A 121,834-nucleotide genomic window follows, 5' to 3' on the forward strand; every position below is an offset into this window, starting at 1 on the left:
CAACCTTCCTCATGCATCTTTCATACAAAGACCTGCATAAGTACACACGGCTGTGTGATGTATTGTTGCGTGTCCTGGCATTTATTATGTGTGTTATAGCCAGGAGGAGACGAGAGTACTGGCTAACAGAAAATATGATACTTTAGAAAAACATGGCAACACATCATTCAAAAGGTTGTTAATTTATCTAGACAACGTAGATTTTTAATTTTTAATACTTTAAGAAGAACAGCTTGTTGAACACAAAAACAATTTTAGATATTTACATAGTAGGAAAAAACCCAGCTGTTCGTGATCATCACATACAGTATTTACATCATGTACAGTAACCAATGTATAACTGTATTATTAAATTATGATGTTATAACCAAGCCCCCACCACAGCGACTTCCTGTCAGATCCAATATGGAAGTGCCAAAAACTGCAGTTCTCCGAGTGTCCACTAGGAGCAGGTTTCATAATAGAGCAGATTTTTATTGACCCCCATGTTAAACAGGCCGTTTTCACAGCATAATTCAATTTATTTAAGGCCTGGAACAAAAAAACATTCTAGTCTGTATGTTTAGGTCATATCTCCATGACAACACTGAGGGGGGTGAATATTTTGTACCAGGCTAGTTTTTATTTTATTGGAGGTTAAAGTTTATGAATAATTAGGGGCTCGGCCTCTTGAGTGACAGCTCGCAGCTGGTCCTCACTTCTCCTCGGAGGTAAACGTCAGCCAGATGGACGTACCTCCCTCCCCCCTAACGTCACAGTGCCCTTTTTTGGTAAGAGGAAATGAGCCAGAGTCAAAGTCTGACAAGATGGCGACTCCCGTAGGCAAGGACGATTGGATCAAGTTGAGAGAGCAGACCCCGACGGGTATGCTACGTCCATTTTTTGTACAGTCTATAGTTATTACATTAGTTTGGTTATCTTTTGAGTTGTAGAAAGAATTCTGTATCCAATATTACGCCAATAAAGGATTAGGCTGGTCGTATGCTGCATAAACATGAGCTATGGGGCCTAATTCTCTACAGACTTGTGATATGGTGACAATAACACACTTTTAAGACATTAAGTACGTTGACCTTCTTGTTAATGCTTTAAATATGTAAACCTTGAGTTAGTCTCACATTGCCAGAATGGGCTACACAAGCTTATCATTCTGGGATAAAGGAAAAACATGCTCTGTCTTGTTTGTATTTCATTAAAGCAAGGGTGCCCTTGCAGAATAGATACTGGAAGGGGCCATATTTATGATTCCTTTAATTTGTCCCAGTACTTACCTTTTTGTAGACTCATACTGTATGTTTGTACTTTCAGAGTACTTTAGAGATTTTGTATTCCTGTTGCCTAAATTCAGTTTTTCCATCATCGTCACAAATTGAAGCATCTTCAAGCTTGAGAAATGCTGAATGTTGTAATTAAAAGTGGTGAAAAACAGTTTTGCATCGCACCACGAGATAATCACAGGTGCTTACTGAATCTTAACCAAGCTGTAATAAACTCAAGGCAGATTAAAAGCAACCACTGGATAACTTTCTGGACAGTCTGTTGTAACACAAAAACTGTCACCGTGTTCTTACTCGACAGGGTCACAGATGGTTTTCATGTCGGAGAGAACAATGTTTCTGTAGCTGCGCTCCAGTCCCTCCATGACCTCCAGGTAGTCGCTGACCTTGAAGCCCTGGATTGGCTCCTCCTAAAGGTAAAGAGAAAGAATTGTTCTTTAGATTAGTTGTTATTCATATTGTACCAATTTAAAAGGCCATTCAACCTTTTTCTGTACACATAAATGTCAGATTACTGTGACTCTGGAGCAGGTAAAGGCAGAACAACTGAGCAGTCTGAATTGAATATCCAGGCAAGAGAGGGTGTCATGAAAAGGTGCTATAGGTGGCATCATGGAAATGAATCCCTTTAAATGATGACTACTGACTTTGATCTTCTATGGACCTAAGTTATTTCATTTGAATGCATTTTTTAAGCCTAAGGAGGTAATAGAAGTATTTTAATATTTCAATTATTTTGTCCCCTAGGTCACTTTAAAGTACACAAGAGAGGTTTCCAAAGTACTTTGGTAGAACGGATTGTTGGCATTTATGATGCGATTCTTTTATGAATTTTGTTTACATCAAGTAAATTTGAATGCTCTTTTATAGGTGTCAAGACGTGAAGGTGCAGGTATTCAGACAGATCGTGGTTGGGTATTGAGGCAGAGGAAGGCTGACTATATACTATCAGCCACTTTGTTAGGAGGTGAAGTGTGAATAATTCGATAAAATCTTTTCATTAAAATGCTTTACATTCAATCTATTTCAAAGTCACAGGAAATCAAATCAAATCTCTGGGAAATCGAACGCTGCACCGCGCAAGTAAACATCATCTTTGCTTAGCGTTCCGGTAATGAGGTTTAACAAGATGGAGAAGCAAAACAATATCTTAATAAGTACGAGCATCTCCAGGTAAACACATAACAAGACGTGTCTTAACATAAAGCGTTGTCTTAACTGTCGAAGAGATAGGAATCAGACCAGGCTCATTTGTTCAGACAGGATTGGCTCAATAATGGCTCCCTCAGCAGCAGCATGCATCCGTCATGACAACACCTGACCTCATGGGCATTGCAGATGGCAACAGAGGAAGTAACTGTGACTGCTGTGCATGATTTGCACACGGCATCATCAATAAGCAGAGACAGAAACTGCAGCACCGAGAACAACAACACACAGCATGAGTTCACCCTCTCAAGTATTCAGACCAAAGCCTTTAAAACACTTTAATAATGGGGGGAAATTGTCAGCACTTTCCTAATTTCCTTCCATCACTTTGGCTACTGTGTTTTTAGAAAATCTAATTACTGTTTTGTTTTTGCAGGTAAATGACGCTGAGGAGGACATGACCCAGTGACAACACAGTCAATAATGTGAATACAATTTAAGGTTGGAAACTCATCCCGTTTACTTATTTTCCCTTTTAGTAAGAATGTCACACATGTAATTGTGAACATTACCTTTCTTGCATTAAGCTCAAAACAGTGTTTCCCAACCTGGAGGTCGAGACACCCAGAAGGGGTCACAAGATTAATAACAGGACGGGAGAAACACAAAACTACCGTAGATAAACTTCTTCTGACTTCTCTGTAATCCCTAGAGCTTTGATAGATTTCAGGGTCGGTGTGTCATTCCCCACTTTGTTCCAGACTGAAATATCTCAACAAGTATAAGATGGATTTCCATGAAATTTTGTAAATACATTTCTAATCGTCAAAGGATGAAACTTAATCATTTTGGTGACCCCCTGATTTTTCCTCTAGCTCCGCCATCAGGTCAATTTTTATTTTTTTTTACCAGCGGTGTTTTCACCTTGTGAGTTTGTGTGGCATCATGGCAAATATGGTCCTGGAGGCAGCTACTGTAGCAGGAACTACCACAGAGGTGGGTTTCATTATTTTGCCAGGTGTTTATGTCAGTCTGTCTGGGGAAACATTTTTTTGTCACCATGATAGCATCGAAACCATGCAAGATACAGTCACAAAACGTGACAGGTTTGTAGTTAAGATTACTTAAAATGGGTGTGGCCCAATCAAAGGCATCTGAATTGACGTGGGTGGATTAGGAGTGGGCTGCTGGTGTAACCTCATAATCCCATCTAATCTAGTTAAATATCTTAAAGACTATGGAATGGATTGCAATCAAATTGAGTGCAGACAGTCGCCAAATTTATCCCAGAGCATCCTAATGATGTCATGTTAGCATGTTATCATTAGCATTTAGGATGTAGCACGTCTTGTGCCTTTGCAGCGCCTTAAAAAGCTGTGTGGCTGCACACTGTGGAGGGGAACTGCTCACAACCCAACCATATTAAACTTGATGTAACCTTTAAACATTGCTGCTTTTTGAGAAGGCAAAGGCTAAAAAGGTTGAAAAACCACTGAGCTAAATAAAGTCAGTGTAGAAATGCTTCAGTCCCTTGGATCTGTGGTCTCTATCATTTTGTTGCTGGCGATGAAGAACTGGTCAATGTGCAGATGTCTGTGAGATGTGAGCAGTTCAACCAAAGACTGATGCTGAACCTGTGTGAATCATTTAGAGCCCCTTTGTGGTAAAAAAAAATATACAGTATTTCACAAAACAGAAAATATTAAAGAAAATGATTTTGTTTTGTGCACCCAAATTTAGTTTCTTTTTACCACCACTTTAGATCACCAAAGATTTCAGGTACAGGATGTCGATGTCCCATAAAAGGTGCATGTAGAAAAAACCCAAAGGAAAAAAAGTGCAAAGGAAAGAAAAAGATTTAGAGCAAATGGAGCGATAGGTTTTTATTATTTAAAGGGAGCAAATAGAGTGAGTTCAGCGGGGTGATCATTCAGCAGGGAGTAAGTAACGTCGGGAAGAAATTAGTTTTCAGTCTGATGGAGGACTCCGCTCCTGTGATTATTCGAAGTAGCCATGTATCACCACATAAAACACACTTCATAAGAGAGTAATCTCCGTTTAATTATATGGTATTATGAATTAGAGGTCAAACCTACACTTGTATGATATACTGATCTTAATAATGTGTCGATTTATTGTCAGCAGTAGCAGCTACATAACTCTGTGTATTGAATTTTCCTTGTGTGAAAGTCCTGTACATCCAGCGCCATGGTTAATGTGCCGCTATTCTTCGTCTTGTCAGAATGTAGCAGCACTATACTACAGTAAATATAAAACTTGTCAGATTCATTATTTGAGCCAAAATTTTGCAGAGTGAGATTAATCCTGAAGAAGTATCAAAATTAAAGTTGCTTCGACTGTTCATTTATCGCACCGGGAAACGGCTGATGACACAGTGAAACCCGTGAAGGAGAGTAGAGATAAGCAGTGGAAATCACTGCGGAGAGTATTTTTGCTCTGTTATTCTCTCGGAGAGTTAAGGAGGGAAGATGCAAGGGCGTGAGTGTGTAGGGATCGCAGCCTGATTAGTGGAGTCCTTAAGTTTAACACAAAATGTTCTGTGATGTTCAGATGAATATTAACAGGTGACAGGAGCTGCTTAATGTTCCTCATAATCCTCATGATATATTAACCATTAGCCCTTATGAGATCATTAGGTACGCTAATTAATGCATTAATTACCAAAGATTTCTACATTTTCTTAAACTTACCATCACATGACAAATGAGTGGTATCACTGTTCAATGAGTTTGGATGTGGATAGAAAGTGAATCTGAAAGTGTTACAGAGTTTGATTTGTTAGTTGTTACAAAAGCTTGATGACTTAGTTCATCCATTTTTTTATGACTAGATGTTTAGATTTATGGATCTCTACAGATTACAGAAGATATTGTTTTGAAATAAAGCTAGAAATATCGAGTTGCAAGGCATTGTGGCAGTTCATATAACTGCTGTATTCAACATTTTAATGACAGTCTTGATTTTAATTAAAAGGCAAAAGGAGGATTTTAAGGTCCGGTTGGTCTATAAAATAAGACAAAGATGTTAAGTACGTCCGCATATACAAAAGTTTTACATCTCTATGAGTGTTAGATTTTCAGGACCTGTTATGTCACTCCCAATGGACCAGTCAGTGGCATTCAAAGTGTCCAGGTGATGGGTGAACTGCTTTGTGCTACACTAGTAGGGATGTTACCCAAACAATGTGCCTGAAAATCTAAGAATAATGATGCTTGTTACCACCCTCTTGGTCACACATATAGACTCACAGTAGCAGGAGTTTTGTGCCTGAAGCTTGTGAACGTGTTTTATTTATATTTATATACTCAGCTCTGACTGGACAGTTTTTCTTTTCTCAGTAGTTCTAGTCCTTGTGGGTTTTTTTTTTCTTCAACTCCCTGTAGATGGTAAAAACTTATACCACAGAAGAAAGGAAATTAATTCCAACATTTGTTTTATTGAACTGGACGCAAAAGGCACCAATGAAAAAAGACAGTTACATTTTCCAGTGTAGTTTTCTAATGTTTAGACTGTAATTTTGTGTCCGAATGCAGTGAAACACAAGTTTCCCATGAAGCCCCTGAGTCAGTGGCAGACACAGTAACCTCTGTCTCCTCATCCTCTCATCAGCTCCACTGCAGTTAAACTCCAGCCACACTCAGAACGATTGTAACAAGTCCTTTGCCTTTTAAAATTTTAATTTAGATGAAATATAGATATACAGCCTAGTGAGACAGGATAAGTGTAGAGGGGAGAGAGCGTATGTGTGAAGGTTTCAAAAACCCTCTAATACCACATCTGTCTGAATAAAATAATTCCTTCACATTGTTCCCACAGAGGCGAAGAGGGAAGATAAGGCCGTCGGATGCAAACCGGCATGTCTAAAACTTTCAGCAGTTCAGCTCAGGACCAAGTTTTGTAAGTTTCTCTCCCTCACTCATTCTCTCCGTCTCAATGCTGTCTCTTGCAGCAGTATCTGATGCTACAGCTCATTAGAAGAGCTTCCTCAGATAAAGCCTCCATAACTGATCTGTTATTCACTGAAACTGTCAGCGGCAGCTCATGGTGATGTTAACACCAGAGCTATCAGCCGGCGACAAGACGGACTGAAATGCTTAATGAGTGTTGATGAGTGCTTCATTTCAAGCCAGGCCTCATTCACAATGCTGTGTGTCATGTTGCCTTGGGTATTGGTAGACATCTTGGAGACCCTAACTTTAGACCTTTTGTGAAATCTTGGGGGCCACTCTTCAATTCAGTTTTCATCCAAGTCACAGAGCAGAACTTATTCCAATTTAACATGTTAACTTTCAGAAGAGGCTTCTTTTCACATTAGATTTCCAGCAGAACACACCATAGTGGGAGGTTTTATGAACACATTATAAAAAGTAGATTTTCTATTCATTGTGGATGTGAATCATGGATGACTGCTTAATATAAAAGAGTAGCGGAACAATTCAGCAGCAGCATTACTGCCTAAGACTTTTCACATTAGAGCCAGACGATTTATCAGCCCAAATAATGTGGGATAATAAGTGGGAAAAAGATTAAAATGTTCAAACCGAAACGATCTGTTTGAACTCGCTCTTGTCAAAGAAGCAAAACCCAAGTGCAGCGCTTTGAGGGGCTGGGATGAAGTGTTCCCAAGTGCCCTGCCAGGAAAAAATGCTATGTGGACCCTTAAGCTAGCACAGTTGTATGACCACGTTTGTCTGCTCTGATGCTCCATCTCACCTTAAGGAAAACCTGCAGCTCTAGGGACTGTGTACGCTGCAGGATGTCTGGCTGCAGATGTTTAAATATGGCCACGCACACGTACACCTGGTAGTCAGGACCCATCACCACACAGGTGGACACATAGTGGCAGATTTCTGTCCAGTCCAGATAGTTCCAGAAACACTGAGTCAACCAGTGGAGGCACATCTGTGGGAAGAAAGACAGAAGTTGTGATTTCCAGGATTATGTTGAATCTCCCTGTCAGGGTTCCCACATGTCCTGGAACACCTGCAAAGTTAGACACTAGTTTTCCAGTCATGGAAATATAATCCATCCTGGACTATTTTACTCAGATCACCTTTAGAAACCTAGCTGCATATTTAGTTTGAAATGCGACTTGTTGGTAGGGTAAGCTACACGGTAAAAGCTGAAGCTCATTTCGACTCCCATGGCAGTCAATCTGCAAAGTGAAATGGACTTGAGGCCATTGGATTAGATTGGACTGGATTCAATTATATGACCACTCCTTTCTTTTCTATTCGACGATCCCAGAAGGTAATTAACTGGATTGGTACCCTAAGATACTCTATAGTGGCTTTTTATGACTTTATATCCGTTAGTTTTCATGAAACAGACTCAAACAGTTTGATCCAGTAGCTCAGTCTGTCATACGACTTGTTAAGGAGTCAGGGGTTGTGGGTTTGAATCCCATCAGGGGTATTTGAATTGTGAAGGCCAGTGTCCAAAGGAAGGATTAAAAATCTTGGAGAAAAGTTGATCCTTGTCAAAATTCAATTGCCCTTCTTGGGACTGGAACCCACAGCCTCAGACTCCCAAAGCAGCTTTCTTACAGACTAAGCCATTCAATCACACAGTTCAGTGCTGTTTATCTAAGACTTCTATGTTTTTCTTTGGAACCCTACCATCAAAGTTCACACATGCTTTATGGGAATCAAACACACAATTTTTGAGTCCAAAAACATGAGAAAAAAAAAGATAATACGTTAAAAAGTGAAAAAAAATATCAGTAATGTATAGTGGGTCAAAAGGGGAAAAAAGTCATAGTACTGTATACTGTAGTCAAAACGTGAAAAATAAGTCTGCCCTGGCATATAAGTGGCTGGGGCCAGTGGGTCATGATACCAAGGATGGCAGACCACAAACAGTCAGTGCGTGTTTACCAGCATGATGCTAGTATGTGCCATGGTCATCAAAATGACTATCTTTTATAGGGAGGGTGTATGTCTTTTGTGTGACTTAGCAACATACACATAGCATGTTAACTTAAATTTGTTAATAAATTCGTTGTTTACACACATTCTTCAGTTTACTTGATTGTTTTTCCCTGGTTTCATTTAATTGTTACTTGTCTCATGTCCTGGCCTAAGCGGGGAACACAATATATTATTGTTTGACCAGTAAAGTCACAGTATGTTGAAAAAAAGTCTAGCATACCATATAAGACATTTAAGTGAAAATATAGCATGTCTTAAAACATAAATGTCTATACAAAATGCCCCTTCCATCCAGTCTGAACCAAAGTAGTAGTGGTACGGTGCCTGAACTCTGCTGTTCCTGATTATGATATGATCACAATCAGTAGTTTATATCCAGACAGACAACAAACAGTGCACTCGCTGCGTTTTAACTAATTGTCATGCCAATAATTAGCCACTGTGATCACTAACGACACAAGTCTGCTCAAGCATACAAACAAGCTCCACTCACGCTCCATAAACATATTAGGTTATTACCCCCCCCCCTCCTTAGCGCCACGTTAATGAAAATACTGACATCCTAATTTGCCTGTTATAATAAAAAGAAGGAATGACTGGATCCATGGTGCCTTTTGTTTTTAAACCCTCAGGCAGAAAAACAAGTACACATACAGCGCGGGACTTTCTGTGGCAATTAATTACTTAAAGGTCCATTCAAGAGTTAAGGGTTTTTCTGAGAGCGACAAAATGTGCTTTCCTCTGTTGTAAGTGTTCCTGTGAGTAAAAACAGAGGGTGAAAAGGTGAGTGTGACTGTACTCCTGCGTTATTATTTACATAATTTTCCTTCTGCCATAAACCCGCTTTCAGAGCTTTTATTAATGTGAGCAGGTCAGATCACATCAGCCGGCTAACCGTGATATTACAGTCTGCCTCATTGTGTGAAACTCTGGATGTTCTGCAGCAGAGATGAGTCTTAATTGAACGTTATATTATAGACCTTCGGTTTAATCTTATGATAATATAATGTGTTTTTTATCCAAAGTTGTGAGTCCAAGAAAATACTGTGCAAATTGAAAGCCATCCAAAAAAGTTATTGAAGTTTTTGTTTTGTTAATGACAACACATTTAATTACACTGAACATTACATTAATAATATTTAGTTTTTAATGTTTCGATATAACATTTCTATATCATCTTGGGGCTATTAACCTATACCGTGGCATATCAATGCTGCACTATATTTTTTAATAGTAAAAAAAGAAAACACTGCATTTTCAGGGAAAACATTTTTCGGCATCTTAAGTAGTTATAGTATGTCAAAAAGTCATAAAACGTCAATATAGCATGTCATAAAAAGAAGTCGTCTATTCTCTAGACAGTCTGACTGTTTTACACATTCTATAGATGGATTTCGACTGAGGCCTGCGTCTACACACAACCTCTATTGTATGAATGTCATGAGGTGTATAATGTTTCATTTGCCTCTGCTGCTTTGTCAGGTTTTTTGGGAATTTGGAATAGGTATTTCCATTTCTGACAGAAGAACAGGTGCCCATTATCGCCTTGAAGAGCAAAGAGATGAGCTGAATGTTAACGTTTTAATCCAGCCTGGAGACAGCGAGTTCAATTCTCTGATGCAAATGTAGAGAGTCTTATAAGCACCCCTGCTACCAGCACACAGAAGGCAGTATCAAATACAAGAGGATTCAAGGTGAAAAACCTTATTTTTTCTACCTCCATGTTTGTAAGAGAGAAAGTATGTGTCAAAATAAAATAAATCTAACTTTTCATCTACTCTGTTTAAAGAAAAAAGATTCAATGTCAAAACTGCATTTCAGTATTTTTGTTGAAGTTAAGTTCAGTCAAAAAAGGATCATTATTAATGATTTTAGTCCAAACTGAATTTATTTCCTCCATCAGTAGTCATGACTATCCGTTATTGATCTGAGAGCTTCAGAAAATGGAAATGATTCCACTACGACAGAAAAGTACTTAACCTCACTGTCTGCTGGATAGACAGAAACTATTGTCAGCAAAGTCTAATCAGTCTGCGTGAATTTATATCAGGGTTCCCACGCCTTCTTAAACATCAAATTCAAGGACTTTGCAGGTGCAATAACTTCAAATTGAAACACAGGAGTGAGAATTTTTATAATGAGAACCAGCAGGCCGACCTGTGAAACAAGGGCGCAGCTAATTTTGCACAAAATATAGAAATTTAAGCAAGTGGTTCCCTTCAAAAAACTTTGAAGGCCTTGGGTTTTTTTTCACCTCAAATTCTCTTCCAGGTCCAGATTTCCAGGACCGTTGGATCCATGTTATATTTTCACTAAAGTTGCACCTGTCTGTCTGTCTACATTTTACAGCCCTGAGACAATGTCACACCAGTCAGCTTTAAGTGAACTGTCTCTCTGCAGTTCATACCTGTGACGGGGTGAAACCCGACATCCTGAAGGCCGAGTGGACCAGAGGAACTTCAGCTTTCAGCAGCATCTCCACATAGTGAGCTGTACACCAGTAAACAGGAGGGATTCCTGATTCAGCTACCTCCACAGGAACATGGACCTGTCACGACAAACAAAAAGGTCTTTTGGTCTCAGAACATTTTTAGATTCAAGGTTAAGCTATCTGTAAACAATGGGTAGATTTTGCTTGAAATATTTGTAGATATTCAGCACAATAACAACATAAACATCAATTACAAGCTCCTTGTTTTGTATTCACTGCTGATGAATAAAACATTGTCTTGAATACTTAGCTTATTAGCTCTTATTTTGAGTAATGTAAATGGCGACAGCACGCTGCTTTGTGTTCACACAGAGGTGTGTGTGTGTGTGTGTGTGTGTGTGTGTGTGTGTGTGTGTGTGTGTGTGTGTGTGTGTGTGTGTGTGTGTGTGTGTGTGCTTGTGTGTGTGTTCATGCCCAGAGTCCCTCCTAAACTGCTGCTGCCTCTTAATTATTTGCACCCTTTCTGTTTTCTCTTATATTGACACAATCAACCACGTTGAGTAGTTAGAGGATAACTGCTGCATCTGCATCTAACACACTGAGAACACGTCACACACGTTTCGACGAGTCCAATTGAGCTGTATTGATTTTGAAGAAATGACAGGTTGGTATAATGATAGCAAGACCTCTCTCCTGCAATTTACAATGATTGAAACCAGACTTCATTTCAGACTTCTTCTACTGACTTGAATTTCTTTTTACTCGTTTATACCTCCTTTCTACCCCGGTTCATCTATTCCAGTCGTCTTCCTCCACATTCTGTGTGCTTTTCATCATGTGAGTCAAACTGGAAGTCAGTATGTGAAAAATGTTGTTGGGATTCATTATCATCTTCATTTATTCCCGTTTTCTTTTGCTGTGATTGTTCACCGTGCCATGCATGAAAAAGGTGGGATTAAATGAGATGTTCAGAGGCGTGTTTGAAATGGACAAACGGGAAACCAGCATAACAGAAAACAGTCACATGAACATCTCTGACTGACACCCACACCCTTACATGCAGATGTAAAAAGCTATTCAAACCTTGACAGAGAGGAGCTTACTATACTAACTAATTTAAAACTTATTTGAACACCTTTTTTTTCCTTTTTCAAAGCAATTTCAAAACTGTCTCCTGAGCAGCAGCACCATGACTGAACTCTACACAAACCAAGACAGTAACAATGCATTAAAGCTGAAGACAGCTCTATAGGATGAAGCATGACTTCTGAGAAATAGGCTCTTTTTTTAATTTCAGGCTTGCTGCCATTTGAAGCTTCTAAAGTGCTACACTGCTGCATATTTAAATACTGGTGACACCTACAGTCCCCATCAGTGTACTCTCTGTGCTTTTTCTATCCGCCTGTGAGACAAGAGCAACACTGGTTTAAGTACATTTACGAAGTACTCCTAAAAAAAAAATACATTACTTCATTATTAGACCTTAAAGCAAAATCAAATGGTCAATTTTGAGATTTTGGGCTATTTTGCTTCCTTAACATGCCTTCTTTCAGACTGGTGGAAAGACAACATCCAAAATATACATTTAGGTCTTTATTTTACGACACTTTGTCCGTTTGTGTCTGTAGATTTCTCCCAAATTTACCAAAAGTTAGCATTAGATAATGCCTAATTTGCATAGTTAAACAAAACATTTCAGAAAACTTGTAATACAAAAAATAATTGTCTTGATGTCAGTTATCAACTGGAGAAGTTTCATGGTGATCTATTAGTTAACATTTTTTTGCCCTATTCACTGCAGTATCTTATAAAATAAGCCTGTGAATGTTCTCATTCGTCCAGGTCATCGTTATCCTCAAAGCAATTTCAGTCAAAAACAACTGGACTGGTTGTTTGTCTAGGAAGACGTTTCACCTCTCATCCAAGAGGCTTCATCAGTTCATGTACGCATCTGACCAGGCTGGGACTGGTCCAACTAACTGGTGTGGAGATCCAAGTATTTAACCTCTCACAAGGCCGATGATGTCACTGAAACCCTTTGTGCTCCAAGTGCCCACGCCCGTCGTTAGAGTGACAGTCGGTGGTGGGCAGTTGGTTTCGACGTCGTTAGTGCTCTATTGAGTCTGAACGACAGTCGTTGGGGTCACCCGGGCCATGTGTGAACAGTTGTCCTTTGAGGTTAGATTGTTGAATCTCCTGGGAAGGGACGAAAGGGCGGCATTGTAAATTGGAGATAAGTGGTGTCTCAGACCCCCTCCTCTGTTTAGCGATGGTTTCTCCACTTTAACATAGATGGCTTCTTTTACTCCTCTTTCAAACCATCTGTCCTCTCTGTCCAAGATTTGGACATTGCTGTCATCAAAGGAGTGGGCTTTCTCCTTGAGGTGTAAGTGGACAGCCGAGTCCAGGCCTGAGGAGTTAGCTCTCCTGTGTTGGGCCATGCGTTTATGCAGTGGTTGTTTTGTTTCTCCAATGTAAAGATCTTTGCATTCCTCGTTGCATTGGACAGCATAAACCAGATTGCTTTTGTGGTGGTGTGGTGTTCTGTCCTTCGGATGTACTAGTCTCTGTCTGAGTGTGTTACTGGGTTTGAAATGCACAGGGATGCAGTGTTTGTTGAAAATCCTCCTGAGTTTCTCCGATACCCCAGCCACATATGGGATGACTATGTTGTTTCTCCTGTTATCTTTTTCTTTCTCAACCACTTTGGTTTTCTTTCTGGAGGCAGCTGCCGTTTTAACAAAGGTCCAGCTGGGGTAGCCACAAGTTGTGAGGGCGCCTCTCAGGTGCTTGCGTTCTTCCCCTTGAGCCTGTGAGCTAGTGGGTACGTTATCAGCTCTGTGCTGCAGTGTTCTGATAACGCCAAGCTTGTGTTCCAAAGGGTGGTGAGAGTCGAAAAGTAGATATTGATCCGTGTGAGTGGGTTTTCTGTATACCCCTATGTGGAGGCTCCTGTCATTCTCCATATGGACGTCACAGTCCAAGAAGGGCAAGCTGTTGTCTTTAACTTCCTCTCTGGTGGCCTTGGCCACGGTAAGAGAGCGGCTCACACAGGACATTTCCTTACAAGACCGAACAAATCTCAAACCAGACCACATTTGCCAACTTCTGGATTTGTGCCTGAATACCACATATTTCCAGTTTAATGGCATTTTTTACAGACAGAAACACGGCTGTGCCATGGGTTCACCAGTGTCCCCGATTGTGGCAAATCTGTACATGGAGGAGGTAGAGGGCAAGGCGTTGAACTCCTTCAAAGGAGTAACCCCAAGCCATTGGTTCAGATATGTGGACGACACATGGGTTAAGATCAAATCCAAAGAGGTGCAAACTTTTACTGAACATATCAACTCAGTGGACAGAAACATCAAGTTCACCAGAGAGGAAGTTAAAGACAACAGCTTGCCCTTCTTGGACTGTGACGTCCATATGGAGAATGACAGGAGCCTCCACATAGGGGTATACAGAAAACCCACTCACACGGATCAATATCTACTTTTCGACTCTCACCACCCTTTGGAACACAAGCTTGGCGTTATCAGAACACTGCAGCACAGAGCTGATAACGTACCCACTAGCTCACAGGCTCAAGGGGAAGAACGCAAGCACCTGAGAGGCGCCCTCACAACTTGTGGCTACCCCAGCTGGACCTTTGTTAAAACGGCAGCTGCCTCCAGAAAGAAAACCAAAGTGGTTGAGAAAGAAAAAGATAACAGGAGAAACAACATAGTCATCCCATATGTGGCTGGGGTATCGGAGAAACTCAGGAGGATTTTCAACAAACACTGCATCCCTGTGCATTTCAAACCCAGTAACACACTCAGACAGAGACTAGTACATCCGAAGGACAGAACACCACACCACCACAAAAGCAATCTGGTTTATGCTGTCCAATGCAACGAGGAATGCAAAGATCTTTACATTGGAGAAACAAAACAACCACTGCATAAACGCATGGCCCAACACAGGAGAGCTAACTCCTCAGGCCTGGACTCGGCTGTCCACTTACACCTCAAGGAGAAAGCCCACTCCTTTGATGACAGCAATGTCCAAATCTTGGACAGAGAGGACAGATGGTTTGAAAGAGGAGTAAAAGAAGCCATCTATGTTAAAGTGGAGAAACCATCGCTAAACAGAGGAGGGGGTCTGAGACACCACTTATCTCCAATTTACAATGCCGCCCTTTCGTCCCTTCCCAGGAGATTCAACAATCTAACCTCAAAGGACAACTGTTCACACATGGCCCGGGTGACCCCAACGACTGTCGTTCAGACTCAATAGAGCACTAACGACGTCGAAACCAACTGCCCACCACCGACTGTCACTCTAACGACGGGCGTGGGCACTTGGAGCACAAAGGGTTTCAGTGACATCATCGGCCTTGTGAGAGGTTAAATACTTGGATCTCCACACCAGTTAGTTGGACCAGTCCCAGCCTGGTCAGATGCGTACATGAACTGATGAAGCCTCTTGGATGAGAGGTGAAACGTCTTCCTAGACAAACAACCAGTCCAGTTGTTTTTGACTGAAATTGCTTTGAGGATATCTTATAAAATGTATGGAATTTTACAAGCCATATCTTTAAAGACAGTTTTGTTTCTTTGTGAAAGAGTTTTTCTCCCTAAGACAGAAATCTGCACTTCAGTAGCATTAACATCCACCAAAAGTTCCAGTTTCATTCATGTCTATATTCTGTTCTAACCTTAATTTATTCCTGAGAATGTAAATAAAAGTTGAATGAATGAAAAACGTAGCTGTTGTAATGTATTGTTGAATGCACAGTACTGTGCTTTTGTTTGCATGTTGTTCTACTCACAGAGGCATGTATCCTCGCTGGCCAGATGAATGCAGAGGTAAGTAGAGAGGACAGGTTGAGCAGTAGACTTAGAGAGCGGTCCATGTCTCCAGCCATGATGAGGAACACTGTGGAGGCCAGCCAGTCGTAGCCTGGATAACCATCCTGCTGAGTGACTGGAGGTTCACAGTTAAAGAGTCAACGGACTGATGGAAAACTTACTCAGCAACATAAAAGTGGTGCATTGAGAATATATGGGACAGATACTAGGGCTGCACGATAGGAGGATAATAACCATATTACTTATTACTTGTAAAAATAAACAGATAATACTGTACTCAGTTTTGCCTTTCTGCTCTTTTCAGTAGACAGATTAATACAAACTAGTTGCCAATTCAACATGGGAACCCATTTATAAGAACTTATGTTGATTTATTTTTGTTGGTCACATTTTATTCTTTCTTTGTTAATAGAAGTAAACTGAAAATTATTAATAGAGAAATAAAAAAATCTACAAATTGCTTGTGGAATTAATCTCTTTTTACTTATTAATGATCTACAGAGCTGTATATCAGTGTGTCATTGAAATAGACTAATTCGACAGCAGGTGGTGTTGAATTAATTCAAACAAAATAAGTTAAATAAATATTATCGAAGCTGAAATTAATTTATTTTGTTTATATCTTAAAGGATTTTGTAAATATCTGGTTCAGGCGTCCTTATGTTGTGTTAAATAAAGCGTTAAACTAATACAACTTGTTTCAACCAAAGAGGGAGTAATGCTCTGACAGTCAAGTTACCCTGAACAGCTTCCTACAGTTAAGACCGCTAAGATCCACCTCTCTGTATCGTTATGTGAGTTTATGAGATGAAGTAGGAAAATGTGTTTTTTGTGTCACTGTGTATGAAGAGTCACCTGAGAATCCTGCAAGAGATTCAGTCAATATGAATCATTTACTACAAGGTCTCCAAGGTGGCTGCATTGTGAACACCACATAACTCCTGCAAATGACAATCAGCCTCTTAGGTGTCTAACTTGAGTGCTTCATTCAGTCTTTAAGCTTGGATACATTTAGACATTTTATGATTTAATTCAAGACCTGCTGGAAACAAGTAACCGCCCTGATATGCAGGTCTGAGTCCTGTAGCAGGAAACTGTGGAGCAATTAGTCGTGGGTGAGAGAACGCAATGTGGCTCGACTCCAGAAAACAACCCCAGGCTATCGACATGTCTCGCTTTTTATGTCCGTCTTTGAATAATGTCAACTGTTAACTTTTGATTAGGTAGAATGCACAAAGAAAGATTTAATATGCCCTTTGCCCTTAAAACTTCCCTTGGATATAATATAACAGCATGTAAAATATGCTTAACAAACAGCAAAATAATTCAGGTTACAATGTCCTCACATTTCAGCACAAATATTAAAATGTGAGGACATTGCAACAGTGAGAGTTTAGCCACTTGGTCTGTCCTCAATAACAAACACGTCCAGTTAAATTCCATGCTCTTTGAAACTGACTGACAGGCAAGACTCATCTATTTATAGCACACTCATAAGACATCATGTTGAATGATAAAGAATTATAAGTAAAGCAGAGTCTGGAAAATTGGACTTAATTAAACAACTTCTCCTCCTCTCTAAAATCAGATGTATGAATTTAAAGGAGCTTTCTGAAAGTCATCACTCGGGTCTTGAATCACTCAGTTTGACTCAAAATATTGATTTGGAAAAGATTTTGTTGATTTAAAAATGATTCAGTGATTGCTATAAATAGTGTGTAACACTACTCTGCAGCACCTGATTGAAGTTTACTGCCTTGTAACTGTCAAAGTCTGTTGACATTTTCTTTTGAATTAACTGGTTCTAAATCACTGCCAGAGCTCATACCGTGCTGCAGTTTAGTGTCTTAACCAAGATGGCGCCGATGATGGTCGCCTCGGATTTTCTCTCTACCCTGTGGACTGCCTCAGGAGCTGCTCATCATCTTTTACACCTCCATCATCCAGTCTGTCCAGTGCACATCAATAAGTGTCTGGTTTGGATCGGCGACCAAACAGGACAGGAACAGACTGCAGCGGACAATCAGGTCTGCAGAAAAAAATCCTCGGGGCCGACCTGCCCTCCATTCAGGACCTATACCAGTCCAAAGTGAAGAAACGGGCAGTAAGGATCACTGCAGACCCCTCACACCCTGCACACAAACTGTTTAAACTTTTTCCCTCTGGTGGCGTTACAGAGCTCTGTATGCAAAAACCACCAGACACAAGGCCCAAGGCCGTCTCCCTGATCTCCCCATAATCCCCCTGTCATTGCATGCCAATTAGTACTAAATTTTTCATATTTTTCATCTTGTCTTCTTTGGTAAATTATTTTATTTTATTTTGTATTTTTGTGTATTGTGTACACAGAGGAAAATCTGGAGTCAAATTCCTTGTATATTTGCACATACATGGCGAATAAAACTGATTCTGATTCGGTTTACTTCATGTTCTTTTAACCTCTGTGGCTGCACTGTTTTCTTGTTCTCTTTACAGTAGTCCAGACATTAAGTCCAAAGTTTTGTGCATCCAAATACATGCTATCAAAATGAACACAAAAGAGAAACTAAGAGCTAATGTTTTTATTTTGTTTTTTTGCCACAGATGATATTGAATTCACCATACTTCTTTCTGCGAATTGACAGACAATCTATCCAGGCCTGTTCTTCATGCAATGTTCTGACATAAAGAAATATCAGGCCTCAGAATGTTGTTGATCACTCATTCAACGAGGCTGTGTAATAAAAATACATAAAAACACATTTTAGTTCCGGGAACATTATGGTAAACCTGCACACTACTCAATTATGATATAATAGTTCAGCATAAAAGATATTTTCTTCTTCATATTAGCTCAAATGTATTACTTTTGTGTAACACTTGTGAGGACTCTTATATACATAGGGTTTTTATGTTTAGTTGTCCACATACAAAAGTAAACCTAACGTAGAGCGGAAGCCTATCAGTTGCAACTTCGGACAAAAGGAGGATAAACTGTTCCCTGAGACACAGATGGAGTAAAATAATCTCTATCTTGTTGATTACTCAGACACGCACACTATCAGTCCACTGGGGTCCCTCTCACTGAGACTGGGGAAGTTATTAACCCAACGCTGCTGCCACTGCGCACACACACATAATACTGTGAACTCTGTTGAATGAGAAAAAAAAAATTGTATATAAAGAAAATAAAACTCTATAGTATAAGAAGCACAACTTTTTATGTTTGTTCATGTGTATTTGTATGCATCTACTGTGGCTGAATAAAATGGTACAATTTAACATAGTCTTTAGACTATTTATCAAATGTATGTAAGGTGCAAATGTACTAAAGTTTTAGTTATTCAACTGATTTGAAATGTATTATAAGGAGGGAACTTTATGCAGGAGCGTTTCTGACATTTTATTGGCAACCCCAGGTGCCACCCCAGTCAGAGACCTAGGGAGTTGTATTTAAGAGCAGGGTCAAGCCTAGAGTTAAATTGCATATATCAGTATCATGAGATACTAAATACTATTAGGAATCCACTTGTACCAACCACGTCATGCCAACCTGCAGGAAGAGGGCTAAATAACGCTCCAAAGCTGGGTAAGAGGGTGAATACCTTTATAGTCATACTCTCCCTCCATGCAGCTGTGGGGTTTGTAAAGGATACTGAGCTTTGAAGCAGTTTTAACTCTCTGTGTTGACAAGAAGATCTTGATATTCTTCATTAGCAGTGTCAGGTCGTTCACAGCATCTTCAGTCAGAAGCCTGAGGTAGCTGCCGTACCTGCAGATAAAGACATGTAGGTCATCAGGCCTATTCTGAAGGGAATTCCTATAATTACAGGTTCAGCTTTGTACTCTTAAACTATATTGTTTCCCTACGGCTAATTGCAAACAGAAACGTGTATGTTTTTATGTATCTGAAAACTAAAATAAAAGCTGTTTTTCTCTGGAATCTTACTCAGTACATTTTCATTTCTTAGAGATGTTATTTTTCTATGAACTCCCTTAATCCCACACAACACAGTGGGATATATCTAATTCTGAGGCAAGGAATCTCTTTGAGTGTGTGTGTGTGTGTGTGTGTGTGTGTGTGTATGTGTGTATGTGTGTGTGTGTGTGTGTGTGTGTGTGTGTGTGTGTGTGTGTGTGTGTGTGTGTGTGTGTGTGTGTGTGTGTGTGTTTTTGTGTGCATGTTCACACATCTTGAGAACCGTCCACCCGTTCTACTTCAGGGGTGTATTGCGGAGACCGAGTGATGTGTTTTGTGTCAAAACTGGTGCAATTCAGACACGTGACAAGTATTAATAAAGTTTGAATAAATATGATAGATGCTGCATTCATGTGGTGATGGAATAAATGAAGAGCACATGAATGCAGCATGACCGTGAGTCTGTATCAGAAGTGAGGTGTGGGGTTTTCCGCCACATATTTCTGTCTTCCGATCTACTTATTTTGGGACACAATGCGTCAGAATTTGGTATTTTTATAAACAATCAAACATTCTTGCTGTTTGGGGCTGAGCAATCAACCCGTTTCTAACAGGCCTGCTTTGAACCGTAACTGGACTAGGATTGATAAAGAGACAAAAAAATACTGAGGCCTGAGGCAAATAAACAGAAATAATCATCAAACTTGAATTCAATAAGTCCAATGTGGTCAGATTCAACTCTGCAAGTCGAGGACAAATAATAAATTCATATCTAAAAACTTTTAATCCACATGGTGCTCTGTGGGTAATGTTCACACAGTGTTTCAAACCATGCTCTGAAACTCTTCATCTGGAGCGGGTTATATATCCACTGTGTATGGTAATGTAGCAGAAGGGTGTCACGGAGGAAAGAAAGGAGCAGTGAGAGAACAGTTACTCAAGCTTATAGGAAAATAAAGAACAGACATGCAGTAGTATTATGCACACTGGCATCATTAGAAAGAAAACAGAGCAGCAGAAGAACCCTTACACACCTTCGATAGGCGTGGGGGTCCAGTGCTACTGTAGGAGCAGAAAGGAGTACCATTATTCCCCTGTATACGGCAGCATGTATTTCTGATGTTAGAAAGGTGTTGACAGGTGCTTTCAGGTCCTCTGAAGGACACACTTTGGTGGGCTGTGGCCTTTACACAGGTGGTTTGGAAAAGAGCTTACACCTCTTGTTGTACTGCCTTTCAACACTTCCGTCCCTGTCTGTCTGGAGAAACTGTTTCTCTATTTCTTTAGCAATGTTCTTCTCCCTTTTCTTCTTTGATGTACATTTGCAGCTCCAGGAAGAACCCCTTTCCTCTGTGACTCTAAGAGGCTATGTGTACATGTAAACTAAAAACTAAATATTAATAACATGCTTACATGTGTTTTTATATCTATATTTCTGTTTTATATTTGATCTCTTTGGTGCCAAGGAGCTCAGTCTGTGTCTGTTTGCGGGTTGAGTCAGGTTTGGGTGGTGGATTAACGCATATTTCTGCATGTTGTGCGGCTTGAATTAGCTCACGTTACACGTAAGTGCATCAAAATGCTGCATTCTTAATCATTCAACCTACGTTTCTCATCAGATAATGATAACTGACTGAAATGACAACATGATTGGTTTCGGTGAGAAGATTGTCGTATTGTGATTAAATCATATATCGAGGTATCAGGATACACAAAACTGATAATATGCACATGCAAAATCAAATTTCACTGAAAAACTGAGAAATATTTTGAATTTGTATTTTCCACTAATGTTCCACTAAAATGCGAAAACACAACTACCATGTGATTATTTTAAAGAGACCAATTTTTTCATTAAATTGTTATTAATTATATTATTGATATCGTTAACGAGATATCAAATGACGGATAGAAGATTTTGTCCCTATTGTCCAGCCCTAACTAAGACTAAGACGAGACAAAAAATTCAATGACTTTTAATCGACTAAATCTATGAAGGATAAAAATGACAAATTAAATGAAACTCAAACTTCCTTGTATTTTTTTAAAATAGCTGCCTAAATTAAAATGGATAAACTGAGCTCAGTGTATTATAGAAATGGAAAAATAAGATGAGAGACTGACTCTAAAATGTCTCTAATGGAGTCTGCTGTCAGGTGTGAAAGGGCATGCGGTGAGGTCATGATCGAAGTGAACTATAGTGGAAGTCTTAGTGATAGTTTAACTATAGGTTAATGCTGAAGCATTGCTGTGGATCTGTCATGAATGCACTGTAGCCTCAGGAAACGCAAATGAAGGACAGAGTTACTGAATTTCAGGACAGGTTTTTAAAATGACTTACGTCAGGTTGGTTGGTTAAATGTTGGGTAAATGTAAGCTTTTAAAGGTCTTCTCTTAAAGCGGAAGCTGCAGTTACTAAAGTGAATCTTGCACTTCAGTGAGTATAAGAGTTTGTACACAGCAGGTTTCTCCTTCCTTCCCAGGTTGCCGCTGTCAAAAGACTGTCTCATTAAACACAGGTTTATGAGCTGTAGAAAAACACTACTGTACCTGAGACATGTGTTGATTCCCAGCTGCTCCACAGATGATAATACAGCGCTCTTTACACTCTTCTCCTCTGCTGTAAAATAAGGAAATTAAAAAAGGGAAGGTGGTTATTATTACCAAGCAAGCAAAACCCCAGAGGGAAGACATGGCTGGAGTTTTTTTGGGGGGGAAATCACTCCCTAGGCATCACTAACGGAGATGGCGTTACGACGGTGGAGAGTGGAAAACACAGCGACGTATCATGACTTGCTGCTTTCAAGCACTACAGATGTGATATGTCGAGGTAATTTCCTACTTGGCAGTTTTACAGCAGTTGTTTGCCATTTAATTGTGATGTTTGTGAGGTAGCATGGCATCAAGGTGACTTGGGTAATTTCACTAACAGTCAGCCATGGGTAATTTCACTGCAGCATTTTGAAAGGTTTAGAGCGGTGATAACTCCTGATTTTAGCAGTGTGATGGAGTTTTGGAAGAAAATGCAGTATGAAATTTTGAGCCTTGGGAGAAAGCTCTTTATCTTAGGACTCTGTGGAGTGAGAGACTGCAGCAGCTGAAAATAATGCAGCTTTAGATCCACATGCCACAGCTTTGTGCAGATCGCTGAACTATCAGTCACACCAGATGCTCTCAGAGGCTCTCACTTAGCACCATTAAGTGTGCTTAAGAATCATAAAAATATATTAGTTTTTGGAGTTACAGTTGTAATTGTGTTGAAAGAGTGATGGAAGGAGCAATAACTGCGGGAGGACTGATATTTTATTTTGGAAGATGTTTCCACTGCTTCCTGGCTTTGGGGAAAATATTATTATTACATTTGTGCTAATGGATCCCCCGCTTCAGACAGTTTGTGGTAAGATGATGAGAATATTTCGACAATTAATTGAAGAAGTATTATCCAGACCGCATCAGTGGCAGGGAAAACTTCAAATCCAATTTATAGACTAATGGTGCAGAAATATGAAAGGGAAGTTTTAATATGGCCGCTGTAATCTACATATTGAAGAGATAATTCAACATTGTTATCATCGAAACATCAGAGCAGAGCAATGTGGGTTAATCACAGGCCAAATCTTGTATTAATTGATAGAAAATAGCTGATGAGGGCATGAAACCAGAACAGCCAGTGGTGTATTTTCTCCCTCCCCTCTTCTCTCCTCACATATTAACATCTCTAAAAACCTCTTGCTGATGGCAATTACTGTCTAATGGAGATGAATGCTCTCTTGTTGTTTTTGCTCCCCTCCCTCCCCATTCCTCTCTCCTCCTGTCTCTCCAGCATTGTGCCACTGGAGTCTACTTAACACTTTGTAATAACTACAATCACAATCAGTTTAACTTTTGACCTACTGTTAAAAGATGGCTTGTGAAATGAAACACCTACCAGGAGGTAAACGTGTGGAACTTTAAAAAAAAATGGGAAATTAGGACTGTTGTCAGATAAGACTGTGTGACAAGACAACAGGTAGAGTAAGAGGATTTAAAAGGAGTCAACTGCTGTTTTCAAAATCAAGAATGAACTGTCAAGCAAAACTTTCAAGACAGCATGGAGGAGAATTATCTGTACGTCCAACTGAGCAAACTTCATCTACTCAAATCTTTAGAACAAGTAAAAGCCCAGTCTTGATCCTGAGGCACTAGCCAACTATAGACCTATACCTAACCTTCTTTTTCTCTCTAAAATCCTCCAGAAATTAGTCGCCAATCAGCTGTGTGACTTTTTACATAATAATGAGTTATTTGCTTTAGAATAATTCATAGCACTGAGACAGCACTGGTAAAAATGACTAAAAACCTTTTAATAGCCTCAGACAAAGGACTTGTCTCTGTACTTGTTTTACTAGATCTTAGTTTGGCCTTCGACACTATTGACCATCACATCCTGCTACAGAGACTGGAGCATCTGATCTGCATTAAAGGAAACGCAGTGAGCTGGTTTAAGTCTTATTTATCAGATAGATCTCAGTTTGTACATGTTAACTACAAATCCTCCATGCACACTAAAGTCAGTCACAGAGCCCCACAGGGTTCTGTCCTTGGACAGACTCCATTCACCTTATATATGCTTCCCTTAGGAAATATTATAAGGAAGGACTCCATAAATTTTCATTGTTATGCTGATGATACACAATTATATTTTTCGATCAAACCAGAAGAAACCGATCAGTTAGATAAACTTCAAAGGTGCATTAAGGAAATAAAAAGCTGGATGACCTGCAATTGTCTGATGTTAAACTCAGATAAAACTGAAGTTATTGTACATGGCCCCGAAGGCCTCAGAAACTCAAATGCTAAAGATATTGTTACTCTGGATGATGTTGTGTTGTCCTCCACACAAAACTAACAACAAGGAATGCATATGTGCACATATACGTATATCTGCGTAACATTGCGAAAATTGGGAACATTGTGTCTCAGAAAGATGCAGAAAAACTAGTCCATTGTTTTGTTACATCTAGACTGGACTACTGCAACTCATTATTATCAGGCTACTCCAATCTCCAGTTGGTCCAAAATGCTGCAGCTCGAGTACTAACTAAAACAAATAGAAGAGAACATATTTCTCCTGTTTTAGCTTCTTTGCACTGGCTACCTGTAAAATCTAGAACAGAATTTAAAATCCTTCTCCTTACGTACAAAGCTCTTATTGGTCAGGCTCCATCGTATCTTAAAGAGCTCATAGTACCGTATTACCCGACTAGATCGCTGCCCTCTGAGAATGCAGGGCTACTCGTTTCTAGAGTATCCAAAAGTATATTGAGAGGCAGAGCCTTCAGCTACCAAGCTCCTCTCCTGTGGAACCAACGCCCAAGTGTTATTTGGGAGGCAGACACTGTCCCCATATTTAAGAGTAAACTTAATACTTTCCTTTTTGATAAATCTTACAGGTAGGTCTTACGAGCCCTTAGCAATGTTGTTATTTTTAAAGCTGATTTTGTTTTGCTTAATGATGCTGCTATAGGCCTAGTCTGCCGGGGGATAATCCGGTTGATGATACTCTGAGCTTTTATGCTGTCTGTCTGTATCATTTATGTCTTATCAATGCATGTTACTAATTGAACTCCATGTTTGCCACCATAATTGTTATGATTGCCATGTTCTGTCACTCTAGCTGTGCCTGTTTCTTGATGTTCTGCTGTAGTAACTGCCATAACTTGTAAGTCATATTCACATTGCTTTAGCTATCACTATAGTCACTGTTACTTTGTGGTTGCTTGCATCTCTGGAAGTGTGTCCGTCTGTCTTTGTGTCTGTCTTTGTCTCTCTCTGTCGATCCGTCCATCTTTTCTCTCTGTCTCTCTCCTTTTCTTCCTCCCCAACCGGTCAAGACAGATGTCTGTCCTCCATAAATCTGGGTCTGTCTGACGTTCCTGCCTGTTATAGGGAAGGTTTTCGTTGCCACCGTACTTAATGGGGAAATTGTTGGGTCCGTGTAAATCATATATAAGTCATAAAGTGTGGTCTACACCTACTCTGTAAAGTGCCCTGAGATAACTTTTTTTACAATTTGGCACTATAAATAAAATTGAATTGAATTAAAGTAAATATTCCAGCAAAATCTGCTCTCTGCAACACTGCACTCTTTATGTGTTTGATATGCATACTTATCCTTTTACCTTTGTTCAGTTTGCTGTCTCTGTTTCAGCTGTATGTTTATTCTGGGTGTACATTGGGGGGTCAAATTCAGTGTGTGTGTGTGTGTGTGTGTGTACATTTACTGCCATTAAAACTGATTCAGACTCTGAATAAGTCAACTTTGAGAACCGTCAAACTCATCTTATTAATGCTGTACTGCACAGTTAGTTAAGATTTAAGATATTCAACCGGTAATGTGGCTGTACCATAGAGCAATTTCAGTCAAAAGCAACTGGACTGGGTTATTGGTCTGGGAAGACGTTTCATCTCTCATCCAAGAGGCTTCATCAGTTCATGTACGCACCTGACCAGGCTGGAGCTGATCCAGCCCCAGTCCAGTCCCAGCCTGGTCCTTGGTTACTGAAATTGCTTTGGGGATAACGATGACCTGGACAAATGAGAAAATTCACAGGCATCCTGTACCATAGAGTGTATATAAATATGGTTGGGTTGAAAGTTCCCTGAAAGCGAGGCTAAAACATCTCTATCGCCACCTGGTGACTGGCTGCAGTATAGGTCATAAACCCTCCCCCCTCTAAGTCTAAGTAAATGTCAAATCATTTTTTCCCAAAGATAGTTTTTATCATTTTAGGTAATATTTAACCGCGCTGATGATTGTTCAAGTGTTTATTTTTCTGGTAATTTTTTTTTTTAAGAGCTGACTTGTGTTTTTCAGTTATTTTTTTGCTCTTTGGTTGGATATACAAAAGGGGAAGATTTAACCAAAGGCAGAATGTGGAGAGAACATCTATTTAACTGAGGATTTATTTAAGAAAGCATAGATCTCCGTCTGTACTATTAAGATGTAACGTCACATGAAAAGGTGCTCTGTCTGTTTCCAGCCACCCAATTTCAACAGGCAGCTGAAATAAATGAGATTGCTAGACAGCTGCCTCCAGGAGTCAGCGCCATGAAGGGTGAGGAGATACAACTCAGGACACCGATTTGACAGAGGTTAATACTCGCCAAATGAGTCCGCTCTCTCCTAACAATGGGAGCACTCAAGTAGGGCAGAATAGCTGAGATGGTGGACAACATCAGTCCAACACTAAGAGGTGCCTACTACCCATACGTCTGTCTCACACACACACACACACACACACACACACACACACACACACACACACACACACACACACACACACACACACACACACACACACACACACACACACACACACACACACACACACACACACACACACACACACACACACACACACACACACACACACACACACTCTAGCTGGAAAATTGCAGAATTCAACAGCAGCCATGACAGCTGCCTGGTCTCCTCAGAGGCTATTAGGTGGGAGGAGTATTAGAGGGGAAAATGGAATTGCAGTGGGAGTATGAAACAGAAAGTATTGTATTTTAAAGAAATGACTATATGCAGGGACGTAGGCTTATAAAGAAATTTCACAAGTGATTCTGGTTGTGATGTTTGAGCTGGAAGGTGCAAAACAGTTCAGGGTGTCACAGATTTTATATGTGTGCATCTGTACTGACTGAAGGATTCTTCGTGTTGTTTGCTCTCGTCAAAAGTTTTTGTAAACTGAGTGTGACTGGTTTCTAAAAATGTGTATATAAAAGAAAAAATGTCATAAAGTGGAAGAAAAATCAACAACTTTGAAGTGCATGAGTGAACTTAGCTAAATAAATCATCAAAACAAACACTCAGAATTAAATTCTTCATCAGTTTGGCCTCAGAGGACATATGCCTCTGTGCTGATGCTGATAAAAGACGTCCAATATTGGAAAATATTTCATTCTTCAAATGGAAATAGGCTAGCTGACAAGTCTTCCTCCTTATTGGAAAAAAAGCACAACAAATAAAATCACACGGAACACACTCCACATAACCTTTCTCACTATAACTATATTTCAGGGATTTAAGTTAAAAAAAATAAATCTTTTATCTATCATTTGTATTTGTATAACAAATTACAGAGGAGGTTCCCACATTAAGGTGTATACACACATTCTGGCTTTTTAGAGCATAAAGTTTATACTCCTGGTTAGTCAGCTGAATCTATCAAACCATCAAATAAACACTTCATAGTACATAAAAATACACCCTGAAGAAAGTTGTTTGTGCCTCTATACATGGGTTGTTACCCAACTCTATTGTTATTGTAATAATTTCAACATGAAATAGCCGTCTTAAATAGGCTCTTTAACTTTTTTCAAGAAGAGTGCATTGGACCTTTCTTTCTTTTTCTACATTCACATATACATACACCCTGGTATCAGATCTGTACTCTGTACCAACTGATAAGCAAGTTAAGATATCAGAATGCCGGGAAAAATGGTATTGGAACATCTCTGGTGTATCAATCGGTCACTTTAAAATGGATGATCTGTTCAGGGAAGCTACCAAGACAGCAACAGCTTTTTAACAAATTTAAAAGCAACCGTACAACTATATGGTAGTCAGTCTGTTTTAAACTTCGTTTTCTAAAGTCCAAAAGCTTTAAAGAGTTATAAAGGCTATACAGGAAACTGGTCACATCTTTAAAGGGTGCACGAAGCAAGAGAAAATGGTACAGACTGATGCTATAGCTGATGCTGATCCATCTGATGGAATTAGTCCTCTAATTGCCAATTACAATCAGCAGATGGATGAGGACAGCTGAGCTCGGATCCTCTCATCACTCACCAAGTCAAAACACGAGTGCAGTTTTCTAACATACTGTATACACTACTTATGTTATTTCAGTTCTTCACACCCACTTTTCTATTATAAATGGTTTGAATGCCCTTGGTGGCTATGGCTACAAAATCATAGTGTCATATTGAAATAAAATAAGTTAAGTTAAATTTCATGATAAACAATTACTGTGGGTAAAAGACTACTCTACTTTTCATGGAATAAGAAAAAATAAACTTACTTACAAAATAGAATCTAACTCTAACTTCTTGTGTAATTTAACCAAATCTAAATGTTTTGTTGGCATTCTGGCATGGCTGATTTTTGATTCAACTGACATTAAAAGGTAACTTTAACATTTCCATAAAACTGTTTCAAATAGTTATATTTCCTTTGTGTAGGAAATAAACTGTTACCATAGGCAACATATTTGCATAAAACATTTTGAGACTAATTGAAAAAGTGATTCAGATTTAATGTGTTTGAGTAGAAAAGTAATTACTGAAAGGTCTTGCTGACATTGCTGAGGAAGGCTCTACTTTTGTGATACCTAGGGAGGCAATACTTACCGAAATGCAAATAAGTTGTTGGCTCAGTTGCTCTGAGGGAGCAGCACAGGTAAACAGCCTGGTTAATCTAGTGATCTTCACTGACGCAACCTTACTGCACCTCTCCTTGTGTTACAGTTGTCCATTTGAAGTCACTAAACTATCTACAAGAACAGGTGAGGAACAACAACACAACTTAGCTGCCACAAAGCCTTTCATAGAAAATGTGTCATCCTTGAAAAATGAGTATGGAGCTTCATTACAATGCTGAATCTTATAAAACGTACTGACACAAAGCCCATAGGACAAGAGATGACACTGAACAACATTTAATCTATCCATCCATCATCTGTAACCTGTATTCTTTAAACCAAGGGTGTCAAACATACGGCCCTAGGGCCTGATGTGGCCCAATGAATGACTTTGGACGGTGGGAAATTTGCAGAGAAGTCATTAATTCCAATTCTTCAATATTCCCATTAGTCCCCTGGGGGTTGTGCTGTCCTAATAAGAGTAGCAGAGATGCTGGACACGTTATTAAACATCCAACGTGCTTACTGTACGTACAGGCCACACTGACAAGCATCGGCTACTGTTCGTCAAGGAGCTGACGGTGGAAAGTGTCTTTGTCAAAAAGGAGAAAAGTGGAGACTAAAATTGACCACTTCTTATTTCTTTTCAGAGGGGAATGGGAAGCCGTGTGCCTGATGTTCACAGCACCTTGCATTACTTGTTTCTCTTTCCACCCTAACCCGAATACAGCTGAAAACTGGGTCATATTGTGGAAATTACACTTGATTTCTCAGGCTGCTCATCATCTGTTGTGTAAATGATGCTTGGACATCTGCAGAATGAACTAGTACTTCTTTACACTTAAATAAATGGACAACTTTGGAGATTTTTTTCTTTTGGAGGTTTTACTGCTCCATGTACTAAGATGAGTTTGAAACCCCCTGCCTTAAACGATGACCATATGAAGAAAACTGTAATAATGCACTTCAAAGATGTGCGACCCCTGCAGCACTAATGAAAAGCTCTTTGTTGTTAAGTATCATGCTCATTAATGTGTTTTCACCTTTTCCCATATAAAAAGATTCAGATTGCAACACATTACCCAATGTGTGTTCATTTCTATGTGGCAGAGTCAGGGAGAAGCAGCTAACCAGATGACAGCTGATTTACTTATTTGATCTAGTCATCATAGTGTTCTGGCCCCTTCTGATCTTCTCTGCAGTTTCGGTTGCTGTAAACCTCTCTTGCCTATTTCTCTGTACATGCATGCATTAAAATTGCACTTACATCAGACTCTCTGACTGATGTCTGCACTTGTTTTCCTCCTCTCCAGTATTTAAAGCAGTGGCAGTAAAATAATTATTATAATATCAGATGATTTGCACGTACATCAACACATTGTTGAGCAGGTTGTATAGCACCATTGATTCAATTAAAACATAACTTTAATTCTTTTCAGTGATTAAGTTTTAAATATGCAATTATTTAAACAAATTTGGCAGGTATCATGTTAAACTTGATTAAACATAAAAGGACTCATTTATAGGTATTTATGGAACCCGTACTGAAGAGATTTTTTTTTTTTGGGGGGGGGGGGTTGTTGCTGTTTGTTAGAAGTAATGCAGGAAAGAACATTACTTTTCTATTACATCTTGAGAAAAGAGTTTTTCAGGTGAAGGGCATGATGAGACTGTTTTTACTGTATTTTTTAAAGATATGTAAAATAAGACTGACAATTATGCAGTTAGGACTTCAGTTTGCAAGATTTTCTGGGTATACACTAATGAGCAGCATTTATTTCAAGCTGCCATCAGTCTGATCAGGTTGTTTAGCCCAGTGGCTACCAAACAAGCCAACCTATTGAAATCATTCATTCGTTTGAAACGGGGGAAAAAAATAACACATTTTCTAACCTGGGGTAAAACACTGTTTTGAAAAATTAGGAATAAGTTATCCACTTTCTTTTTTACCCGTCTGCCAGCCCACAGGGACTGTCCGTGACTTCCACACAACTTTGAAGAGACGCGTCAACCAAGACAGCTCAACAATATTCAGAGCATTAATTATCTCAAGATAACTCCTATCCACCCCTGGATTGTACCAGCTATTCAGAAACCCACCATACTGTTTGTCCTTCCTAAGTTCTTAGTAACTACTGGTGTCTAATCGGCACATGGTATATGCATTTATACAACAAGTAGTAGTTTTTACACTGTAAAAAGATTATATGAAGTTTAAAACCACAGAACTATTATACCATCTTTTTACCCAAAGATTTTCTTAATGTCATTTTCATAATCCAGAAAATAACAAGAAAAGAGGAGAAGTCAGATTTATGTCCTGTATACAAGGATCGTGGCTTACTTCCCTAATCCACAGAGCGCCCTTTATTTATTTTTCCTTTGACTAAACTGTCAAGAAGAAAACGGAGTGTGTTGTTCTTCTGCACTGACCTTTGTACTGCGCCGGAGAGAAGAAGCACTCTGAGTCGGAGAGATGGGTCACAACCTTCTCCAGAAGGTCAGCTAGCCCTGAGGAGAAAAGACAGACATATACAGAAAATTAGTGCCGGTAAAGCTTCAATAAACCCTTGAGTTCAAAGAAAATCCAATTTACAAACTCAAACATACAAGCTCCTTTACGTCTACTTTTTAGAATATGGATAACATCCAGTTATATACACTATTAAGCAGCCCGCTTACAGTAAGTGGTCTGGAATGACACATTTCCACTGATCCATACAGTATATGCATGTTTAATGTAGCAATCACTGAGTCAGTGGCATAAAAGAAAGGCAAAAGGATCACTAGCCATAGAGACAGTTCAGAAATGAAGCAACATTAAATCTAGGACGGATAAGTGCCTGACACAGAATATCACGGTTCAGCTGCAAAAACACGTGTAAAGTAACACCACCACTACACTTTGCAAATGTGCATCCGCTCGAATCTATTCACAGCTTCAGTGCCCTGACTGTCTCCAGGTAAACCCCTCACAACACTGCATTTGGTGTTGTATCACACTGCCGTGCAAAGAAACCACCCACAGTCGCAGGAGATCTAACTGTGGGAATCAGAGGGAAACACTGGGTGATGAGGCCTCTTGTTAAAAAGTGAGAGAGATTATACAACTCTACAACACACAGGAGCATTACTCTTATACTGTATATTTTCACAGATATTCTGATTATATCTTTGTTTGCTTTGAAGTATCTGAAAAGACACTCTGATTTTCTGTTTGAATATCTTTCATTTCTTTCTAGTATGTAAAGTAGCAATAGTACCAGTAGCAGCTGAATTTTGACTGTTGCATCACTAGTTTAACTCATATTAGCATTTTGCATTAGTTACATTTAGCTGCAATTATTATTTAAATTATAAGTGTCATCTTGAATCTTACAAACATGATCATGTATCATTGTATACTTGTATACGACTTACAAACTCTGCAGTGGCTCTTAAAGATAGTACATACAACCATGCAATCTACGCAAAAGTCCTGCAATGTATCAAACCTTCATTAAGTTAAAAATGTTCAGATTTTGTTGAAAATGAGATACTATTTAACTTTATGGTAATTTTGGAAACTATAGTTTGCAGTTACATTATGAATTAATCTGCGTTTCTAAGATTTAGTATATCCTCCTGATATAAATATACATATACACCAGTGGCGGCTGCTGGTCTTTCAAGGAGGGGAAGCTAATTTTTCCGGCCAACATCATAAATGTGTGAACGAAGGGTAGAATATGTAGATTCTCCCCTTCGTTCCTTTTCAGGAAAATTATCTGTGACCTTGTCGTACCAACTAGGCGTCTTTTCCAGGGACTTGACCAGTGTCCTCTCAATGGCCAGCAGACCTAGGCTGCTTAAACCGCCTTGGCCCAGCTGCGCCAGGCTACTGTGAAGTGTGACCGCCGTGAGTGTGAGTGATCTTGACTAGGGGAGAAGCTCTGCAGCTGCCGCTGCTCGTTGGGGTAAGAAACCACAGAGTGACAGAACAGAGTCGCCAAACACCAAGCTAGTCGTTCTTAACAAAGACAAAGTCGCTGGGGTTTGCTAAAGTCTCCAAATCAGATCAGAACAACGGAATAGAAAACTTGGAAAATGCTCCGTTGGATGTTTATTCTTCAGGATCGCTGATTCGCTCATAGAGCTGTCAATAAAAAAGATTCCACCTCAGACAGCTCATCCAATCATCATGCAGAAGCCGAGCGTCCGGGCCAGCCCACTGTGCCACAGACCCCCAGAGACGCTGAGCGTCCGATGGGTGGGACAAAGCCCAGCATTTATCCAATAACCGTCTAGTTTGGCTGCAGTGGAACAACCTGCTCTACGCTTCCTCATTGTCAGTCTCAAGTCAGTAGCAGCTGAGCATTTCACGGTGTAAAGCGCTGTGGAGATGAATGAGAAGGAAGTTGCCCCGGTTATCAGTGATAAGTAGCTGATTCTGAACAAAAGATAAAGGCTTTCTAGCGCGTATTTAGTCAATGAAATGTACACACAGCAGTACATATTTCACCAATTTTTCATTTTTTGGTGACATTTTAGGGGAAGCTGAGCTTCCTTTGCAGTCTTAGAGCAATCCCCACCTTCATTTGTGCTTGCATTCATTAAAATGCTAATATGTAAAAGGCCCTGTCTTGAAAAGGACTCTTGTCAAGTGGCACCAGGAGATGGAAAGCTATATCTCAAAATATTAACCATACTCTCAAAATGATCATTTGTATAACTTGAATTCTTTGTTCATCGTGGAGGCATGCAAGTACATTTTACTTCAATAATTCAAGGTAACACAGGGCGAGTAAATGATATGCAAATGGTAATTTTGAGGGTGAAGTATTTCTTTTAAAAAACAACCATATAATGGCAATCAAGGATTTATTATGTGATAATAAAATGGGCTTATTGTTGAAATTAACTCTGCTTCATGTTAGCTTTAACACTTCTCTGCTAGCATTAAAACTCTTGAATAACGTGTTAAATGAAACAGGATGTTAGTGAAGTGATGTTCATGCTGTCTGCTTAACCTGCAACAAGGCAATGAATGCTTCTGAAAAAAGGATAAGAAAACACAATAATCACAATGTAACCCAGTGACTCTGAGCACAAGTGAATGCATCTCATTGACATGCTGTTGAGGGAGACCAATTAAGCAATCAATACACAGACAAGATAGTGAAGTATCAAGCATGCAAACAGTTCTAATCATGAGTGTTTTGATGAAGAGATAGTATACTTAATCATTTTCGTCTTACAGCTATTTAGAAGCCTGTCAAAGACAAGGGATAATCACAGCGTCTTCTTACACATAAGTAGATGTGCACTAAATTTCCTAGGAAGCAGGTTAAATTAGTTGTCAGCCTGTAAATGCTACACAATTACCTTCATTGAATGTTCCATAAAAAGTTGAATGCCAGGTTTTGCTTGGAAGGGAAACTTAGAAGATAAAAATTTTTGATCATAGTCTTCCCGTGAAAAGCCTTAAATGAGCGCTTTCACAGTTAAACAGTGTGCTGATGAAATGAGGCAATCATCGCACAGTGCGTGCATTAATGACAAGATTGTTAGCACTTCTTCAATATATTTTTTGTCTTCCTTGAAATGCAGCTATTTACTCCTACATAAGAAAAATAAGCATCAGTGTCATTTCATAGCTGTCAGTGGCAGTGAAGAGGTTCTTAAAAGGTTCATGGCCATCCGATCTATGTAACACTGGTGCACCTGCAGCACAATGGAAGACATCAGCTGATAGTCAGTCATTTCCTTTAAGTCCTTTTTTAGTACACACTTGATGATTTATGGCTTGTCTGTTTTATTTTGCAGCTTTGTGAAGCACTTTGTAATGTCACTTTGGAAAAAGTGCTCTTTAACGAAAGATTATTATTATTTCAGGGGAATTCAAAGGGAAGATTTCTGGATCCATCGTCTGGATGTGTTTAAGTATCCTGCTCTTATCGAGGTTATAGAGGTCACATGAACAGGGTTTCTCTCTGTGCTTTAATTACCTCATAGTTTATAAAAATTTTGTTAAGGTACCAATATTCTATGTATTGTGCTTTTAAAATGTTGTTTGTCTTTGCATTCTCATTTCCTGTTTTTATCTTCTCTTTTCTTTTTTATTATTTTCCAAGTATCTCACCTGTCATGTGATTGCCTCCTATTGGCTGTTGTTATAAAGATGAGGCCACAGCCACGTTGTTTTATTTGTTTAAAGCCCTGACAAAGTCCTAAAGCAGGAAAAACATGCTGGCTGTTTTAATGAATTAGTCACTCCACTTAAGGCTTTTTAAATGATTTCCTTCCTCTCTGTCATTCTGGATTGCCTTCCTGTTTATCCACATTGCAGTACAGTTTCGCTCTGTCATATGTAGCTATTATTTTGTTCTTTCTCATTATTATTCCTCGAGGTACCACATTTACACATGCAACTTTAAAGAGAGCTAATTGGAAACTGATTGTAAAAGGCTAAGGTGACACATTGTTATTTCACACTTAACCGCCTCAGTTGTATTATCAACACTAAGGCTGCATATTCTTTACCATAACTGACTTACTTGCATAAATACAAATCTGTGTGAGAGAAATGCCAATTGTTTCCATGGGCACACTGATATGACATGTATATCTTTGCCAACCTGGACAGAACAGAACGGTGCCAAACACAACAGTGAGAGATAAATCAAAAGGATGAAATCTGGACACTGTAGAACACAGCTGTTTTTATTTCTCTAGCTCAGTATCGCACACTTTAGCTGTGGTGCTGTTTAGTGTCATTGTACATGTATAACCTTCACAGCTGACTGGTGAGGGTTATATTATCAATATCAATAAAGTTAGCTACGTAGCCGTTAGCTTACCGTTTCCAGTAAACATGTTTGGTTTGGAGGTCAGGACTTTGCAGTACTGTCTTCGGCAGATCTCCATCCAGCTCTCCTTATTCTTTGAGTCAGTAGAAGATGCTAGAAACTCGCTGATCTCAGAGTCTGTAAGATGGAAAAAACTATAGATGGTAAATCACAATAATGCACCAGTTAATATTGGAAAATTCATTAATGCTCCTCTTGCCCGGTGAGTTAAGGTGGATCTTTGGTGGGTCCAACGTGTAGCAGAGAGGTAGAGGGTAGCTTGAAAACATGGGCCAGGGGTAAGGATCTTCTCCCTGGAACAAGTAGATAAATAAATTCAACTCAGCCTTTGAACACCTCATTACACCCCAATACAATTATTAAAAACAATGGCAGTGCTCTGGCTAGTTAATTGCTCTGACTGTTTGATTTTGCCGGGTTATTGATGCGGCATTATGTTGGATTGTTAGAATTTGTTACCAATTTAAAAACATTATAAACTGTGAGCAATGTAGTGCGATTAAATTGGGATTTGTAGATGAATTAATTACTGAGCAATTGTTCAGCACAGAGCTGGCAGCAGTTTATCAAATGACATGTTTTTTCCATCTTCTCTTTGTGCCATTTACAGTCAGACATGAGGATCTTCATATCTTAGTTTAGATAAGAACAAGAACTTTTGAGTCATATCTCAGTATGTACTTTTAAATGTTGATAGGGTTTGGAAGCTGGCCTGTTTATCCAGTTGTCTTTACCCTCCATTCATGATAATCCCTGTTGGTATTTGAGTCTTCCTCTCAGGTGATGTGCTGCTCTGATCGTTAGAAAAAGATCCACAAAGTCCTGTATGTTGGTAAGTTGCCTTCCTTATACAGCTCTGCTACTGCTGCTGTTGTAGATAATAAGTATGCAATCTTCAGATCTGCAACCTGTAATATTTTTAATCTTCTTATATTATGGTCCTTTTCATAGACTGTATAAAACATGGACATAGCCTCCGTGACATCACCCAGAGGTTTCTGAAGACCCAAAATGAAGCTCACCATCTTAGCAGTGCCAGACTCCACCAAACTCCTAATAAAAATCCAAGATGTGGAGTGCAGGTGGAGCTAGGGTGGCCGAATGAAGCTTACTGTCAATGCTTGCCACCTGTGATGGCAGCCACCTGTCACTAAAAGCGGCTAGCCTTTATTAATCAGAAACTGAAGACTTAAATTAACTGAAATAATTTAATTTTATTAAACCTGTGCTGAGTTAAAGATACAGTCCTGCACAGAGGGCACAATGTGACTGTAAGACAGCTTTCGATCATAATGTCTCCTGGTGAAGTCTTTGGAGCCATGTTTGCATATTCTGGTCTCATGCAGCAGTACGAGATATCCAACAGTTTAACTTTTGACAGTTCAAATAATTGAATTATAATTATTATATAGTCAATGTCTGCACCTAAATGTTTCAGAGGAATATCAGCATTCATCGGGTTTTCTTGCAGGTATGAAATATTCTGACAGACATAATGAGGAATAACCGTTGTTTTAACACATTGATATTTCTGGATTCGTTTTCCATTTGTTTTGTTAACTTCATACAAAATCAGTAATTATTTAACAGCTTTCTGGTCCCTGTACTCCCTCCAAGTGACAGGAGAGATGAATAAAACAGACCTGTGAAAGATGAACAAAACACTCACTAAACTAATTAGTTTCCTGTTTTGTGTTCAGCATAAACAACACCTAAATAATTTAAATCTATCCCAAAGCATGCTGAGTAAATAAAGCTGCAGGCTGCAAACAATGACTGAAGCCCTGTTGGTAATCAGTAGGAAATCATTTGAAATAAAATAACCAGTAGCACAAACTCTTATTGTTGTGATTAAAGAATAATTAAAGGACAGGTTACAAAAACAACATAGACCATTTAGTCACTTTATCATTGGTGGCAATGATCAGTCCAAAGAAACAATTGGGCACTGAGAAATAGAGCAGTGTATTGGCAAAATTAGTGATGTATCATGTTTTTTAAAATCTTATTTTAGGAACTGTAACAGTATTAAGAACACACCGTCACTTGCATACGTTATTAAGTTAAAACATTGCTATATAGCGCTCAGGGTTTTAAACAACACAAAATTAACCACAAATCTTTGCGTGTAAACTAATAAATAAGAATCAATATAGTATCACAAAACATTATATGGCAATACTCAAGTGTATAGATATTTCCTTGCATTCAGCAAGCATTTTGTCCACCGATAACCGCTTCTTGACCTTAACCTCAGTGGATTAAACAGACATTTTCTTTTGTACAAAAACAGGTGGGACTTCACAAAAACAGTCAATCCACTTCACAGGAAGAGAGGAAGCATAGATTGCACCAATAAAGATCCAGGTTACAATAAAAAGCAGAGCATAGCTGACCTCTTGCAGTGCTCGAGGAGGGAGCTTCCTCTCAGACGGACCCCCGACCGCACCGACGCGAACCAGCGTGTGATTCCTCTCCACTGAAAGGTTGTCCAAGATGAACTCCCTGTCAAGGGTGAACAGAAAAGTAAAGGGTATAAGACAAAGATGGAATCGATGGAAGGGACGGTGCAAATGGAACAGACGAACAAGAAAAATGTATAGGTGTATTTTTGACGGCCAAGTTCATGGAAGTTAACATGCCATCCAATTCACCAACACTTCAAAACATCCCCGATATTGGAGCTCAGATGACTTTATTTGAAGTCTCCAAAAATACTTTGTGCAGAGTTTGAAGCCTCTGAATTACTGTATCATTACTGCAAGACAAGTGAGAAAAGAAGGAGGGAGAGTTTTAGTGTAAGAATTTTAGATAAGATCAGAGAATATTCCAATTATAAAGGCACTTTAGGGTCTAAGGGTGTCTGCTTTGGTGGATAGTTCTTAGCGCTGAAACAATTTGGACTTGAATTTGGTAATAAAGCAGACTATTGTACAGTGCATTTTTTCCAATGGCCTGTTTGTAATTTGCATACATTTCTTTGTGAATAAAATCACTCAAAGCTTACACAGCATGGGTCAAATAAAATGTGCAGAATACCCTTTGGGTGTCCATGATATTAAAAAGTCGTAGCAGAAAAGATATTAGGGGAAAGGAATGATAACCAATTACATCAAAAAACCAGATGCCATAAACTTAAGTTGAAAAAACATTGAACCGGAGCAAAAAGAGGAGGAGGAGAAGAGAATAAAAAGAGGAGAGAGATGATGTCTATGATGATAATAGGAGCATGAGGGGTAGAAAGGGCATGAAAGGGAGATGGGAGAATAGATTAACAAGTTATCCTTCTCCAAAAATCGAGCCAGGAGTCAGACATGCACTGGGAGTTGGCATACCAGGGCCATTTCCATTCATAACGTACAGGCACACAGCTCTGCCAGCCATTACCAAGAGAGAGGGGCACTTAAACAGCCACTTTCAGAAATGGCCTTTTCACTGTCTTTATTTCATTTGATTTGTGACAAGGTAAACAAACAAACAATTTCTCATTCTGAGCTATGATTACATTTGAAAGTGCTCCGTCACATTGGGTTGATGCAGAGAGGAGCAAAGAGCCTTTTACTGAACCAGAGAGAGAATGACTGTGTGCAAGTTGAGTGCGCACAAATGTGGAAACTATTGAAATGTTTAAATGTCTGAAATAACTTCCTTCAGTACGACTCAGCTCAGGCTGGAGTAAAGTGGATTTCCTAGAAAAGCTATAAAGGCTGTGGCAGTACAGAAGGCATATTAAAAGGAATAGTTTTCAGAAATATGCAGGGTTTCTTTTTTTTGCAGAGTGTGTGTCCACCTTTTGGGTGGTGTCTTCATAGTTGAATGCCCTTATTGTAAGTCACTTTGGATAAAAAAGAATTGTAATGTAATGTGCTGTTACTGTTTATTGACTAACAACAGCGGGGAACAGGGACTCTGAGCAACATCACAATATGGTTGTTAGAGTGAGGATGCCAGTATTACTGTATCTGACAACCTGCGCTGTAGCCAGAGACACTGCACAGAATTACTGGGCGGATGGATAAACTGCTGTTTTCATAGTAAGGTCAAATAGTTTTGACATTTGGCACTAAAAACACAAAATGTCTATTTTTTTTTTTTTTTTAAACATTTTTGTTTGTTTACAAGAAAACAGACACAACATGTTAATTAGCTTTATAGGTGGCTTTTCAAACCAGGCTAGCAGTTTCCCTTTGCGTTATGCTAAGATAAGCTAACTGATGTGTCAGGCTCCAGTTAATGCACAGATACAGTATGAGATTGATATTCATCCTTTCATCTCAACCTCGGAAAGGTGCACATAATTTCCCATAATGTTGAACTATTTCTGGAAATGAGAAGAGAGCCTTCATGTGTTGTCAAATTATATTACATTAAATACAATTATAAGGTATAACTCTATATCATTCATGTTGTGGACTAATGAGAAGACCAAAACCAGCAAGACATCAGATTGTGTTGTAATATTGTCTTCAGTTATTACCATTTTGATAATCTCCAGCTAAATGCAGGGTTATAACTTTCTTGTCCATCTGCCACTGTGACTGATTCCTAAAATCTACCAGTCACTCAAGAGATAACCACTGTTTTTGGCTGTTGAGTGAAGATAATCGAGCTGCCACTTGTACATTTTAACATCATTTGGCTGGAGCTAATTTCCAACCCTGGCTAAGTGATGTAATTTCAAGAAAGTAATTTTGAATGTATTGTTATCTGGGGTTTATGGCAGAAGTCACTTTCATAAAATAGTAATAGTATTTTCTTTTTGCAAGTTATAAAAGCTGTAATGCTAAACTCCTGGAATAACCACTAATGATACAAACAATTAGATAATTAGGACACATTTGTTTGAGGGAGTGACAATAATAAAACTTTCCAACCATGCATTTGTTGGTTCATACCTCTCATGTGTGTCCGGCTGACAGACGTTCTCCCTCTGACTCTGGAGCAGCATGGAGCAGATGTCGTACTGGCTCTCCAGCAGCAGAAAGGAGTCCAGATTACAGCAGAGCACACTGAGCAGTCTGCACACACAAACAAACAAGACATCAAAAATACAGAAAGGGACTGGTATTTCGAGATACTGTAGCAGAACAGCAGCACCGGGCATATCACGCTGTAATGTAGTATATACACTGTACAGCAGGGTAGAACTATGCAGACAAAGAACCTGTTTGGACTTTGGTTGTCCATTTCCCCTGGCACTCTAAGTCTGCAAGCGCTGGATCAACACAATTTTTCACCAGCTTGCCGTAGCCAATTGTAAGCTTTGTTAAGTAGGAACCCTTTGGGGAAAAGCTTCATGGTTCATTTTCAGTTGCTGGTAATGACACCAGGCTCAAACACACTGTTAAGCCCTAGCAGCATTTTGGGACACTACAGTGCGTTTTTAGCTCTGTGTTTTTTATGACCCAGTACTTGTAGGAGGAGGAAAAATCTTCATAAAATCTTTTGATTATGCATCTGGGACTTTTTAACTTAAAGTGTTACTGCCGGTCACAGTTTTATTATTATTAGTGACAATCTTTGGTGGAATAATCATAAAAATCCCAAAGGAACAAAAGGTGCTAACCCATTTCCCAAGACAGAAATTTCACCTCCCCACCACCTCCCATCGGCACCCGAGCGTGTCTTAATTTAGACTGCATTCACTGGAAAGATCCTGTGTGTGTCACCAGTGTGCAGCATTAATCAAAACAATCGAGTTAATTCTCATATTGTCTGCCTGCTCTGTGCTCTACTCCCTCAATTTACCGCTACTTACCATACTCTTATCATTAGGACAATTTAAATCCATCACTGCATCTTATTTTACTTCCAACTGCTCCTGTTTTAACTCGATTTCTCTGTTTTCATTATTCTGTGTCACTTAGCTTTTCAGATATTTTGGATTTGCCAATGCATTTTTCAAAAGTTTTGTGTTTAGTCTTGTCCTCAAATGTTTTGTGTTTTTGTCTCGGCTATATTGCAAATGAGGTTGCTCCTCAATATATTCTTGAGCTTAAATAAAGGTTGTAAAAAATAAATAAATTACTTTAATTTAGATGACAGGTTTTTTTTTCAAATACTGTACATCTTTGTATAATGTCAATGACGCCAGGTGGACTATGTTGTTCTCATTTAACACATTATTCTCACTTTTGATAAGGCCTGTGTCATGGAAGGATGAATATGTAGGTGAATATTTGTTCCTTGGTCTGTTTTTTTTAAGGAAACATTTTAATATACTTTTTAGGTTTTAGGTTTAAATAAATAGTTTAACATTTTGGAAAATGCCTCATTCACTTTCTTGCCGGGAAGTAGATGAGAAGATCGATAGCACTTTCATATCTGTGCATTAAAGCTGGAGAATAACCATCACGACCCATTAGTCAGCTAATAGACTGAAAGGGAGCATTATCTAATGCAGGCAAAGCAACAGAGCACTTTTAGCAGCATTTAACTGCTTCTGCTTCATCTTAATAACATAGTCCCAGACCATCTTTTGGGGTTTTCTGCTGATAAATTGAATATTAAAGGGGAACAACACCTACATTAAGAATTCTAATATGTTATTTTCATGGCCTAGTACAATTCAATCTATCAGCTCTCTCCCAAAGCCAGAAACCAGAGAAGTCAGTCTCTGAGGAAGGTTCAAGAAGCTTTAGCCCTCTAGTTTTTTTTTCGATTTGGGACAGTGTTGTTCATGTTTTTCTCGGTGTGTGTCCACATATGTATTTTTTTTCCTGACAGAAAGGCTCTGGCAGGACGCTGGGTAATGCTTCATCCGTGAGCCTAAAAGCACTGCTCATGGGTTTTGTTTCTGTAACATCATTTCCGTTAGCTAGGCGGCTTCACAGCTAACACATGTTAAAAACAGTTGATCCTCTACCACAAAGGAGTTTTTTTTTACTTTGTTGTGGCGGTGTCCTGAGCAGGGCGCTTTTGACTGGTGCTCAGAAAAAAACACAGGAACAACATGTATGACTTGTGAAAATAGCTGTAATTCTCCTTTAAGGTCATGCAAGTCTTGAAATGAGCAAAATTCAGTTCTCTTCTTGCTTTGCACAGTCGGATGTTACTGTATTTTCAGACAGTTTTATGTACATGTCAAGTTGATTTTTCTTCATTATCACTTCCATTAGTTTACCACCATTTTTCAATGCACAAATGAATGAACAGAAATGCCAGGGTTATTTTTACACATTTAAAAGGATGTTTAAAATGACCGATCCTGCTTTTCACAAAATGTCACTTCAATTTCTAATGGGGTGGGTGTGTGTGTGTGTGTGTGTGAGTTCTTGTACTGACATAAAAGGTAGTGTTAAGCTCTGCATGTTGTTTAGTGCGATAGTCCCTGTGAAACACATCTCCCCTTTTAAGCAGCTGCTTCATTTCCTGATGTGCTGACTGACAGCTCTACTCACTCATTCTGACAGCAGCACAGCAAGATGCTGAGAGTCTGTCAGGCCGTCTGACCTCTCTCTGCTTGAAATAAAGAACCAGGCATGCATCCAGTTTGTCCATTAGATAGGCTTCTCGTATCGAGCAGGGTGAAGACTGAAGACCAATCAGAGGTCTTTTTACAATGTTGAGCTGTTCTGAAAAGCAATCCAGTGGTAACTTTTTCGAAAACAACAGTGGTTATTTTGTTGCCTGTGAGGATTTTCATTCAAGGGGAGCAACTAAAGATTGATTTGATTATCAATTATTCTGTTGATTGTTTTCTCAATTAATTCAGAAAATAGTATATTAAAAAACGTTAGGCATTTTGGCTTATAGAATTACTTTAACAATTAATCAGTTGTCAGTCAACAAACAATGAATCATTTTAGCTATTATTTTATTTATTCATTTTTGAAGTTTGCAAATCAAAAAAAGCATAATTTTTATTAACAGCTTAACTTTGTTTCCTATGATGGTCCCAGGTACATAAGGCTCTCCAACAGTAATACTTCACACTTTGACAGTAACACTTTTCAGCAAAAATGGCTGAAAACTAAAAATACAATTGAACTATTTTGATATTTCCTTTTTGGAAATAAGAACATTCACACCAGCCTGGTTCAGTCCAGTTACACATGAACAGAAACTGACGGTGCTCCATGATGTACGATACCCAGGTAGAAACTGCATTTGCTGTCTTTTTATCCACCAACTGTAGGACAAATAATCAACTGACATTTCCAACCACATGGCTTTTGCTTACAATTTCAGGACTGTTGGAGTTTTGCCTTTGTGAACACAAACAGGACCAACGGGAGAATTGGATTACTGTATCTTCATTCATATATTCCCTTAAAAAAAACTGAGGCCGGATGGTTTAGACCTTAGAGACAGACTACAACTGTCTCATCTGGGGTTTTTGACACTCATGCTGACGAGAATTACAACTCACATACTGTATATTCAGTTTGAAAACCCATTAACGACAGATGATTATTCCCATGATGGTGTGCCCACATGCATCAGAGGATTTATGCATAAACCTGCTTGCAAGTGTGACTGAACAGCATGCTGCTGATTGATTAGTCATGCCTGACATAAAATGCAATGGTTAACTTAACGGCCATACTATTTGGCTGAAATCAATCACAAAATCATTAAAAGGTGCAGTAATGCAAAGAAAGTCTCTGGAAATGTGGCCATAAGATGGAATCCTTATTTTGTTGGTTTGTGGAACTGACAGATATTAATACATTTTTTATTAGAATTTGTAATAAAAGTTTGCAAGTTGTGCTTATATGATACAAATGGAGACAAATATAAATAAGTGCACCACTCTTTGCCAATGTAAATAATTATAATAATAATTACTTTCTGCACATACTTTCTGCAGACTGAAAATCTCACAGGCTGTGCATCTGCAGAGATGAATTATAAGCTCCATCTGGGCCTTGCACTGACCAACAACACCACAAAACTTTATTACACTGTGGGGAATCGGAGTTTCTTAATCTGTCAGCCTGAAACAAAACAAGTAATTTCTTTTACTTTGTTGTCCATCCCAGGGCAGACCTGCCCAAAGAAACAGGTCCCTAAAAAGTTCCAGTGAATGATATATGCTTTATTCATATCAACGCATGTGCATGTTCTCTCGCTCCTACTAAACACGTGTAAAATGAGGGTGGCTTTAGCTGTGTGAATTGTGCGGTTCAATAACATACAAAATCAATGTAAAGATGCGAACAGATGCAAATCTCTGGAATGGAAACACATGAAATCTGCATTATTATATCATATTTCAAACCAGTCATCAAAGTTGCACGAGTATCATCACGTGAAGGGAAATTACACGACTGGCGTGAACACAGCATTACTCAGTGAGGACAACACAGGCATACACACATTACATTACTGTACATATTGTGTTTAACGCCCTTTTCGCGCTCCTACTTTTTCTTTTCTGGCATCCTAATTTATGTGCATGTCCTGGCATAGCTCCAACATTAGCAGAGATTTTAGATCTGTAAATTTCTCAAGTCATGGGGCCTGCCACCTGCGCGGGGTTTTCAGTTTCGTACAAAACAAATATTCATTTTTCATTATGAAACAGGCTACATTTTACTGAAGCAACAATACTACACTGTTTATTTTGTCGTTTAATAAGTAATGTTGAATACTTAGGTAAAAAAATAAATGTTTGGTCAGCATTGCTTATATTTAAGATGAACATGATCATTGTTGGCCCACAGGCGCCCCCGAGAGGCTGGGCCCCAGAAAGCTCCCCACTTTTCTCCCCTTTATGGGCAAGCCTGTCGCAGGGTGCTCGAATCTGTCGGAAGTATTCATTTTATTGATTCCCAATCTATTCTAATCTAGTTTAATTCGTCTTGGGAGGTGAGAAAACAACCAACTTTTTGACAACTTTTGAATCAAAGACTTTGAGTCTCTACGCCGTATTTGTACCTGAGAGCCACTTGACCTTCCTGCAATACAAAAAAAAGTCTTAATCCTCCAGCTACAATAAAGATTGTGACAGATTTTGCTCCACCTTAGTGCACCAGGGGTTAGTGATAACAAGGTGTGGGTTCGTCCCTCCTTGACTCTTATTCTTGTCATTTCAATTATTATGACCCTATTCATAATAATCTATGTAAGTGGAGATTTTTATGACCGGAAAAAAAAATTCCCCCCCAAAAATGAAACCAGGTTTAAATGTTTAAAAACACACACACACACACACACACACAGCCCATTAGAAATTGAAGTGACATTTTGTGAAAAGCAGGATCAGTCATTTTAAACATCCTTTTAAATGTGTAAAAATAACCCTAGCATTTCTGTTCATTCGTGCATTGAAAAATGGTGGCAAACTAATGGAAGTGACACACACACATACACACACACACACACACACACACACACACACACACACACACACACACACACACACACACACACACACACACACACACACACACACACACACACACACACACACACACACACACACACACACACACACACACACACACACACACACACACACACACACACACACACACACACACACACACAAACTGCAGAGAGAGAAGAATAGCACCAAACAATTCAGACAACATGGGAAAAGGCAGCTGGTTGCCATGACAACAAAGAGGCTTTAAGCAACCAGGAAAAGGGGCTGAGAGATTTTAGCTCTCATTAACTTGGGGAGATCAAGAGGGGTGGAAATTGTGTCTGTCTTTTTCCAGGAGGGGCTTCACTTGAATGAAGCCTGTTTGCCTGACACTGTTTCTGCTGACTAAACCTGCGATGAATACATTAGAAAAGTTTTTAAAGCCCAAGTTCTGACATACTGCTGGAGTGTAGCCCAAGGCTGGTTTCAAATTCTTACTAGAACTAAAGGATAGAGTTCGCAATACTCTACATATTTTGCTATTGTCAACAAATCCAAAGAAATAAAAAAGTATTACCGCCTTGCAGTTGTATGCCTGTGCTGACCAGTCAAGTTGCAGTTTACAAACTGTCCAGACTTTATAGTACTACATAATGTTTGTGATGAAGACTTTGAAGGAATTTCGTAAAATGTTTATTTTTTGGTGAAACTTGGATGCTTCACACATATCAACCCGGCAGCACAGAAGATCACCACAGTTTCAAGATTAGTGTCCCCAATTCAGTATCTGTTCAAACGCCTCCCCTTCTGTTCCTGAGTATAGTGTTCCTGAGTAAACAGAAACACTATAACATCACGGTGAAGTTGACCTTTGACCTTTTGTATAGAAAATGTCATGACTTCATCATGTTTATCCTATTAGACATTTGTGCCAAATTTGAAGAAAACCCCTCCGGGGGTTCCTGAGACACCCGTCACAAGAATGGGATGGGAAGATGGACAACCCGAAAAAATAATGCCTCTGTAGGCATTATTAACAACTGATCATATCTTATTCTAATGTGCCATAGAGCTCCATTGTTATTTAACGATCATCTAAAGATTGAATCCCAGTACTACAGACAGGTTGAGAAAGTAATAAAATATTGAGAATATAGAATAATGCTAGACTTGTCCTTCCAACCCACCACAACGCCTCACAGAATATAAGCGACTTTCAGTACAAGAGCTGAGGGGCAGAGAACAAAAAAAGAGCATATTTCTCAATTAAATGATCTTTCGAAACATGTCCCTGTTATCTATTATTCATTATGCAGCATACGTGATAGACAGACACCTTTGCTAATGATGGAGGCCGAGTCCTCTCACTCTCCCCGTCTGCTGTGGTCATATAGTCACAAGCTTGCTGCGTGTGTGGCTGTCTGTGTTTGACCTCAGTTGAAGCCACATTTCTGTATATAATCTAAAGGTTTGAATAGAGTCAAACTGAAAGTGCATCTACAATGGCAGCCATCATGAATACATTCAATACTGGGCTCGGAACAAAATAAAATACTTTTTTTTTGTTGTCGTACTGGTCTTGGTTTTGTTATCTATTTGTCAGAGATATATACAAAAATAACATAATTTCTGACTCATGCAGGCATCTGGTTGCCAGAAATTCTAACCAACTTAATGTCTCAATAGAAAATACAAAAATAAATGCAAAATCTAAACCACGCATCTAGTAAGAATATCTGCACGTTTTGGAGACCCCAACTGAATGTTTCACTGCTCCCTGTAAAGCTGTTTAATACATGATCCGGTGAACCGCTGTCAAATAAAAAACAGAAAAATGACGAGACAATAGAGAAAGAGCTACTTGACTGAAGCACAAGCAGGTGATGCAGCTGTAGGCTAATACTTTTCACAAGTAAGGTATAGATATAGATAATAGATTTCCCCCAGACATTTAAGACACACTGTTTTGTTAAAGTATAGTAAATACAAGAAAATCCTTTATTATTGCAGCTACATTATGGAAAATAAGACTAATGCATATGATTCGTTGACCCCAAGACCAGTTTGGGGTCATTAGTCCTATTTTTAAATATGCAGCGCTGCTAATGACGGTATTTTAACTTTTGGTACTCACAAAGCAGGTTGCGTTGAATTTTAGGAGAGAATATATCCCTTCCATACTGACAGTAGAAACAAATAATTTAAGGAAGCAAAACCAGTCACTTTATAATTAAACACTAAATGTTTTAGTGCTCCCTGCAATGCTGTTTAATACAAACGATCCAGTGTCAAATAAACAAACCGAACACCTTTCACCACAGAAAACATCAGGCTGGTATGTGAAGATCCAATATAACATTAAATTCATACCAGAGCGCTTCTTGTGAGCTACTTCATAATCCAATAAATGCACATTGTGTCAGCTCGCTGTGCTTCCTGTGACGGTTTTGTGTGTGAAACTTCTGCCTGTTTTACTGGTCTGTGGTGAAGTGTCATCTACAACGACAACTGCGTCAGGAGGTCTCTCCCACCAGCTGGCGACAGACTAGATAATTCCCCCCCTGCCCTCCTATAGAGACATTAACCTGAGTCAGCAGTCATTCACTATCAGCGCATTTACCGCATTTGCCACATTTGCCATTATCTGTTAAAAGAACCTGAAAACATAAGCTCAATCAGCCTCTTTGAATAATGGTGACCTAAATGAAAACACTGTTTTCTGCCAAAATCAGAACAGTTTTAGATTTGTGCCCGTGCTCTTTTGTCTCTCTACAAAGTGGGCCCGTCTCAGTTAGTTGACAGTGATTTTACACACATTTGCCAATCTGGGTCAAGCAATACTTGAATCAAATTGTTATGACAGCTCATTGTTGTTTGCTGATGTTCCCAAGACACTCTCAATCATGTCTGATCAAACAGCACCTAGGCAACCATAATAAAGCTGAGTTTTAGAGCTTTTAAGAAATATTACCTAGGGATGTTCTCTCCAAATTTTATCTGTATGTGATGATATAAAAAACATTGTGACAGTGTGAAAGGGGTCCCTCGTAGTGATGAACCTACGGAGAATAATCACCTGAAACGGCAGACAGACACAGTAAGAGACTAACTGTGAAGATAGTGAAGCATTTAGAAGCTAAAGAGCCAGATAATTCTCTCAAGAGTTGGTAGAGACCAAAACCAGAGCTAAAAGAGAGTGAATATTGGACTTACAGGGACAGAAGCACAACTCCAAATGAAAGCTAATGTTGCTCCAAACTGCTGGATGTGTAAATAAGCTATCACCATATCAACTTAAAAGATATATCAGTGCTGCGCCAACAACTTGTTTCATCTTCCCTCAAGTGGACAAAAAGTATCTGGCAGCAAGTTTCATAACCACACCATCAGTCAAGTCAATGACTGGTAAATTAATTGCATTTATATAGCACTTTTCTGCAAAGTGCTTTACAATTTGTCTCTCATTCAACAATTTATTCATACACACACTCAGCCACTATGCAAGGTGCTTTTGTCAAGTTTATTGGAGATATTAATTACCAATTGTAAATGTATTTTCAATACCTGCCGTTTGGTTTTACTGGCATTATTTAATAATATACATAAATGGTGTACATATTATATTACATGCATATGCTCACAACATAATACAGCTTTTATAACAATTTCTATCTATAGGCCCATTTTTGCACTTTAATGGTTCTCTCTCTAAATGCTTTTTAATTATACTACTTTAGACACATTGTTTATTAAGTGCAATGTCCTTGCGTGAAGTAGCTGCTTTATTGGTGCAATTACCCCTCTGGGATCAATAACGTAGGATTCCCTATACTATGCTGTCATATCACCTCAGGCTGTAGATATAATCAGAAAATCAAATGAAAACCGGTATAGTTTTATTGTGGTGACGTGTTAAAAGGGGTGTTTTTCTAGTTTTTTTGAGGTGACGTTGGCTATATGGGTTTGTACTGGAGAGCAGCACCTCCTTAGAAACAGTATATAATATAGTAGCAATACAACAAGATGTAAATATGTTGACCGGTGAAGTTTGAAATAACCTCTTATCTTCATATTTGTACTTTACAACATGTGTGGAGGCATCAAATCTAGAATAATCTAGAATTTTCTCTTTATTAATACATCACATTTACTCAGAAGGTCTTGGTTTTAAGGCAATTAAACCAATTCCTGAACATTAACATGGTATGACTTGACTTCCTGATAGTAAAATGCAAATTTAGCACATTTAGAGACCCACACAGGCACTCTGCAAGATTGTCAGTGAAGCTATAAGTTTGCATGTCAAATGAATAGAGCATCTTGTTCCTTTCACTTGGCTTCTGGATGTTAACAGGAGTGGGCTGACTGACAGGCACAGACACAGCGAGTGAGTCAGCATGGCTCCAAACAAGTCACAGCTATTGTGATTCAGAAAGCCTTTAAAAAAATAAAAAAGGCAAAGGAATACACAGCAGCCACCAGAGCTTTGCCCACACAACCAAGAAACATATGCAACTGTGTATGCAAAAACATCCTTTTGCACAGATTGCTTTTTATCTACCTTAAACACATTTTTAACCATTTGAAGCACTGAACCTCAGATTGAAGTAGAGCTGGGTATCAATTAAAAAAAATGATAACCGTCAAAATTATACAGACACCAATAAAGTACTTCAAATGAACTAATTTTTTATCAGACATCACAGGCATGTACTTAAAGCCAATCTTTCAAACGTTTGGCGGCATCTCAGCACGCTGAACTGCCAACTTCAGACGAAGGACTAAGGGCTTGACGGTATCTTCCATCTCGATATAGGTAATTTCATATCTCAATAACAACATGTATCAGAATATAGCATGTTCTCTGGAAACTGAATAAAAAAATAGACAATATGAAATAACCACATGGTTGTGTATACTCCTGTGTGAATTTATTACGCAAATGAAAAATACTTGTAAATATCCAATTTTGATGTTATTGTGTTTCTCGATATCACAATACTGTTGCATTGGAAGTTGAAATTATCGCAAAACCAAGATCCAGCTACTGTTGTAATGAGCCAATCACAGGTCACATTTGATCGAAGACAGTCGCCGTGATTGGCTGCGAGCAAAACATACAAATACTAATTAAAAATACTAATTAGGTAAAATAAGTTTTCCAGCCCTAGGTTTAAGCTACTGATATTATTAAATCTTTATCAATTATTCTAATGTTACACACACACACACACACACACACACACACACACACACACACACACACACACACACACACACACACACACACACACACACACACACACACACACACACACACACACACACACACACACACACACACACACACACACACACACACACACACACACACACACACACACACACACACACACACACACACACACACACACACCCCTCTGGCAAAAGCAGACTGACATGGTGCTTTATATTTTCATTACCCAGCATTGAAAGTTTGATGAAAGGATTTTTCTCTGGATAAGAGAGAAATAAGATAGTGAGTGTGTGTGTGTGTGTGTGTGTGTGGTCACCAGGTGCTAATCCAATACCATGTGCTTCCCCACTGATGTTAAGTAATGTGGAAAAAAAAAAAATCAATCTCACCTCAGGCCAAATGTATGAGACTGCTCATAGTGGAACAGGGAATGAATCTTTGCATCTGAATTCAGAGCAATCAGCCTGTCGATCAGATCCTGTGGAGTAAAATGAGAGGATTTGATATGAAATATAGCAGTTATAGTGCAAAGAAAGAAAACTATGGATATTTGCAATGTGTAAGGTGAAAAATGTACATCAGCCTTGGTGTGAGGTGGGGGTTTAGGAGGAAGCTTTTGCGAGGTAAAACAAATGTGTGGGAGGTGGTTGAAGGCAAAATTAAAGGCGCAAACATGCCCTCAAATGGCTGAAAGAGGCACTGCATTAAGTCTGGATTGCACGGTGTGAAAAACACTCACAGGAATGGATGTTGGCATCTCTCTCAGGGTGTATTCACTCTTGTTTGCTAGAGGCTGGCAGCCCAGGAGTTCGGACACAGACCGGGAAGAGGAGAGCAGGTTGACCAGGGACAGGAAGGACTGGAGAGAGAGAAAGTGAGACAAATAGAAAGACAATTAGATGGTAAGAGAAAGTAGGAAAACAGTAAGAAAGACGGAATTCACAACTGATAATAACTGAGTTGATTTTAAATTAAGATGAAGTCATTTTTAAAGAGTGATAAAGAGTGAAGAGTCGTCATTCCCTGTTTTCATCAACATTTAATCTACTTTTATTGTCATGTGCCATCTATTTATTGTTTGTGTTTTAATGTGTTTTGCTGTCAGACTCTGTGTGTGCATCGTTTTGTAAATACCTATTAAGGGACTGATTTTGAAAATTGGCTTGATGCGAGAAATTATGTGCATCCCTATAATTAAGCATATTAAATACAATTAAATATTAGATACATGCAGATATAAATACTAGAGAGATAGGATGATAAAAGAAAAATGTTATGGCTCAACTACTGTAGCTAGCTGATGTTGAAGCTAGTGATGGTCCCAAAGGACAGAGGGTGTCATATGTTACGCATATTGTAAAGACCCTTTAGGCAAATCTGTGATATTGGACAATATATATAAAATTGACTTGATATTCAGAAGTTATCATATTTTGTCCATGGTGAAAAATTACATTGATGCTTAAACAAACCCTGAAAGAGGATGTTACGGGCATAATAAGATGCGGACCACATGTGAGCACTTGCATCATGTACTTAAATCTGAACTTGTGAACAGAACAGTAGCCTGAAGAATAATAAACCAAGTCCTCCTGCTCCCATCTCTGGATGAAGGAGAACATTGAAAACTCATAAGAATCAAAGAAAAACAATAATGTATGCACACACATAAAAGTCAGGGTTTTAAATTGTAATAAGCAGCTTAAAGGCAACAACACCTTTGATAATTATAACGGTTTGATGTTGCCGAAACGCCCTTCAGTTAACTTATCACTTATGATGCTGATTCACTGGGCAACGTTTTGGTCAACGTGACAGGGCAATGTGCATGTCAATAGGAATTAACATACACCAAATGCCTTTGTAAATGTTGCAGTCAATAACGGTATAGAACAGCGCAGTCAATACAAATAATAAATAAATAAATAAATACATTTCTCAAAAATTGTGAATTGCCGCAACAAGAGGTCCTTGAGCATACAGTCAAAAATATGCACAGAAAAATAAGGCTGATGGGTCCACTGATATGCAAGAATAGCTGCAGACAGACACAAACATACTCACTAAGTAAAAAGCCTTTTAGTAATTTAGCTTAATTTATAAGAAACAATACATCTGAGTACTAGTTAGTGCCAAAAGTAAAGAATCACAGTAACATGTGACTTTGGCCCGCATTATTCCCGACATTGTAAGTCTTTGCTAAATATTTCTGTTTTAATTTTAGGCACACACATCAACTGCACCTTTATCTGTTTTTCGAACAGTTCCCATGTGCTGACTTGGATGGACTTGAAGGTCTGAATGTATGTATGTAACGTGGCAGCTGACCCACTGATAAGGCCGGATTTAAAGTCACCAGTGGCAGGGCACAGTTCACACTTCACTGGCTGTCCGTGTTCACTTGGCTAGTTTCACAGAGAGAGATGACTTGGCCCCTGTCAGAGGCCAGCATCTCACACACACACACACACTAGAGCTTCAAATGAAAGTTTGAGTGTGTCCTAGACTGAACCTAAAAATTCATCCCAAACATTTTTCGAAATCTAAAATAACAGCCTTGTGGAATCATTGTCAAGGTTTGAAACCCTTGGTAACTGATAGTGAATTGTTGCAGCTCAGACTGAGAAGTAAGGTCACATTTTTAGTCAATCAATTTGGTTTGCTCTATTTCAGAAACAATCTGGTATTTCTCTCACACGCACGCACACAAACCTTGAGGCAGCTCCTGTCTATGGGGTCCATGGGTGTGGGCTTGGGACGGACCACCCCAATATCTTCACTGCCGCATTCGAGCACAGACCACAGCTCTACTACCAGTGCTCGGACAAAACCTGCAACACAAACCAGAGGTCTTAATATGGATTTGTATGGAGAAATTAATGCAATTGAGATTTTAAGCATTAAAGATCTAACATTTCATCATGCAAAACGGATATCTTCTTTATATCTACTTTTTATGTTTCAATGTTTTAACAGAGCAACATTAAAATGTGTCAAAATTTAGAGAAACTCAAATATTACGACAGATACTTTTGGCATTTTAGCTCTTGTCGACAAGAGACTATCGAATCCCTGAGAGGCAAGCAAGAAAACATTTCTGGTGATCTATATCTAAGTCTGATTAAAAATAAATCTGTGAAAACAGGTAGAAAACAATTTTGGCAGGGGATGAAGCATTTTTCTAAATAAGACTAAAAGCACAGATTGGAATACAACTATAGGCCAATAAAATAAAATTGTAATTTTACATTACTTTCTAACACACAATATACTGTATGTACCCTGTGTTTAGAGTGCATGGAGTAACTTGAACTCACCTGGAATAAATCATGAATGCTTTTGTGTATTAATGAGTATTAAAACAACAAACTATTAAAAAAACATTTCCTGGCAAAACCTTTTATTTCCAAGTGTTCTTAAGTCATAAACACAGAAGAAAAAACAAAGTAGATCAGACTTAAAAAATGTATCACTCTTAGTCTTGAGCATACTGTTTTGAACTCTTCTACTTGTCTTGGTCTTGTTAGAATCAGAGTTGTCTCGTAGTCTGCTATTTTGATTTTAGAAGATCGATCTTGTTTATAGATCCATCCTAACTTCTTAATCAATTTATTAGCATTAGAAAGACACAACTTTTGGTATTATTATGGTCTTGAACAGGACTTGATTTACTCTGGACTCAGCCTGGACTTTACTGCCTTTGGACTTTACTTTAACTCGACCAGACCTAGTCTTTGAATTGACCTGGACTAGATTAAGTTGGTCATGACTACAGCCCTGCCCTCAGGGCTTACTTAGGAGACAGAAGAGGCAGAGGAAATATGGAGAAATAGAGAGAGAGAGGGGAATAAGAGAGCAAAGACCCTCAGCTAGATTCAAACTGTGGAAATTATATTGTAAATTCAGCTACCCAGATGCTCCAAATATTACAATTTGACATTTCCTAAAATTTAATTTTACACTTCCAAATTGGATTTGTTGTATACCACTATGCCTCTTTTCCCCTCCTAGCATTAATATGCACCTGATATGAATCTGACATCCGATTTATATTTATTGTCACACAAATTGTCTTAATCCATACAAAAACTGGATAGTTAACACCTCGTCTTGCTCTTACTTCATGCACTAATCCTGTCTGTCACTAACAACTTCAAAAAGGTGTTGCTCCCTGGGCTGGTCAATGCCTGCTTTATGTTGACTAGGCAAAAACATCACTGCTGACAGGTGCAAGTTTGTGCAAGGAAGTGCTTTAGTACCTGAGCTGTGCAAAGCTGCCACCCCTGGAGCAGTGGCCGCCACCTGTGTCACCATCACCCCATATCCAAACTTCTCGTAGCGGCTCACCTAGGGAAAACCCCAAAATAGTTCAGTACTTATATAGCAGCAAAAAAGGAAACCGAGAATTGTAAATCTGGTATTTGTGATGCAAACCCTCATATGACATGGCTAGAATCCTGAAAAGGCACTACATCATGTAGTTGAGTACACTGGGGAGAAATTAAATTGCAAATTGATTTTTGAGTGTACAGGCCATTCATTAATCACATCACAATGTCACAACTAAAAATAGACAAAATATAATTGCATTCCATAATTAAAGTGAAATGGCAAACGAGAGCAGCAATTACAAGAGTGCGTAAACAATGGCAGTAAATTAAGCCCACAGAGGACTAGCTAAGGTTTGCAGTAAGACTGACTCAGTGTGTGTGTGTGTGTGTGTGTGTGTGTGTGTGTGTGTGTGTGTGTGTGTGTGTGTGTGTGTGTGTGTGTGTGTGTGTGTGTGTGTGTGTGTGTGTGTGTGTGTGTGTGTGTGTATCATGGACAATATTATGTATGTAAGGAATATGTAGACTCCAGGGATTAATAAATTAAAGCCTGTGTTGGGAGTAGCAGCATGTAACAGCCTCCAGGCTTCTGCTGAATACTGAACAGTCTTCAGGAAATATGACTGTGGCCTTGAAGAGCAGCAGAAAATTACCACATATTCTGCAGAATGGATTAGATGGTGACATAGGCCAGTAGAATGAACAAAGGTTTAAAGATAGATTATGTTCTGCACGGTAGGATATTACAGCATAGAAATACTGCGTGCATATTTTACTGTATGTGAGAACAATTCAGTTTGTGCAGTAGTTCCTTACTTCTCTTTTCTGTCTCACCAGTGCCTAAACAATTGAATCCACACAACTCTATAACTCATATCTATGTAAGTTAAAGAAAAGAGTTATAATCCTGCAATTGAGATAGTTTCTAGGAGCCGGTAACCTTACATTTGAATTCAATGTAAATAAATACACTTGATGCAACTAACTGTAACTCAAGTCAGTGTGGCAAAGATTCACTTAAACAGCATTATATAACTTTGGCACATTGACGCTATCAAAATGATTAAAACCGAGCCACTGCCAAATGTTATTCTCCCAGTGGTTCCATAAAGGTGATGAAACAGTTCCATCGAAGTTTATCAGCATCCACACTTATCAGCACTTCTGCACTAAAGTTCACTGATTGGTAAAAGTCACACACTGTTTGATTCATATGAAGCTGGCACGATAAAGTTATATGACCAGCTTACATAATTTGAAATCTACAACCAGTGCTTTAACTAAATTATTTTGGCAAAATCTGGAATTCCCCAGTAGTAGTATCTCACTTAAGTTATTTATTTGTGCATATAAAAAACAGAAAAATAGTTGGAATGGGAAGCTTCCTGGTGTGACTGTGTGTATGTGTGGAGCAGGACGTTTGACGTTTGAACCTACAGTCTATGAGTAAAGGTTGGAATCCTAAATAAGTCCACTGGAGATCAGCAAACTGGGTATACATAAATATAAAATGCAAAGCAAAAGACACACTTTGTAACACTATGTCATCACTACTACTGTTTACTACCTGTAGTTTTTTAGTGAAGCGAGAAAACATGTAGGAGACACACTCATTGATGGCTCCTGTCTGCTGGAGCAGCAGCAGGCCTTTTGGAGTTGCAGCAAAGTTCAGCAGGCTGTCCAACAATGTCTCCTCCCAGACGAGCCTGTTTCAGAGTCCAAGAGAAAGACTGATTAAACTGCAGTGTTACACGAGCCATTGGAAAGCAATTCATTCATTATTGATCTTTATTGATTTTTTGTTTAATAGTTCAGTCTGGGATTTTAATCACACGCTCCTTACATACATTTTTGCCTGCATTAACATAAATCATTGTACAGGGTAGATATGTTTCCTTGAATGTTTCTGCATTGCATCCCTTGTGCGACACTGCTGCAAGATAAATGGTAGTGTCAAGTAAATGCAACCTGATTTTATGGTCTCCTGGCCAATCAGTGACCACACAGCTTCTGAACTCTAACTCAGGTCAACATCTCATATTTTCCACACAAAAAGCTGTTTATGCCAGACATGGTTTCTGTATTTATGTGATATTGGTATTGGAATTTATTTTGGTGTTGTTCATGGGCTGTCTATATTTTCTTGAATGTAAACATATTAAGAAGGTATACGGTATGTTAATAAGCTTACAGTGACTGTATGATAGGGTAGAAAAAGCATCACTGTGTATAATAATCACTACTTTAATTCCAGAGATTTGAATAAAGTGGCCTCACATGTTCTGCAGCTCCTGGGTTGCTGTTCCAACGTTGGCTCCAGGTACCGGGGTTGGAGTCCTTTCTGATAAGGAACTGGTCTAGAAATAAGGAAGATAATTGTAGTAGTTTATTTTTTTATCTTGTACTTTGTCGTACATTGTTTCACCTCAGTTGTCATATTCTGTGAAACTGACCACAATGCAGTAAATAAATACATAATACATACATTTTCTTTGTCAGTTCTTGCAATGCATGAGTATCGCAGAATCCCTGTAACATGATACCATCGTTCTCGTGGCAAACATATCGTGATAGTATCGTAGTTACTCTGTGATTCCCACCCCTACTGTATGTTAGTACTTGGTGCATCTTTAAACTAAATGTAGGCACTAAAAACTACACTCTACTCTTCATCTACAATCTCTAAATGAACTTTGCATTAACACTAAGAAAATTGAAGAAGTTTGTAAACCTTCTTGCACTATCTGACAACACTGGAGATTAGGCTCGAAACAGTCATTCCAATCAATCCAAACTGTTTTTCCCCTTTGAGCTAATTAAAATCGCATGCCTTCTTTTGGGGCCATGTTTGTGTCTTTTTACAGTGGGTGGACTGAGGTCAAAGTTGTTACACGATGATATACTATGAAAACAGGTGTGGACTAATAATACAGCATGTTTTCCAGTGCATGCCAATGTAAGAATGGCAGACTGATCATTAATATTTAACACGTACTGGGTAAAGTCAGGAGGAAGTGCTGTATACTGATGCCACAATGTCTCATAGAAGTTAATTTTTGACATGAATGTTTTGGATAACAAAGTGGTAAGACGTGAGGTGGGACTGTACGCTGTATTTACAGATATCTAACGTTGAGACATTAATGATGTCTCCTACCTGCTATAAGCCGTTTCACTACTTGTCTTTTCTTTGTTTCCTCTGTTGCTGTATGTAGCAGGAGTTATTTTTGGTTTTGGTTTTACATAACTTTTGGTTTTTACATAACTGAATAACTGAATAAAAACTGTGTCTGTTTTTGTTTTCAGTTTTGTTTTCCAGTATTATATTACCAAATGTATTCTGATGTTGATGCATTGCCGTGACAAAGGCAGTATTCCAAAGAATAAATGGAGCAGATGACAATGGTTAGTTAATTCCCCCCATTTGCAAGCAGTGGTGGCACTTTTCTTGCTGCGGTGAATGAATAAAGAGAGAGTACGGCATTCATCAAGCAAATGAAACATGACAGGAGTATTCTAGCCAGTGAAACTCATCATTAAGACACAGACACCCCTCCATTAGATCTCCTAGAAAAAAAGATTCAGATACAACCTTTATCTATGCTCTTTTACAATGTTTTTATGGAGGGATTAGTCAAGCAACGCACTCTAAGGAAGGGTCTCATCTCTTTCATTTACAGAATCAGCCTGTAATTGACAGCCAATTCAATTAGGCAACAGCAATATTACAATGATAAAGTGTTTTTCTAATGCGTTGTATAATTTGGTTTTTAATATTTTTATTGTTGTTGCTGCATCAACTACTTTAACACTGTGAGATCCTAGGATGCATTTTACAAAACAAATACTTTCCCAAATGTTAACGGGGTAGTGCAATTTTTTTGCATATAGATGTCGGTCGGCCCGCCTTGTTTGGAGAAGCAGTATGTGAAATTCTGATCATTGTTACATGACAAATTAAATCCAGATACCCTTTTCCATGCAGCAGCTACAGCTTTGTGAAGTCCGTAGGGTCGGAGAACCTGCAAACCTTCGCAGGTGTTGTATATCTGCCTACAGACGAAGATAAATGCTCCACATGATGCATGGGACGGATCAGATTCACTTAGTGTTGACAGCTGCTTTTCCAGCAGCCAGAGGGTAAACTGCACAATGACATGAGCAGCCAAAGTTCTGCAGAGGACAGAGGAAACAAAAATAGAGAAATAAGCTGGTGGACAGGTGATGGGACTTAATGCTAATAACTGTCCCTAAAGTCTGTAATGAACTGGGAAAAAATGCGTTTAAGTTTGCTGTTCCCTGTTTTTATATGATATCTAATATGTTTTAAATTTGTTCTTTTTCACATTTTTAATTGGCATGCGTTTGTCATGTCTTAACTCCTGGTTAAAAACAGGTTCAGATAGGTGTTATGGTCATATACTGTATAAAAGTCTAATCTTGTTAGTATCTTGTCAGACTTTGACTCCGCTTATTCCACTTACCGAAAAAGAGCATTGATGTAGGCGTTGGGTGGGGCTTGATTATGGTGAGTTTAAAGTCCTTGCCCTCCCTTTTTTTTAAATGTTGTTTTCTAAATGTAAAATACATTTTAGTATGTTTCTTAATATCTGTAAGTGACCCATTTGTATTGTTGCTGCTTTCCCTGTCTGGACCACCGCTCTAAATTATTGACTGACAAAAGGCATTGTGATTAAAGTCCCTTGTGTATTGTTAATGTTATTTTTTTATAAAATATTTCTTAGAGGAGGTACATACAAGAATTGTCAGACAGACATTAGTCAAAACAGTTTGTCTTCAGTGGTATCAGCCTTGGTGAATGTATTATTTCTAATTCACAACAACAGACTGCAGTTTGGGAATAGACTGGTCAGGGTCAGCCAATTACAACAGAATACAAAACTAACGTGGGACCACTGAGTAAGCCTGAGTAGTTTAAATAAATCATTATTTTTTCTTGAGTTTCTGCTGTAATGAGACTTGAGTAGATCAAAGATATAACTGCAGTGACTGACAAACCAGAAACATCCTCGGGTTTAATCTGCTCTCTGTGCAGAGCCCGGGGGATTTGTTACGCAAACTTAACTCTATATTGAAGTCTTCTTGCTAAGTCAGAAAAAAATGTGATTTATTCATTACCATCAAAAATTCAAAAAGACACTGTGTATGTTATCACAATTCAATCACACTATCTCACCTCTCACCGTGGGCCTGAACTAGATTCTTCTCGTATAGGAAGAGAGTTAATCCTCTGTCAGTATTTGCGATGCGAGCCAGAACATCAGCAATGAGAGTCAGTGTTGCTGCAGGAGACTTTAATTTGGCCTGCAAACGTAGAGAACAAACGGACATAATTACCTGACTGCCACAGAGCCAGGATGAAAAGATAAAAATGAAATGAAGGAACAGAGGAAAAGCCATTATATTTTTAAGTGATGCCATAATTTAATCAGGTTTTTAAAAGGCTGACTGATGACAAAACTGTCCTGTTGTGACATGTCAACAGCTGCTCTGTTGTGTCCTTCTAACACAGTTGTAACAAACAACTTTCAGATTCAGATATGGTGTTGGAACAACATTTATACGTGGTTTGGGGAACACCTTGAGAGCTGAGTGTTTATGCACATCAGACCTTTGTTGCATGTCATACCCAATGTCTTGCATGTCTCAAATTCCAATTAGCTTTATTGGCATGGAAGATCAGAAACCTATATGGCCAAATTAGTACAGACAATTAGTAATATTGACAGATGTTTAGCAATAAATATACAATACTGCGCAAATATTAACAATAAAATCAAATAAATATAATAAATGCCTTAAAATAATAATAACATGGGCAGCTGTAATACCTTTAACGGTGTAATTACACAGAAACATTTACAGAGCTTGTTTCTCGTTCTAGTTTATTGCAACAGTCATCATATACTTTGCAGCTAAAACTGCACACTGGCTTATCTCCCCACCTCCCCTCATTTCTGGGGATCGGGGAGGTGGATAAACTCAGGCTATACAGTATATGACTTTCTCTTAAGTCATTTTATAAAAAAATAATTTTCCCATTAGAAGAAGAGGTAAATTTCAATCTCAACCTCTCTGTTATGATGAAGTCAATTCAGCTTGGCCTCTCTGGATAGTTTGGCCCGTTTCTAAGGCAAGGCTGTGTCCACTCAGTCTGTCTATGCTCCTGTGTTTTTTTTATCTCTCTCTCCCACTTTTCTACACTGTCAAAGTGGTTTGGGGCAATAATTGAGGCTACTGGTTAGGGAATAAATCACATTAATGGACAGTAAAGTAAGGACGAAAGCATTTATTATTTATTATTGCTATATTCTAATGCTTTGTCACAGGCAGACATCTTTAAATCTGACCATTTACTTCAAGAGTTAAAAAAGTATTCAGCATCCAGAATTCTAACCTTAGCAGGTTGTCAAAGTCCTTGAAAAAGAAAAATACAAACCAACATGTGTGATAAAAAATATGACACTCTTGTCATAAGCAATATTTGAATGGACTTTATGTTATCCTTAACGTTGGGAGTCTGCAGTTTTGATGTAGTTTACCTGCTTATTGACACAAACTCAATTTAAAATGTTCCATGTGCCTATTTGTATTCATGAATTTAAGAATCTATGAGTTGTGTTTGCGGTATGTATCTGCAACAAATATGTGGTGACATTGTTTTTTAAACAAATGTGTGTGTATATTTTTCTTTTGTATGCATGTGTTTAGAGTGTTTGTTTGACCTGCTGTCCATTGAGCAGAGCTATAACAGGAGCCAGCAGAGTCTCTATCACAGGCGTCTGGTAGAGACACTCTGCAGCACACTCGGTCCTCTCACACAGCATCCACAGCACCTCCATAGCCAGGCAGCTGGGCGAAAGGGAGTCTGAACACACAATTACTTAACTGGATTATATGCATGTCAATACATCTTGCAATATGTATATCTTTTCAAACTGACGGTAAACACATTTTCCTGCTTGTACCCCATTTGTCAAATCAATCAGACTTTCACAATCTGATTTAGTAAAGATTAAATTATCAAAGCTGCAGGATTCTCGCAAGGTTTTTGTACATGGATCTGTGCATTCACGTTAGCCATTGGATCACTCAGGACAGAGGTTCATGCAGGCATCTATGAGGACTGTAAAGCTGGTCTTTAAACCAATCGCAGACCAGGTGCAATAACTGACGAATCTTCACACTCCAATGGTGGAAAAATAACCAGGTACAATTACTCAAATACTGTACTTAGAGGGAAACTGAAAAACACAGATTTTTCCATGTTTCAGTGAATTATGGGAATAACAATTTTAAAAATGGGTCCAGTTCATAATCCTTCAGATTGTTGATGATTGTTGACATTTTAAAAGCTGATATCAGAGAATTTCGAACAATCTAATAGTTGGTGATTCAATTTAAAAGTTGATAACTAATCGAATAATGGACAAATCCTTGCAGTTTATGATTCAGGATATAATCTGACGAGTGGTGGAGGTGGTCAACAGACTGCAGGTTAAATATTAATGTTAATCTATGATTTGCTCAGCATGACTTTCTGAAGCAGCCAAAGAAGATGATCCCCCTCTGACAAAGTCAAGGCAGGGGACACTATTGATTACTGGCAGGAAAGTTGCTGCAGTATAATTCATTAAAATGAATGGGGCAATAAAGCAAGGTCTTTGAGGAAACAACCACAGAGCGGCATGACTTAGTGCAAGGTTAAGAGATAAAAGATATGGTCTGAGGAATGCTGTTACGCCTCACAGGGAGGGTCACTGTGTTCCTTCAGTCCCCGATTCCAGACACACAGTCTGCAATAAAAACAGGGAGGATGCCGAAACTCTCTGATGTAGTTTTCATCTGTGTGTGTCGCCTCACCTGTGTGTGAGGTGTCCCTGTACAGAGGTTTGGGGTGTTGGTACATAATGTTAATCAGGATGACGACCAGGTCTGTCAGGGTGACTGGATCTGAAATAGGAAAAGATAAAAAAGTGAATCAATCCGGTTATTCAGCGTCTAGACAGAAACAGTAAAAACAGCAGGTACTGCTGGGAAGGAAATGGCCCGAGTCCAGTTTTGGTGACGGTGAAGACGAGGATAAACTTAGTGCACAGTTGGCTCCAGATTTTATGTCCAGGATGAGTTTTTTATCTGGTGTTTTGCCTGCTACCAAAATAAATGCATTAAATCACATCCCTGTACTTTAACAAAATGTAACTGTAATATTTCAAATATATAGTGTTATAAAGTTTATCACAAGCGTGTCTAGAGGGGCTTTATATACCACACCACATACTTCCGGGAATGATATTCCCGTTCAAATCAACTTAACAGGATGGTCAGAGAGGCGACAGGAATGTAAGGAAAACTACTGTCCGCTAACTACTATCCATCTAGTATGATGGTGGATTTTATATTCTGACAAACAAACAGTAATGTCTGAACTGCTGGAGACATAAACATGTGTAAAGTGACTAGAACTCAACGGTCCCGAATGGAGCTCTAAATGTAAAAAAATACAGCAAAATAAATCACATTAAAGTTTCCATTATGATTTTGTGTAGGTCTATGAGAGACCACCAACTCTTTCAGTGACAATAATACTTTATCAAAATCAATGTCACTGTGGAAAAAAGATAGGACATCAAATAATAGCTGTGTGGCAACTTTCCGATCAAAGAAATCTAAACTGCAACAGAAAACTGTTTAGGAACTGACGCATATTATCACACATAAGGGTGACAAACTAATCTCGGTGCCCACTTGAAGGTATGGAGTAATACATCTTCACCCAAAGAGTGGGCCTTATGATCCATACAAACCAGTCTAACGTCAATGATTTGCCTCCAGACTTCCTTGGAATAAGAGTCATGAACTGTAAAATAAAACAGTGTAAAAAGCAGTGATGGGAGACGATGAGTCTGTTTTAACAGCCTACCTACGTATCATTCACGCCATTACATAACTTTCTAAGTGATTAAGATGGGTTGAGGTCGGGGGCAAAGTTACTGCACAGGAGGGGCAGAGGGAGTGGCACCGTGCGTCAAATGATCAGACACATTCCTCCATGAGATTACATGCTGTAAAGATTGGATGGAAGACGATCTTTGCAGGGTTTTAAAAGACATATCAATATCTATTTTTCTCTTTAACTCCACGTCACTCATTTAAAGCAGGAGTGAATTCCTTTGAGTCTTGCAGCTGTCAACAGTTGCCAATATACATTCAGCTCTTTACAGTGCTGGAGATTAAAGGAATAGTTTAATAATTGAGAATTATGAATAATCCCTCTGGTGCAGAGTTAAATGAGGAGATCATGCCGGGGGCTGCAACTAACTATTATTTATATCGTCAATTAAACAATTATTGATATTGTGGATCATTTACTCTATTAATTGATTAGTTGTTTGGCCCAAATGTCAGAAAATGGTCAAAAATGTTGATCAGGTTTTCACCAAAGCCCAAGATAAGGTCCACTCAACTCCAAGATATAGAGTTTACTGTCATAGGAGGGGTAAAGAAAGCTGGAATCAAAGAATACAGACTTTTTTTTGTTAAAAGATGAAACGATTAATTTATGATCAAAACAGATGGTGACTAGTATTATACCTTTTCGTTTCTTCACTTTGATGGGAAAAAGCTTTCTGCCATTGGTGTAGATGAGGAGTTTCCCCAGGACACACAGCGAGTGGACGAAGAAGGCATATTCAAGCTCTTTTCCTGAGTAAACACTCCTCTGAACTGAACCTGAAACATTGACAGATGTCCAAATATTGTTGATTTATTAATCAAACATACTGGAAAAATGAATGTCTTTTTACACTGTATAAAACTTAACAGAGGTTGAAGTAGTAGAATCAGCTTGAATTCAAAACGTATGGGAAGGATTAGGGACCAGTTGATTGTGTTGGCCATATTTCATCAGTTAAATATGAAAACAAAAACAATTGAACTTTGATCTATTTAAGTAATCTAACTACTATACATGAAAAAAACCTGATGAGTGCCCTTGTTATGGACAGAAAAACCAAAAGAAGCACAGCTCAGAAAAAAAAAAGAATAAATCTTCTTTTAAAAGTGTATCAGCGACGGGGAGTCAGTCTATCTCCACTCACTCAAGAGAAGGTCAAACTGTTCAGTCTCAAGAAGCCAGCTGGCTTTTAGGCGATAACACACCAACATTCCTTTAGCTCTATCTCCTGCTGGAATCTCATCTATTGAATTTTCACAATTAAAAAGGTGTATATTATACATATATATTTTTTCCTGCTACTCAAACATGTAAGATTTATTCATTGAGTTTGTGTATAGGTTTATTTACCTTAACTCTTTTTTTGTTTCGTCCGTTTTATCTTTTTTTGTACATGTTCAAAATAAAATATAAAACAAACAAAGCATCAATCCATATGACTCTTAAAGTCAACTTTGCTAATTCAGATTAATACCTTAAATAAACAATCGCTGGTGTTTTTGTTGGTGTTGGAGTGAATTTAATAAAGATAGTTATATTGTTGAATATTGCAGAACTGTAGTAACTTGAAACTAAATTCAAGGCACTTTTTTCTTAGCTTATGATACACCACTTCCACGCTCCAGATGAGTGGAGTGAGGCAGTACTCATCCTCGTGCATGGAGGTTCATTTTTTACCTGATGGACTTTGGTGTTTGGTCAAAGTCTCCAGTCACGGGCTAGATTTTCTAAAGCCTGAAAACAGAGCTGCGAGATGGTAAGAAGTCTAGATTCCTCTCAGAGCACTTGAATTACAATATGGTGAAAGATTATTATGGATTTTTTTTGCCCAAGAACGCCAAAAATAAACTGCCAATCAAAGATTAAAGTTGTCAAAAACTTCTCAAAGGAACATTTAACTTTCAACATCTGCAAGTAACTAAAGGTATACATATCACTAGACACTGTAAATTACCTTTGGTTAGCTGAAAAGGACAGAGACCAGTTGTAGCCAACTGAGTTTTACACCTCATTTTTCACAAACAGCTTGCTCCAAAGACTGGAGGACACGGAGGACACACAGTCTAGACTACTGACATGATATAATGAGAAACCTGCTATCGAATGATTTGTATATTGCTTTTTGCTAATATAAATCAGTGAGGACAGATACAAAAAAGGTTCGATAAGAGATTTAGAGTCCAAAATGGAACCAGCCAACAGAACCCAAACCTAAATCTTTTGTTTTGTGCCTGCGCATGTCGTGCCAAATTGTACCCTAAAGTATATTAGTCTCATTCATTTTTTGGGATAAAAGTATTCAGACGTACCTTATTTATTATACCTGTACACCTGCCACTGTCTTGTCTGCTTTAACTTCTGTTTTATCATTTATTTAGTCACATCTCTCACTGAGTGTTCATTTTTCATCCTTCCATCTTTTTCTTCACTCCATTACTCAAAAGGTTTTTTCTCTGCTTAATCTTTTGTTTCTCTTTTTTCATTCTCTTCTGTTTTCTTCTGTGTGTATGACAGCAGGAAGAACATATGCGCATTAAGGAAAAATGAATAAATGATGACTGCATAGTCTAGGTACAAATACATTTTACATCCACAGGCTTTAAATGAAGCATTACTTTCTCATTAAGCTTTCACAGTGATTCAGCCTGATTGTATCCATTTTTGGAGGGGTTTGTTTCACAGGACACATTAAATCAGCATTACTGCAAATGTGCTGATGTTTACCACAGAGAATGAGAGTGGAAATTGGAATTCAGATATGCCTGAGAAAGTACTTAAACCTGTTGTCAGGAGTTTATGGACTTTTTCACTTACCAGTGTTGAGCTGCTCCTCTGACTGGGGATCAGTTGTCTCATTTGTGAAACATTCACAGGCTTCACTGTAATGGATACACTGCTGAAGGGCCGCTACAATCTGAAAACATAAACAATGCATGTGTAAGCCTGTGAATGTTCTCATTCGTCCAAGTCATCGTTATCCTCAAAGCAATTTCAGTCAACAGCAACTGGACTGGTTATTTGTCTAGGAAGACGTTTCACCTCTCATCCAAGAGGCTTCAGCAGTTCATGTACGCATCTGACCAGGCTGGGACTGGTCCAACTACCTGGTGTGAGATCCAGGTATTTAACCTCTCACAAGGCCGATGATATCACTGAAACCTTTTTTGCTCCAAGTGCCAACGCCTGTCGTTAGAGTGGCAGTCGTTGGTGGGCAGTTGGTTTCTACTTCGTTAGTGCTCTATTGAGTCTGACCGACAGTCAGGAGGCAGTCATCACAGTCAGGGTCACAGGAGGCTATGTGTGAACAGTTGTTCTTTAAAGTTAGATTGTTGAATCCCCTGGGAAGGGATGAAAGGGCAGCATTGTAAATTGGAGATAAGTAGTGTCTCAGACCTCCTCCTCTGTTTAGCAATGTTTCCTCTACTTTTACATAGATGGCTTCTGTTACTCCTTTTTCAAACCATCTGTCCTCTCTGTCCAAGATTTGGACATTGTTGTCATCAAAGGAGTGGGCTTTCTCCTTGAGGTGTAAGTGGACAGCGGAGTCCAGGCCTGAGGAGTTAGCTCTCCTGTGTTGGGCCATGCGTTTATGCAGTGGTTGTTTTGTTTCTCCAATGTAAAGATCTTTGCATTCCTCGTTGCATTGGACCCTACCAGCGGTTACAAAAAGAAGGTGATAGAGTGTCTACAGCAACTACAAAAAGAAGGAGTCATTAGCAAACCACAGTATTACAGGCTTTACCCCCAGGATTCAACCCCCTGCTTATATGGACTCCCAAAAATCCATAAAGAAGGGGCCCCGCTCAGGCCCATTGTCAGCAGCATAAACTCGGTCACTTATATCATTGCCAAGCATGTTGCCAATATCCTGGCACCACTGGTGGGCAACACCCCACACCACATCCAGAACTCCATAGACTTTGTGAACAAAGTCCGAGACCAAAAAATGGATCCAGATGAAACCATGGTGTCCTACAACGTGACTTCCTTGTTCACCTGTATTCCAACCATGGAGGCCTTGGCCACGGTAAGAGAGCAGCTCACACAGGACAACTCCTTACACAACCGAACAAATGTCAAACCAGACAACATTTGCCAACTTTTGGATTTGTGCCAGAATACCACATATTTCCAGTTTAATGGCATTTTTTTACAGACAGAAACACGGCTGTGCCATGGGTTCACCAGTATCCCCTATTGTGGCAAATCTGTACATGGAGGAGGTAGAGGACCAGGCTTTGAACTCCTTCAAAGGAGTAACCCCAAGCCATAGGTTCAGATATGTGGACGACACATGGGTTAAGATCAAATCCAAAGAGGTGCAAACTTTTACTGAACATATAAACTCTGTGGACAGAAACATCAAGTTCACCAGAGAAGAAGTCAAGGACAGCAGTTTGCCCTTCTTAGACTGTGATGTCCATATGGAGAATGACAGGAGCCTCCACATAGGGGTATACAGAAAACCCACTCACACGGATCAATATTTACTGTTTGACTCTCACCACCCTTTGGAACACAAGCTTGGCATTTTCAGAACACTGCAGCATAGAGCTGATAACGTACCCACCGAGCTTGAAGGCCCAAGGGGAAGAACGCAAGCACCTGAGAGGAGCCCTCACAACTTGTGGTTACCCCAGCTGGACCTTTGTGAAAACGGCAGCTGCTTCCAGAAAGAAAACCAAAGTGGTTGAGAAAGGAAAAGATAACAAGAGAAACAACATAGTCATCCCGTATGTGGCTGGGGTATCGGAGAAACTCAGGAGGATCTTCAACAAACACTGCATCCTTGTGTATTTCAAACCCTGTAACACACTCAGACAGAGACTAGTACATCCCAAGGACAGAACACCACACACCCACAAAAGCAATCTGGTTTATGCTGTCCAATGCAACGAGGAATGCAAAGATCTTTACATTGGAGAAACAAAACACCCACTGCATAAACGCACGGCCCAACACAGGAGAGCTAACTCCTCAGGCCTGGACTCCGCTGTCCACTTACACCTCAAGGAGAAAGCCCACTCCTTTGATGACAACAATGTCCAAATCTTGGACAGAGAGGACAGTTGGTTTGAAAGAGGAGTAAAAGAAGCCATCTATGTAAAAGTAGAGAAACCATCGCTAAACAGAGGAGGAGGTCTGAGACACCACTTATCTCCAATTTACAATGCTGCCCTTTCATCCCTTCCCAGGAGATTCAACAATCTAACCTCAAAGGACAACTGTTCACTCAATAGAGCACTAACGTAGTCGAAACCAACCCACTGCCCACCAACGACTGCCACTCTAACGACGACGTTGGCACTTGGAGCACAAAAGGTTTCAGTGACATCATCGGCCTTGTGAGAGGTTAAATACCTGGATCTCACACCAGTTAGTTGGACCAGTCCCAGCCTGGTCAGATGCGTACATGAACTGATGAAGCCTCTTGGATGAGAGGTGAAACGTCTTCCTAGACAAATAACCAGTCCAGTTGCTTATGACTGAAATTGCTTTGAGGATAATGCATGTGTATATAGATGCTGCAAACACCCGATTAATCTGAATGATATGACCACTATGTACTAATCTCCTGTGACAAATGTGGATGCTGCTATGAACAGGCCGAAAACAACAGGCTTACTGAAGAGCTCATTATCAATACAACCTCCTCTCATCAAACTTTTTAATCAAAGAGTTTTAAGACTGGAACCATTTGTTTTAATCTAAATCTAAGCACTGTAGAGAATTCTAATGCACTGCAATGTAAGAGTAGTTTAGGCATACAGAGCTTTGAAAGAGTTATTGACATTTACTTTAGAAGAAGTTTCAGGGGTGATTCCACAGTAATCCTCTCTAAAGTCAGAGTGAGAGTTGAGAGGGAGGTTCAGGATTAAACAATCAATTCTTAAATGTCGAAGTGACACTAAAATCTTGAGCCTTAATCTCACAGGCTCTGACAGTGACCTTCACTGTTTGGATGTGTGAATTACACAGATCCCACAAATACAAGGGCACACATGTTTTGGATTTACCCTTACAGTATATCTTGGTAAAGATACTGTACGACTGTGTGTGACACAGTCGTACAGTACCATACCATATCCCAGTGAGAAAGATTTGTCAATGGACGTCTAGAACTAGCCCTGGCTTTACATCTTTTCTCATCTAATTCTGGGCGTCACTGGACACTTGAGCTGTTTTTTTTCTTCCACAGATGTTCGTGCTCAGTGGGTATAGTCAAAAACAATCTCTGCATTTAACTCATGAGGAGCAGTGAGCAAACGTTTAGAGCGGATACTTTGACATGCACACGGAAGGATCTGGAGATCAGACCGCCAATCCTGTGCTTGAAGGTTAAGCCGATCTACCTCCGAGCCACAGCTCTACAGGCCTGCAAACATATCTGAGTTTGTTCCAGATTCCTACCTTTCCCAAGTTCATAAAGATGTTCTTTCTTGAATGCGCTCTACAGTGTAATGGTTTCAGGTGCCTAAATGAGATGTTGGGTTTGAATGCCTTATGGAAAGACTTTTCATGCTTGTTTCCTTGGCTTCTCTAAAGTGCTAGATGTTTCAGAAGTACAAAAGGAGTCAGTGAGAGATACTGATTAAATAATGAATCACTCACCAGAGACTTGTATTTTTTCTCTAGGAGCCTGAGAACCACAGTCCTACTGTAGTATCCATGCTGAGAGAGGGAGATTATATGAGACACATGTACAAGACAGAAAGAGATAAAGACACTATCAAGCAACACATGAACTCAATACAGAAATGCACTCACACACACACAAATCAAAAACATCTGTTTGTTTGCAATACACACCATCCACTTTTTAAACCAGGTAGCTTTAATATCCAGTAAGGCCAGTAGGTGAATGGGTTCCAGGGCTTTCTCTGTCCCTGGTGAGGCTGAGCCATGTTCATGATGGAAGGACAGCAGGGAGAAGGTGCTCTCTATAACCTCCTCCATGTATCTAAAACAGGGTAAAAAGAAGACTATAACAAATGTACTGAACATATACTGTACCATCCTTAATAAATAAACAGAGCATGGGCACTAAATTTACTGCTGTGCTAAATTGCAGTGTAGGATATCTTACTGGTATTATTAATTTTGCATCACATTTTGTCACAATTCAAATCAGCGTTGTCTGAAAAAATGAGTGTTGGATGTGAGGATAAACAAGTAGAGAGAGAAATGCCAAAACTGACTACGTATTAGGGCACTACTCACTTCTCCGGATGGCGGATCCAAAAGGTTGTCACCTCTTTTTGAAAGTCATTCATCAATCGAATCTGAGGCAAGACAGAAAGACAGACAGAGAAAGTTATAATGTGTTTGCATGGTGATACACTTTAAATACTGTGAGATACAAGATGCTGCACCTGTTTGAGAAGACGACTGATCTCAGGTCTGTTGATGTCAATGGCCGCTGAGCCAGTTGGAAAGCTTGGCTTGTGAGAGAGAAAACTTGACTCCACACTTTTAGCTGCACATCAGAAGGCAAAATATACTTATTACATTACATAACCATGCATTACATGCATTATAATATTGGTGTTCACATAATATGCAGCATCTACATGATCAAATTATAGTGCTTATATTCCCTTATTTAACAATAAAGTAATTATTTTGTTTTAATCATACGTGTATATTGTACAACGAGATACCTAGAATAGATAATTATCTAAATAACTAGACAGATTATAAATAAAGTAAAGCTGACCTTTTAAATTTTTATTTTTATTATAAATTATTAATAAATACATTTTCATTGTTCAGTTCAAACATGAAAGTGCTGCACATGCACTCAGAACAGCCTACCCAGGCTGGTGTAGATCTCTCGTGTCACATTCAGTGGAGAAGAGGAGAAGCTTTTAGCAAAGAACTGAAGTACGTTATCCTGACGGAGATAAGGCATACAGACACACACAAGAAAATAAAATGAGGGAACTAAACAAGCTTATCACAAAAAAGATTTACAGCCTCTACAGAGAGAGTAATCTGCATATTTGCTACCAATTACAGTCATCTGGGATGACAGTGTTATGTGGGTGTGTCAGGGCTGCATGTGGGATCAATGAACATCAAGTTTCTGTGTTTGTCGTCATTAATTATTAAGCCTTAAACTGCTCATAAAATGACATGATTATTACTGATTCACCTGTAAATCAATTGCATGTGAATTTGTTAGATGAGGCTGCTCAGGACTCACGCTGAGGTCGGGGTCCGTCAGAGCTGCACAGAGGTTCCTGCCCAGACTGCTCCAGCTCTCACAGCTCAGCACGTCAGACGGAGGAGCACAGCAGAGGGCCTGAAGTGCCTCCCAACGCACCTAGACACATTTGTACATCACGTCATCTGGACCGCACTGTTAATGATCCCAGTAAATCCCAAATTTTGTGGCTTGTGGCCCCTTGTTGCAATATTTACCCTTCATCGACAGTTGCATTTGTCTATAGACTAGTTTCAGATACGTGAATCAGATCATTTTCATACAGGTCTGGTGTTGTGCAAATTGAGGACTATTTCCACTGGCTAGTGAAACAATCGACCAGTCAGAACTTTGTAAGCAAGGTTAAGATGGTTGATGCCACCTTCTGTCATAGTTAGCTGGCTACCTAACTATGAAAACAGCAAAAAGCATTGACAACATTGATACAGCTGCACTGGCTAAATAATAACTCTTAAGTCGACATATTTCAGGGATCTTTGTGAAAAACAAGCTAACTTTCCTAGCGATCACTACCACAGTACTTCACTCTCTACTGGTCCCTTCCAGAACAAAAAATCTGCTAGCATTAACGTAATGTAAGAAGGAATTAAGTAAAACAAAATGGCAACTGAGTCTGATTATCAGGCTAATGTCTCATGGTAATAACTTGTTCAACCAAAGAGTGATGTCTTTAAATATGAGATGAAAGTCACACATGATGCATCACCATACACCATCATAATGTCTATGTATAAGTGAGCCTTTGTACCTCTTTGGGTACGCTGGAGTCAAGTTTTTCAGCCAAAGCTTGCAGCTGCTCTTGTCTGATGAATGCATAACTCTAGAAGGGAAAATGGAGATGAAATACTAATTATTATGATCTATTATTTAACCAAAATAAAAATAAAACTGTGATGGAACCACGCCAGCAGTCTCAGGGCTCTCTTGGTGGATCTACGGAAAGCTTTGCCCTGTATTCAGTCTAACAGGGAAAAGAACAAACTTCCCAAGGACAGCAATTGTGACCAAAGCCATCCAGAGATAAGAGCTAAAATACAATCTTGGCACTTTTTATGTATCATCAACAATAATCTAAAAAGGGTAATCAATTATTAAATGTATGTATGCAACCATGTGTTGGCATCAGAGTGCATAAACTGTATCTCTGACCTGATTGAAGGAGGAGTCGCTGTCAGAGCAGTTGTCAGTGTACTGGCTGTTGGACTGCTGTTGGCTGTTCTCTCGGTGCATCTCCTCCTTCCTGATCTGGTCCTCCTCAAATTTGTTGATTAAAGACTCCACCACCATGATCATGGTGTTTTTCAAGGTCTGCATCATCTGCTGGTACCTGTCACAAAGTGAGAAAATGCAGAATGTCTAACAACTGATTGTTTGAGCTCAGAAACCTTGGAGATAAGAAAACCTCAAGTTTTTTACCTGGAAGTCCGACCTGAACGATGGCTTGTTGTATTTTTTCTAGAACAAAATAGGGATGCTCTCTCTCTCTCTAAAATAGTTTGGAGCATAATCATTATATTCAGTCACAATCAGAAATTGTGTGAATGCTGATTTGTGCGACTGGGGATCTGAGGTTCAAATCCAAATCCTCAGTGTGTATAACACAAAATAAGAAATGCCTTGTTGATTGGACTCACATTCAGGGCTTATTCATGTTAAAAAGGTTCCAAATCTGCTAAAGAAATAATTTCAGTTTAGTGCCAGCTTTTATCTTTTAGCATTCCCACGCATTTTCTGCAGGAAATGCATTCTCTAGCTACCGTTACTATCCATATCTTACAGTATCATACAGAAAGACACTGGAGGATTTCTTATGTTAGCACAAAATATTATTATTAAATTGATTCCACAATAAATAAATCATAAATATCTGGAGAAAACTGAGAAAATAAAGCTACACTCACTCAGCTGAGTCTCTAGTCCTTCGGGTGACAGCGTGGATCAGTGTGTCGTGACCTGAGCCTATTGCATGTTGTCCATCTCCTCTGGTTAAGTTCTTCGTCTCCTCTTCCACCACAGCCCCCAGTGAACTCTCCACATACTGACGGAGATACTTGACAAACTCATAACTGAAAGGAAAGCAATGACAGAGTTAGACCCACTGTATATACTGCACTTCAAATTTAAACACATAAATTACTTTTTAACCTTTAACTTAAAAGTTAATTATTTACGATCGGAGTCTGATGGCCTTACGTGTGGAAGTTCTTGTCAGTCTCCTCCAGATGAAGGAGGATCTCTTCGGCACATTCGGTCGACGGAGCGCCAGAGATCCTGTCGTTGATGCTTCTCAGCAGCTTCTTGAGCAGAGACTGCAACTCCGCTTCATCTTCAGCTGACAACTGAGACATGTCTACTGCTGGTCCTTAAGATGAGACAAAATAGAATAATTCGTTTTCTTGGCTTAAAATGTGCAAATGTTTAGTGGATATGGGCCAGCTCCCTGAATATTGCAAATAACTGTATGGAGTGTGCTTGAGTTTATTTTCTTTTAACAGCCATAAACAAAATAAATAAACAGAATTCCACATAATATGCAGCAATTTTTAGTTTACTATTTTTAAACTAATTGAATACACCTTGATTTGACTTACTATTTGATTTTACTTAATAAATGTGTTGTGTTGCTTTTATGTATTTTTTTATTAATGTTTTGTAAGGTGTCCTTGGGTGTCCTTTTTCCTTCAACACATTTTTAGATTCTGACCACTAATATTATGACTTAGGTGGCATTATTAACGAAGAACAGAACACTTCCAAACTAGTATAGTATACGTTTTAATGGCATGCAATTTGATATCAGTTTAATTTCTCAGCACAGGGGCGTCAAACGCACAGACGTTTTGGCTGTGAGTCACGTGTCAATGAGTTAATGAACCAGAGGTGTGACAACTGAAAATTGGCTCAATTGGCTGCCCCTCTGCTCCATAGTGAATTTAACTTCTTTGAGGAGGAGAGGTCTGCACAGTCGCTCAAATATACGAATAAACAGCAACAATTTATTAGTCTATGCTGTAACACCCAAACCGACCGTGTGATATTTGCGTGTTTACTTTTTGCCAAAACGAATGAATTGCTCCTCTCTGGTTACCTTGACGTTGCTAAATGCACCACTGTAATAAAGCTAGCTGACGTCAAAACAGCCCAATTTTAACTGAAAAACTAAACCAAAAAAAACTCCCACGCTGCACAAACCAGCTCCCAAACAATGTCATCATATGCAGTATATATTTTAAACAGGTCACCTTGTTTTGGACTTGTAAAAGCCTTTCAACCAGGTAGCATTTTGGAGAACTTGCTATCGAGTGCTGCGTCTCTATGGAAACGTCCACTGCTGCGGTGCATTGTGGGTGTTCAAAGACGCTGCACGCTGCCTTCAGGAGCGTCGGAGATGTGGGTTTCACAACACTAAAGGTTAAATCATAGACTGTATATGGGTTAAATATGACAAGGAAAGCCGACAAATGATTATCTGCTATCCAGAAACTACAGCAAAATCCAACCATTATTTGTGTGGATTAGTTGATTATATCAATCGGTTAGTTGTTAACTTTAATAACAAATCAATGTCATTGATTTATAACTCAGAATATCAATCCACCTGTCATTTATCGCATATGTCATATGTGGCAGTTATACTGAAACTAAATCTGTCATTGTTTGCTGTTTACTATTTAAAATGTTTTTATGTACCATTACATTGTTGTGTTTCTTGTTGTAAAATATATTACTTAACATAATTTTTAGTTTAACTTGTTTTATTTCACTCCATAGTCATTTATGTTGTATTTTCTCTATTAAATAGGAGTTTCTGAAGCTGCCACAAAACGAATTTCAATGCACGTTGTACTGTGTGTAGGATTGTTTATGTGCGTATCTTGAGCTTAAAAACTCTTCCATCGTTTTTTCTCTTGTGGTCATGAATGCAGCACCAGTGAAACACATGGTCACGTGGCTCAATGTTTTGCTCTGTCTACCGGGTGCTGTAGGAGACAAACCTGCTAACTTCATCACATATTTACTATGTAGTAACAGCAACACGTTTTATTCACACGTCTGACTTACTAGTTAACGTTACTTTGACAATTCACAACGTTAAATCTACTGAATACGCTTTTATTGACAGGTTAGCATCAGCATCACAGTGTTCACTATGGCGGCTGTTGACAGCTTTCAGTTTTTGTATAGAGAAATTTCTCGGTCGTGTAGACCTTACTTTGAAACCCTGGCCCTGGTCGGTGCTCTCTACACGGCCAGCAGGGCAGTGATCCTGCTCAGAGACTGCTGCACGCTGGTCAGGGTGCATTTCCTGCCAAGAATGATCCCGAGCAAGAAGCTGGCCCAGAGATTTGGTGACTGGGCTGTTGTTTATGGTAAGGAAGGATGCAGCAGGTGATAACTGCAGAAACAAGGAGAGCGCATGGTGCTGGAAGTGCGTGTAACAGAGGGGAGAGGAGAGTCGGTGTGATGCGTTTTATTTCACTACCTTTACTTTTGTCTGTGAGATCTAGACATCAAATCACAAAAGTTATTTTACAAGCACACAATACTAAGCTTTTGTTTTTTTCAGCTTCTCAAATATGACACTTTGCTGCTTTTCTTTTTTTGACATTGTAAAACGAATATATTTGGGTATTCAACTGTTGGTAGCACAAAACACGAAATCTGCATGTCATCTTGGGCTTCTGACACTTAAGAGATAAAAGGATTACTTACTTCATCAAGACAATAATGGCAGATTAACCTTGTTGCAACCCTAAATAGAACTCTTCACTGAACTTTGTAGTATCACCCAAATCTAAAATTATGTAGACAGGACAGCAAATTGAATCACAACCTTTTTGACAGGTTACAGCGCAAGAATTCAAAGAAGCTATAAAAGACCCCACAGGGCCATACATTAAGACCGGAGAGTGCTAAAAGCTAACAGAGATTTGAAAATATGACCACGTTTAAGTTTCCAACCGAGCTCTAACTGTAGTTTGTCTTAAAAATATCTATCTTTTTAAAAAAAATTCCCAGATGCTTACGCCAAGTGGGCCACACTGTCATTTTCATTTGCCAACAGTTTTGATAGTTGATGAAATATTTAAGTTATGTATTGAGCAGAAAAATGCCAATAAACATTCACTTGTTTTTGGTTTCTCAAATGTGACACTTGTCTGTTATAACTGTAAAATGAATAGTATTTTTGGTTATTCAACTCTTTGTCACACAAAATAATGACATGTGGGTATTACACCAGCGTTGCTAGGACAACTAACAAGGTCGGCAAATAATGAATGTATTTATTAATGTTATTCATTAAGTCTATAAAATATGGGAAAATGTCCAGGATGACATTTTTTAATTTCGTGCTTTAATCAACCAATTGATCTATATGTAATCTATAAAACAGAGAAAAGCAGCATATTTATTCTAGATCTGAGAAGCTGGAACCAAGCAATATTAGACATATTTCACTTTTTTATTAAATTATGTGTTATGTGTTTGTCAGGTAAATTGTTGTTTTTTTAAATATTTTGGTTAAGTTCTGGACAAATGAGAATATAGAATAGAATAAAAAAGAAAAGAATAGAAATACTTTATTGATCCCAAGCTGGGAAATTGCAGTGTAACAGCAGCATTACACACAGACATATATAAACAGTAATATAGAAATACAATATAAAAGATCTCTGAAGAATCAAATGTATAAATAAGCGAAATGCACAGGCTTAGCAACAAAGTAAACCTTATCTAATGTTTTGAGGCCATACTGTGGTTTTTCTGCAGTAGCATATCCTCATTTCTTCCTAACATGACTTTCATTGATGACTTTCATCTCTCCTGTCAGGTGCATCAGAGCCGGTGGCCAAAGCCTATGCAGAGGAGCTGGCCAGACATGGTATCAGCATTATCTTTGTCACTCAGGACCACACCTCGGTCAGAGACGCCGCTGCGTCCCTCTCCCAAAGCTACGGAGTGGAAACTGTTGTCGTCCTAGCTGACTTCTCTTTGGACCAGACGGCCGGCAAGCCCATCAAAGAAGCCATGAGGGGTAAAGATATCGGCTTCCTGGTGAACTGTGTGGAGTCTTCGGCTTACCCTCAAGGCCTGTTTGAAATGTCTGAGCAGGGCCTGTTGGATTTGGTGAATAAGAACATTGCGGTTGCTACTCTGATGACCCGGTTGGTGCTGCCGGGGATGCTGGAGCGCAGCAGAGGAGCTGTGGTCAATATATCACCGGGTGCTTGCTCCAGACCGCTGCCTGGAAGAGTGACTCTCACCGCCACCACTGTGAGACGAAACATTGAGGATTTCTCTCTCTCTCACACACACACACACCTGAACCCGCTATTGATCTTTTCCACAACATAGAATTTGCCCACTAAAAAAACATTTTTCCATCCTGTTATAATCCTTTTTACCCTTTTTTCTCTTGATATTTCAGGGCTACCTGGATCAATTCTCAAGAGCTCTTCACCATGAGTACAGCGGCAAAGGGATCTTTGTCCAAAGTCTGATTCCTTTTAAGGTAGATGCCTCATACCACCAATAACAAGTACAGTTGGACTGTGTACTGGACCTTATTACATTTTTAGTACCGATCAAAAACAATGTGTCAAGCGCTGAAAACTGGCTTCAAATGATCAGTAAAATTCATAAACTTATTTTTTCATTCTGTGATTAGATGGTTCCTGATTTAAATCCCAAATTTTACAACTTTAGACATTTTTTTTATTATACTTTTGGCTTATTCGTAAAAATAAGTATAAAAGTAGAAATTATTATTTATATATACACACTGGAGATCAAAATTAGAGTATTAAGGTATGAATGCTTGATTTATTCTAAAATATTGTTCTTTTTTATTGTTCAGAATTTGATAGAATATCAGCTGTGGCTAAATAACCATGGCACTTCAACAAAAACCTTTATTTTGTGAAAGAAACAGTGATCTAAATTAGAGAACAGTAACCATTGTGTCAGAACAGAAGATTTAAACCGGATTGTCTTGTGATCTGTACTAAAAAAATGCATGAAAGGCGTAAAAGCCAAAGAAAAATGTATATTACAAAAATAAATTTAAAAGAAAGAAAGGTGACAGTTCTCATCTCCACTATTGAAAAAAATGTATTAATATTCAATATGGAGACTTTTTACTTATGCTTCCATTAAAAACGGTTCTAAGTTTCAAGTTATAATTAAGCGTTTATTTAACCAAAAAAAACACTCAGTTATCATTCCTTTAGTCCCATTATAATGTCATTTAGTGATATATTCTTTGACAGGTTTTGCACCCTGAAAATCCCATACTGTTGGAACTCCAGTCATTATTATGGACTATAGAGTAAGTGTGTATGTAATTGCTTGATGTACAGTATGTCTGTCTCTGTGTACCCAGATAGCCTCAAGTGAGCGACCACCATCATCCAGACAGGGCTGGTTTGTGCCAAAGCCAGAGGTGTATGCCCGCCACGCCGTCTCCACCCTGGACGTCTCTAATAGGACCACTGGCTACTGGCCTCACACACTGCAGGTCAGCACGAAAGAAGTCAAGATGTCCGTTTGTAATAAATAACGCTTATTCAGTTACACTGTCACTGATAGATTTCCTGCTCTTGTGAGAGCAGGATCTAAAGGAATTAATGCAATACATATCTGAATGCTGATCCGTGTCTTTCTGCTGTATTTCTTCCCAGTATGGACTGATGAGATGTATTCCTGAGTGGATTTGGGTTCTTGGCTCTCGTGTGCTCATCGGTCATCAGTCAAGCTAAGAGCTCACCTCTCCTCTCTTCACTAAATACGAAACCTAAAGTTACTGGTAGGAGTGGGAATCGAAAACCGGTTCCAGTTGAGGGCCGATAACAAATTTGAGTAGTAACCAGAATCATATGCCTCCAAGCTTATTAATTTCTTTTATGAATGCCGGCATGTTTTTCTGACAGTTGTGCAAAACAAGCTGAGTTAAACTTAAAATGTAGTACACTACGAGTAACAGTGGAGAGCAAGAAACAGTCCAAAGCGTCATAATAACATTTAGTCCGTGCAGGTCGAAATCTTTCTTGATGAAAAAGAAAGCTGTGTACACTGTGTTCAGACTCAGAAATAATAAATGAAACTGTTTTTTCACACAAAAATTTGATCAGGAATCAATAAGAGACACAATAAAGAATCGGGCTTATAAGCAGAATCGATAATAGCGTCGGTATCAATAAAACCGTAGCAATTCACATCAGTAGTTTTTGGATCTTCTTGTTACTGGAGTCAAGGAAAGTTTTAGTTTTTTCTGCAATTAGTTTAAATCTGTTAAACTCTAAAGCTCACTTAAGGTTGGTAGTTAAGACATGTTCTTCTATTGATTTGGTGTCAATATCTGCAGTGGATTAATGAATATGTCTTTGTCTATGATATATTTCTCCTGTATTAAGGTCCAATCTGTGAAGTCCTAAATGAACGACACAAAGCAGACAACCTTATGATACCTGTCTTAATGGTGAAACTGGGTGTGACTTTGAGTCAGGATTGCAAACTTGTTGATTATCATTCGTGCATAATAATCTTACGTCATTTTGGTTTGGTGCCTGGACTTTTATAACAATGAAACTGTTGCGTAAGGAATAATTTCAAATCAGTGGGCGGCCAACATGGATCATAAAGGCATGGTTCATTACTTTAAAGCTGAATGTCAAATGATTTTATTTTTCTATGTATTTATAAAGAAACTTGCACACTGAAATACAAAGAGTTCAGTATAAAAGTGCAGTGGAGATCAAGCACCTCACCTGAAATGAAACATATAAAAACAACAATAATAAAGCAATATGCAACCTTTAAATCAAATCATAACAACATAAATTTCATTTTTGATCTCCGAGACCGCATCTGTATTAGCCTGTATCCTGTGTAATGTAACATTATGGAAAGGGTTTGTGTTACATACGCTCTGATGTTCATTGTGTTTATGTTTTGTTTTTTAGAGTCTTATCTGCTGTTGTTTTTACTCGCCAGTTCTGTCTAGCACTGACCTCACCTGCTGTATATGGCACAAGTATATGGCATTACACAAAGAACAAACCCCACATTATTTGGCCTAATAGAGACAGACTGATGTCATACTGTAGAGTACTTCCAAGAATAATCTAAATGTATAAATGTTTTATTGAGAAAAGTTACATTATCCAACACTAACAAAGGGTGCGCACACACTGTCCACTTGTGCCCTACCTCCCTCTTCCCCCGCGGCCCAGGCCCGCAAGTACTCACATTACTTGAATTGATCCGGGCCACGGCTCTAACGTATATTATTTATAATCCATCACCCCTCAGAGATTTAGTTTTGTCCGACTGTTTTTGAATATTTTCGTGGGACCAAATCTGCAGTAAACACTTCACCTCCGCATCACACCACCGCAAACCGTTCAGCGCATCTTTTTAAATGTCTGTTGCGGGGAATATTCGCATATAAATAGACATCAGGATCGCCGTCAATGCTCGCGCTCATGCTCTTACACGTGCGCATACTTGTGCCTGTACATGTACATCCATGCTTTACTAAAGCCCACCTCTCTCAACCGGGCTGCGGCTGCCAAACACGCCGTACCTGGGCACGGTACAGTTGCACTCACACTGGTCAAACGAACTAGACTTTAGCTGTGAAGCGTGCTTGGGCACGGTATAAACGGACAATGTGAGTGCGCCCTAAAGTGTCATTTTGACCAATAACTCAATCCAAACATGTTACAGTAACTGAGGGTGAAAAAAACTCAAAATTGTGACCAAAGCAAGTATAAATCTGAATATCTTATTGCGGTGTGAATACAACTTATTTAACTGATTTAGCTTCTTGGTCAAATTGAAGACAGAGTTCAGATAAAACCAAGATGTGCTGTTGGGTGTTATACATGTGGGGGGGGATAATAGCTTTAGGTGTCATTGCTTAAGAGTACAACATTCAAGCGACTCCAGGAGTGGATCTGAAATGTGCTGACCAGTGAGATTGAGAGGTTGTATTTTGTTGAGAAACTATATTCAAGCTATATGTAGACATTGCTCGTATTTATATTAAGAAATGTAACCAGTTTCAGATATATTGTCTTCACTGGTTACTTACACAGTACAAAATATACTGTTAACTTAAATATATGTGTCATCATCGCACAATAAAATTCTTTGTCTATTCTTTTACTGTCCTGTCCTTTAGTGTGTGTCAGCATTCAGTGTGTGTCTTTGAAGATTAGTCCTTTATTTGACTGGTAGGTGTTTCTTTTATATGAAAAGTTGATTGATCTATATGCTGAAGGTTTTTCTCTTAAATCGTCAGGATGGTGTAAATCATTTACGTGGACAGTCACCATGCCGACTACCCTGCGACCCCTTTTCTGATCAGCCGGGTCACAGGCTGTTTGTAAACCTGAACACATGTGAGGTGCAGACTGCTACAGAACAAACGGGGACAAACACAAAGCCAGGAGTTCAGTAAATGTCTACAAGAATTAGATAATACAGTGAAGGTATATTCGGCATGCTTTGCCCGGGGCCAGGGGGCAGTAACCAAACAATAATATTCATCAGATAAACCTTATATACATCAATTGTCATTTGGCAAATTAAACAGTGGTTAAGGTTTGGTATGAGGTGGCTAAAATAAAGGCAAGGTTTCAACATCTGCTGTCCTCACTCATCTTTTCCATGAGGCATCTATCTAAGTGTTTACTAGGCTTTTCTAGACACACTTTTTTTCATGAACATGCTATTTTGAATCATGTTATGCCCTGCACTTTATTTACATTCAAAGTACAAAAACAACTCCCAACGTGCATCCATTTATTTTTATTGTGATTTAGAAAATAGCCGACGGGTGAATATCAAATTTTAAATCATCAGGGACAAGAACACAGGGGAAAAAAGAAATTCCAGTGAATGAGTTAATGTTTTTTTTTTTATAAGAACAGTTGTTTTCTGTGTGGAAAGCCACTTTATCTACTTTTGCCTCAGTAAGGTAAGGCCACCACAAGCTGCCAGAACTCCTTCTTCAAGTCTGTAGGACTTTCTTCCAAATAATATTCCCTTATTTGGTGTTTTCATGGTAGTGAAACATGCCTTCAAACACATCGGTCCAAAATAGTCCTTAGGTTTTCAGCTCTAGGGTTGAATAACATCATTTTCATTCTCATCAAACATTTTAGTATCTGCATCTGTTTCCCCACTTATTTATTCAGTTCTATAGAATTTGTCAACCATGTGTATACATTATATTAAAAGTCGATGAGTTGGTTGAGAACAGTGCATGTCATCCCTTTCTTTCTGCCCCCTGTCCAATGAAGCAAAAGTGCCGTAAGATATAAAATAACAGGACAAAACAAGGCTTTTACCAGCCACTCAGATTCAGCGTTAGGTTCCATGTTGTGGTTAGGATGGTGTCCTTCAAGATAAGACGCCAAAGAGACGATGAAGGAACAGCCTCTTCTTCATTCACTCTCTCCGTTGTGCTCCTGAGACCTCGCTCTCTTAATCCACCTTTTTCTCTGTGGCTTTGTTCAACCGGTAAGTTGATTTAGTTTTTTAAAATAACATTTCTATTCTCCAAGTTTTTACCTTGATGTGATATCGTACATGGACTGGAAGAAGTTGATGTTATACGATACTACAGCAAAACTTATCTGTATCATGCACATTTTGAAAAAAAAGATGAATATGTATGACATCTGACAGGAATGCATACTTTAACTCATGCATACCTTAGCTCAAAAAGTGGAGCTATGTAGTGGATATGGCAATCATTTAATGAAAAAAAGTGTGACTGTATCCATTTGAAGTCTATGAAATTAAACTACAGCTACCAAACTGCGTAGAAATGTGGGACTTTTATGTGAATGCTTTACAAAAAGTTATTCTGACTCAATCAACAGAAATGAACAATAAGAAAAATGTAAGCCAAAAAAAAACCTAAGAATACTTAGAGCATAAACTTAGCAGCTGGCAGGTCAATCCCTACTTGTCAGTGGTTGAGCTCTTTTTTATTAAGATGCCGATGATTTGGGTTAACCAAGGTTAAGGTCTTGGTTTTCAGCAGATAAGTATGTTTTGGAGACTCAGAATCAGTAGCCGTGGCCTCTAGTCTGCGAGAAATGATAAAGTTTGTCCTTGTGAGAAAGCCTGCCTGTTCCGACTACCATGACTTCTGTACCACCTTTTGTATGATTTGGAATTATATATACTCTCTCTAGTTTATATAATTCCAAATAAGGCAACCATACCTTCAGATATGATCTTTCTAAGTCATAATGGATCATTGTCGTGTTCATCAGAAAGTAGGACAACTGGCGACTGAAATGGGTGAATGGGATCTGCTGGGCCGCCTGCTGGATAAAGTGCAGAGCCACTCCACTGTGATCGGCAAGGTCTGGCTCACCGTGCTGTTTGTCTTCCGCATACTGGTCCTGCGCACCGGCGCTGAGAAGGTCTGGTCATATATTCACCATTTCAAACACACACACACACACGAAAACACCGAAACTGGCATTACAGAGACATAAAAATACTACAAAGAGACACAAAATGACCACAATGAGACACAAATGACTACAAAGAGACACTAAAAGACCACAAAAAGATACAAAAAGACCACAAAGACACAAAATGACTACAAAGAGACACGAAATGACCACAATGAGACACAAATGACTACAAAGAGACACTAAAAGACCACAAAAAGATTCAAAAAGACCACAAAGAAACAAAATGACTACAAAGAGACACAAAATGACTAAAAAGAGACACAAATGACTACAAAGAGACACAAAAAGACCGCAAAAAGGTACAAAATGACTAAAAAGAAACACAAAACCACCACAAAGAGACACTTAAGGACTACAAAGAGACACAAAAAGACCACAAAGAGACACAAAATGACTACAAAGAAACACAAATGACTACAAAGACACAAAAAGACCACAAAAAGACCACAAACAGACACAAAGTGACTACAAAGAGACACACATGACTACAAAGAGACACAAATGACTACAAAGAGACACTAAAAGACCACAAAAAGATACAAAAAGACCACAAAGAAACAAAATGACTACAAAGAAACACAAAAAGACCACAAAAAGACCACAAACAGACACAAAATTACTACAAAGAGACACACATGACTACAAAGGGACACAAAAAGGCCACAAAAAGATATAAAAAGACCACAAAAAACAAAATGACTACAAAGAGACACAAAATGACTACAAAAAAAACACAAAACCACTACAAAGAGACACGAAAAGACCTAAAAGCGGCAAAAGGATTTCAAAGTCTGTATTTTCCTCTTATATCTGGTGGGGCCTGCCCAGGGACCCTTATATCATACACCACATATCATAATCTGCCCATGCACATGAACATTCATTTTCAGAAAGGTGAGGTACAGGGCAGTAAACACAGTCCATTGTACCCATATTCTCTGAAGTATGTAGCATTATGCATCATCTCTTTCTCTGATCTTTCTCTAGGTGTGGGGCGATGAGCAGTCCGACTTTGTCTGCAACACTCAGCAGCCCGGCTGTGAGAACGTCTGCTACGACCTCGCCTTCCCCATCTCCCATGTTCGCTTTTGGGTCCTTCAGATTATTGCTGTGGCAACTCCGAAGCTGCTGTACCTTGGTCACGTCCTTCATGTGCTCCACATAGAGAAGAAGGTGTGCCGCTGCAGTGGGTGTAGTATGACAACGTTTTGTCAGTTAGGCCACACCTGTGGTGGCAGGAGCATGGGCCAGTAATGTAAAAGTGTAATACTTCCAAACCCACATAAAATTATCACAAACTCTACTACTCATATTTAGCTTATTTTAACACATACTGTATATTTACTGTATGGTTGAGTCTAGAGCCCCTTTCATCAACCCAGCTGCTTCTAGTTTTTCTGCCCCCTAGTGGCCAGAGATTGAATAATGCAGCTTTAAACTGATACTTATCCCAAATTATTTTTCAGCACCCATATCTCAATTCTTGTGGGCTTAAAAGGTGGTTTAGTTATTAAACACAGTTTATGTGTCTGCTTATCTTCCTTTGGTTTTAAGGAATCACAATAAGCAGAAGTTTTTAAGTATCAACATTTCCGTAAAACTTCTGAAACTACTCCTTCTCTTACTACTACTTCCCTTCATCTTGATCAACATATTTGCTGATAGCCCACAGGCTTATATTTTATATTTTCCTTATATTTAGAGCTCCTTGTAATAAGTGTTAGTTAATAGGCAATAAGGGCCATATCAGTCCTTATAACATGCCAATTATATTTTGAGAAGATTATATGTGTTAAGAACTGTTATAAACATGTTTATTTTCTATAAGACTTGATAAGACATTATTATGCACTTAGAAACACATTATTATGCATTTATTAACAGTTAATTATGCTTTTCGTAGCTACCTGAGCTTAAGTGAGAACAATGCCTTGTTGGGGTTAATAAATCTTTTATTATGTATGTATTGTATATATTTATTGAACTCCAAGGGGTCTGACGTTTCAAGGAGGGAAACATTTATGAATATTGTGGCAAAGCTGTGAAATTAAGTGAGTTTATATCTCATAAATGAAGTGTTTTGCATCCATCTGGATTCTTTTACCTAATTTTTTGCAAAACATCTGCATTGCCTCTAAATCTGAATGTCCAACTGTGTTTCCTTGTTCTCTCAATCCAAGATGAAGGAGAGGATAAAGAAGCAGGCTGAGTCGGATGACCAGGCCAGTCTGTTCCTCAGGAGGGCCTGCAAAGTTCCCAAGTACACCAAGAGCACTGGCAAGATCAGCATCCGCGGCCGTCTACTACGCAGTTATGTCCTCCATCTCGTGGCCAAGATAATCCTGGAAATTGTGTTCATCGTAGGTCAGTACTTTCTTTACGGCTTCACCCTCCAGACTCGCTACGTCTGCACCCGGTTCCCATGTCCTCACAAAGTGGACTGCTTCCTGTCCAGGCCTACGGAGAAGTCGATCATCATCTGGTTCATGCTGGTGGCGGCGATTGTCTCCCTTGTCCTCAGTGTGATTGAGCTGTTCTACCTGTGTGTGAAAGCTGTGAAGGAGTGCATGGCGAGGAGGCAGGATTACACCGTGACCCCAGTGACTCCTCCACCTTCAGAAAGGAAAGCTTTTAAAAGCCGAGACGAGATGCTCCAAAACTGTGTCAACCTGGAGATGGAGCTCCAAGGACGGAAGTTAGGGGTCAACGGGGTCAACAAGGCTGCTAAGAATGTGTCGCCTGAAGTCAACAACATGGGAGGGGAGGTTCGCATCTGAGGCATGGAGGCAGTGATGGGTTGGAAGTGTCAAATTCTTCAAAGTTCTAGTATTTGTGTGCTTTGGCTGAGGAAAGGTGTGTGTGTGTGTGTGTGTGTGTGTGTGTGTGTGTGTGTGTGTGTGTGTGTGTGTGTGTGTGTGTGTGTGTGTGTGTGTGTGTGTGTGTGTGTGTGTGTGTGTGTGTGTGTGTGTGTGTGTGTGTGTGTGTGTGTGTGTGTGTGTGTGTGTGTGTGTGTTTGTGTGTGTGTGTGTGTGTGTGTGTGTGCAGTAAATAAAGATGGAGGGAGAAGGGGGAGCAGCCAGCTTCTGTAAACAGGAGTCAGTCACATACGAAATGTTGCCTAAAATGACTTTTGTGACCTAATACAAATAAAAAGCTTTTCTATAGTCTATTTAATGACTGATTTTGCTAAAGGTTCTTTCTTGAAATGATTTTTGAATCAGAGTTCTTTCTGATTCAATAAACCTCTCATATGTATATTTATCTGCGTGTGAATTTCACCAAGGGTTTTCATATTGAGCACAGCCTGAATCTTTTATTTATAACAAGCATGCATATAAAAGAACTACAATTACTAAAATGCATACAAAGCAGGCAGTTCATTGTGTGCTGAAATAATCCTCTGTTAGTGCACTTACTCTTTGCAATCATTAATAAGCCCCTGAGATTATGTGAACCATCCGGGTGTATATGAAATAAAATATGTTGCTCCTTTTAAGCATATTGCCAAATATTTTATTCCTCAAATCATTTGTTCATGATAGTGTTAGATTATTAACAGGTACAGCAAATATACATGTTCCATATTTCTATCATTTGGGGTATTTTTACAGAAATGGCTTCAGGAAATACACTCAGCTTGGACTTTAGCCTGACTTAGCATAAATACCATTAACGAGGAGGTTCGGCTAGTTCGGTAACAACTGAGCCTACCAGCACCTCTAAAGCTAAATATGTAGCAGGTTATATTTCAGTAGTTTAACCCTGTACACAAATCTAAAGGATAAAAATGTGGAGCTGTGGCTTCAAGCAGGCTTACTATACAGTATCTTTATTGGAGTATTTCTTGGGTCTACATTAGATGGATCTTCTGCTATGCTATACGCTAACTAGCCATAGCTTCATATTTAGCATACAGACATAAGAATGGTATCTAACTTACCATCTAAAGACTTAATTAATCTCCCAAAGTAGACAAGTACACAGACAGCTGCAGATACCACAGACGCAACGTACTCCATGTATACCATCTGCTTGGAGGACGAGTTCTACACATGCACAGTAGCTCGTTAAGCCGCCACTTGCAGCGTAGTGGCTGCACCTTTTTCCAAAATGGAAGTCCACGTGGTCAAACAAAATTGGCAGTACATGCATTTCCGCACGGAGCCTATGTGTACTGTTCACTCTCTGATGACAACATTTACGTACGTCAGACCCTAGCAGACGCTTGCACTCTTGCAGACCGGACAGTATAATTTCTCCTCAACTCTCAGCAAAAAGTGGACTATATCTATTCTATTTCTATATGTTTAACTATTTCTTTATGTGTTTTGTAGGTATTACTTCTACTTTAAGTCAGAGTAATGAGATATAGTATTTTAAGTAAAACTTCCCCTTCATTTAAATGTCTCAAACCTAGGGCATAATTTTTTTCACAGACTGTGCAAAAATGGTTTATTTGGGATTTTTAACATTGGCTCAAAATTAGCCAGGTGGAGGTGAACAATACTGTCAGTCAAACCAGATAAAAATGCACCTGTTGCACCAGTAGATTACTTATTTATGACAAAGTCAAGGAAGTGTTTCAGTATGTCTATATTAATTGGCCCCAGATGGAAGAACGTAACTATTATAAACCAAGTCAAATACATGCAGAGTATTTCAAATGAGCAGCAGTTCTATGTATCCCTGCTTTTCTGTTTATTTTCAAAAAGTCAAGGCTATTTAACTGAGATAGTGAACACCTGTCAATTATTACACGTTCTTGTCTTTCATCAACTTTTTCTGCTCTCCTTTGCTGACGGGTACAACGTGACATTTAAAGCCAGATGTGTGTGTTACGCAATGTGAGCTCCCATCAGTCCTCATGGTGTCCTCAGCAACTCCAAGGTCCAACTTTAAACTCAGCGAGCTGTCGAAGCCACAGACAGTCCTTTCTGACCGGGTCAACAGGTAAGATGCAACGATTATTCTTCTCCGCTACAGATAACTAATCATTTGACGCATTTTTAAATAATGTGAGTAAATATTTGTTAAGAACACTATACAGAAGGAAATATAGAGTATGTTATATATAGAAAGTGATTTTTTTTTTTTTACTTTTGAATGTTAATGACATTGTCAGTATTAAAATAACTAATAATGATGTGAGATCGCTTTTCATGTTTTCCTTCCAGTTTTGCCTTCAAGACACATTTTTGAACATTTTTATTTTAACCAAAAGAATATTGATTTAAGTTTTATAAAGTTACATTTACAATGGAAAAGCACCTTTTTTCTCTCCCGTTTTTCTCTACTGTCATAGTTTTTTGTCTTTAGCAGAGTCTTTACATGCCTCGTTAGTATAATGCCAGTGAGTCTTCCGTTCAAAACTTTTTACCAATGATTATTTTAGGAAAATATTGACCAACCAGCTCAGGGTTCACAGGGCTCTGATATCCTGTTACTTCCCAAGAAGTCAAGTTCAGGAAGAGAAATAATGATTTATCTTAATTAGAAAAGAACAATGAGTGTCTTTCTTCAAGCAACAGCATATTGATTGGAGACTAAGTTAATGGTTTAGTACATGAGGTGTGGTTTAGCAAACTAAATTTGAAGCTTGTTGAATTTATTAGCTCATGAGGATTTCTTTTCATCTGTTTATTACAGATCAGTAACTGAACACCACCGATAAAGATGGGAGACTGGGGATTTCTGTCGGGCTTGCTGGAAAAGGTCAACTCCCACTCCACAGTGATCGGGAAGATCTGGATGAGCGTCCTCTTCCTCTTCAGGATCATGGTTTTGGGTGCAGGTGCCGAGAGCGTCTGGGGCGACGAGCAGTCGGGTTTCATCTGTAACACTCAGCAACCTGGTTGTGAGAACGTCTGCTACGACTGGACCTTCCCCATCTCACACATTCGCTTCTGGGTCCTCCAGATCATCTTTGTCTCCACGCCAACGCTGGTCTACCTAGGCCATGCTCTGCACATCATTCACAAGGAGAACAAACTGAGGGAGCAGCTGTTGAGCCCCGGAGGCACCCAGCTTAAACGGCCCAAATACACGGACGACAAGGGGAAGGTGAAGATCAAGGGGAACCTGCTGGGGAGTTACCTGACCCAGCTCATAGTCAAGATCATCATCGAGGGTGCCTTCATAGTGGGTCAGTACTACCTGTACGGTTTCATCATGGTCCCCATGTTTCCCTGCTCTAAGAAACCCTGTCCCTTCACCGTGGAGTGCTACATGTCCCGACCCACAGAGAAGACCATCTTTATCATCTTTATGCTGGTAGTGGCCTGCGTCTCCCTTGTCCTCAACTTCATCGAAGTGTTCTACCTGATTTGTACCAGAGTCAGATGTGGGTCCAAGGCTCGCACTCACAAGGTCACTTCAGCGGAAAACCCTGCCAGCCTGTCAGGTCCCAGATGGCCAACTTCACAGGACACACTCAAGCAGAACAAGCTTAACATGGAGCTAGAGACCAGCCAGAGTATCGGTGGAAGCCTGGACGGGGCCAAAGAGGAGAAACGACTAATTTTTCGGGGCCACTTTGTTGGATTTAGATTAAGTTTGTATTATTTAACAGGAAATCTAATAATGGAAAGTGTGCAATACTGATAATGTATTTATGTTCTATGACACTCATTTCAAAATTAATGAGCAGAGTTTTAACTGTGCCCAGTTTTTGAATGTGCCCTGTAAATTATTGCCATGTTCACTATCCAGGTGTTTTTCTACTGAAAATGGTAGATGTTTTCTGTGCTGTACTGTTTTTAATAAACGACTGAAGTTGGATAAAAACAATGTTTCATGAATATATTATTATTTTTAGTTTTAGTTATGCTTTACACACAATTCAAACTCAAACACCTTCAAAGAGCATGATTGACATTTATAGCAGCAACTAATGATTATTTTCATCACAGATTAATGACAGGTTATTTTCTCAACTCACTGATTAAATGTTTGGTCCATAAAATTGAGGAAAAAGTCTGTCACAGCCACCCAGATCTGTCAAATTTTGTCAAAAACCCAAAGTTATTCAGATTAATATCACAAAAAAAAGGGAAAAGAAATTGAAAATTTGGAGAAGCTAAAACCAGTGATTTCTTTTCTGATATTTTTGCTTAAAATTGACTTTTATGATTATTCGATTAGTAAAATTGCTGCCAATACATTCTCTGGCGATGAGTGACTTATTGATTAGTTGTGCAACTTTATAATAGTGTATACTTTAGAATAGGGAGTGGCTGATAGACTGACAGATATTAGCCACCACCACTGATTCAAGAGCAAATTTAAATGAGTTCAAATAAGGCTAAGGACATATCAGATGGACAGTATTAGATATATATTAAGGGGACACCATAGATCCATAAAACCTACAGGGATCACGAAGACCTGGAACATTTTGCACTTCAATACAAAATTCCTAAGAAAAAAAAAGCATTGTGGAGTTGAAAATATTAGATTTGCTCAGTTTGTTCAACCTTTGTGTAAATAACACAGCGGAAAACAAAAAATAAAACTTTCTGTTGACACAGTTTCAACAAATAATCAATGTGATTAGCTAACTGCCCTGGATTGCATCAGTCTGCACAGGTGTTGTTGTAAGTGTGCCCCATGGTTATCAAATGACAAACATAAATCCAAAATGGGGAGTAGCTTGGGACTTACTTTTGTTGTGTCAGCATCGATGCAAAAAACACACCATGTCATAAAAGAGAAAAATCATGAGCACAAGAATTTGGTGTATAGCACTACGAATCATTAACCGGTATAATCTTGTGAGTGCTCGGGCCAAAATTGGCCACTTTAGATTTATCATTTCCAGATGTCAAGACAACGTGACAGCTCACACATGTTGCGCAGTTTCATCTAATCTAAAGTTCAAGGTACCGTAGGACAGGTTTGCTTTGGTTCACTGGGCTCTCAATCATTCATCTCCACAGCTGGTGATCGGTCTGTTTGTCTGCACTTAAATTCAAAGGTAAGGTGTACATGTACTTATTACAATATACAACTATATATATATATAATTTCATGAATTCAAACTTAAATTGAATTGTGTTTTTACTTTTCAACCTCAACTACAAAGGTATATTGTGATGGAAATCGGCATCTATTATTATGAGTATGCTCTGACTTCGGCGTAGTGTGTTAGTATAAGTGGATAAGGGTAAAAAAAATATGTGTTATCTATGTTACCTACATTTTCTTTATAGTTTAGAACTCATAGTGATGCTTATATACACCAATTTTTATTGCAAAATTAACTAGATACACAAAACACACTGAAGTGCTTTTTCTTATTACATATATTAAAAGATGATGATGCAGCAGCGCATAGAAACATCTGTGGAATATAAATTCTTCTCCTATCATCATTGCATCTAAGCACATATAGTAAGATCATTTAAGATAAGTCATTGTTATGTAATGGATTTTACAGCTCCCTCTTTACGTTCTTAACATACAGTATTATACTGCACTGTAGATTAGGGTTTCTACAACAAGTGATTGTGTCTCCTGAGCAAAACAGACTCTCTTACTGTTGTCGATGTTTTACCCACCGGGTGACTCTTATAACTTAACCACGACCTGCCGAAACATTTAGAGACTATTGTGCAAATAATCGTGGGTGACTGAGTTTCCATCGCCCTCTACTTCATTTCTTCTGAACTTAATAGTTGCTATGTAACACTTTTTGAAGTTGTGGGGTAATTAGTAAACATTGTTACTATATATATAATAGCTAAATGAGTAAAACCCCGTCATTAATGATGATTTAAAATAAAGTTTTTGTCTAAATTATCATTTGTATCCACTTCTGGTCATCAGATCAGAGACCATGGGAGAGTTGGGTTTCCTGTCCACTCTACTAAACAAGGTCCAGTCCCACTCCACTGTCATCGGGAAGGTCTGGCTCAGTGTGCTTTTCATCTTCAGGATCATGATCCTTGGAGCCGGAGCAGAGAAGGTCTCCTTCTGTTTCTTCATACTTTATTTCTTTTTGTAGTTATTATACCAAACTGATAAACGTATTACTTTTATGACATGCTAAAAAGCTTTAAAGTGAAATAGTACCCTCTGGTGGCCATAATGAAGTCCACAGATCCTGAGCAACAGGATTCAAATTTCTAACAATCAGGTTTTATAATTATATTAAGACTCACAGGGCCTGGTGGTTTCTTGTTTATTATTTAGTCATTATTAGCACAATTCTCCAATGGACCTCGATAACGACACCTCAGTTATAAAAGATTTGAGCTATGAGCTAAATAAAATGCATCTGTGTCATAAAAGTAACTTAGCACTCCCTTTGCTGTGTAATGATATTGATTTCTCATCTGATCATTACAGGTATGGGGGGATGAACAGTCAAATATGATATGTAACACCAAACAGCCTGGTTGCAAGAACGTCTGCTATGACCACGCCTTCCCAATCTCGCACATTCGATTCTGGGTCCTCCAGATCATCTTCGTGTCAACACCAACACTGATCTACCTCGGTCATGTGGTCCATGTTATCCACAAAGAAAATAAGATGAGAGAACGTATGAAGACTCTCGTCGGGAGTGAAACCATCAAGGTTCCAAAGTACTCTGACGACAAAGGCCACGTCCAGATAAAAGGTAACCTGCTGGGAAACTACATGACCTCCATATTTTTCAGAATCCTTCTGGAGGTAGCGTTCATTGTGGGGCAGTATTATCTGTACGGGTTCATCATGATCCCAAGAATCGCCTGCTCCCGAGCCCCCTGTCCCTTTACAGTAGAGTGCTACATGTCTCGGCCAACCGAGAAGACCATCTTCATCCTCTTCATGCTTGTAGTGTCCTGCATCTCTCTTCTACTAAACGTAATGGAGATCTTCTACCTGGCCTGTTCTCGCTCATCCAGACGAAAGTCTAAAACAGAGCCGGTTGGTGCTATTGCCCTTCACCCGCGTTTTAATGGTGACAGTCTGATGAAAAACCAGAAACTCGGCCTCCATGATGCCAGCCACAGCACAGCCTGAAGAATGCCATTTAGATCGAATGTGGAAATGGTAACAGTTGCATAGTAGTAACTAAAACTGTGTGTGAAATGAGACCACGGCCCACTTGTGTAAAACTACACTTAGAGTTATTTATTTGTGTGATGCTCTAGACTTCCTGAAAATGAAAATTTGGAGACCTTTGTAGACTCTTTATGGAGAGCTACACTGCAATATTTTTAAATGCACAAGAATAATACAATATATGATATTGTATCACAGGACTGTAAATAGTTTAACAAGAAAGCATTTGTTTCGTGTTTTGTATTTTAATATGACTGCATTTCCCTTGTGTTTCTAATTGATTGTAAAAAAATTAAAAATAAAAGTTTATTAAAGCTTATTTCAAAATGCATCTTAGCTTTTTTTGTTTGCTTTTGTTTTTCTGGCTATCACTGAAATTATATTAAAATACTATAAAGCACTGATTCAGACAGAGAAATTTTTTTTCAATTTTGCAAAATATCACCAGAACGTATTTTGCGGATCTTCTATAAAAATTTGCTTTCCCAGTGGTAGCTTCTACAGTTAATACACGTTACCTACACGTTTCTTCCAGGTCTGCAGCTCTTCTAGTGCGTGATATTGACAAAATCTTCTCTCATGACAGATGCCTTTTGATCACAATAAAATGGAAATTCACTCCAGGAACTGATGTCTCTTTGCCTGACAGAATAGTTCAAAGGTCATACCTAGGCAAGGCCAGGTGTCTCAGGACAGGTGTCTCAGGACAGGAGTATGGATGCTAGGGAAAGATTGCTGGTCTTGTTAGCCTTCTTGGTCAGGGTAACTCTATAAAGAGAGTCTTACCTTATTGAGGATTTCTTCTGATCTTGACTTTTGTTTTCCTTTAGAAAGGTTCAATATTTATCCTGTAAATAACCTACACTACCTGCTTGGCAACAGACTGTTGGCAGACACAGTAAGTACAACTAGTTGGTGGACATAGTGCAGCGCTTAGCAGATAAACAGAGCTAAAACAGAGTGAATGGACTTACATTTGCTAGGTGGACTCAAAATGAAGGATAAAGTTTCTCCTCGTAACTGCCATGGTAACTGCTGGATGTGTACGCTCAAAAGTTTGCCTGTCAACATAGGCGATAACCATGGGCATAGGTGATAACGGACAACAAGCAGACCCTAGAAAGACCACAAGATGGCGCCATTAACAAACCCACCTTGTCATCTTGACGGACAGACGTCCCGCCCACCACACGACGAACAGCAGTTTCCTCTTCCTCACAATAACAACAGCTGGAAGCAGCTAAAGATGGCCGCCGCAACCATGGCGGGGCTCGACGCTCACAGGATGGAGGAAAAGAAGTTTGAGTACTTCTCCTCCATCAATTCAATGGCGAATAAGATAATGCAGGAGAGGGAGAAAATCAAAGCCAGTCACGGCTCGTCTTGGGAGAAAATGACGCCGCAGGAGCAAGACAGCGCCATCGACAGTGGGATGATGGATCCGCACATCCGAGCCCGATACGCCATGCACAGAGTCGAGCGTGAAGAAGTGGTGTGTTACCCGAAACTGCTCATTCAGACGGGGCAGAAGATAGTTCATTTCGGTGAAGAGGTAATCAAACCACGTTTTAATGTATACGACATAGCTTTGTGAGAGTTTTTAGAGGTCACAATAACCTGTAGTGTGTTGTCATGGTTGCTAACTAGCCACGTAGTCGTTGAAACATGTAGGTAGACGTCATAGTGGCTACCTGATACGTCACTTGACGTCAGCAAACAATGTATTTCGCAGGTAGGCAGAGGCGATAGAGTCTCTTTCGGGGCCCTAAAGGGGGGCCCTTGAACCAGCGTCCATCACCATTGTGTTATAAATATATATGTATTTATAATCTGACACTAACAACAAAAAATGTGAAATGTTAACATTTGTGTATTTTAAAAAGTGCACATTTTATTTATTTTTTAAGTTAGTTATTTTCAAAAATATGAATGTTAACATTAAAAAACTTGTCATTCAAACAATAATATGAAGAACAATAAAAAAAGAGCAATACAAACATGGAGTTCAGGTCTCCTACTGTCATTGCAAACTCAACTGTAGTTTAACGTTGTGGCAGCCCTCGGGGTCCCCCCTGCTGGGGCCTTTTTGGGGCCAATTATTCCAAATATTGAAAGAAAATTCTGTAAACATTGCCATAATAATTTGTCTCACAGAAGATGTGTGTTGAGTTGCTGTTGTGTTGTGTTGTGTTTACAGGCAAAAGTGTAAATAATATTCACTTTGTCCTAAATAGTATAAGTTACACTATCATATTTATTATTATTATTATTATTATTATTTATTAAGGAGTGTGTTAGTTGAGATTTTAATTATGTTGTGTGTCTGTTTAGGATATGACCTGGCAAGATGAGCATTCCGCCCCCTTCTCATGGGAAACAAAGGTACATTTAATATTCAGTATTCAATATTAAAGTTGAGTCTGTCTCATGTGCGGGGATATTACAGCACTGAAACTAACTATTTTTCACTTTATGGATTAATGTGTTGACTACTTTTTCAGTCATTAATTGTGTAGGTTATAACAGGTAAGAAAATGGCAAGACAATATCTTTTTTTATCTGCTTTAACCCCCTAAATAGCCAGTTTTTTGTAAACTGTTTATTTAAATAAATACTTGATTGCGAGCAATTCACTTGTCATTTCAGGACTTATGTATTGTAATTACAAGTTAGCTGTTTATTTCCAGCCTTTCTTTAATATATGCAATTACAATATCGAAATACCTGGCCCATTTCCAGTCTGTAATTTACATTTAACGTTGAATTGTGAGATATTGTTGTGTCCGTCTTTCAGAGCCAGTTGGACTTCAGCTTGACATCAGGTCCTGCAGACATGGGGCTCTCAGCCTCGCAGGCAGAATCAAAGGTAGCAAAGGTTCCTCATTCCAGCCAGCTTGGCAAGAGTACACCAGGAAACAAGGTATGATTTAAAATGAAAGTGTGTACTGCCGTTTTAACTTGTTCATTTAGTGGGAAAGCATCACTTAATTCATCATTTGTTAGAGACTTTGCAATTGAATGTTTTATGAATACAGCCCCTGAACTTTGGGCAGTTTAAATGAAACATGTTATTGGGTGATTGTGAAGGTGTCTGTCAGCGAGGGACGGAGGCCGGAGGAAGAGTCGTCTTTCTGGAAGATCAGCGCCGAGAGGTCCAGGCTGGAAGGAGAACAAGCCGACTTTCAGTCTCTAACCCCCAGCCAGATCAAATCCCTTGAGAAAGGAGAGAAATCCCTTCCCTCCTACCTCCGACAGGTAAGCACCCAAATCCGACATTGTTTCTCACTATCTGATAGCGTTTTCAAGTGACAGCTGGCAAAAAGTTGTGTTTGCACATTTTTGGCACAAGCATGGCATTTCTGTCCAACAAACAACAGATTGAAAGCACTTCCCAGCCCAACATTTGTCTCACGAAGCTGTGTATCCTGAAATAGAATCTAGCCTGAAGCTGACATAGTTGGCATCTGTGAAGCCTCTACAAGTGCCAGGGAAGCGGATGGTGAATGCGACTAATTCACAGTCCAAAAAAGAAACAACGATGCGTAGATAGTTTCCAAATGTTCTACTTTGCTCTTCTTCTTTTTCTGCTTTTGTGCACATTTGTTGTTGCTGTGATTTTGCATTGTACAGATTCATACATAGAGTAGCAACCAATATGCAACCCCTCTGTTGCAATCAATTTATGAACAATTTCAAAACACATTTGTTCTTGTTGTACCTTAAGTTATCTTAAATTTTCTTATAAAAATACAAATCATTTAATTTGATATAAACTGTATAAATGACCCTGAAAGCATCATTACTAAATATTGTAATTTTTCTACAGGAGACTCCTGTCACCACCAAGGACCATGAGGCAGCAGACCCTCATCCCCACCCTCCAGCTCCTACCAGGACCGCCAAGCAGCGAGCACCCAAACCTCCTGCTCCCCACCCCCCTATCCCTGTTGCTGTAAGTGCAACACCGGCATCCATCTCCATTTCGCCAAACCCTCCACCGCTTGTCAGCGTGTCGTCATCAGTCGCAGGATGGGAGCGATCCCAGAGCACCCTGCCGTCGGTCAGCAACACCGTGGATGACGTGTTCTCCTCCAGCATGATGTCCAAACCCTCCAACCACCGACCCACCAGTGTGCAGAGAGGGAAAGAGGAAGAAGACTCATCCGCCAGCCCCACTTTTGCCCAGGTGAGTTTAGAAACGGATACAGTTTTTTTCAGAGCACCGTTTTTAAAGAACATTTGGATATTATGGAATGTAGCAGTTGTTCTCATTCCACATGTCTCCAGAGAAAATGAAAGGCACATATCTGTTGTGACACCAAGATTTCGACAGGAATGCAACATGCTTTATATTTGTAGGCCCATAATAGCAATGACAGGGTTCCCATTCATCCTGGTAAACCTGGATAACAAAACCTGGATAACAGTTGACCAGTGGTTCCAGCCAAATTGGCTGTACGTAGGCGGAAGCTAAATACAGCAATTAAAATTGTGACAGAAATAACAGAAAATCAGCAAATGCGGATAAAATAAATCCACTGTAAAAAGTCCAATGAGCTGAATCTAATAAAACAAGCCATTTAGTAATTCAATATAACGCCTTCATATCATATACAAGAGTGAAATAAAAAACAATGAACACCCAACAGCCAGTCAGATGTACTTAGATGTGTCTCTGTTTCTCCCAACAGTACAACACAAGCAACAATGTCCTGAAGACTGGATTCGACTTCCTAGACAACTGGTAAACCACAAGACTGAGACCAGTCACCGTTATGAATGAATCATTTCTTCATCACTCTACAGAAGGACCACACTGCCATGACTACAGACATCCACCAGTCTTTAGAATGACCACAGTATATCGTTGTATGCCATTATTATCTTCAGTGGCTTGTTTAAGACATTATCTCACTGCCTGTGTGCTGGTGTTCCCTCTCTCTGCTTATGGTTTGAATTCTCTTTGATTTCTTGCCAAACACCCCCTGCCCACTAATTGTAGAGTGAGCAGGGATTGTGCTCCCCCTGACTGTGCGTTCACACTGCGATCAGCTTGGTTAAAGGATTACACAAAGCATCAAAATATATTATATAAAAAATGTCTTATGCGCTCACCACTAGCTAGCTATGGCTGCAACTGCTCCCCAAGGATCTTCAAAGTCTTTCTAGTACGTTTAAATAGAAATGGGAAGGCTAGGGGGTAAAGTAGTCTGAAAATCCAGTGTTTCTTATTAGCCAACACCAATAAAAAGTTAAGTTGTAGATGCATTTACTTGTGACAGGTTTATTACTAGGGATTGCCCTGAATTACCAGACATGTAGCAGGTAACTCTGATAACCTGTTGACCACGTTGCTTGTAGTGTGAATGCACAGTAATGATGTGACTCGGTTGCCTTCACATGTAACTTTTAGACATTAATCCAGCAAGCAAGAACATCCTTTGTACCGTAAGCATGTCAAATTTTCCTGTGTGCAAAACACTAGAACACTCATGCATTTTTTTTTTGTTATGAAGATTTTGCTATCGAATGTGCTTTTATTTATACGTACCTATATATATTCCTAAGAACCTAAGAGTTTAGAGTTAAAGTAGTGTTCAGTACTGCAGTCCTGGCCCACATAGTGCAATGACTACAAATAATGGTTGCGCCTAAAATCTCATACAAATATGCTATTTAATACGATCATACAGTGGTACTTTCTTAGTATGTCCGAAACCTCAGTGTTAAAATAATAACATTAGTATGCAAATGCTGGCATAAATATCCAACAATGCAATGCAGTAGTGAGGACAATGTTGTAACATCAAAAACCAACTTGGATTTACATTTCTACATATTCAAAATAAGCGATTTCGTCACCCGCCACCGTTGGATGAGTTTCTTGCCTTTTCCAGTCATTTAAGCATTGTCTGGTAATTCCGGTAGAGCTGAGGTTTGCATAGGTTACCAATGTTACGCATCTCCAACCAGCAAGTAGGCTCTCAGGAAGTGACATGGTAAACACAGCGCAGTGCATCTGAAACGTACACCCAAAAGTATGTAGTATACATACTGAGTATGTAATGCATTGAAACACGATTTTTGACACAGCTAATGTTCTTACTGGTTATGGAATATCATGGAAGTTTACCATTGCAGAAATATAGCAGAATGTATTTTTCCACTTTGACACACATCAAATTAGATACAAAAAGAACAGGAGAGAAGAGCATTACAGGAAGTGCTAAAAACTTGGTGATGGAAAACTCTTGGACTGAATGTCCGGGTTGCCGTGGGAACCTTTTACAGATGTCCTGTATGGATTTACGGCTCGCCAACACTTCCTCCCCACCTCACCCTCCTCCCAACTGTCACCTCTGACCTCAAACTAGTGCTGAGCAAAGCTAGTGTGCGTTTATAATGATAAGATGTTGTGTTTTAGAAAAGCAGGCATGTAGTGATTTGTACCACTTTTGTCATAGATGCTAACATCCAGTTTACATGACTAGAGTACTATTTTACTGAATTTTATATATCTGCTGATTGTATCTTATGCTATACATGTATATTGCACTCACACATTTTGAGGTCACGGATTGGAAGGAAGTAAATGAATAAAAGTCAAAACTGTTTCTTGTCTTTTTTTTTTAAGGGCATTAACCCAATTCCTTTGTCATTTTGAGTACTGTGTCCCAGCTTCTCCCCTTGCTCTTTGGTTCCTGATCACACCCACAAATTATATTTTCCAAGTGTAATGAAGGCCACATTAATAAGGGTTTCTGCGGAATTTCTCCAGGGAGGGAAAAGGGAGGACACCACCAGGGAGCTTTGTTATGGTTACAATTGAAACATCAGTCAAAGATTGTTTGCCTGCTTGTTTGCATTCTTGTTGACCTCCCCTCTCAGCTCCATGACATCAATTCCTCCAGCTGTAATTTCTACCAGATCCAAAAATGCCATGTAGGAAAGGAGGAGGCAAGGATGTCCGTTGCTGAGAGGAAACTTTGTGCTGTTCAGTCTAACAACACTCAGTTTAGAAACACCAGACCTCATTCCAGTCTCCCTCGGACACAAAGCAGCAACTCCACAGTGTGTATTTAAGGAAAGAAGAGCATTACTGTCTCATATATAATGTATGTTGTGAGGGCTAACGTAGTGTAGCCAGGGTTACACTATTTTTAGAATATTCTCACAGCTTTACCTTGCCGTCAGACAGCCCTGTTTAACTTAACGCACAGGAAACAGAAGCTGCTCTATGGTCCCGTCAAAGCCACCAGACTCCATTGACAAAAACAGTCATTTTACCTCACAGAACACAGAGTTGCTGGTCTATAAAACACCAAAGTCACACAATAACACAAACTTACCTTTGAGGCAGCTGTAAGTAGGCTTTGACGAGAGCTTGGAACTGCTTTCTGACTGTTCTCTAATGTAAGTAACACACTGACTATGTATGTATGTATGTATGTACAACATACAACCACACCTCAATAAAATCAAAACTATTCCTGACACTACATTGTACAAAATAAAACAAAAACATATGTATCAGTGTTGGTCTTTACAGTGCTGTATGTTTGTGTTCATCATCCTTCACTGAACTGAGGCACCTTTGTCCGGTCCAGCCGCCTCCCTGCAGCACCACCCGACACCTCCGGACTCTGAATGGCTGCTTTGTGTTTCCCCTGCACCTATTTTTTGCAACAAATGTTTGGGTGAATGAAATCATTGCACTGTATTGAACTTACAGCAGAAACAGGAGTGTTATTGTATTATCACCTTATGTCTAGGCTAATAAGGCAGCCTGCTCCTCAGTCATGGCACTTTTGAGAATAAATCCACAGAACTGATCCGACAGATACTGAGTTATAGCTGTGTACCAGACTGACTGTTTTTTTCTATTTTAGAAGCACTGTGCAGGTCTGAGAAGTCTACAGATAGTTGGAAATGTGATTGAGTCATTCAAGTGTTTTTTTGATGATGTAATACCCCGTGGCAAGTGACCAAAGTATGAGAAAAATCTGCAGTTTAGTCCTGTAGTATGTGGGATTACACTTGTGTACGCTCACACATGGTAGTTGCATATATTGTAATCTTGTGGTTCTTTTAAATACAATGCTCATACATAAGTTAAACTGTAACAGCCAAGCTTCAAAAGGTTAGTTTAGGACAGCAACTTGTGATTATTTTCATTATAAATTAACCTCTTAATGACTCATTTGGTTTATTAAATGTGAGAAATTCCCATTTCAATTCCCTAAAGCCCAAGATGACTCTTCAAATTGGTTTTTTTGTTTGATGAACATATACGGAATTTAAGATCAAATATGACAAAGAAATGCAGGAACTTATCACATTGAAATAGAACTTTAAAAAATGACTTAAACTATTACCTGATATAGTATAATAAACAAAATCATATAATAGTTTCTAATTCATTTTCCGTTTATTGACTAAGCAGTATTTGACTAATCAGTTCAGCTCCAGTTTAATTTGAGGGCCGTTTCTGTGATTGTTCACACGTCACACACTTTTCTTTGAATCCAAACTGAAGTATGGAAAAAGTTTGTAGTTTTGGACTACATCTGGTTCATACAGCTGTGTATGTGCAGCCATCCCGCAGACTCACACACATCTGTCCGTCTTTGCTGAACGCTCACAGTCCCAGCCGCTGCCGGAGCTCCTCCCAGTCTCCAGATCCCAGCCTCGGACACTTCCCCTGGAAACTCTGCTGGATTCTTGTGGCATTTTAACTGGCATACCTCCTGTCACACACACACACGCGCACGCACACACACACACACACACACACACACACACACACACACACACACACACACACACACACACACACACACACACACACACACACACACACACACACACACACACACACACACACACACACACACACAGCCAATTTTAGGTCATTATTTCCCCAGAATAGATTCAGAGCTCCAGATTTCTCTTAACGTTCAAAAAGCTTGGAAAGCAGTGCTGAAATTTGGCCAAATAATAATAGGTATTTGTGTGTGTGTGTGTGTGTGTGTGTGTGTGTGTGTGAGCGTCAGTGAGTTAATGACCACAGCATCCTCATATGTAACAGGCATGCAGTGTTTTCTATTTGCAACAAAATTCAGCCAACATTTAAGACAGAAATACACGTTAAGGTCAAAACAAATTGTGCATCAGGCACTGAAGTTCATTCTTGACCTTGTAAATTTGTCAGGAGTTTGTCAAAAATGAACTTTTGTGCTTTCAACACAGACAAGAAGTCGTAAAAGTGCAGTAGACAAAATAATAACAGCCACAGAGCTTGCATGTCAACAGATCCATCTCCATGACAACAGAGCACAATACATCCACTGATGAATCATCGGCCGTATCAACAGCACTGGAGTGGGGATTGTGTTGTGAAACTCTACATTATTGTTATGAGCTTCAAGTCATAGATGTTTCAGTGACATTTTAATTCATTTTTGTTTACACCCTTTGTTTGCCTGAGTGAGCGAGAAAACCAGACCCAGATTTTTCATATTGTAAAAAGTTAGATTTCCTTGTCTTTTATTATAAAGCAGCTGGAGATGCTATTTAAATTCTGTCAAAGTATCATAACACTCAATACACAAAGAAATGCACACAGCACATATTCAGTAACCCTGGCTTTAAACAAGCCACCAGGACTTCCTGTAGGGTTCCTGGATGTATTGAGAGAATTGGCTACAGCATTTGATCCATGGTGCTGTTTATTTCCTAAAGTTGCTCAGTGTTGCATTTAGCCCAAAAAAAAATTATGTGTCTAAAAAGTCCCAAATGATCAGCACCGGAGAACTTCTGTCTGCCGAGCCGGCTAATTCCGGTTTAGCGCTCCAGCTAACTTGAATGGAGATGAAATGATTTCATCGTACAGATCAAATGTTATCAGACTGAATGGATTGAATTGTAATAATAACAGATGTGATTATATCAGAGCAGACTGGGCTTTTTCAGGAGGGGGTCTTAAAGAGACAGGCGCTAAAGCGGAGTGCATTTTAGACAGAGGTTGAATACAGGTATATTCAGACAGACAGTATGAGAAAAATAATGTTGTTTGAACATTAAAGCACGTAAACATGTTCTAGTAGAAACAGCATTTTGTATGAACCTGAAAATGATCATTACATGGGACCTTTAAGAATTGCTTATTTGAATGAAATGCATTGACACAAAGCTGAGAACAGGGCTGTTTTTCTTAGCATATTACATTTTGGAGATGTATGATTTTCTTTGGACAGTGATGAAAATTCCTGTCAGTTTCCTCTCAGAAGGGGCTTGTTTTTCTTAGCTCATGAAAAGTTCACATTTTGAAGATACATGTTTTTTTTTGGAATGAAATTCTCTATAGCTCAAATAATATGCATCTTCTATGATGTTTTCCACTTGTGCAAAACCACAGAGTTTACACAAAGAGTGGAAATGGGTGGTGGGAGAATAAACAAAGAGCTTTCCTGTTGTTTGGCAAGAGAGAGACATCCTGAAGCAGGCAGACGACTGTGATGTTATTTAGATTTTTTTATTATTATTACCTAGGACACAGCTTCTGTGTGTTTTATCTCATTCAGATTTCCAATTTGGAGATTCCTGCTGCTGCTGCTGCTTTACTGAGTCCTGGATCACATCTGTGAGGGAAGCACGAGGTCAGGAGGGAAAGAGGAGGGAGATAGACAGTAAAGAGAGAGAGAGAGAGAGACTCAGAGTGAGTTTTGCTGCTGAAGTAAAAGCAGAGTTATTAGGAAGCAGAAAATGGGACCGGCTGCCACCTCGCTCGCTCTCCTGTGTTTATGTTTTCTGGGTGTTCCTGCAGGGATGGCCGACGCTGCACCTACACAGGTCAGGACTGCTTCTGTGTGCTTGGACTCAAGGCATTTACATTTTTATTTGAGAGGTTTCTGTAAATGTTGCATGCCTGTTTCTTTGGGTAAAACACTGTATCCATTCAAAGTGCTCTGGTACTGTACATGTGTGTGGGAGGGAGTCAGCTAAATGGAGCTCATAAACATTCAGATAAAGTTAAAAATGCTGAGTGGAAATAAATGAGGCATGTTGAGGATAATAAATGCAGAGGTGAGAATGATGTTATTGAGTAGCAGGTCCATCATGGGAGTCTTTTTCTACTTAAAACTTATTGCGTGACAGACATAATTAAACAACAGCGTTACCAAGACATATTTTATCAATGCAGCTTCTGCTCCCTTTTGTTTCATAATGTTGATAAAACTAAAACTGTTAGCATATTTTCCTAACTTGATTCCTTTTTGTTACTGTTAAGAAAACTGAGATTTAGAAAATAAAACATGTGCACAGGGCGGAAACCCTAATGAGCTTCTTTTGAGCATCTGGCGCTTGCTTGTAATTGGCTGTGGTTTAGCAGACAGAACTTATATGTGGTAGAAACAACGTGACATTGTGATTTCTGTGTGTGTGTGTGTGTGTGTGTGTGTGTGTGTGTGTGTGTGTGTGTGTGTGTGTGTGTGTGTGTGTGTGTGTGTGTGTGTGTGTGTGTGTGTGTGTGTGTGTGTGTGTGTGTGTGTGTGTGTGTGTGTGTGTGTGTGTGTGTGTGTGTGTGTGTGTGTCTGTGTCTGTGTGTCAGGCATCCCTGCCTGAGGTGAAGAAGATGAGGGGGGACGTTCCTGATATTCTTCCAGAGCCCGATCCAGAGCCAACCAGCCCAGTGTCGGACTTTGAAAACTCATACAACTATGTCTGTGAGTCTCCATGTTCAGATCCAGTTCAGGTTTAAAGCCTCCCATAGACATTATATGACTTTACAGTGAAAACATCTGCAATATATATTAGTCTAAATGATGAGCCGTATCTTGCTCCATTGTGATCGATTGTACTCTGTTCCTCAGTGTCCAGACTAGCCGGTATGGACCAAGCGATCCACAAGCTGAATGTTGGTCACTACACCCTGGATGTTAAAGTCAGCCAGTTGATGGACCATCTCACCAGGGTGGATGGTAAGACCAATCATTTTTTAACACTTTTTAAATCCATATTTCCAGATTTTCACTAAGTCAGTTATTCTCATTGCAAAATGGACAAATCAAGGCTGAATGTGACGCCGCTCCTCTGCTAAAAAAAGACAAAACAGTGGTGAAATACATTGTGATGGTGCAGTTAATTTGTGGTATGATGCCCCTTTTCTGACTTTCATGTTTTATTTTTGCTGTTCCCCATCACTAACATGGCAGCTAAAGTGGAGGAGCTGGAGGACAGCATCCAGGAGGTCTACCAGCACAGCAAGGACAACCGCAGGGAGATGGGAAGACTGGAAGGTACTTTTCAAACAAACAAGACTCCAAAGACTCTGCGTCTGCTGTGTAAAATAAGTTTGTTCACCTTAAACTTTGATAATATGTCAACGTTGTGTTTACAGTTCCGTTTCGCACATGCACTGCAAACCTGAAATACCTGAATCGAGACATTATCCGGCGGCGCTGTATGTGTGAACACAAATGTTCGAATCAGTCGGACAGAACATTAAACAGACTTTACTCTCCACAGTACAAAGTCTGTGTAATGTCCGATTGAGCTGATGTGTGAGAATTCACGGCGAGCCAGTGGGCGTCTTGATGACGTTTCTATAATGCGGCTCGCACAAAAATGACAGAAAACAAACATCAGAGGGTGAAGAGGGAGGGGGATTTACAAAGAGAAACCAACAAAAATGTTGAAATGGAGAGACAAAGAGATTCAGGAACCTCCGTCAGTAAGGGCCAGTGCTGAACTCATCGGACAAATTCAACGAACGGCAAGAGATTTGGTTATGACCAAATGACAAACCGGCTACATGACCATGGAGAAAACTGCGTCATGTCCTGCCTCCTGCATGCTCTACCCAGTCGCCACCACTCGCCTAAACCAAAAGAAGTATCTGTAGTGAATGAGAACACGTCTGAGACAGACAATCTCCTTTATGTGTGATGAAGCCTCTATCTTCTCTTTTCTCTGCTTCTCAGGTTGCCAGAAGGGACACAGGATGGGATACAAATGCTATCTTGTGTACAATAGCCACGAGGACTACGCCGGAGCATCCAGGAAGTGCCTGGAACGCGGCGGCCGCATGGCCATGCCCCGCGACCGCAAGGAGCAGGAGGGCCTCGCCGACTATGTGAAGTCATTCTTCCACCCAGGGAACTGGCCCGTCTGGCTGGGCATCAACGACCTGCGATCCGAGGGCTTGTACCTCTTCGATGACGGGTCGAGGGTCTCGTACTTCCAGTGGCGCAAACACTTCCTGTCCAGCCAGCCGGACGGAGGGAGGCGGGAGAACTGTGTGGCAATGTCGTCAGACGACGGCGACTGGTGGGACCACTACTGCGATCGGACCATGAACTATCTGTGCGAGTTTGACGACAGGGTGGCACTTTAAAATGAACTCTCTCTCCCCGCCCTTAATTACTTCCTTAAACTACAGTAGTTGTTCATTAAAAAAATAAATAAAAGCCAATTATATTTTCAAATAACTTATTTTCTTTTAAAATACACTTTAAATGTACCTGGATTGGTTTTTATTTTTTTTTAAAAGTGAGGAAGTCTTAAATTCTCCATAGAAAAATCAACATGTTGTAATATACGCAAATATCAAGTACAATTTCATTTATATACAGTATGTGATGAGTGTAGCAGTGTTTAACTAGTGTCAGTACGTAGGATAAAAACATTTGCCATGAAAATGTGTTACAGTAGTTTTGTTTTTGTCTAGAATGTGCACAAATTCATGCATTGCTATTTAATGAATAAGACTGTTGGTATTATAAATATTTTTCATGCAGCTGCGGCCATATGAGCCAGTCAGGACTCAGTTATGATTTCACACCTGGAATTCTAAATATTTGCTCATAGTTTCCAAAAACTAGAAAAGCTGGAGGGGATTTCTTCAGAATCAGCACATCCTGAACCTCTTAAAGATATAAATCAATGTGGCTTTGGGCTTAACAGGAACAAGGTGGTGCTTCGCTGTTACTTCAGTCAGGTTAAACTGCTGATTCCTTGACATCTGTGGCCAGAACATTTTTAGATCTCACTTCACCCTTTCAGCCCTTTAAAACATGACATGATTACTGTCTGGAAATGTATTCAGAGTCCTACAGTATGAAAACAGGAGAGTTGTAAATAACATGCTGAATGTAAATGTTTTTCATAAATCTTTACTAAAAGGTTGACATGGTTTACAGCATCATTTTCTGATCAGAAGTAAAGAGAGATTTGCCTCATCAGGAGTGGTGAAATGTAATTATTAAGTACTGCACTTAGGTATAATTTGAGGTACTTTTCTTCTATTCCTCTACATTTTGATGTCAGAATCAAACAATTAATACAGAGTATAATCAACTACAAATAGATGCAATATAACAGATAATATATTGTTTTTTTTCCTACTGTAAAATCTCATAGTGCAGTTTTATGTCAAAGGTAGCTCCGTTATAAGATTAAATTAGAAATGAAGGATGCAGCTGCAGCTTTCATCACACTTCACATCATGGAGAAAAATAGGTTTCCTGAAGCAGGCAGTGATAACATCGTGTCGCATGATTTCTGGGTAATGTATTCATTTTCCCCTTTTTTTCATTTCAAAGCTGCTCAGTGCACCTTTACAGTAAAGCCTTACGGAACACCATACTCTATAACTTTACAGTAAGATTGTTATAATTATTCAAGTTCAAAAGGATTTATTTTACAGTGGGGCAAAAAAGTATTTAGGCAACCACCCATTGTGCAAGTTCTCCCACTTAAAATGATGACAGGTCTAATTTTCATCATAGGTACACTTCAACTGCGAGAGACAGAATGTGTATTTGGTCAATAAATGCTTGACTCAATACTTTGTCATAAAACCTTTGTTGGCAGTGACAGAGGTCAAACGTTTGATGTAGGTCTTCACCAGGTTTGCACACACTGTAGCTGGTATTCTGGCCCATTCCTCCATGCAGATCTCCTCTAGAGCGGGGATGTTTTGGGGCTGTCGCCGAGCAATACAGACTTTCAACTCCCTCCACAGATTTTCTATGGGGCTGAGGTCTGGAGACTGGCTAGGCCACTCCAGGACTTTGAAATGCTCCTTCGTTGCCAGGGCGGTGTGTTTGGGGTCATTGTCATGCTGGAAGACCCAGCAATGTTTCATCTTCAATGTTCTCACTCATGGAAGGAGGTTTTGTTTAAAAAAAAAACGAGTGGAGGACAGAAGAGCTTCTTAAAGAAGAAGTTACAGGTCTGTGAGAGCCAGAGATCTTGCTCGTTTGTAGCTGACCAAATACTTATTTTCCACCATAGTTTTCAAATAAATTCTTTAAAAAAATCCTACAATGTGATTTCCAGGATTTTTTTTCAAATTCAGTCTCTCGCATTTGAAGTGTGCCTATGATAAACATTACAGACCCCTGTCATCATTTTAAGTGGGAGAACTTGCAGTCGGTGGCTAACTAAATACTTTTTTTGACCCACTGTGTATAAAAATTAACCTTGTATTGAATTACACTGTAATCCAGTAGTGCTACTCATTTAAAAAAGCTCCTATCACAACACTGACACAACGAAGCAGATCAACTGTCTTTGCTTCACAGTTGTGCATCGGTCACGTTTCGTCATGGTGTCATGAATGTGAGACGTGACGTCATAAACATGAGACAAAGAGCTGCTCTTCCTCAGCGGTGTCAGTGATGTGGTAAGAAAAACAACAACCAGTGTCACATATCTTTCACAGTTAGTGGTTATTTTGCTGGTGGAGCAGCCTGCAGGATGACCTTCACAGCCGGCCGGTCCATCGGGTTTACAGACGGGTGAGACAGAAGGACCTTCCCTGCTTCATCCAGCAGAAAATCCCCTCCCATCTGACAAAAGAACCCCACATAATTAACACTAAAGAAGCATCATTCAATACTTTTTATATTAAAATGAATGTATGAACTTTATTTATACAGCACATTTCATGCACAAAACACAAATTTAAAACCAAACACATACACAAGGATGAAGGGAGAGAATAAGTATATATCTTATCTAGAAAGTAGAAAAAAATCATGAAAAATCAAAAACACACAGCTGCTCATTTTATATATTAAAAATATATGTTTTGAGAAGTAATTTAGTCTAGTAGTGATCTGCAGGTATACAGTCAGGTCCCCAGGAAGTACGCCAGACTACGCCAGAAGCCAATTTGACATCTTAGCCGTTGGGCCCAAAAATATTTATAAAAAATATTGGCAAAATAGGCGTCTGCAAAACGACTCGTGTTAATATCAGAATTTGATTAATTCATTCCGACAACATTTAGCAAGTCAAGAAGAGTGGCATAAAAATCTATTACATCATTTGAGCCACGTAACAAGGAAGAAGTGGCGATCATCCGGGTGTTTTTCTAAAATGACACCCAGGTTTCTTACTCGTGGTCGTCTCTGCGAGGCCTGATGTGTCAGTTGAGCAAGAACACAAACTCAGAGGACCTTAATCTTGTCTTCATTTAACTTTAAGTAGTTCCATTAATGGCTGGGAAAATAATAATTGGGTCATCTGGCCTCATGGACACATACAGCTGAGTGTCGTCAGCAGAGCTGTGGAAATTGATGCCATGCTGAAGGAATGCACATGAATCATATGACTCAATTACATGCAAAGGGGAGTGCTCTCACAGATCATTGTTATCAGACTCTGCAGACCTGTTGTGTTTGTTTTGTAGTTGTGTAAGGGTCATCTAGTTGTGACTCATTGAGACTGATTTAATTTAAGTAAACGACATTTACCTCCACTAAAACATCCATCTTAACAAGCCACACTGTCTATCAATGAGCCCTAAAGTGTTATTTTCTAAAACAAAGAAGAACTGCCTTTATTGCCTTCAGATTTGGACCAAGTTCTATCTTGAATCGGGACAAAACAGGACTTATATTGCACCTAATTTGAGAGGAAGTTATTAAAAGTTTCTGCATTTGACTGAAGGGATTTCCTTGTTATGAACTTAAGATTATGGATATGACCCCAGTGCTCTGATTAGCATGAGTGAGTGTCTCACTATGAGAACGCCTCCTGCGTGACCAAATCAGAAGCACAATTACATAATGCCAGCCCCCTATCGGCTGGCATTGATGATGACGCCTATGTCAGGAGGAGAAGGGACCCTCCCCCTATATAACAGGCTGACATAGAGAGAGCTGTCCTTCAAAACAAGCTCACCTCTTTCTCGCTTCTCTAGCAAGGAGGGTGGTCTGGTGAGACACTCACTCATGCTGTGAACCAGGGTTATACCCATAACCATACGTTCTCTTTCATAGCATTTGTTTCGTGTCTCACTATGGGGTAAATACTGACTCCCGAACTGCCAGACATGCCTGTAAAGAAGACAATTGTCCCCAGTGGGACCTCACTGGGTAGGATCTATGCTCTAAGAAGAACCTGCACTCAGGACCATATGCACTAGAGATGGTGCTGTGACATCCAACTTATAGAACCTTGCAAATGTGTGGGGCGTGGCCCAGCACGCTGCTGCACACATCTCTTGAATGGGAACTCCTTTAAAAAGAGCCCAAGAGGTCGCTAGACCCCTGGTGGAATGTGCACGTAAGCCAGCGGGGGGCTGGAGACCCTTGCTAGTGTAAGCAAGGGCAATAGCCCCTACAATCCAGTGAGAAAGACGCTGTTTGGATACAGGCTTCCCAACATGTGGCTTCACCCAGGACACAAATAACTGGCTGCCCTGTTTAAAACTCTGGGTCTTATCAATGTAGGTCTGCAGTGCACAAAACTGGACCACAGGTTATGCAAACGCCGATGCTCCTCAGAGAAGAAAGGCATGAAAGAAAGCAGCCAATTCTATAGCAAAGCACGGGCTCAAAAGTTCATAGGTGGTCAAGCAGCTAAATCCAGTCCTGAGTTTTGGCACACACATGGTTTACGTCACTGAGATCCTGACATAAGGGCCTGGATCAAAGTATTTGCTTTGCTGTCCATTTGTACCTGGTAGATATCTTCCAGCATGTGAGAGGGGACATCGGGGAAGTCTCTGTTCACAGCTCCGTACTCTGAGTACCGCAGCAGGCAGTCGAACTTCATCACTTTGGCATAGGACGAGCCGAGGCCAAAGCTCCTATATACCTGTGGCAGAGACTGTGTGTTAGAAAAGAGCACTATCCTCTGCGAAGACACTGCAAAGCACAACGAAAAAGAAAACATCCACTTAGGTCTGAAATATGAAAAGTATTTTCTGGACGATCATGACTGACGATGGCTTCTGTGGCATGTGGTGAAAAATCTTCATATTTGACTGATCGCCCTCGTTTCCATCTCACATCTGCAAACATCTGGTGGTTGACTTTTCAGAATATGTTTTAGAGGCCTCAGCTTCAGTTAGCAGCAGTGCAGGTAAGTATGAAGAGTGCAGAGAGTAACAGCTGGAAATGCGCTGGGTGTCAAAAACACACATTCTGACCTTCCTCTGTGGATCCAGCAGCAGGTCGAAGGTACATCCAGTCTGCTCCAGCCACACCTGGGCTCCCTCCACACCGCCGAAAGAAACCACCAAGACCCGCACTGACCGAGCCTCCAGGAAGGCCTACGGAGACACAAAATGAAAGATTCAAATAATAATAATATGAATAATATTACAGGCCAACTTGAGAATTGTCTATTGCTTCATCTATACTCACTTTTCCACATTTTTGTTTGACTGCAAGTCATTTATTGATATAAAAGTCAATGGGTAGTGGCTGTAAGACCATGGAAAAAATGTTGGACCTTTTTTGCAGCCAGAGGAAAAAATAGATTTAGGAGTTATTTGCTTTCTTCATGACAAGACCAATACCTCTCTCATGTTTGTATGGAAAGTATGAAGCGAAGCAGCTACTTAGCTTAACTTAGGAAGTCACTGCTCCTGGTCAAGAATTAGTCTCAAGTCGCTCCTCTTGAAACCAAAATTAAGTTTTACTTGTGCATAAAATCTAGATCTTCAGAGTAGTAACTACAGTTTTTTTGTATGGGATAATTCATTTGCAATAATGACCCGTTCACTCTACATTATCCCACTTATTAAACGGCTTACATAACTTACTAAAGAAATCAAACAATTTGACATAAAATATTGGTTTTAAAAAATATTTTACTGATTTAAAAATGGTCATCCAGAGTCTACGATCATAACTGTGTCCACAGCAGTGATCTGCTATTCAGAAATATGAAATAAGGCTGCCGAAATAGAGCGATCAGAGTATTCTGTGGAGTAGAAATGGGTGGAGCATGGATGGGGTGAGGCGGGCCGGATGAAGCCTACAGTCTCCACCTGTCAGACGAAGTGAACACACCCTTTCAGAACTTTAAGCCTTAATATACTGTAATTTAAATTGGGGAATTACATAAAATTCACCAACCTTACAGTTGTCATGAATGGGGAAAATAGCTATAGAGATGAATACTGTTTGTTTCCGATTGACATGTTTATTTCTGCTTTAAAGTTGGGCATTTTAACATGGAGGTATGAGGATCGACTCACTTTTGGTGAACTGCAGTTTTAAGCAGTTATTGGACAACCTGAAGAGGTAACGATTAGAGAAAATATAAAAATATATCCTCACGGACCACTTGACCACTATACGTTGGGATGGCACAGTATAATGTAATAACAAAAGGGATGCAAAGTGTTCTTGTTAATGAACACAAAAAGCAGTCTGGCGACGTGACGGTCGAAAATTGTTTTCCTGAAAATGAATAAGTTCCATCGCATTGAACGTTAACTGACCTGACTGGCCTCCAGCTCGGCCACGTGGTCTCGTCACGGCAGTCATCCGAAATGTCTGATGAGGACCAGCAGCGTCTTCTGACCCTGACCCAGGTACTGACCCAGAGTCACACCCCTTCAAACAACAATCACAACACTTAATGTATGAAATATCTAAATGTTGCATGGTAAACGTTTATCACTGATGAGCATGCTGTGGTTTTTAATGAACTGTAAAAGAACACAAACATTCAGGATCAGGTGAACTCACTTTCCACTCCGTCCATCAGTGAACTGAGTATCAGGGCTCAGGCTGTCTGCTGTCTGTCCTGCCAGCTGTCCGTCTGTTGTCTGCAGACCTCTGTCCACACTCTCCAGGAAGGAGTCCCACTCACTCTGCACACATAGGGACAAATATAAACCACAGACTGGTTTAACCACAAATTAAATACAACAATAATGTAAAAACAAACAAGAATGAAACATCCGTGATTATTTTGACAGAATTAAAAAGAAACTGGCGTATAAAAAACCTGAAAAAGACCAAGTTATAATCAAGTGCGCTTGTTTCTAAGCTAAAAAGCACCTATTTTACTTTAGTGCTTTATGTCAGGATATCAAATGTTTTAATGTTCACATATGATCTCATTTTATGTGGACATTTTTCATGAGGACACTTATTTGACGTATTACTGAATTATACAACTATACAACCTCTGCATGACTAGAAGAACTATAAACCCTGGTTTCATGATATCAAACCACAGCGTACAGTATTGTTGTGGACAACGACCTTCACTATACGCAGTTTTTAAAATATGTCTATGAATCTAATTGTCATAATATTCAAAATGTAAAAGAAGAAATGGATTTATTTTTTTTTAAAAAAGCAAAAAACTTTCACACATACAGACCTCCAGCTGCAGAAGTTCTTCCACCTGTTCCCCCACCGCTGCATGGCTGGAAAAAATATAAGAGTTTTGTGATACAATGGCGTCAGCACTGAGCTTTATTTCTGTTTTCACAACTTTAACACCATCCAATGAAATCCAGGTGAGGTTTCTGGGGGCGGGAGGGCTGGTGGGGACGTGCAGGTTTGAACAAGTTTATTTTCAGAAGTGTTTTTCTTTGTTTTTGTTGGGTTAATGATGTTGGTCATATCTGGTTTATTTAGAGCTATGGAATATTAAATATCATCAACCTTTGCTCACTGCATTTTAGCCGTTGCTACCCTCAGGTGTGCATTAACTACAGGTTGTAAACTTCTTTTTAAAAATACAAACGAAAAAATTATCGTCTATCTTATCATATAGGCCTTAAGAAACAGGTCCCGAGGCCAAGTCTGGAAATGAATTACAGTAAACATTTAGAAACCTGTGGTAACTCCTCAAACCCAAACCAACCACCAGAATATAGCTGTATACAACCTGTATCAAAATGTCTCATTATCACAGATAAACTATACATCATAAGCACATTCATTACTATTTTTATCATTTGATATGTACTTACTGATAAGACTTCTGCCAAATGTGCTCTGCTTCACTCCTCTTCTTCACTCCGAGGCTGATCAACAACAAAATAACACACAATTACTTCACAGGATAATTCAAATATCCCAACGTTTGATTAAAACATCACTTAATCATTCATTAGCCTATGACATGGCCAAATAACTGGGGCAGGATCTTTTATCCTGAGTATATATCATTGTAAGTATCAAATTAGATGACCTAATTGTGTATCACAATATGATTTCTTCATGATAAGATTCCAGTGAAAGACGATAAATGATCATATTGAATTACCGCCCGGCCCTGACCTTTTGTAGAAGTTCGCTCCGGCTGTGATCAGGCCGAGTAACGTGGTGATCTTGTGTGGGACAAGCTTCTCCAGGGAGTCTGTGTGAGAACAAGAGGGACATTTTAGCGGTCAGGCTGATTTGTGCAATGTCACCGTGTTGGCAATAAGCATGACAGGGATTACATTACAACACCTTCACACTGACCTGCTCAACCAACTCAAAGGTCAACTTATGAAATATTCAAAAAGAAGATTATAATCAATTCTATTAAATTGGAACTGTGGGTGATAACATATGCAGCTACAGTTAATTGAATGGACTCCAACTAGATTTGATGCTTTATCTTTGCAGGATATTCCCATTGAGGATCAATATATTTGTTTTCAAGAAAACAGCACACACAGTTTCACAGACAATAACAAACAACAGACTTAAAACAAACAGCATAAATAAATCACATAAAAGGAAACAAGAAATGGACTTAAAACAAACAGCATTAAAATAATCACATCAAAAGAAACAGCCTTAAAACTAACAGCAAACTACAGTGTTGATCAGTAACAGGACATGTGCATAAAACGATGGAACTTCCACTACATTTCTTGCATCCTAATGTTCCTAAGCTAGTTGGGAACAATATATACAAAATTAAACTAAACTAACTATCCTACCCGAATTAATTTGATCTCTTCTTCAATTCGGCCTCCATATAATCTATTCAGGAATGCGATTTGGAGTCAAATCTTGTCTTTGATCGTTTATTTACAGGCTTTTCATATCGTGTAATTACGCACGTACAGCGTTATTAAAGCAAAAGTGAAGTGCTAATTTGTATCTTGTGTATACCGAATTACTTAAAAGACAAAAACAATTCACTCCCAGGTAAGTTATTGAACAAAAGATGGTGTTTATCGTTCTTGGCAACAAAAACACACTAAATCGTTGAAAATGTCAATGATGTCCGTCACCACCACATCCATCGTGCCTACCTTGAGCCTCCTGTTTGGCTGTCTGCAGAAGGACTTTTCCCATGTTGACGAAGAGAGTGAGAGCACCTGTTAAAGTGTCTCTAAAGTCCTCTGATACAGTCACATCCTCCGCCATGTTCACCGGCTCTTCTTCTCTCACCTGCACTGACAGCTGACAACAAACCGACAGCAGCTATTTGAGCTACAGAGCATGCTGACCACGTGGCCAAATCATGTGACCTTAAAACCTTCAATGGGATTGATTCACGGTGACTGAACTTGGTGACAATAATCGCATTGTTTTGGGCAAAATACTGTAACGGGCTGTAGTGACTGATGATGTTTATGTTAGAATGTGTCACTGTTCAGTGTTACATGTTGTTTTTTTAATGTTGGAAGCCTGTAGTTGGCGGAGAGAAGGAGGGGGGTGGCCAAAAAAAAGCGGGAGTTGTTGGAGGGTAATGAGCGCGGAGCGAGTAAAAACAAGGGTTAGAAGGTTGTTCTGTTGTTGGTGTCGGCTGTGGTCCACAGTAACTGTGTTCAGTTAGAAGTTTGGACAATGCTCAGCAGCTAGCCTGCTTCGCTCTGAGCTGTGCAGCCAACAGCGACTACGCGACGACGCTGAGGGATCTCGCCAACGACATAGAGGGGCTGGTCCTACGCACACATGCCCCCCCGCCATCCAGAGCAAATTAGCCTGAGACCACTTCCTCCAGGCCTATTGACCTACGTTTCCAGACGATAGAGATGCTGTGTGCTGGAGACCTGGGGGCCGCAATGGACAGTTCACCTAAGGTGAGGGCTGTGAGGGAGGCGAAGACATGAAGAGCAGCGCTCCAGGTCACGTACTGTGGTTTGCTGGGGGTGCAGCCAGCCTCGCCACCTGGTTCGGCAGTGCCCTCGGGTCTCTAAGAAGCAGAGAAACGGGGAGGGGTCCGCTTAGTTGGGACAGGGCGGATCCCCAGGACAATGTCCCGTCCCTGCACAGGTGGGGATATGGTGCAGCATGACCTGGTGGGGGCGTTGCGACCAGCATATGATGTGGACGGTCATCTGGAGCCAAGTGTGATGCTGGGCCGAACCTGGGTAGGAGACGGCTGGTACGCCCCAGTGACTGTTGGAGGGATATGCTGCTCTGCACTGGTGGATACAGGCCCCTCAGCAACCCTTCATCACCAGCGAGGGGTTCTGGCAGTTTAAGGTCCTCCCATTCGGCCTCTGCAATGTCCCTGCTACGTTTGAAAGACTGATGGACACAAGTGTCCCGCCGCAAGTGTGTCATGTATCTGGATGACATACTTGTCCATGATGACTCCTTCGGATAAGCCCTCAGAGCCCTTAGGCGGGTGTTGGGGAGGGTGGTGGGAGCAGGGGTGAAACTGCACCCTCAGAAATGCTGCTTTATGAAACGGAAGGTTGTGTTTCTGGGTCACAGGCTCAGAGGTGGCGGCGTCGACACCGTGGATGACAAGGTAAAAGGTGTGAAGAACTGGCCCACCCCGACCTCTGTACATGACCTGAAGAGCTTTCTGGGACTGTGCTCCTACTACAGGAGGTTCGTGAGGGGGTTCTCCTGTATAACTGCACCCCTGTCCCGGCTGCTGCGAAAGGGGGAGGTGTTCGTGTGGACGGAGGAGTGCCGCACGGCATTTTCCTTTCTGCAGAGAGCCCTCGTTGAGGCCCCAGTCCTGTCCCCACCCAATCTATCCCTGCCTTTCGTGCTTGACACTGATGCCAGTAGTGTTGGCGCCGGGGCTGCGTTGACTCAGGTGGGGGAGAGAGGGTGGTAGCCTATCACAGTAAGAAATTCAACAATGCTGAACGCCGCTACTGTGTCACCAGACTGGGGCTGCTCGCCATTGTCAGCGCCATCCGACACTTCAAATATTACCTTGGGGGTTTCCACTTCACTGTCAGGACTGACCTCTCCGCCCTGCAGTGGCTAATGTCGTTCAAGGAGCCAGAGGGCCAGCTGGCCTGCTGGATTGAGGAGCTGCAGGCTTATGACTTCACTGTGGTTTACAGACCAAAGGGGGGGCCGGCGGTGGGCCAAGGGCTAACAGCTGTGGAGGTGGCGGAGTGGGGACACAAGCAGGAGGAGGACGCTGACATCAGGCCAGTGCTCACATGGGTGGCATCGCAGTGCCGACCCACATGGAGCGAGACCCTCAGAGTGATGGTTTGGTGAGAGATTTAACCGTACACTGGCACAACAGCTGGCCATATTGACGGCTAAACATCAACGAGACTGGGACAGCCATGTGCCCCTTGTGCTGATGGTGTGCCGGTCTGCTATGCAGGACTCTACCTCTTGCTCCCCTGCTCTTCTCATGCCAGGTAGGGAAATCAGGACACCAGGCGAGATGATGGTGGGCAGACCTCCCCGATGACCCAGGTGTTCCGCCTGGCCCCAACTGTGCCATGAAGCTCCAGGACCATTAGGAGTCAGCACACGACTTTGCCAGGAACCATCTTCGGAGCGCTGGGGCAAGACAGAAGCGACAATATGATGTACACACCAGAAGTCGTCATTTCAAAGCTGGGGAGCTGGTCTGGGTTTACTGTCCACAGAGGAAAAAAGGCAGGTGCCCAAAGCTGGACAGTGTATGAGTGGGACCTTGCAGGGTCCTGGACAGACTGGGTGAAGTCGTGTACAGGGTCCAGCTGCCACCGAGAGGGAGAAAGGTTGTGCTACATCGGGACAGACTAGCCCCTTACCGGGGTACGGCCAGCCCTGCAGACACGCGTGGGATCCCAGACACTGCTCAGACTCCCCCCCCAGGCCCCCTTAGGTGACTTGAATTCCCCTTCTGACCTTCACGGCCTTGGAGGAACCGCAGGCCTCCTGCCCACCTGAGAGACTTTGTCTGCCCCCTCGGGACTTGGGACTTTAAAAAGGCGGGGGTAGTGTAACGGACTGTAGTGACTGTTGATGTTAATGTTCGAATGTGTCACTGTTTGAGTGAAGCACTGAGATGTCCCACAGGTGAGTGAAGTTACATGTTATTTTTGAGATGCTGGAAGCCTGTAGTTGGGGAGAGAAGGAAGAGGGTGGCCAGAAAAATAGCGGGAGTTGTTGGAGGGTAATAAGCGAGGAGTGAGTAAAAACAAGGGTTAGAAGGCTGTTCTTTTTGTCGGTTACGGCCCACAGTAGCCGTGTTCAGTCAGAAATAAAGCGCAACAAACTGGATAAAGTCTCACCGCCTGATCATTGAGGGACGTTACAATACTTTGTACACAAATGTCGTGACAAAATGGTGACTTGCCAATATTACTGAAATTTATGATTAAAAAAATATACAACATTCATGTTTTTCAGTATTTTTTTCTGTTTTTTTTTTTTTTTTTTACCATAAAGCAGACACACTGCACAACTGCTATACTCTTTCTTGTGTACTTGTCTACATAATTCAATAAAACATGTGAAAAAAAACTTCAGAGGATGTAAAATCATCACAGTGTGGTTGGGATTTATGTTGTTTTGTTTTGTTTCTGACTCTGTTTTTCACTTTAAAGCAGACATGTTGACACACTGTACAACTGTTATACTTTTTTTTTGTTGTCTGCAAAACTCAATAAGACATTTTAAAAAAAGATATAAATATAAAATAATAAAAATTGAAATATGTTTCCAAAATGTAGTAGAGTAGATGTAGAAATCAGAACAAAATGGAAATACCATTTTTCCATCTCTGTAAAGAATCCAAAGCTTGACAAACATGTCACCCCTGGTTACGGTTGCTAAGGTATGATTGGATAACCTGAAGAGGTAAAGATTAGAGAAGAGTCTGGAAAAATAAACATATACCTTGTGTCCTCATGCAGGGGTCTCACCACTGTAAGTTGGGATTGTACTGTATAATATGATCTTTTTTGTTAATCATAT

At 39.6% G+C, this 121,834-nt stretch overlaps 8 protein-coding genes across 8 annotated transcripts; 6 read left to right on the plus strand and 2 right to left on the minus strand.

Annotated features, from left to right (window-relative positions):
* Positions 1–1,558: 1,558 nt before the first annotated feature.
* On the minus strand, positions 1,559–76,224 carry tbc1d32 (TBC1 domain family, member 32). Its single transcript, XM_083934300.1, has 34 exons — positions 76,143–76,224; positions 75,094–75,262; positions 74,802–74,966; positions 74,050–74,227; positions 73,649–73,720; positions 72,880–72,999; positions 72,489–72,567; positions 72,047–72,150; positions 71,895–71,956; positions 71,484–71,634; positions 71,286–71,345; positions 67,488–67,587; positions 65,312–65,443; positions 63,581–63,670; positions 62,443–62,585; positions 60,894–61,021; positions 59,668–59,869; positions 57,974–58,053; positions 57,264–57,402; positions 55,628–55,715; positions 54,081–54,199; positions 52,108–52,227; positions 51,758–51,846; positions 40,716–40,838; positions 38,211–38,325; positions 36,020–36,113; positions 35,812–35,937; positions 31,406–31,483; positions 22,113–22,182; positions 19,300–19,415; positions 15,625–15,779; positions 10,785–10,925; positions 7,161–7,349; positions 1,559–1,687 (listed from the first exon to the last, which is right to left on the minus strand). The coding sequence occupies exons 2-34, from the start codon at positions 75,246–75,248 to the stop codon at positions 1,568–1,570; spliced, it is 3,903 nt and encodes a 1,300-aa protein (XP_083790426.1). The 5' UTR covers positions 75,249–75,262; positions 76,143–76,224; the 3' UTR covers positions 1,559–1,567.
* Positions 76,225–76,888: 664 nt separating this feature from the next.
* hsdl1 (hydroxysteroid dehydrogenase like 1) lies at positions 76,889–82,930 on the plus strand. Its single transcript, XM_083934312.1, has 5 exons — positions 76,889–77,270; positions 78,734–79,176; positions 79,331–79,414; positions 80,285–80,419; positions 80,583–82,930. The coding sequence occupies exons 1-5, from the start codon at positions 77,051–77,053 to the stop codon at positions 80,658–80,660; spliced, it is 960 nt and encodes a 319-aa protein (XP_083790438.1). The 5' UTR covers positions 76,889–77,050; the 3' UTR covers positions 80,661–82,930.
* Positions 82,931–85,217: 2,287 nt separating this feature from the next.
* gja11 (gap junction protein, alpha 11) lies at positions 85,218–88,180 on the plus strand (the record flags this gene model as incomplete). The annotated part of the gene is made up of 3 exons (XM_083934565.1): positions 85,218–85,346; positions 86,391–86,576; positions 87,584–88,180. The coding sequence occupies 3 exons, from the start codon at positions 85,218–85,220 to the stop codon at positions 88,178–88,180; spliced, it is 912 nt and encodes a 303-aa protein (XP_083790691.1).
* Positions 88,181–91,076: 2,896 nt separating this feature from the next.
* LOC310962183 (gap junction Cx32.2 protein) lies at positions 91,077–92,126 on the plus strand (the record flags this gene model as incomplete). Its single annotated transcript, XM_083934566.1, has 2 exons — positions 91,077–91,937; positions 92,112–92,126. The coding sequence occupies 2 exons, from the start codon at positions 91,077–91,079 to the stop codon at positions 92,124–92,126; spliced, it is 876 nt and encodes a 291-aa protein (XP_083790692.1).
* A 2,110-nt stretch (positions 92,127–94,236) lies between these two features.
* Positions 94,237–95,408, plus strand: LOC310961987 (gap junction Cx32.2 protein-like; the record flags this gene model as incomplete). The annotated part of the gene is made up of 2 exons (XM_083934313.1): positions 94,237–94,365; positions 94,749–95,408. 2 exons carry the CDS (start codon positions 94,237–94,239, stop codon positions 95,406–95,408), a joined length of 789 nt encoding a protein of 262 aa, XP_083790439.1.
* Positions 95,409–96,696: 1,288 nt separating this feature from the next.
* On the plus strand, positions 96,697–102,033 carry cUnh1orf198 (chromosome Un C1orf198 homolog; the record flags this gene model as incomplete). Its single annotated transcript, XM_083934311.1, has 6 exons — positions 96,697–97,002; positions 97,782–97,832; positions 98,245–98,370; positions 98,538–98,705; positions 99,277–99,636; positions 100,142–102,033. 6 exons carry the CDS (start codon positions 96,697–96,699, stop codon positions 100,196–100,198), a joined length of 1,068 nt encoding a protein of 355 aa, XP_083790437.1. The 3' UTR covers positions 100,199–102,033.
* A 4,178-nt stretch (positions 102,034–106,211) lies between these two features.
* Positions 106,212–109,570, plus strand: clec11a (C-type lectin domain containing 11A). The gene is made up of 5 exons (XM_083934319.1): positions 106,212–106,301; positions 107,062–107,176; positions 107,324–107,431; positions 107,666–107,749; positions 108,434–109,570. The coding sequence occupies exons 1-5, from the start codon at positions 106,215–106,217 to the stop codon at positions 108,844–108,846; spliced, it is 807 nt and encodes a 268-aa protein (XP_083790445.1). The 5' UTR covers positions 106,212–106,214; the 3' UTR covers positions 108,847–109,570.
* A 1,614-nt stretch (positions 109,571–111,184) lies between these two features.
* selenol (selenoprotein L) lies at positions 111,185–118,099 on the minus strand (the record flags this gene model as incomplete). The annotated part of the gene is made up of 9 exons (XM_083934567.1): positions 117,970–118,099; positions 116,999–117,077; positions 116,689–116,742; positions 116,091–116,136; positions 115,448–115,572; positions 115,198–115,312; positions 113,896–114,018; positions 113,424–113,561; positions 111,185–111,304 (listed from the first exon to the last, which is right to left on the minus strand). The coding sequence occupies exons 1-9, from the start codon at positions 118,082–118,084 to the stop codon at positions 111,185–111,187; spliced, it is 915 nt and encodes a 304-aa protein (XP_083790693.1). The 5' UTR covers positions 118,085–118,099.
* Positions 118,100–121,834: the final 3,735 nt, after the last annotated feature.

This window comes from Echiichthys vipera, assembly GCF_963691815.1.
Source record: "Echiichthys vipera genome assembly, chromosome: 19".
NCBI lineage: Eukaryota > Metazoa > Chordata > Actinopteri > Perciformes > Trachinidae > Echiichthys > Echiichthys vipera.

Coding starts and splice junctions, on each gene's coding strand:
- tbc1d32 (XM_083934300.1), bottom strand. CDS start 75,248: ATGTCTCAGTTGTCAGCTGAAGATGAAGCGGAGTTGCAGTCTCTGCTC. Junction 71,635..71,894: donor TGGATCCGCCATCCGGAGAA/GTGAGTAGTGCC, acceptor ACCCTGTTTTAG/ATACATGGAGGAGGTTATAG. Junction 61,022..62,442: donor CTCTGCTCAATGGACAGCAG/GTCAAACAAACA, acceptor CTACGTTTGCAG/GCCAAATTAAAGTCTCCTGC.
- hsdl1 (XM_083934312.1), top strand. CDS start 77,051: ATGGCGGCTGTTGACAGCTTTCAGTTTTTGTATAGAGAAATTTCTCGG. Junction 77,271..78,733: donor TGACTGGGCTGTTGTTTATG/GTAAGGAAGGAT, acceptor CTCTCCTGTCAG/GTGCATCAGAGCCGGTGGCC. Junction 80,420..80,582: donor ACTGGCCTCACACACTGCAG/GTCAGCACGAAA, acceptor ATTTCTTCCCAG/TATGGACTGATGAGATGTAT.
- clec11a (XM_083934319.1), top strand. CDS start 106,215: ATGGGACCGGCTGCCACCTCGCTCGCTCTCCTGTGTTTATGTTTTCTG. Junction 107,432..107,665: donor CCATCTCACCAGGGTGGATG/GTAAGACCAATC, acceptor CTAACATGGCAG/CTAAAGTGGAGGAGCTGGAG. Junction 107,750..108,433: donor GGAGATGGGAAGACTGGAAG/GTACTTTTCAAA, acceptor TCTGCTTCTCAG/GTTGCCAGAAGGGACACAGG.